The 144,179-nt window shown below is 39.1% G+C and overlaps 1 protein-coding gene across 1 annotated transcript; it reads right to left on the reverse strand.

Annotated features, from left to right (window-relative positions):
* Positions 1 to 1,716: 1,716 nt before the first annotated feature.
* Positions 1,717 to 3,336, reverse strand: LOC128743758 (general transcription factor IIF subunit 1-like). Its single transcript, XM_053840419.1, has one exon. The coding sequence runs from the start codon at positions 3,334 to 3,336 to the stop codon at positions 1,717 to 1,719; it is 1,620 nt and encodes a 539-aa protein (XP_053696394.1).
* Between the last annotated feature and the right edge of the window lie 140,843 nt (positions 3,337 to 144,179).

Below are 144,179 nucleotides of genomic sequence, written 5' to 3' on the forward strand. Positions count from 1 at the left end.
AGTAGTGGATCAACATCGTCGCCAAACAGCACTGCCGATTTTGGAAGTTTGTCACATAACAAACACCGACCATACAGTCAACAAGCGATCAGATGTTGACTGTCTCAGTTCCACATACGCTGCTATTCTACACACGATCAAAACTACCAAATCAAAACAAGCATCTCACTCAGCACGCACACACAGAACAACAAGCAGCAACAACAGCATACAATAGCCTTTCACGTACAATATCCAATCTTCACAGTAGCCATAGCCAAGCAGTGTGCCGATTCAGCCAGGGTGTATGTTTAAACGATCCGCCAAAATTTCGTTCAGATACACTCGGTTAATGCTAGTATTGCAAGTAGATGTGACTAGTTTAAGCCTTCAACAGAAGCCACCAGACAAAAGACGATACGTGGTTCTGTATGATGTTCATTGTTTTATGTAAAAATTAAATGTTAATCATGTTTTCATGTTGTAGAACCCCTTGAAAAAGATGTCAAATACATCGAAACGTCGGGCATAGAAAAAATAAAGTGTCGTTTTGCTTTGCCAATTGACTGTCCAGCCGGAAAAAAAAAACAAATTCGTGAATCTTCAACAGTCGATAGCTCCAAGTTTATAAATTATTACGTAGTCGTTTTTTGATATCTCAATTTTAAAATTTGTTATGAGCTTATAAACTGGCTTAAAACACTTTTTTTTTGGAAAAATTGCCGCCATTTTGGTAATTTTTCGAATTTTTTAAACCCGCTTCGTAACAATTTAGGTATTAACCTAAAGCTTCAAAATCATCCTTGAAATCTGTTCTACGATACTCCGTTGGTTCTCGGCACGTACCGCCAGCAAGGAACTATATTCACGCGCCCACCATAATAATCACTATTCTGGTATCCAAAATATACAAAATATATCTCCAAATAAACCTTAACCTATAACCAAAATACTCCAACACTTAACTATAATTCTAGCATCTGAAATTTTTTTACGAAAATCTACTATTTTTCGGTCTTCCAGAGCGGGGTCCCCCCTTAAAAGGACGGTGTCTGGTAATTGATACAACTGTTAAAAATATCGGCATTCTCACTTTTTTTGCTTGGCCAATAAAACAGCTTAAATGTTTAGAAAAACAGCTCTAGTAACTCTCTAGAAAAATTTGTTAATTTATTTGTCGATATGGACAGCCAGCTGCAGACTGGTCTTCTCGTCACCACACAATCTGCACTGCTTGCGAATATTCCAAAATTGCAGCTGCGAAACCACTGCTGCTGGTTAATGAGCGCACGTAATTTTGCTTCCTCGGTAAACTGCAGACTAGCGGAACTTTCCCATTCCCTGCTTTGCCAGATAGATGTCAGACGAAACGTTTGAAACGGCAAACAAACTCATGAAAATGAACCCGATTTTCGACTATCCCTTTATTATATACTAAAGCAATGAGTGACTTCAATAAAATATATTCAATCAAAATTCATAGAAATAACTCCGAAATCTGTTGAGGGTTGAACGTATACAACGTACTTGGGATTTGTCATCGGTTTTCATAGCAAAATTAATACCATTAAGTTCAAATATGAGATTCAATTTATTTATTTACAGTAATCAAATAGAAATCAAATCTAACTAATGCGAGCTCCAAGTGGAGGCGCTGCTCCACTCAAACAAGGATTATACGGTTTAGTAGTAGTTTTCCTAGATCCGCCAATGCTCCTGCTGTTATCACTTGGGTACCTAAATGCTGAGATACATCTTACCCTCAATTTTCTGCTTAACGGGGTTGATCTTTTTCAAGACGGCAGTCATCGTTGCGATAAGCTTCTCACTTGAAACGCCAATACTCTTGCTTTTGAACTTAGCGAGTAGCTCCGTGGTAGTCACCGGTTTGCGCTTCAAATAGCGCCTCACCGTTTTTTCCGTTATATCATAATCACTGCTGTTACTGTTGCCGGAAAATGTGGGCGATAAAGCCATCGCCGAATCCAGTTTGATCTTTTTGGCCGGCGCCGACATGTTGTTGTTGAGGTCTGCCGAAGGCACTTCCGATCCAGTTAACTTCCGTTTCATTCCGTTCTGCAGGGGCGCGCTTGATGAAGCCGATTGGCAATTATTAGCGCTGGACAAATTCGAACCGAAACTTTGCTTTGAACTGATATTGTAGGCATCTGGATCGGTATCCGAATCCGAGCTGGAACTTGACGAGTCCTTTTTAACGTAATCAGACTTCCTCTTTCGTTTATTTTTCTTCTTTTTCTTGGAATGGTTATCTTCGTTGTCTTTAGAGGATTTGCACTTCTTTTCTTCCTCTTTTTCAGATACATCCTCTTCTTCAGATTTCTTTTCTTCATCTTCGGAATCTTCGTCCGATGTTAATAATTTGCGAAGGGCATCTTCCTCTGCAACTGATTTCAGCTCGTTGCTGGCTTTCGATTCCGGTTCGGATTCACTTTCCGATGAGTCGGAAATATAATCAAGCTCTCGGCCCTCATCATCGCCATCGTCCGATTCTTCTAAAGCTTCCTCATCTACGTCTCGTTTTCTTTTCTTGCTTTCAGCCAAAACTTTCTTTTTGGGCTTTTTTCCATCTACTTCTTCATCACTGTCTTCCACCTTAGGCTTTTCTTCCTCATCCGACGAATTCATATCATCCGAATCGATCCACTCGTCCATATCACTGATTTTTAACATCTTCGCTTTTGCACCACCACTTTTTTTACCTTCTTCTTCTTCTTCTTGATCTTCCTCGATGTCATCATCGCCCTTCAGACGTTTTTGTAGCATCAGCGAAAAGTAGTTCAGTGCTTTCTTTCTCTTACCAAACTCTTCTTCCGCTTCCTCAGCCGTTAGCGCTTTATACCGTTGAATAGGCTGAAAGTTATACCACTCATGCAAAGGATATGCTTCAATCGCTCCGTCCGGAGCCTGTACAAAAACATAATAGGCCGAATTTTCTCCTACGCCTCCTTCTCGGACGCCACGAAACTTCTTTCCGTCTTTTTTACCACCTTCCTCCAGTATCCACGGTTGCTCCTCAGGCCGATATTTCTTGGCCTGAATTCCATAGCGCTTCCGGCGAGCCTCCTCCCGTACCTCACGATTGAACTCGGAACCAGCTCCAAATTTCGGCAATTCCTCGTCAATTTGCCCCTTGAATGCCTTTAGATTGTTCTCCCGTTCCATTTTGACCGAACGCCACTGAGTGAAGTCAACGTTTTGTGACCCGGTGAAACGCATTACGTTGTACTTTTTATTCAACTCCTTTGGTGCCCGGATGGATAACTCCTGCACTGAAACTGGCGGACTGGATGAGCTGCCAGCTGATCCACCAGCATACCTTTCAGATGGTCGACTCATTAGGCCTACTTTTATTGACTACTAAAGTTCTAAAACGGCGCGAAAACACTCAGCGATATGCGATAGCGCTAAATAAACTATTAAACTAATATGAAGGTTAAAATAAGTTCCGGTGCTGCCTTGCCGAAAACGATCTGCTTCTTTGCCAAGTTCGCAGAGACTGTCGATTGTATTCTGCGTTCAGGCTTTTATACCTTGAATCCAAAATGTTAATCTATTGTAGAAGCTGTCTACCAAGCAGTTTATCCTAGTTAATTTTACCTAGCTTTAACTTCTATACATACATACCGATATTTTGATCGAAACCCGCAGGTAAACTCTTAGGTATCTGTAAGGGTGGCACGGCGGCTCTTAGGTAATTTCTATCTCAAAGATGGGTGACAGTGATACCAGATCTACGGATAGTAGTTCTACAGATTTAAATTTCTCAAATGCCCGTGCTCAGTGTCGTTTCAGTTTTATCCGTTTCTTAGAGTTTGTAGTTCCACTAAGAGTTTCATCAGGCCACAATCACACTTCTTTCTGGTGATTAGCGACGATATTGCATTTTGAACATTTTTGTGTGACTTGTAGCACTATTCAATTTGAGGTAACTGGCTTGAAACGAATGTTAACTGGCTTAAGGGTCTTGCTCAAAACATAAAATATTTGTCATTGAACGTACAACTTACGGTTGAACGAAAAAATGTGGGAAGAATCTGGGTTACGCTTTACCATTGGTTCACCAATTGATTGGTTGATTGGCACCAATTCATTGGTTCGTCAATTTTCTTGAAAATAGTCACTATTTGTTGTGACAGGTTGATTTGAAATATAAATGCCTTTCCAATATCCCAAAAACGAGTTAAAATTATGACAGTCAATTAACTAATGTTCTCTGCACATTAGTAGTTCTTTTCGACAACTTTGTTTATCAGTTATGTCATACTTGACAGCAATACTATCGCAAATATGTAAACAATTGCAATTAACTGTAAACCAACAGATTAAACACCCAAAACCTGTTTATGGATCAGACAATCGCTAATTCTTGCTCACTTTGAAAATGGCTGCATCACGTCATATCCATCAATCCCTTTTTCATATAAGACAACAATAAATTGAATAAATTCTTGCAGTATGTGGATACAATTGGTCAAAAGAAAGGGTTGGTCGCTCACCTGTTTCTAACTGTTCACTTTAAGGACATCAAGTTGGACTAGATTTATCGCGGTCCTAAGAAATCTTGTTGGGATGAGTAGACCTATCACTTTTCTGGCGCACGTCCCTAACACAGTCATCAAATTGGTATGAGACTGAACATCGTAAAGAATTTTCAACCTGTTGGAATGAGAAGGCTTAGTTACTTTTGTTTTTTCAAAATCGAAATTACAGTAAACAGATGGTGTGTTTAAATGTCGTTCCTGCCTATTATACGATCACGACCAAAAAGTATAGAGATATTTGACCTTGAAACTTTTCATTAATTTTGACTCATTCGTTATTGAAAACCGAAATTATAATAGAAACCACATTATTGATACGTCTGTTATAAGATCGGTATCTAAACCATAAAAATCCATTCATAATTGACAGAGCTATTCAAAATCTTTCAAATTTCGTGACTATTATCTAAGTTAAGGAATGACACCCTGCTGTTAGACCTAGTCCTACGTCAAAACTATACAAAAAGACGAAGAGACTATAAATTGATGCAGAAAACGAAATGAAGAAACAATAAAAAGACTGTAAAATCGCGAGAAGATATGGCATAGAAGACTACAAATTGACGACGCCATTAAACCAAAAACGCTACAAAAGACTATAAAAAATGACTACAAATTGCTGAAAAGAGACAAAAAGACTACGCAAAGATGTTAGAAAGCCAGATTAGATTGAAAATTCTGGACTTTCGGATGCAATTGAATTTAACGACAAGGTCATCAGAGTTCATATATGGCAGTCAGCATGGCACCGAACATCACCCTTCCCTTCCCCTCTTCAGTGTACCAACATGCTCCCATAGACTCGGGAAACCATCGCAAAAATATTAAATTTGTTCAAATAACCTGCTAGCCGTTATAAGATCTTGCAACTCGAAGCACTTAGCATTGCATTCTATAAGTTCTATTACTTTTTTTCGGTCTTTAATTACACGAAATACTGAGATTAGTGACCAATTAATATTCATCACTATATTTTCACTTTTTCGCCGTCGGGTTTTCATTAAATTTTTTCAGCCGTTTCAGTCGTCAAATTACTTGCGAAACTTAACTTGAGGCACAAAAAATTTTAATTTACCACCCGAACAGTTATTTAGAGAGATATTATAATTATTTTGCCCAAATTGTTTACTTGAATTGATAGGAAAAACTTCACTTCGTTTCGATTGCAATTCCGAATCCGCGACCGTCGTTGTTGTACGTTGCCAAGGAAACGGACGTTTATATGGAGTGATGCCAACGTAAACATTTGTGCATGAAATTGAATTATTTTCGCTATTAAATTGAAGGTCGTAGAGTGTCGATATACTTATAAAATTCACTGATAATAAAATTCACCGTAAACAACATTTTATGTGATAGAATTACTGTCGGATCTAGTTCAATAGCAGAAATAGAGACGCGTTTCTACGTTTCATAATTGTTCATAGCAGATTATTACCTACGACTAGCAACTCTATTCTTAGCAAAACGATAGTGGCAACAAGTACTGAAATCAGTAAAAAAGCAACTGGACTCTGACGACCTTCACCTTAAAACCAAAGATGAAATTGAAACTAGAAATTACAGTGGTAATTGGACTTGAAATCGGACGTGAGAGAGGACATTAAATTAGACTTTATTTTGGACTAATTTGGGATTGAAGCTTTATCTTTAATTGAATTTCCAATTCGACTTAAAACTAATTTGAAATTGGACTTAAATCTAGGGTAGTTAGGTTTGACAGTTTCACTTGCAATTTGACTTGAAGTTGGAATTAAAATTGTACTAAAAATTGGACCTGATATCATTCAACTCTGACATAAAATTGAAATTGGATTGCATTCAACATAAAATTGAAATTAAATTGGATTTGACATTGGTCCTAAAATCTGACTTACAATTGGACTTGAAATTGAACTTGACATTGACCATACACACCAAATTAGTCACGAAATTTTACTAGAAATTAAGATAGATAGATATTTCGTCTTACTCTCTCACACGTATCGCCTCCTTTGTGTTCCTCTTTTCTCTTTTCCAGTCCCGTTTTTCACTTTTTGTTCCACATATTATCAGTACCGGTTTTTAGTTTTTGCTCTAACTTTTTTCTTCTTCCTTCAGATTTTCCTCTTTTCCCTCGTTTTTCTTTTTTTGTCTGTCCCGTGTTTTCTGTTTCATTGTTCCGTTTCCCATTCCATTTTTTCTTATATGTAGTCCCGAGTTTCTTCTTGTTTTCCGCTCAGTTTTTGTAATTTTCTGCCGGTCGGCTCTGTAGGTTTTCCGTTTTTTTTTCTTCCCTTTTATTGTTATCGTCTTTTTCTAACCCTTCGCCTTCACGTTTTTCCTCTTCGAATGTTCCCTTTATCTTCTGTTAGGTACCTCGTTTTTTCTTCATTTGCTCTTTTCTCTTAAATTTTTCTATTTCAACTCTCATTTTTCGTGTTTGTCTTTCCAGTTTTACCTTTTTATGTCCGATTTTCTTGCTATACTTTTCTTCTTTTCCGTTTTTCCATCCCATTCCCATTACCATTTCGTTCATTCTTTCTCCTCTTATATCTCGGATGACCTCGTTCTCTCGTTTTTCTCGTTCCTCTATAGGGTTTCTTTTTGCTCTATGCTCTTTCGCTATTTCTCATTTTTCTTTTGGTTTCTTTTGTTTTTTGCTCGGTTTTCGCTTTCTTGTATTATTTTCCCTCTTTTTCTTTCTCGTTTTCCCACCTGTTTCGTCTCGTTTTTCCTTTTTTCTATCCGCTGTTTCCACTTTTTCTCCTATTTTTGTTCAGTTTTGCGTCCTATTCAGTCCAGATTTCCCACTTGTTTTTCTTCTTTCTGTTCCGTTTTTCGTTTTTTGTCTTCTCTTTTCCCATATTTTCAAGCCCGGTGTCCTCTGTTCCAGTCTCGTTTTTTGTTTTCTGTCCTGTTACCTCCTTTTATATTTTTGTTTGTTTCCGTTTGTTCTATTTTCCTCTTATTATGTCCTCCTTTTTTGACATGCTTGTTGTTTTTCGTTTTTTCCCATATGCCTTTCGTTTTCATTTTTTATCTCCATTTGTTCTCGTTTCACAATTTTACAGCTTCCATATTTTAGCCTTTTCTTTATCTATCTTGCATTTGTTTTTTTCTCTTTTGTGCCGTTTTTTCTCCTTTTCTGTCCAGTTTTCTTTGATTTTCTATCTATCTTCTTTTCTCCTAATTTTCTTCTTTTCGGTCATCATCTATTCCTGTCCAGTAACCTTTTTTTTGTCTCGTTTTCCCTTTTTCTCCCGCTTCGGTTTTATTTACTTTTTTTTCTCTTCTTACCCGTCCCGTGTTTCCTCCCATTGCAATGCATTGTGTCACAATTTTCTTTCGTTTTGCTATGTTGATGCCAGTTTTCCTTCTTTTTCTCTCTTATGTTTTTGCTGATTGTCCAGTTTTTGTCAATGCCGAAGGATCTATCCGAACATGGCCTCATTTGTTATGTTTTCAAAGCGTAAAACTATCGCGGCACTTAATTGCTTAACCCCTCTAAGGTCTACATCATTTTTAGCATCCAAAAATTCACTAAAATGATCGTAACTTTTTTATCTTTTAATATTTTTTCACCAAATTTGAGGGTTTTCCCGAAAAACTTTTCTATTTTCATAATATCTACAAATCATGGCCATATGTCACATGGTTCCGGAGTTATTCCGATGTTCCTTTGGGGACCGCGATATGGCTTTTTTAGATAACGTTGCTAAATATTGGAAATTTGTGGTCCCCCAAGGAACACCGAAATACTTCCAGAACCATGTGACATATGGCCATGAATTATAGATATTATGAAAATAGAAAAGTTTCTCGGGAGAATTCTCAAATTTAGTGAAAAAATATTAAAAGATAAAAATATTACGATCGTTTTAGTGAATTCTCGAGTGCTAAAAATGATGCAGACCTTAGAGGGGTGATTGCTACGATTCTATAACATTAGCCCGAATACCACTAGCCCGAAAACCACTAGCCCGAAAGCAAGTAGCCCGAATAACACAAGCCCGAATGTAACACATGCCCGAATGCAACACTAGCCCGAATGTAACAGTAGCCCGAATGTAACATAAGCCCGAATGTAACATAAACCCGAATGTAACACAAGCCCGAATGCAGCACGAGCCCGAAGGTAACAGTAGCCCGAATGTAACATAAGCCCGAATGTAATACAAGCCCGAATGCAGCATGAGCCCAAAGGTAATACCAGTACGAATGTAACACAAGCCCGAATGTAACATTAGGAACTCCATAACCGCAAGGTTGCAGAATCGGCTGGCTGCGAAGTCTGTTGTATAAAAACAGAAGGTGTACGGAGTTTAACACCCAAAATTTGCTGTCGGATCGGTGTTGCGAAGCCCACACTCGTGTGGTCTAATTTCCTCACAGACGCGTACTCATTCTTTCGGACCCTCGCTCTTATTTATTCATGCACTGCAACGAATTTTTGCGAGTGTGTGTTTAGCTAACAGCTATGGTCGTCGCTCTCGTTCGTCGTTGAAGCCCGAGCTGCTGATATAAATTACTCGCGAGGGTTCGCACTCCCGCCCATGAATAGAATTGAGGGCGAAGATGACGAAGAAAAGAAAAAGTAATGCAAAATTTGTATCACAGTTCTTCATTAGCTTCACAGGCAACTGATTGGTCGTGAGTTTTTCGTCTCGCAAATAAGCTACGCAGAAAGACGGTGTGAGACTGTGCGTTCGCCAGTGTGTGGGTAGCCGAATGTCTGCACACAGCAACGGCGGCTGTTTCTTTGACGACTGCGTGAGCGATGTAACCGTTGAATACTATGCTTCTCATACTCTCTCGCGTGTGAGTAGGCTTCGTTGACTTTTCGTTCGATTCGCAACATTGCTTTTGGTTTTATTAAATCCCAAGAATACTCAAGAATAAGACACCCAACAATAGTAATTCAACTGCTGTTATTAATTGTTATGTAAACTTTATTTGAAAACTAGCCTCCCTCTAACCTAGCCTATAAATACTGAAACAAAAGACTGCCGCTTATTCAGTTTGAAAGTCGCAAAAAGCGGCTTCGCCGCTTTATATTTTACAAAAGTTAAATCGATGCGAGGACTAGGGAAAACTAACTAGTGGTCAGTAGACCTAGGAAAACGAATAGACCTAAACAGATGTGATTTCTGAGGGGGGGCTGCCCCCCCACAGTGGCCGGCGCTTCCGACGGCGGGTCACCGGCGAACACTCGCCGTTGCCTACGGCCGGCTCGCCCTAAATCATCTAGGAAACGCTTGCTACTAATCTGGTAAAAAGGTACCATATCTTATGATAAGCCTAACTCATATCTCGCTTAACCAAAATCAAAGATTTAAAAATTGCTGAGCTCGAAAATCAGCTAACTCTAGTCAAGTGATTGAAATCTTACAGTGTAATAACGACAAAGCAGAAATAATTCGTTACTATATTGAATTAATATCAATTTAATTATAATTATATTGGTGACAAATAATATTTAGTTATAGTACGTAAATTGTAAACACCGCTTGTTGAGTGTAAAAGCCAAAAAAGCGCTTTCGCCACTTTTTATTTTATAAAAAAAGCAAAACCTTGGATTTATACCGTCTTTAGACATTATCCTTCTTTATCGACAGACTTCGCAGCCTGCTATTAGAATACAGGAAAATTACGGGACCAGTGCAACGATCCTACTGACTCTATCTAGCAAGCACCGACTAGGCGAGATTCGAACATACGACGACTGGCTTGTTAGACCAGCTTCGTACCTCGAAGCTAACTGGGCGGCTTTATTTTATAAAGGTAACTTGATGCGAGGACTAGGGAAAAATAACTAGAGGTCTACTAGATCTAGGAAAACGAATAGCCCTAGACAGATGTGATTTGTGCGGGGCCCCCCGTGTTGTAGTGTTACATTCGGGCTAATGTTACATTCGGGCTAGTGTGACATTCGGGCTAGTGTGACATTCGGGCTAGTGTTTCATTCGGGCTACTGTTACATTCGGGCTACTGTTACATTCGGGCTTGTGACATTCGGGCTACTGTTACATTCGGGCTAGTGCCCTTCGGGCATGTGGTGTTCGGGCTTTTGGTATTCGGGCTAGTGTTATAAAACCGATTGCTACCTATTAAGTGCTCTCCTGTATCCTGTTCTGTAGACTGAGACCGTTAGCGGAGAGCGGAGTACTTTGTCGGCGAGTACCGAGCTGGTTTTCGTGAGGGTTGCACTACATGTTTACTCAGCATCAGTTACTAGACAAGTTCTGGGAGTACAATTTGTAGACTCACCATCTGTTTGTAACAACTCCCAAGTGAGCTGCTACCCCGACAAACTTCAGCAGCATGAGACCCGGACTTCGTCGCAAGGTCGGCGCGCTACTGGGCAAACTGGAGGGATTTCGCGATACAAATTTTAACACTGAAACGGCCAACTTCTTTGAAGGAATGTGTTTTATTGTGCGTATAGTGTCGATGGGGTGGTTCATGGTACTTCACTACTCACTGCTTTCTTCTGCGGGTTGACGGTGGTGGTTATGTATGACCGGCGAGCGCTCGCTGATCTCCGCTGCAGCTATCGGCGTCTTCCCTGCCGGTTGACAAGATGGAGTCTACGGTGAAATGGCGGCGACGAATGGGCGACCTGGAAAGGCGTTCCAGGTAAGGTCTCCTTTCAGGCGCTTCCTTCGTTGACTGGGATCGGTTGGCGACGGACGAGACCGCCTCCTGCCAGACCGAGAAGGGAATCCTCCTTAGTAATTAGGGCTGAAGCCCGAGGGTTGATGTCCTCCTTGACGGTTATGATACGGAAGATCAGAGGACCAATCGCTGGTCTTTTACGGTTAGACGTAGGTAACCGGCAGGTTAACTAGGCCGAAGCGAGTGCAGAGTACCTTCGGTTGCTCGCAAGCTCCCGGGAATGCGATCGCCAATCGCAATAAACGGTATCAAAAGGAAAAGTATACCAAAGTATACTTAAAAGGTCCTATACGTGGGTGGGAAATTTACCATTTTTAGTGTAATCATCGGGCTTATATAAGTTATTTCTCCCTTTTTGTTACCTGAATGACTGTCTCGGTTTGAAATCTTTTTATAAACCGTTCAATTTGGCACTTTGGCACTAATTCAAATTTTTACTTTTCGCACTACTGAAGCACTCGCTCGCCTGATTCGAAATGGCTGTTGGCACATTCTTGAGGACGGCCCAAAGGTTCTTTTCAATTTATTTGGCGGTTTGTCGACCGCATTGTGTATTGTGCCGTTAGCTATTTAGCCATCGGTGTTGTGGCGTGTGGTTGAAGTATGTTAAGTGTTTAGTACTAAGACTCAAAATAGGTGGGCGTTTATCAAAACATGTATAACAAAAATAAAAGCATTTAATTTTACTGTAACGATCGGTTACATGTTTGTTGATTTTAAGGCGGCGTATGATTCAGTCAAACGAAATGGGCTGTGGAAGATAATTCTAGAGCAGTGTTATCCGACGAAACTAATTATGCTGATTTGTGCGACGCTGGATAAACTGGAGCAAGGAGATGCACTCTCTAATGTGGTATTCAACATTGCCTTGGAAGGTGCATTACGAAGAGCAAACGTGGAAAGGAATGGAACTATCATCACGACAACTCACATGCTCTTTGGTTTTGCGGATGACGCCGATATCAACCGTAGAGCGGTAGAACATGCCTTTGGGCCTCCTAAATTGCAGCAGCGAGATTGGAACTTAGCATTAACATCGCCAAAACAAAGTATATGGTTAATGACAGAGATCGTGGAAGTTCAAATGGTGTTGGTGTCGAGGTGGAGCTGGATGGGGAACGATATGCAGTAGTAAAGGAATTCATACACCTTGGTACGCTCGTAATATGTGACGACGGTGAAACCACGAAGTAAAACGATGAATCGCAGCCCCAAATCGAACTTTCAGATTGCGTAGCCAGTTGAAGTCCCGTAGTTTGCAAATTCGCATAAAACTGGCGCTGTACAGAACACTAATGGTTCTTTACGGACATGACTCATCAATCAACGCTAACGGAAGCTGATCGACGAATGCTTGAGGTAAAGCGTAAAATTTTGTGATCAATACTTGGTGGCAAAATGGACAATGGACTGTAGAGCAGACGCAAGAAATGAGAGCTGTTTACACGTTTACAAATATGCTCATATAGTGAAGGTAGTACATTGCGGCAGAGCTGCGTCACCAGAATGTCCGATAATAGAATAGGCAAAACAATTTTCAGCAAAAAACAGGAACAAACTGTAGACTTCGGGGTAGACCACGCACCCGATGGATGTGCACCGACCCTCGGCACGTAGCCATTTTTCTATAACCGAAATCTAAAACGTCAAAACACTGGGCGGGAAATCATTTCATAGAAAATATATGGAGCGGCCATTGTTGTTTGGGGCCAACAGCGAGGAGAACAGTTCAAGGAGATTGTAAAATGGCAGCCCCGGACCGACAGTACTGAAAGACCATAATTTGTTCAGTGCAAGATCGATAACGAACCATCAAGTAATCAAGTAAGGGACATCACCTCAGCCAGTGGCTTTATAGAACTGTTGTTCGGGAAGTTTCCCATAATCCATCTTCACGTACGAAGATGCATTCTTCGAATATATACCTATATGTAAATGGAATATATAAGATGAAGTCATTTGCCACGAATAAATTCAGTTAGTATTGTAGAATAAAAGTGCTATAGGGTATGTTGCTACATCGTCGTAATTGCCTATTCCCGTCCTATCCAACACAAATTATTAAAAATATCAGCATTTTTATGACACACAATGCAAAACTAGTAATTTCCTAATATTTCAGTTAGTTGTCTATCATACGCGATCAATCAAAGTGAGCTGAGATCTATTTAAATGCTTTTTATCATTAAAGAAGTTCTACCAGCCAAATTTCCTTCGTTTTTTCGTGCGACGAAGAAGACAATGTCGACTAATCGTTTTAATTTCCGTCATTCATAAATGAAAATAACTCACGCAAGGCATTGTCGTTATTCTACAGTCAGGGAAACTTGCCTGACCTGCAGAAATTTTGAAGAATAATATTTGTCATGCCGTCCTACACAAATACATGCGCGTTAGCTTCGTAAACACTGTTGTGATTTTTAGTTCGGACGATGAAAACTTTTGATGGACGAATTTTAAAACGGTACGACGAATTTTAGGAATAAAGTCAGTTGCGTAATTTCAATAATATGCTTTAATAGTCGCTTTTCAGTGATTTCAAAGTTCACGGATCGGAAGGTAAGTGTGTTTTAGTCAAGTCAGCACAAGAATTTTTAGAGTATTCATTAAATCCATCCAACAAATGATGAAAATTAGAATGGCTTTACTTATTACGACGGGAATTAGAAAAATACCCTATAGGGTAAGAACCCCACAATTCGCCCCCACCCCAGAATTCGCCCTCCCATTGGTATTCCCGTGGTTTAACTCAATATATAGTTGAATTATAAGTTGTTAGTTTAATTTATATTCAATTTAACTCAGTTTTCAGTTATTTGAATAGAATTCGTTGTGTTGTTTTATGTATTTTAATGATTTAATGTGGTTTGAAAAATAGGTATTGTATTTAAGACGCGATTTTTCCATTCTCAAGAACGAGCACGAAAAATAAAATTGAGGAAAAGTAATGGAAAATCGTATCTCTTTGCACTTTTTTCGTATCAATTTGGTAATATCTGTTTCAAATTTCATAATTGTGCTTTTATTTTAATATTTTATCGCAATTCTGCTGAAAATAGAACATAAATGCACTGGGCGAAAACTGGGTATTGTAAATCATATGAGTTCCAAAATTCGCCCGGGTCGAATCTGTATATACTTAACCGAACTTACTGCGTGAACCAGTTTTCGCCCTCATTTATCAGATATATGCAAATATGCCACACATAAGCAAAAGCAAGTCACAATCGATTAGTTTGTTCGCTGATTTATGTTTATCAAAATGGTGAGTGAAAGTATCGAACAAATAATATTTTGATGCAGAAAGCACATCATATCTTCATTTGAATTCATCTAACAAAAGAATTACCTGCTAAACATGGGCTAATAGGGTTTCTACCAAACGAAATGTTGAATTAGCAATAATCGACATCGAAATTGATAATAAGATTAAAACCGCACGAATTAATAAGACGCGCATAATATTCTCAAAAATCACAATTTTTCTTGTCATGAGAATAAATCTGACTATTGTAAAATCACACGAAAAATCCGTCTACTATTTCAAAGCATCTAAGCGCAATAAAATTGTTGTCATGGATAAAACTTTGAAAAGTATTTAATGTGCAATGCAGACAACAAAGAAATAATCGTGTTGATAAAATAGAATATTTCGATAATATCATGAAAACTCTAATATCTTAGCATTACAAACCCGGTCTAACCAAAAATGCTAGTTGAGAATTCCAAGTTATGTCAAAAAATATCCTAGTTGAGTAGGTAAGATGGGTATGCTTACCAGTTACCAGGAATATTTAATACAGTAAACCGGGATACCCATTTACAGACAGTGATTTTCTAAACTTTTTTTTTCTTCATTTTTTATTGACTATATAGCAGTTAAGCTTAGTTATTTCTTGGGGAAGAGGTTAGGTTGTGGACTCGAGTCTCACCTTCGATTAGTCAATATATATATATAGCCGAATATCAAGATTTTCCAGTTCATCTAATTTTTTATTGTTCACAGTAAAAAGTTACTCTTTTCCAAAAAATTACTAAACAATGATATAAGTAATCATTAAGGTTATTTAAACTATTAAAATAAACATTGTACCATTCTGTAGGCACTGAATTGTATTTATTCGCCCACATATCAATAGTGAAAATGAATTCAACAAAGGACCAGAAAAAGTACCAACAGGACTATTCATATTAAATATCTTTGACGAGTGTCAAAAGCCTTATTTTACTGCAATGAAAATAAACATTTAGTAAAAACCCACCTTCTCTGTGTTTTTTTCGTTTTACTAAATCAGGTATCAGGAGGTGATCATGATCAGTTTATTTCAATTTAGATTTACATTTAACGAATTCCTGATACAAATTGATTGCCATATTAACCACTGAATAGACATAATCTTAACGTTAAATAATAGTAACAACAATTCTAATAAAATAATTGAGGTTATTTGGGAAATTTGCAACAAATAACAAGTGGGCGCAATTTGGGTCACATGGGGGACGAATTTTGGATCACTATGGGCGAAATGTGGTACTAGAGGTTCCTGCTCAAAATTGGGTCTTTTGCTATCAAATTTCAATTTTCGCGACTCCGAATAGCCAAAATAGATAGAATATTAATATATAGTCATACTTGTCTGAGTTCAGGGCTGATATTATAATAATATGGCGATTTATTCATTTTACAGCATAAAAACCTGATAAAAGGGGCTAATTCTGGGGTCGTTACCCTATATGAGAGCAATTGTTTTACATTTAGTGTCATTTGGCGAAATATTCTAGTCTAGTCACTACCAAACTAGACTGTCACTTGACTATGATTTAGAATGCTGAATCTAATGACAAAAAATTATGTAAAATCGACAACAGCACAGTTATACAAAATAGTTCATAAGACGTTTTGGACTGATTGGAATGATGGACTGATCAGTCAACAGTGTCAGTCAGTGTGTATTTAACTCGATGATATTTTATTCTATTATTTAGCCATTTTTCACCAAATAACTCAGATTAGTTGTGGTTGGAAATGAAACAATTTCAATATAATTCAATTAAAGAACATACTCCTACAAAACGAAAACATTTGCCTCATGAAGAAAGATAACAAAAATTAACACACAAAACACTGGCCGGTCTGTGCCGTCATTATAATAGCCGGACACTATTTGAAAATCACTTAATCTTTCCCGCACCCGACGATGCTCTAAATTAATTTGGTAGTCCGCAAAGCGATTCCGTTTCCCTCGCTCCAACAACGAGCAGCCGTGATCCCAGCCAGAGCAGTTGACCGCCCGCCCGTGCGCTGGCTGAGCCGTCTGATTCCGAAACGACGAAGCGCAACCAGGCAGAGGCACGCCATCATCAGGCCACAGTCGAAATTAAACGGCGTGCCATCCACTTGGGAAAAGATAAATCGAATAAATTTGTTTGGATCACGAAATCATAATTAAATTTATCTCATATTTTTAGATGGCCCCCTTCCTGCCCTCCTCCGACGCCGACGCAGACACACAATTGAGCCGGACGACTATTTAGTTAGGTACCCTTGAGTCTATCGTAGAAACTGACTGACTGACTGACGGTGGCAGCGACGACGACGGAGCGGACCGCAACTGGAACCCAGAGGTTTTCTGCCTGCGCTTCGTCGTTCGTGTCGATGATAGCAACAGCAGCGGAGCAAGCAGCCATCCGATCGTTACCTTTACGATGTGTTTAGCCACAATCAACCGTAGACGAGTCAATCATTTTAACCGTATTTAACCAAAGGTATAATTTAAAACTATAACATTTGGCATTTCTTCCTTCCAGCGCAAGCTGCCATCGCCGCCATCATCGTTGGCACGGACTAGCCAAACAAAAACGAAACGAAACGATCCTCGTCCGGTACGGGACGGATCACTCCAACTCCAAGTAAGTGGCAGATGCCTGATGGGTTGAATTCGGTGCAATTTTGTCTACTCGAAGCGCAGCTTGACGGCTGGATGAACCGGAGGGTTTTGTGTTCGATCTGGTCGCGGCGTTGTCGTGTTGTCTCCTAGATGGGTTCTTAGTAGATTTCCGTAGGATGATTTGGTCTGCAGATGGTCTTTTTAGTAATAGTTATATAGTTTTAAAAGTTGGTTAAAATGTTGGTTTGTTATTAAAGCAAAACCAATTTCGTTACTAAGTACTTGGATGCTCGAGAAATTTTTATCAACCTTTATCTCAACAATTGTGATTATTTCAACAAAATCAAAAGCTGGTTTTGCAAGAATTTTTTTTTATGTTTTTAAAAATATATGAGAGTATACTGGTTTCGCTAGTCACTTACAACAATTTACTCGTCGACATTCGCGCGTTGACGTAATAGTTGAAAATAACTATTCTTATTCGGAACAAAAATTCATTAAAAAACTAAAGATTTTCTGAAGCCGACACTATCATCTACGTCTTTCTGTTTTATCAAATTTCTGTCTTGCCAATCTTGCTCTCTGTCTTGCCATCTTTCTGTCTTTCCAAACTTTCAGTCTTCAGTCTGGATATAGGAATATTAATCATGTATAACAGTCTAATTCTAAAAAATGATAAACTTCGAAAAATGATAAAAACTTTTTTAAAAAACAAGGCGGGTCCAATCGGGTTTTCGCCAAGGTCGCCACAATTTCCACGCTACGATGCTCTGGAACCAGGCCTGGAATCTGATTCGAATCCTGATAAAAATGTGGTCCAAAACATGGTTCACAATCTGGACCAAACCTGGTCCCAAAGCTGAAACAAAATTTTAAAAAAATGTGATCCACAATATACTTCAGGTCCAAAATATGGTCCAGGTTCCAGGAATATGGTTCAATATCTGATCCAAGGTCTGGTTGCTGGTTTACAATCTGATTATAGTCCAACATTTGATTTATAATCTGACCCAGTTTTAGAATCTAGTCCAAAATTTGATCCAAAATCTGAGAAAAATGTGCTTCACAATCTGGTCCAGGCAAAATCTTAACAAAACTGTGGTCCAAAATATTATCCAAAGCCTGGTCGAAGTTTAATAAAAATATGGTCATAATCTGGCCCAGAATCTGATGGAGGTCCAACATTTGGTTCAGGTTCAGAACTTGGTCCAAAATATGGCGTGTAGTCCTAAACCTGGTCCAGAATTTAGTTCAAATCTGGTACAAAATCTGGTTCAAAATTTGATAAAAACGTAGTCAATCTTGGACTAGTCCACAATACGGTCCAGGACTAGAATCTGGTTCAAAACCTGATTCAAAATCTTGGTTGGTAGTCCAAAATCTGATGAAAAATGTGGATCAGAATTGTGGCAAGGTCCACAATCTGGTCCGGGTCTAGAATCTCGTCTAAAATTTGATAAAAAATCTGTTCCAAATCTGAAAAAAATGTAGTTCAAAATCTGATCTAGAATCTGATGCAGCTCTAAGGTCTTGTGCAGTTCCAGAAGCTGATCCAAAATCTGATCAAAAATGAGGTCTAATATCTTAACTATAACCTGGTGCAAATCTGATAGAAATGTGGTTTAGTGGGCAAATTCTTGTCCACTAAAATTTGTTACAAAATTTGTTACAAAATTCGGAACAAAATCTGATAAATAAAAATTTGGTCCAGCATTTAGCGCAGGTTCCGAATCTGGTTGGTGCCTTAAATCTTATCAAAAATAATAAACTTGGAAGGAATGCGGATTTACGGAAACGAGGGTGTGCTAAATTGGGTCTTCGCCAAGGGTGCAATAATGTCCGAAGGGTGCAACGTCCTAACCCTAGTCTTAATATTCTTCGACCTACTGCTCACTTGCTCGGATTGCACAAAGTTCAAGCAGCCTTGGTTGTCTTCGTGCACCAAAGCTGCTCCAGTCTGCTTCTCGCCGAGGCGCGACATATTCCGCTTCCATCGAGAACAAGCTCAATCAGTTCTGATGCCGTCTAGCCCCCGAAATAGATTCTCCTTCGAAAAACAAAATATATCCGGTAGTAGATCTACTGGTCTTGGGTTTATCACCCCAATCAGAATCCGCAAATACTTCTAGCTTGCAGGCCGCCACACCGCCAAGTCTTAACTGCAAATCATTCGTCCTCTTGCTTTGATTTTCCAAAGTCTTCCCACGATCGAACTACTTGCCGCAATGTCGGGGTGAACACAAGACGCGATGTATTATGATAGCTGCATTTACCATTGTACGTCCTCACGTACAGGTAAGCATCCTAGTCGACAGGTATGAGCCCCATCTTATTCAACGTGCTGTCAATTTTCTGGTTCCAGGCCCGAGCTGATTGTTTCAGTCCGTGGATTCTGCGTTTCAACCCACAAACCTTCCCAAGCAACAATTTGGATTTACAAAATACACTCTTATGATGGCATTTAAGGCCAAAATTGGTCATAAAAACCACCATAAGAGTACAATAAAACTCACATTGTTGCACCATCCGGCTTGAATCCCGCCTGGTGGCCATATTTCCTCCTCTAATTCGGCGTACAAGTATGCGGTTTCATGGTCATGTGTTGTACCAGCATGTTGTCCCGATCGGCAATGGTCAGGGTGGTTTGAAGTGTAAATTTACGAGCTACAGGAGCGCAAACCTTGTCGCAGTCCTGGGCTTGTATCGCAACGTCTGGCCGTTTCAGTCCTGCTTCTTTTTGAATGTTCATTAGCATCATACAGTCTTCCTTCAAGGTGGTAGAGACACTAGCTTTCACGTTTGGTTGTCCCGTAGCGACACCTTCATCGTGTTCTGCCAAGCTTCTGCTTCCGAGCACTCCACTTCCAGCTGGATTGGTTCAGAGTAGATTCTTGACACGTTGGTGTTGTTGCTGGAGTGACTGAACTCCCTTGGAGCATCTCGTCCTAGCCCAATTGGCACAACAGTATCATTACTGTTCACTTGACTCGATTGCTCGGCATCGGCGTCATCGTCGTCATCGGTTTCACCGCCGTTCTTGCTTTCATCTTCCTCGCCGGCTCATATCGACCAGATACTGGTTTCGTCGCTTTCCTATCCCGTTTTGCCGCCGTGTATTGCACCGTGATGCTCACTCGACGCTAGAAACCTCTCGCTTCTGTACTCTCATCCTTGATCGGAGCGTACTATTTTGAGTATACGGTCGAACTGAGAGAATTCTGGCCGGTGCTTCCGACTTCTCCCTCAACAGGAACAGCGTGCAGTACCTCAAATAGTCGTTGATAATTGTCAGGAGGTACCGGAATTCCTTGAGAAAGAATCCGTACTCGTGGATCTCAAATCCGGTGACTAAATCGTCTCTTTTCATGCGGGAAATCCCGTTCAGGTCCCGGTGGCCGAACTTCTGATGCCATTCACGCAGCTCTTCTTGTGGGTCTCACTGTCCAGCAGGATGGTCTCCTTCGGTAGTCTCAGGTAGTAGGGTAACTGATGGTAAAAGTCAGGGCAAAATGCGCCGCTGTTATATTTCACGAAATACTAACTTTTAAACAGTAATTAAGGTGCCAATCGCTTCTATTTTACGTTATAAACTTGTGTTGATCATATAAGCTTTCGGAAAGATGTGTTGCAGGTATCTACAAGGTACAAAGCAAACCCCTTTTGCGATATCTAAGCATCGACCGCTCCAGCGAAGATGGACCTGCCGATCGCGAATCCGGAAAAACAGATTTAACAAGTAGGTAGGTCTCTCCGCTATTCTAAGTAGCGCCAGGTTTGCATTAAAATAAAATAGTCAGCGCATTTTGCCCATTTGTTGTGGTGCATTTTGACCCTTTGTTGTGGTTCGTTTTGTACACGCCTATGCGCATTTTACCCCTACCGAATCTGAAAACAAATTTTCAAATGCCTTATAAAATTTCACGTTTTAAACGTGTTTGGCTGATTTTTACGCTTCAGGACGAGCATGTTAAGTAAAAAACTGTTCTACCTTAGGGCTTATTTTTTAATTTCTTGAAATGTATGCATTGACTAATAATACGATATTTTTCTTAACGTGGGCATCATACCCCTAGTCCCCCTAGAGTCTTGTTTGAGTGTGGCTATGGCTGCCGTTTGGTTGCCACGCATCACCCGGCAACCGTTGATGTCGAAAATTACAGACGGTTCAGATAAAAGATTCATCGCAAGTGTAGGAATGTGGAGTTCCTTGCTCACGGTAATCTCAGCTTACATACTCTATTTGTTAAGGCGTTTAATCACACCAGGGCCTTCGTTCACACCTCGCTTTCGTAGAGCTCCATGAAAAGTTCTTGGCTTGCAACGGTGTGGCTACTCGCTCATGAGTCCACGATCCCCGGCTGACCAGTAATATAAACGAAACGGAATTGTAATTAACCTCTTTGTTGGACGATGATGGCTTTGGCGGTTTTCCGGGCTTCTGTCCCTTTTCGTTGTACCGGGTAAATTGTTGGCAATCCCTCTGCATGCGGTCCATTTTATTGAAGTAGTGGCTGGCCAGCAATTTCTTCTTACGTTGCCAGATTTTCAACGCACACCGTTCTGGAGCCCTGCCGTATTACGGCTTCATCTAGGAACTAATGTTTATTTGAGCGTCTTAGTAGAATACCTGAAACAATAAAAAAAGAAGGAAAACAAAAAGTTACCTATATCCTTTAATTCTACTACTGTGTTGACACAGTAGTAGAATTCAAGGATATAAATAACTTTTTGTTTTTCTTCTTTTTTATTGTTACATCTAGGAGTTTTCGCTTGACAAGTTCTAGGGTCAGGTCCCCTCATCCGACTGGGTCTCCAGAGCGACGATAAGGAACGAACTTGGAAGACTCGTTAAGATCATCGAGCCCATTAGATTTTCCTCTAGCTTTTTGTCTGACATTCGTAAGGCTGGCTCCACCATGTCCTCTCCTTCCGAGTAACGCCTGTCGCAGATTCGCTTCAACTTTCGTTGGTGAATTTTCGCACGGTACAAAAAACCCTGCGACCATCTTTACTGCGGACCAACCGCTTTCGCCACACTGAATTTTGTCGCAATGTACCGATTGCATTGTGTACTAGAACGTTTAGTCGTGTTGAAAAAATAGCGAAGCCTTGGGCTTAAGCGTCTGTCTAAGACTTGACCCTTCTTTATCAACAGACTTCACGGCCTGCTGTTAGAGTTCAGGACAGTTACGGAGCTAGTGCAAAAATCCTACCTGACTCTATCTAGTAGCACTGCCTAGCCGAGATTCGAACATACGACGGCTGGCTTGTTAGGCCATCATCGTACCTCGAAGCTAACTGGGCGGACGTCTTACTGGGTTAGTCGTATTGAACAATACTTTGAATTTGGAGAAGCTTTACCTAAATTTAAGCGAATGAGTATCAGCTCTAGTTTATTCAATTCATTGAGACTGATAAACAGGCTTGGTACCCTCTTTTCGGTTCGCTTTTGCTCTTTTTATTAGTGCAGCGTTTCCCAAATGGGGGTGCGCGAACCCCCAGGGGTTCGCCAAAAATTTAGTTCGCTGTAGAATAGTATAGGGAATTCCGCCAGGGGGTTCGCGAACAAAAAAAGGTTGGGAACCGCTGTATTAGTGTATCTCAGCCAAGCAGAATTGGAAAAAGTGATGCACGGAGCATTTGTAGAATTAGTTATTATCTACAATATTGCTGAAGGAAACATTGCTATAACTTTTGTATTTATGCTGCTATAAGACTACTACCCCGTTGGTAGCAAAAAGAACGCTCTTCTTGCATTGCAGCCCTACAGCGACGTAAATATACAGATATATTTTTACTTTCTCCAGCAATATTGTAGATAATTACTAGCTCTACAAATACCCCAGACACCACTCTTATAAATTCTGTTTGGCAGACGTGCAGTAATTAAAAGAGTGAGTAATTCTCGCTGAAACGGGGCCACTACTGACACGAGGTCTACAAATATTGGAACTTTTGCGCTTAATTGATTGAAATTGGTTAAAAAATACGAATTACACTTTTGATACTTCGAAATAGTGGACTCCCCGTTCGCCAAGGGGCCAAACAGTTTCAAAAAAAAAGCTGAATTTCGAGCAAACCTTGAGATGCAACCTTGTCATGTAATATTTTATAAATTTGCCATGAAACAACTAACAAATGGCCCGGTTCTGGAAAGAAGAAGAACAGGGCTTTCAAATGGAGTAAAAAACATTTTGGCGACCATCTTGGATTTGGCCGCCATAAAAAAAATCGCCGTTTTCACCATGATTCCCCCAACCGATATTCAGACCACCATTGAAATGGCAAGCTTTGAGCTTTGAGCATTGAGTTGGCAAGCTGTTGACAAATAACTTTAATCAAACAAAAAACACAATAAGCAACACAACTATTTACTATAGAGTAAAGACGATTGAAAGTTCTCTCCTCCCCTAAGCACAAATGATTTACGATCATTATAAGGTGTAAGACCTCTTTACCGTGTCAGTAGCAAACGTTTCCTAGATGATTCAGGGTGAGACGGCCGCAGGCCGCGATTGTTCGCCGGTGACCCGCCGTTGGAAGCACCGGCCACAGCGGGGGGGCAGCCCCCTTGCAGAAACCACTTCTATTTAGGTGCACGCATCTTCCTAGGTTTACTGATTAGTACGGATTATCCCTTAGTTAAATCCGAACAAGCGGTAGCGAGTAAGGACAGCATGTACCCAATGTTTGAGCAAGTAGAAGGCCATTCGTGTTACGGCCTTTTGTGATTCGGCCATTTGTGATTCGGTTATTAGATATATATAATGCCATTTGTCATTTCGGTCATTTGTGTTTCGTCCATTCGTGCTTCGGCCATTTGTGTTACGGCCATTCGTAGGTAATCCAAAATTAGGTTGCAATTGCATTAACTGAATAAAACAACCAGTTATTTGTACCAAGGTTCACAACTTTCATATTATTATTGTGATATTTCCAAAATTTGCTATAAAACAAACTACAAACGACACGGTTTTGTAAAGAGGAGAAATGCAAAGCAAAGCCATGGGTTATACCGTCTTTAGACATTACCCTTCTTTATCGACAGACTTCGCAGCCGGCTGTTAGAGTACAGGAAAATTACGGGGCCAGTGCAATAATCCTACTGACTCTAACTAGCAAGCACCGCCTAGCCAAGATTCGAACATACGACGACTGGCTTGATAAAAAGGAGAAATAGGGCTTATAAATGAAGTGATAAAAAATTGGCCGTCATCTTGGAATTGGCCGCCATGTTGATTTTATTCAAAACTCGCCGTTTCGCCATGATCCCTCCAACCGATTTTAATTCCAAGACCACCATCGAAATGCTGAAAAAAAATGCTATAAGAAACATTCATAAAATCAGGTGTGCAGTGGCATTAACTATAAAAAAAATTAACTTTCTATAGCAAGATATTACATTATATGAGAGTTGTAAACCTTGACACAGATAATTAATTGTTTCATTTATTAAATGCCACTACACAAGTAGTTTGATGGATGTTTCTTATAGCATTTTGTCTCAGCTTTCCGATGGTAGTCCTAAAATTGAAAACGGTTGAGGGGTCATGACAAAAATGACGATTTTTTGATAAAATCCAACCTGGCGGCCAAATCCAAGATGGCCGCCGACTTTTCATTTACTTAGTTTATAAGCCCTATCTCTTCTCTTTACAAAACCGTGTCGTTTGTAACTTGTCTCATAGCAAATTTTGGAAATCTATACCTATAAAAAAGCATTTCTGTCTGTCCGTATGTTCCTTATAGAATCGAAAACTACTGAAGCGATCGGAGTGAAAATTTGCATATAGGGGTTTTTTGGGCCAGGGAAGGTTCTTAAGACGGTTAGAGACCCCTCCCTCCACTAAGAGGAGGGGCTCCCATACAAATGAAATACAAATTTCCTCATAACTCGACAACTAATCAAGCAAATGGAACAAAATTTGACATGTGGGTGTTTTTAGAGACAAGAATGTTTTCTATGGTGAATTGGTGTTCGCAAAATGGTATTCGGCGAAATGGTATGTAATGGTGGCGAATATTTAAATGCTATCCGCTTTATTTTATCAGGCTAAGCAATGGGGGGAGTTGTTTTCTACTTTACTCTGAGGAAAATTTGTATATTAAAACACCCATGAACTCCCCAGAAACTTGCAAAACTCGAGGTGGTGACAAAGGTAATCCGAGATTCACGATTTATGTACAATACAGTTTAATTTGTGGCAATACGAAGTTTGTCGGGTCAGCTAGATAGATATATAATGCCATTTGTTATTTCGGTCATTTGTGTTTCGGCCATTCTTGATTCGGCCACTCGTGATTCGGTTATTTGTGTTTCAGCCATTCACAGGTAATCCAAAATTAGGTGTGCAATGGCATTAACTGAATAAAACAACCAGTTGTTTGTACCAAGGTTCACAATTTTTATATTATTATTGTGATATTTCCAAAATTTGCTATGAACTAAACTACAAACGACACGGTTTTGTAAAGAGGAGAAATAGGGCTTCATTTATAAGTGATAAAAAAAATTGGCCGTTATCTTCGATTTGGCCGCCATGTTGGATTTTATTCAAAAATCGCCGTTTTCGCCATGATCCCTCGAACCGATTTTAATTCCAAGACCACCCTCGAAAATCTGAGGAAAAATTCTATAAGAAACATGCATAAAATTAGGTGTGCAGTGGCATTAACTATAAAAAAAATTAACTTTCTATAGCAAGATATTACATTATATGAGAGTTGTAAACCTTGACACAGATGATTAATTGTTTCGTTTATTAAATGCCACTACACAAGTAGTTTGATGAATGTTTCTTATAGCATTTTGTCTCAGCTTTCCGATGGTAGTCTTAAAATTGAAAACGGTTGAGGGGTCATGACAAAAATGGTGATTTTTTGATAAAATCCAACATGACGGCCAAATCCAAGATGGCCGCCGATTTTTCATTCACTTAGTTTATAAGCCCTATCTCTGTTCTTTACAAAACCGTGTCGTTTGTAACTTGTCTCATAGCAAATTTTGGAAATCTATACCTATAAAAAAGCATTTCTGTCTGTCTGTTTGTCCGCATGTTCCTTATAGAATCGAAAACTACTGAACCGATCGGAGTGAAAATTTGCATGTAGGGGTTTTTGGTGCCAGGGAAGGTTCTTATGATGGTTAGAGATCGCTCCCCTCACTAAGGGCTCCCATACAAATGAAATACAAATTTCCTCATAACTCGACAACTAATCAAGCAAATGGAACAAAATTTGACATGTGGGTGTTTTTAGAGACAAGAATGTTTTCTATGGTGAATTGGTGTTCGCAAAATGGTATTCGGCGAAATGGTTTGTAATGATGGCGAATATTTAAATGCTATCCGCTTTGTTTTATCAGGCTGAGCGATGGGGGGAGTTGTTTTCTACTTTACTGTGAGGAAAATTTTTATATTAAAACATCCATGAACTCCTCAGAAACTTGCAAAACTCGAGATTGTGACAAAGGTCATCCGAGATTCACGTACAACATAGTTTAATTTGTGGCAATACGAAGTTTGTCGGGTCAGCTAATATCACAATAATTATATGAAAATTGTGAACTTTGATACTGGTTGTTTTATTCAGTTAATGCCATAGCACACCTAATTTTATGAATGCTTCTTATAGCATTTTTGCTGAGTTTTCCAATTGTAGTAGTAGTAGTAGGGGAAAGCCACCATCATTTCAAGGACTTGCCAATGTATGTGGGTAGAATTACAGTAGATCCAAATTTGATTATCAAATGAATTTCACACTAATGCTGTTACAGAAGGGCCAAAAGGGATTGGGCGGACCCACAAGCAGAGGCACTTGTGCGCATTCCGGGGTTATAAGAGTCGCCTTCCAGCATTAGGATCCTTCCATGTAATAATCAATTTCGCTATACCAACTTTAACCCACGTGATGATTTGTTTGTTTTGAATTGAGAAGTGCCATATTTGCTTCAGACCTTAAGGATTCAGGTTGGCAATCCACTCCGTCATCCAGCCTTCCACATTTATGATATCAATAATAATACTGTTAATATATGATATGATATTAAGATGAAATGTGGTATAAATGATAAAAATAGAACAATCTCACCAGCAGTCCTTCGTATGGAATAGAGTAGCGCCCTTTGGGTTCCATAAATGCTTCTTATTTAATTTTAATTTTTAAAAGTTAATTTAATTTTTCATTCTGGTATCCATGTGCAGTATTAAAACTCGTTTTGGCCAGTTTTTACTATATAGCAGGAGATGCTTCATAAGCTAAAACGAAAAAAATAATTAAAATAACTTATTAGGCTTACCTATTAGCTAGGCCGTGTGGCTCCGCCGTCTGCCCAAAACCGCGGTTTTGAGACCAGGCAGCCGGGAACCACCCAGCAACGCACCTCCTAGCTTGGCTACTCAATAGAGCATTACCAGGTATGGCCACGTGGAGGCGCTAGGTAGGGGCTTGGGATGGCTAGAGCTATATTGGACGCTCATTTGCCTTCCCCATTTCATACCCATTTTTGCTGAGTTTTCCAATTGTGGTCCTAAAATGAAAATCGGTTTGGGACTCATAGTGAAAACGGCGATTTTTTGACAATTCAATATGACTTCCAAAACCAAGATGGCTGCCAAAAATTTTTTTACTCTACTTGAAAACCCTGTTCTTCTTCTTTACAGAACCGGGCCATTTGTTAGTTGTTTCATGCCAAATTTATGAAATATCACATGATATACATTTCAAGGTTTGCTCAAAATTCAACTTTTTTGAAACTGTTTGGCCCCTTGGCGAACGAGTGGTCCACTATTTCAAGGTATCAAAAGTTTAATTCTTATTTTTTAACCATTTTCAACCAATTAAGCGCAAAAGTTCTTATATGTGAAGACCTCGTATCAGTAGTGGCCCCGTTTCAGCGAGAATCACTCAGTGATTAACCGAAAAGAACGTGCCAAGCCTGCTGCTATAAGTCACTAGCAGCAGGGCCAGATCTGTAAATCTGGAAAAATGTTGTTATAATCTGTCGAAGTCGCTTTCCGTGATTTTCAGCAAGTCCTTGTTCCGTGGAATTTTTCCTACTCTTTGAAAACAATCTTTCATGTTTTCTGTATTCAAGAAAGCCGCAAAGCGAACCATAGCAAACTATCGAGAAATTACGTCACTATGTGGTGCTTACAAATATGACTACCGATTCTTTAGGTTTAAGCGATATATCTCGGTTAGCTTTAGATTCCCAACACCCTAACGATATGGAAAACCGTCATTAAATTGATACCATCTTCACGGATTTAAAGGCGGCATTTGATAGAATTGATCGTGATTTGTTCTTGAGCAAAATGTCTAAGCACGATGCCGACAGATGCCTAACACAATGAATGGTTGAGATCTTACTTGTTTGATCGAATGGTTCGCGTGAAACTCGGAAATGTTGAACTCCGGTCTTCTCGAACTCATCTGCGGTCCCGCAAGGCAGTGATCTTGGTCTATTGATGTTTTTATGTCTTGAAAATTTTATTAGTTGTTAGAAACACTAAAGATTGCCGTGATCTCCAGAAGATACTCCATATTTTCGTACAGTAGTACAAGTGGAACCCTATCGTCATAAGATCTAGGCGTTACATTGGACAGTAAATTGACTTTTCATATGCTTCGATTAGGAAGGTTTGAACAAGCTCAGTGACCTATTATATTTTCGGTAGTTTAATTGTGCTTTGGTAATACTTCTCCTAGAAACTGCCCGAATTATCTGGGGTACATATCACGAGCATTTGAATAACCATATAGAAAAAACACAAAAACGATTCGTTCGGTTTGCTTCACAACGGCTACCTTGGAGAGAATTTTCCTTTTATCCAGATCGGTGTCAACTAATTAGTTTAAGCACATTACTTACAGGGTGAGTAGTACTAGTGATAAGTGTCAGTGTTTTTTGGACGCAACGCACTGTAAGGACACCGGAAGCCATCGAACGAGTAAGAGAGCGAATTTGACGGAAACCAGACCAGTCGGGATGTAAGCGGGCCAAGAAACTGAGAATTTCCCAGTCAGAAAACAACGGGTGCACGGTTTGACTGAAAAGCAGAAGGTTGCTGGTTTGGACGAAATAATGTTCCTGCTACCGGATCACCACAAAGAACAAAACGATCGAATGTTTGCTGCACATTTTTTTGACATTCCTCCGGATAAACTGGCTGTTCAAAGGTTTCAGCATATTTTCAGACTGATGGCATGGGAATGTTTCTTCAAAAATTTGAAGGTTCCATTGATGTTCATTGAACCTGATGTTACAGTCAACACCAAATATAACATCGATAATTACAAAACACTACAAGAAGGCACAACAAGAGTCTGCACCGAGAGTGCTTCTAACAAGAGTCTGCACCGTCTCACCAGGTAAAAGTTATCACACGCTTGGTGTAAGGACAATATACTTTACAATATACACTCAAAATTAAAATCTATGCAAGTGTCTTATTTTTTTGACCATTTAGGCCATTACAAATATTTCATAAAGTTTTTGTCCTTCCGGTGTTCGGCCACTGAGTTTTTTTTTCGACCCCCCCCCCCTCAGTGGCCGAACACCGGAAGGACAAAAACTTTATAAAATGTTTGTAATGGCCTTATTAAAAAAATAACAGGCAGTTCTTATATCCGAAGAGACATTTGTTTTACCGTCCGCGCATCGAAAATTTCAAATTAGATACAAACGCAGGACCAAACGGTCCCTCCTCCCGTCCCGTATAAAATAACAACAGCACCCATAGCTGTAGGTTCTGTACCAATAACGGATACGTCTGAACGAATATCCGAGTAATATGACGAAGGCAGCTGGATGCTTTTCATCTTGTTTTTTTTTGTTTCTTCCAAGGTAGGTACGTGAAATATTATTTTCCACTCTGTTTTCTGTTCCTGGTCGTGAAGCGGCATTTGACGACGCGAAAAAGTAAAATAAACCAAGAATCATTTCAATATTCAAAACACACTCTCCGAGTATAATTAATTGTACGAAATTTCCGCTTCCACTTAATCATCCGTTGAGAGTGCACACCAACGAAGGCACGACGCACACACAGCGTCCGTTATCCGCGGCACGCCCTGCCAGTGTTCCAGGGATGGATAGGCGACGGAAGGTGGCCCGCCGCCGAGAGGATAAGCAAGCGCGAAGGGATCAAAATATTACGAGGCTTGTTCAATATTGGATTATTATTTTTTTTTCGTCCAGCCGATCAGATGTGAAGCTACGGATATGGGAAGGGGCTGAGGGTTCGTTATGACAGCCGGAAAAAAAGCAACGCAAAGCTGAGGATTTATGTTTTGGCACCCATATTTATTCGAGAGACCAGCTGCTCTGCGCTATTGTTGCTTTGGACTGTTCACTATAAGGAGGTCAACAGTGCACCTTTATTTTTGGTTGTGACATTTTGCTTTATTTTAATCAAAAAGAAGGCAAAATTTTTAAAATTTGATCATTTCTAACATATTTGATATTGAAACAGTGAATACAAGCCGACCTGCAAACAAAACCTTATCATCCAAGGTGCTATCAAGCTCTCTCCCCAGTTCATTTCTAGTCATATCATAAATCGGGGAGGAGTTTTCCGGACATGGTTGATGAATGTGTTCGCTAGATTTAAACGACATGTAATTACATCAACACCCTATCAGATGGCACGTGAACCACGCCGGAACCAGCTGGCCGAAAGCCAACGCCATAGACTGGCTGCCCACCTGGACGGGGCGCCTGCAAGCGTCGGGCGGCCAGCCGGTCGCGCGCGTACAATTCCACGTTGCGTGAGTAATAAATTTGAAATGGTGACCAATCCGCACCTTTTCTTCGGTGCCAGCGGGGAAAAATTACGGGGCGTCCCCGTGGATTGTACGCGAGGCTGTCCATCAAGATTTATGTTCGTCTTCGCCCTCGAGAAAGTAGTGCGGGATTGCTTCTAATCACGACTGAACGAGTTTTGTAGACTCGCCAGCCAAGTAGTAGGGACAGTAGTCTTGTCGCGGTCAACCCAGTCCCGACAGTTCGGTCGAGATCGCACGGTTCAATGTAATCAACCATGGCGGACCCATCAGCGCTGAAAAAGATCATCAGAGAAAATTGCCTCAGATGACGGAACTTCATTTCGCTGCCAGACAAAAAGTCATCAACTATCCAGCTGCCTTCCGCTGGTTGAGATGCGTGTAGTTTTAATCTTATTATCGAAAAATGATCCAATAACGGGTAGACGCAGACACACGGTGCTCTCACTCGGGACACAAAACGATAATCCAATCTACTTGAAAGCCATCAGGATGTGTCCTGTCCCCTTTCGCAATACTGACGGGCCAGATGAAGAGGCCTATTTTCCACTCTCGTTATGACATTACGTGGTTTGTACCTTGTTTTACCCGCTTTCTCGGGAAAGCAGCCGCACTACTGCAGAAATTACTGGCAGATGCTGAACCTGCGACGACGGGTAGTACTTGTCTTGCAAAGTGCAAGATTAGGCCAACAAACTTGTAATGAGGTTTGCTAATATGACGACCATCACAGCATGCATCTTAGGATTAAAGACAATGTTGCCAAACTGACTAGAATCGAAGACTTTCGTTCCGAAAAGTAAATGTGCATATTTATTTTAAGATTTAATACTAAACTTAAAACTAAAAACTAAAAACCTAAAACTTAAAAACTAAAAACTAAAAACTAAAAACTAAAAACTAAAAACTAAAAACTAAAAACTAAAAACTAAAAACTAAAAACTAAAAACTAAAAACTAAAAACTAAAAACTAAAAACTAAAAACTAAAAACTAAAAACTAAAAACTAAAAACTAAAAACTAAAAACTAAAAACTAAAAACTAAAAACTAAAAACTAAAAACTAAAAACTAAAAACTAAAAACTAAAAACTAAAAACTAAAAACTAAAAACTAAAAACTAAAAACTAAAAACTAAAAACTAAAAACTAAAAACTAAAAACTAAAAACTAAAAACTAAAAACAAAACCAGAAAACAGAAAACAGAAAACAGAAAACAGAAAACAGAAAACAGAAAACAGAAAACAGAAAACAGAAAACAGAAAACAGAAAACAGAAAACAGAAAACAGAAAACAGAAAACAGAAAACAGAAAACAGAAAACAGAAAACAGAAAACAGAAAACAGAAAACAGAAAACAGAAAACAGAAAACAGAAAACAGAAAACAGAAAACAGAAAACAGAAAACAGAAAACAGAAAACAGAAAACAGAAAACAGAAAACAGAAAACAGAAAACAGAAAACAGAAAACAGAAAACAGAAAACAGAAAACAGAAAACAGAAAACAGAAAACAGAAAACAGAAAACAGAAAACAGAAAACAGAAAACAGAAAACAGAAAACAGAAAACAGAAAACAGAAAACAGAAAACAGAAAACAGAAAACAGAAAACAGAAAACAGAAAACAGAAAACAGAAAACAGAAAACAGAAAACAGAAAACAGAAAACAGAAAACAGAAAACAGAACATTGAAAATTGAAAATTGAAAATTGAAAATTGAAAATTGAAAATCGAAAATCGAAAATTGAAAATTGAAAATTGAAAATTGAAAATTGAAAATTGAAAATTGAAAATTGAAAATTGAAAATTGAAAATTGAAAATTGAAAATTGAAAATTGAAAATTGAAAATTGAAAATTGAAAATTGAAAATTGAAAATTGAAAATTGAAAATTGAAAATTGAAAATTGAAAATTGAAAATTGAAAATTGAAAATTGAAAATTGAAAATTGAAAATTGAAAATTGAAAATTGAAAATTGAAAATTGAAAATTGAAAATTGAAAATTGAAAATTGAAAATTGAAAATTGAAAATTGAAAATTGAAAATTGAAAATTGAAAATTAAAAATTAAAATTTAAAAATTAAAAATTGAAATTGAAAATTAAAAATTAAAAATTAAAAATTAAAAATTAAAAATTAAAAATTAAAAATTAAAAATTAAAAATTAAAAATTAAAAATTAAAAATTAAAAATTAAAAATTAAAAATTAAAAATTAAAAATTAAAAATTAAAAATTAAAAATTAAAAATTAAAAATTAAAAATTAAAAATTAAAAATTAAAAATTAAAAATTAAAAATTAAAAATTAAAAATTAAAAATTAAAAATTAAAAATTAAAAATTAAAAATTAAAAATTAAAAATTAAAAATTAAAAATTAAAAATTAAAAATTAAAAATTAAAAATTAAAAATTAAAAATTAAAAATTAAAAATTAAAAATTAAAAATTAAAAATTAAAAATTGAAACTTAAAAATTAAAAATTAAAAATTGAAAAGTCAAAAGTCTAAAGTCCAAAGTCAAAAGTTAAAAGTCCAAAGTCCAAAGTCAAAAGTCAAAAGTCAAAAGTCAAAAGTCAAAAGTGAAAAGTCAAAAGTCAAAAGTCAAAAGTCAAAAGTCAAAAGTCAAAAGTCAAAAGTCAAAAGTCAAAAGTCAAAAGTCAAAAGTCAAAAGTCAAAAGTCAAAAGTCCAAAGTCCAAAGTCCAAAGTCCAAAGTCCAAAGTCCAAAGTCCAAAGTCCAAAGTCCAAAGTCCAAAGTCCAAAGTCCAAAGTCCAAAGTCCAAAGTCCAAAGTCCAAAGTCCAAAGTCCAAAGTCCAAAGTCCAAAGTCCAAAGTCCAAAGTCCAAAGTCCAAAGTCCAAAGTCCAAAGTCCAAAGTCCAAAGTCCAAAGTCCAAAGTCTAAAGTCCAAAGTCCAAAGTCCAAAGTCCAAGGTCCAAAGTCCAAAGTCCAAAGTCCAAAGTCCAAATTAAAAATTAAAAATTAAAAATTAAAAATTAACAATTAAAAATTAAAAATTAAAAATTTAAAAATTAAAAATTAAAAATTAAAAATTAAAAATTAAAAATTAAAAATTAAAAATTAAAAATTAAAAATTAAAAATTAAAAATTAAAAATTAAAAATTAAAAATTAAAAATTAAAAACTAAAAATTAAAAATTAAAAATTAAAAATTAAAAATTAAAAATTAAAAATTAAAAATTAAAAATTGAAAATTAAAAATTAAAAATTAAAAATTAAAAATTAAAAATTAAAAATTAAAAATTAAAAACTAAAAATTAAAAATTAAAAATTAAAAATTAAAAATTAAAAATTAAAAATTAAAAATTAAAAATTAAAAATTAAAAATTAAAAATTAAAAATTAAAAATTAAAAATTAAAAATTGAAAATTAAAAATTAAAAATTAAAAATTAAAAATTAAAAATTAAAAATTAAAAATTAAAAATTAAAAATTAAAAATTAAAAATTAAAAATTAAAAATTAAAAATTAAAAATTAAAAATTAAAAATTAAAAATTAAAAATTAAAAATTAAAAATTAAAAATTAAAAATTAAAAATTAAAAATTAAAAATTAAAAATTAAAAATTAAAAATTAAAAATTAAAAATTAAAAATTAAAAATTAAAAATTAAAAATTAAAAATTAAAAATTAAAAATTAAAAATTAAAAATTAAAAATTAAAAATTAAAAATTAAAAATTAAAAATTAAAAATTAAAAATTAAAAATTAAAAATTAAAAATTAAAAATTAAAAATTAAAAATTGAAAAGTCCAAAGTCAAATGTCTAAAGTTCAAAGTCAAAAGTCAAAAGTCAAAAGTCAAAAGTCAAAAGTCAAAAGTCAAAAGTCAAAAGTCAAAAGTCAAAAGTCAAAAGTCAAAAGTCAAAAGTCAAAAGTCAAAAGTCAAAAGTCAAAAGTCAAAAGTCAAAAGTCAAAAGTCAAAAGTCAAAAGTCAAAAGTCCAAAGTCCAAAGTCCAAAGTCCAAAGTCCAAAGTCCAAAGTCCAAAGTCCAAAGTCCAAAGTCCAAAGTCCAAAGTCCAAAGTCCAAAGTCCAAAGTCCAAAGTCCAAAGTCCAAAGTCCAAAGTCCAAAGTCCAAAGTCCAAAGTCCAAAGTCCAAAGTCCAAAGTCCAAAGTCCAAAGTCCAAAGTCCAAAGTCCAAATCCAAAGTCCAAAGTCAAAAGTCCAAAATCCAAAGTCCAAAGTCCAAAGTCCAAAGTCCAAAGTCCAAAGTCCAAAGTCCAAAGTCAAAAGTCAAAAGTCGATAGTCGAAAGTCGAAAATCGAACGCCGTAATTCGAAAGTCGAAAATCGAAAGCCGAAAGTCGAAAGTCGAAAGTCCAAAGTGCAAAGTGCAAAGTCCAAATTCCAAAGTCCAAAGTCCAAAGTCCAAATCCAAAGTCCAAAGTCCAAAGTCCAAAGTCCAAAGTCCAAAGTCCAAAGTCCAAAGTCCAAAGTCCAAAGTCCAAAATCCAAAGTCCAAAGTCCAAAGTCCAAAGTCCAAAGTGCAAAGTGCAAAGTCCAAATTCCAAAGTCCAAAGTCCAAAGTCCAAATCCAAAGTCCAAAGTCCAAAGTCCAAAGTCCAAAGTCCAAAGTCGAAAGTCGAAAGTCCAAAGTCCAAAATCCAGAGTCCAAAGTCCAAATCCAAAGTCCAAAGTCCAAAGTCCAAAGTGCAAAGTGCAAAGCCCAAATTCCAAAGTCCAAAGTCCAAAGTCCAAATCCAAAGTCCAAAGTCCAAAGTCCAAAGTCCAAAGTCCAAAGTCCAAAGTCCAAAGTCCAAAGTCCAAAGTCCAAAATCCAAAGTCCAAAGTCCAAAGTCCAAAGTCCAAAGTCCAAAGTCAAAAGTCCAAAGTCAAAAGTCAAAAGTCGATAGTCGAAAGTCGAAAATCGAAAGCCGAAATTCGAAAGTCGAAAATCGAAAGCCGAAAGTCGAAAGTCGAAAGTCGAAAGTCGAAAGTCGAAAGTCGAAAGTCGAAAGTCGAAAGTCGAAAGTCGAGAGTCGAAAGTCGAAAGTCGAAAGTCGAAAGTCGAAAGTCGAAAGTCGAAAGTCGAAAGTCGAAAGTCGAAAGTCGAAAGTCGAAAGTCGAAAGTCGGAAGTCGAAAGTCGAAAGTAGAAAGTCGAAAGTCGAAAGTCAAAAGTCAAAAGTCAAAAGTCAAAAGTCAAAAGTCAATAGTCGAAAGTCGAAAGTCGAAAGTCGAAAGTCGAAAGTCGAAAGACGAAAGTCGAAAGCCGAAAGTCGAGAGTCGAAAGTCGAAAGTCAAAATCATTATGTCCTGAATCATTGAAAACTCAAAAGTTCAGACAAAATTCAAAATCAGCGGTTTACAACCAGCAGTCAATGCTCTAAACAGAAAAATCAATTGTCAAAAGCCGTGCAATTTAAAATTCAAAATTGCAGATTCGTTAGTATTTATTCTTTAGTGATAATTTGTGAAGAGAAAACGAAATTTTACAATAAACGATAGTCGCTAGCTAACATAATAAAGCTAGCAGCACTTCTAATGGTTACTGGCATGGTTCGACCAACTGTGAAAGTCATCAAATTCCAATTCAGCAGCCCCACGATAGAGTGTCTGTACAGCTCGTGCTGTCTTTTCTCTGCCTCGACACTGGGCGGTGCCCAACGACGGTGATTATGGAAATATCAGAAAATGTTTATATATACTAAAATTTTACGATCCTTGCGTTCTCTCTCCGCCGGTGTGCCTACCTTCGGTGTTCTGTCTTCTGGTCTGCTTGACCGATGTTCCGGTGCAGTTTATGTCAAGGTTCTTATCTAGATGGGATCTAGATTATATAATAATACGGCGCGCTGTGGGGACTTGATCGGAACCGGGCAGGTTTTAGGTTGTGTTAGAACTTTGAGAACGAAGCAAGATGACGTGTGGTCCCAGAACACGGCACAGTACGCCCGTAGGGACCGTTACTAATTGTCGGTTAATGTGGAAAATTCAAATAGAAATGAAATGTTTTAATTTTTCTTATCGTTCTGCCCCCGGTCAAGACTCGTGCCATAAAATTACTTTAATTCATTTGTCGTTTTCAAGTAAAAGGCCATTTTGTTTTTGACTGAAACACATCAACATCGTTGTTTGTTACTCTCAGCATTATTTTAATGGTTCACAACAGCAAATGACACCCCTTTTGGACGTATGCAAATAGGCATGAGAGCACATGACTCCCACCATTAAAAATCATACGAAAATCCGGTTTACATTTTGTCGCACTTAGGCATTAGAGGGTCGTTGCTTAGCTAGAGAAGCCTTGCTATGTTAGCACAGATGAATACATGCGTATGTACGAAACGAACCCCATTTTATCCCTGATTTTAATTAAATAATATATATGGGAGAATGTTTCCACTCTGACGGTTCAGTTCACCTACCTCCGACTGCTACGTGACCAGATTTCCAAAGGCTAAACGGCCGATTCCTGGGTTTTGAACATTATTATCATTCTCATCATCATCCTCCGCGCCACAGCACCGTCGCGTCACCATCACTACTGACTGGGTTGTTCACATTAGGATGGTTTGTCCTCGTCATTTGCAGACTAAAACAACGGAGTTCCTGACGAAGATTTCGCTGGAGGCTTGTATTGTCATTAGTGCTTCCTGGATTTCGAAAATCTGCCATTTTGAAATGCCGTTAATAACACTGAACGAATGTGATTTTGATTTCCGTTGTTCAGATACATTTCGAACTGGCACCACACGTGCTGGGTAGGGGTATAATGTGTTGCCAGAACCTTCACCAGAACGTTGACGAGTCAGCCGACCTGTCCCACTTTTGGCCGGCACAAAGCAATAATATGTAAACGATCTCAAACAGAAGCTTTGTACTGTTTGATGTGATGAAAAGCCCTCATTTTTTTACGTTTCCAAATGGTTGCTTTGATAAGAGTGACTTACTTTGATGTCAGTGAAGCACATTTTAGTATAGAAATTCCGTACGCACTGCGTCAGGACTCACCGACCGACCGAAAAACGGAGACCTTCAATTAGCAGCGCACCGATCTCTTTTGATCCCGACCAGGACCAATTAGCACCTCCTTCCAGTGTTGCTGTTGATCCTGTGCACCCGACGGGTCACGTTCAAATTTCATTTGGGAGGTCTCACACCGGGGTGACAAATGGTTGCACCAACAGTTCGCCACGGTTCCAAAGTTTGCCGCCGTAACAGTGCGTCGCCAAGTGCTTCTTGAATTCAACCTCAGGCCAAGACTGGAAAGTGTAACTCGAGATGCACACTCACTTCTAGAACTGCTAGGAAATAGGTATCACTTCTCGCTAACAATGACGGAGACATTTTCGGGTGCTCAAAGAGGAAAAAAAAGTTTCTTTTTTTCACCGAACCTGATTGTTTACTTAAAAAATCTCCGATTTTTTCGTCACTCCTGTCAAGCCTTTCTTTTCTTTGCTGAGGAAATTCTAACGCTTCTTACGTGGAGACAAATTTACATTAGAATGCCTACAGCCTCAGTAGATAAACCGTGGTGGAGGGCAAAATGCAGAACCGCTTATCGTATGTCGTTTGAAGCGCTTCGAAACTCGGACCAAACGAGTTGAGGGCAAATTGTTTACATTCCAAATATGGTTTAGAAAAAAAACGGGAGACCCAAAACGATTCTACTGCAGTCTTCTTCACAGTAAATTGTTTCACCGGGGACCGGGTTTTGTTTCTGTTATTTTTTCCTCCGGACAATGCAATGACGGGAATCGGCTATTTGCATAAAAACTTATCGGGAATCTTTATCTGAAGGGTTCTCAATGTTGGGCTAAGCAGACAAAGACAGCAATCGATGATGGTGTCACTCACGGTATGATTTATGCTGAGTGATCCGCCACGCTGCTGAAGAAAAACGTTATCGGAAAGCACTGGATGTGTGATGCTTTGTTATTAGCGTGAAATTTTGGTTTAAAAATATACTTTAACTGCCTTTGCATCGCTGTGATAAGCGAAAGAGAAGATACCCGAAAAGAATCTATCATTGTTACTTAGGTCCTTTTGAAAAGTTTCGCGAGAATACTCATGAATCGCTTGGATGGTTCGGTAAAATTACCTAGTACAATAAACAAAAAGATCGTAAAATCGACTATTGAAAGAAAAAAGTTGTAATATTTTTTTGTAGTCGGCTATGTTCTATTAAAACAGTTAGATAAGATCAGATGACATAAGATTAGATTAGATCGTTAATGTTTATCGTAAAATTATGAGTTTTCGTGTATTTTACCATATTATTCGTAGGCAAAATAATATTGACTGCCAAAAACAATTATTTTTGCTAGAGACGAAATCGGGGAAATTCGCCATCTCACTTCAGTTTTATTCGTTTCAATAAATTACCTAAATGTGTTCTACTCAAACCTTTGTAGAACACTCTAATCTTGAAAATAATACAGCAGTCCCCCGAATAAGGCGGTGGGTGGTGGAGTACACCCACGCCGAATTTTTCCGATAGCACACGCTTGAAAATCAAAAATTTTCTCTATTGCAGTTGATGCGTAGAAAATTTTCCGATCGATTACTGTAAAAATATTGAAAATCGATCTGACAATCGCTCTTATTGAACACTAACTATTTTAACTATTTTTGTGACTTAGACGCAGTTATAGCTTCTAGGTCCAGATTTATTTTTGTCAATCTGGAACTTCTCAAAATTTGACAAGCAGATAACCTCGAATACGATGCTAAAGGTAGCAAATAAGACTTCAGCCTGCGATGTTTGTTTGAAAATCGTGGATATTAATTAACAGGAAACTAGCAGTCATTAACTTTTCGTCAAGGAGCCCAATTTCGGAAGCAGTTTTTGGGCCCAAAAGAGGGGTTCTGTTTATAGAAATGTATTCACTGCATTCTTCTTGCCAATGAACATAGAGAATATATATTTTCATAAACAACATTTTTGTTTCAAACAAAAAAAAAAAAAAACGAGAAGAAGCAAGCATCTAGTACTAACTCAAGTAACAAGATGGGTTTCAATAACTTCTTTCTTATGATGGTTTTGGTGACCGAATTTAATCATGAAAATCACAATAACAGTGCAATCAGCACATACGGTTCCTCTTACGACAGGAGAAGGTTTCCGAGAAGGACCAAAAAATGAAAAAAAGGAGCATGGAGGCTGAGCTGATTCTGAGAGAAACAAAATTGGAAATCGACCGTATTTGAAAGGAGAAAGAGTTGAAGATGAAAAATGAGATGAGGGAGAGATAAATACAGCAGAAAATGGAAGAAGCAGACAGAGCTCTATGGGATGAGAAAGATTGAGTGAGAAAAAAAGAAAAAGGAAAATGCACTGAAGCCTCGAAAAGGTCTGACGGAGTTACCGAAACTTCCGAAAAATCAGAACACACCGCTGCGTTATCCGACATTTCCAGACAAAAAGAATCCAAAAAGGTCGTGGAAGGAAAGCCAAAGGAGTTCAAAGAGTTCGATTGACAAGTAAAATTGATTGAATAAATCTACATTTAAAGCAATGCAGATGAGGCTGATGATATCGAAATGACACGAAGCACGACGTTAGGCATAATGGTCGTAAGGCATAATGGCCGGTAAGCAGACGGAAGGCATAATAGACGATAGGCATAATGGACGTTAGGTATAATTTACAAAATTTTACTTTCCTACGAATACGCACTTGAACCAATCATCGCTGCGTCAAAATACAATGAGAACCGGGCCCGCCCATATGACATAAATTCATTTGGCATAATGCTGCTTGGACCAACGTCATTTGCCATAAAAACATCTTGTTGACTTGTTGATATGATTCCGTGAAAAACCTTTCACAGACGATTCAAGGCGAGACAGACGTAAGCCGCATATTTCCCATAGAAATCACATCTGGCTAGGTTTTATTCGCTTTCCTAGTTCTACTGACTTTTATTTCTTTTCCCTAGCTCTCGCGGCGACTCACCGCATGGTCAAATAACAAATAACCGAAATCCAAATGACCGAATTTCAACAACTGTCACCGAAGGTCGACCGAAATTAGATTTGGCCGTATTATGAAAGGCCGAACCCCTATTCGGCCGAATCAGAAAAGGCCGAGTCCCTCTTTGGCCAAATCTAACCAAAAAAACTATTTTCTCGAATAATATCGATAAAATGATACTTTTAAGGTGAATGTTATTAAGCTATTAGCAAAGTAAAAGTTCAAATCAAAGTTTTGAGCTCTTTAGAAAAATATCGAATGAAGGAAAAAGCATTTCGTAAAACACTGGCAACTTAGTCTAAGAACAACAAGATAAACACACTCTGTACACTCAAGTACTTTTTTTACACGGTTTGTTTTTTCGATTATTAAGAACGGGGTAACTTGGGGACCATTCATTTATTTCTCAATACATTTGGGAGGGGCCCGACATTCGTCAGGTAGTTTGTAAATGGTCCCTAAGTTACACCGTTCTTGAGTAATTGAAAAAAACAAACCGCGTAAAAAAAGACTTGAGTGTACCTTATTTTTTATTTTGGTAATACAAACAGCAAAATATAGATGATATTTCTTTCTTTTTCTTAACTTTAAAAGAATTACGCTAAATTAAACTGAGTTGATTAGACCGCTTGCAAGCTAACGGCAGATTACCTAACGTCCGTTATGCCTACCATAAATTATACCTTCCACACGTCAATTCCCTATCGTCCCTGTAGATCTAATCGCTATCGTGTCACATAAGATCTAAGTGCTGGTTGCAGTGATCTCGTGTCCTATAAAAAAAAATCGTCCATTATGCCTCCCGTCCATTATGCCTAACGTCCGTATTCCTTATGGGGTACACTCTAATCGACGAAGGGTAAGTAGGAGAAAGAATCGAAGCATGATTTAGAGTAAATAGAGCCATCGTGAATGACCGCGTAAAAAGAAACTTGCCTCGCACTGAGTAGGACCTTCGAGAACCCCACCTAGCACCAAATCTTACATCGATGTATGAAAATTATCGTAAATATCTCTTAACAAATTCGGAATCGTAACTAATACTTAATAAGATGTGCCCAAGTTGATTTTCTTCGGCAGGACGAGTGGCGAGGAAACGCTCTTTTGGTGGCAGTCTGAGTTTGACGGATCACAGAAGGAGGTGAAAATGTTCGAAAAAAATCGTAGCCGAAAACCTGGGGAAACTCCACAACGAAAAAGCCCCATCAGTTAAATGTGTCCAGTTCTCGATACCATAACGTCATGCATGTCGGAGGCAATCTGCAGTTTACGGAATTTAAACTTCCTTTCTACATATGTATAAACCCACCGAAGAACACGTTGTGTTCTCTTTTACACTATTACTTCGTTCATCTGTATCTGTAAATCGGTGGTAAGAAAAAAGGTTTGTGGTCCGTTTTACATGGTGAGGTACAGTAGTACAGTTTGACAACGTAATCATGTTTAAGGACGATTCGGCGATTGATGAACCCCCTGTCGTTCAATGCTAAATGAAATTTTATCTGATAATAACACGAAACTTAAGCAAGCAAAAAAAAACTGAAATGGAGCTTCTCTCTCCCAAAAACATCATCGCACATAGGTGGTGTTTGGGAACGTATGGTAAGATCGGTAAAAGAAATATTGTGGACGCTGGACGACGGTGGAAAGCTGACGGATTGGATCCTCCTGACTTCGTTGTCCGAAGAAAAGGACATGATTAACTCTTATCCTCTGAGTCTATCTGCCGTAAAATTCCTTCGTGGCTATGTCAATAATGCAGATTTGACCGTAGACTGGGTAATAGCTGTCGTAAAGGTTATGTGAAACGCGCATACGAAAGCGACGCTTCACCACACCACCCTCGATTCATTCCGGAAATTTAACTTACAGACTTGCTGTCTAGACTGGTACGTACTATCCTTGATGGTTCAAAATCAAGCGTCAGAATAATGGATGTAACATCTGAGTCATTTGTTACGTCAGATGGTTTGAGGCAACAATCGCCTAGGGTTTACGGATGACATCGATATCATCGGTGTTAACCGTAGAGCTGTGGAAGAGGCTCTTGAGTGGGAAAAAGGCCGATAGCGGCTACCGATAGAGCCTTCTATGGATTACGTAGCCAACTGAGTTCCCGTAGCCTGCAACTCCGTGCAAAACTCGTGCTATATAAGACGCTAATTATCCCGGTGATGCTCTACGGCCACAAAGCGTAGATGTTGAAAGAGAGCGACCGTCGAGCTCTTGTTGTTTTTGAGCGTAAAAACCTACGATCGATTATTGGCGGCATATTAGAAGATGGAGTGTGACACAGGCACAAGAGCCACGAAATTTACTAAGGTTACAAAGATGCGGGTATTGTGAAACGAATAAAACATGGCAGACTACAGTGGGCTGGCCACACGTAGCTAGAATGCCGGATGAGAGACTAGCGAAAACAATATTTAACAGGGAATCCGACAGAGGCCGTCGACTTCGAAGCTGACCCCGTATCCGTTGGATGAGCTCTGTTGACGAGGATGCTAGAACAGCTGGTGTTATGACGATTGAAGAGTGGCTAGCAGCATAAGACCGAGAAGCGTGGAAACAACTCCTAAATTTGGCCCAGATTCGGTAAGCGGATCGCTGCCGGAAAAGTCAAATAAAGTAAATGGCACCAGATGCTAACCTAACAGTCATTGCTTGAAAGGATAAGAGAAAAAAATCAAAAACATCAAAAACACTGTGGACCAATATGTTTTCTTCAATAGTATTTAGAATATTATTTCCCTACTAGCACAGTTGTTATAAACTAGTTGTGGTAACCGATTAACCCTTTGTCTGTACACTGGGGTCAATTTGACCCCAGGCCACTTTGAGAAGCTATAACTTTTTTATTTTTCAATGAATTAATCTACTTTTTTCGCGACTAGGTGTGTCTACCGGAGATCTTTTATAATAGAAGTTAGGCTTATACAAATTTGAAAAAAAGTTTATGTCACCCCCCCCCCCCCTTCAAAAATTTTCGAAATTTGAAGGGGCGAAAAAATAAAGTGCAATAATGTTGCATTCTTTAATGGTAAGCAGATTTTTACAATTCAACAAGTTTACATCTCTAAATTACCCAATTCGTGCAAAGTTGAAGTAATTTACCCGTTAGTCTCGATCAACTATCCTACACTACCTTAGCTTTCTGATTCCTGCTACAGGTCACAGGCGACTATTGTGCTTTACCTTTAAGTTCCGACGCCGAAAATTGGGGTGCTTGGAATTAGACTTTTGGCTCCATTTACATTAAATTTTGTTCCATTTTAATTCAATTTGCTTCAAAAGAACCGAATTAGATTGAGGTATCAAACAACTAAACAATGTATTAGTGAAATTTACTACCACTTTTGACGAAGATATTCCGAATTGCTGTAGGATTATATTTTACTGCCATAGGTAGTAGATAAGATTAATCATTTTATTCTGTAGTGTCCATGTACCTACCCTAATTTTTTATGTAAGAGACGAAAAACTTGAAGATACAATTTTTTCCACGCATTGGACGCATGCAGAAAGGATGTCACTGAACTGTTCGAAACTTTTCTGACTATTGTCATGTTGTGATTATCATTGGGATCAACGGTGGCCCCGACCATTACATCAAATCAAGTCATGTTAAGTTATATTGCCTTTTTACTGAGCTTTAGTATGGAAATGTACGAAAGTGGAATTAAATTTGAATAACACTTTCATTGCTAGGCAGTCAAAACAGTTTATCTCTCCAAACATATCAATAGTTCGCAAAATCCTAGAGCTTTCGAAGAAAGATATAAACATTCATACTGATCTTATAACAGGACATTGTCCAAACCGCTATCATCTGAAGCTTATGGGGAAACTGCAAGGTGATATATGTCGATTCTGTGGCATAGAAAAACAAGGCTCGGAACACCTGTTATGCCGATGTCCGGCATTTTTCAATTAAAGATCAAGGTTCTTCGACAGAGGGTTGTTAGAAGCCCTGATATTTGGAACACAACTCCCAGCGCAGTATTGCACTTCATTTGAAGTGCAGCACCGGACTGGACAAATGCTATTAGTCAAACAATGACAATCGCTTCTGATAGTGCCGTTTGCATCTTTAATATATCAAAGATAAACACGTTATTGTTGAGAACCAGCATCAGCTGACTATTCATATGACTAAAAGATTGACCAAGAAACGAGCGGTTTCACACGTGAATGGTGTCATAGATTTTTTTTTCTTAAAAAATGTCAGTAGCATAGCACATGCGTTCCAAGTAAAACAGTTTTAGGGACCCAAATTGCCATTTTTACGAGAAGATTAGATTCCGATACTATTTCGTGGTTACCGAGTTCTGAACTAATAAGTGACAGAGATTTTGATTATTCTAAAACACAAGGTAACTAACCGAGTGACATGCAAGTAAAAAACAAAATTCAAATGAAGGTCAAGTTATACGTTTATGGCTCTCTAAGGTGATCCTGTAGCACTCCACTATTTTCAAGTTGATTCATCTCTGCCAGAATACTTATTTTATGTGCATGGATCAAAAAATTTTGAAAGTTGTTTTGGTTTGAACTAAAATTTAATTAAGGTACAACTTTTTTGTATTAAACTTTTATTAATCTGGAAAAATATACACTGGTTTCTTCTCCTTTGTTTAGTTATTGAAGGTTGGATGTTATTATTTTTTTCTTGCCCCCCCCTTCAACAATATTTTGGAACCAGGACATAAACTTTTTTTCAAATTTGTATAAGCCTTATTTGATCAAAAAATTTCGAAAACTTACGTTTTGCGACAATTTTATTGAAAAACTTACGTTGTCTGAACATTGGGGTCAATTTGACCCCAAAATTCAAATTGGTATATCTCAGCGAAAAATTGACGGATTTCCGAATTTTCAGATGTTTTAGAAAGGTAATTTAATGAACTAAATAGTAGAATTAGGAATGGTGACTTGGCGAGAGGGATCTTTTACAAGGAGGGGTTTTAGTAATGAAAAGTCGGAAAAATCGAATTTTTTCAGATTTGTGACGTTTATATCACGAAATCCTTACCACCTAGAGCGATGGTTCCTTCTACAAAAATATACGCGTACATGGGATCTTCAAAGTTACGTGTGGCATTTTACAGGATTTGCTCGCTAGGTGGTGGTAAGGCGAGAATAATAAACTTTTTTTGCCTTAAATTTATGAATGCTAGTCGTGTAAATAGTTCTTGCTCGCGGAAAAATTGGACAGATAGACAAGATTTGCAGTAAATATGGTCTTGTGACAGATAAAATCTATGGCTAATAGTGTTATTCAGAATTTGATCGCTAGGTGGCACTGGTGCTCCATTTGTTTTTATGTTTTTGTCGCAGCTTAGAATACTGACTAAATAGAAGATTTTTTGTCTACGGTATAATTGTTCAAATAGTCGAGACCACTCTATTCCGGAAATTTTGGTACAAAATCCGGTTGCCAGGTGACGCTGACGATGTATTCATTTTCTTCCGGTAGTATGTTCAATTTTTGCGGATCGTTTTAACTTGGAATCTTGGCTTTAACTTGGAATCTTGGCTGAATCGGTAATGTATTGGCTATATAGTATTGCGAATAATTGTTACTAGTTTATTTTTGCTAATTAATGTCGAAGACGACGATCTCTTATCGAAACAATATGTTCGTACACAATAAATAAATTAAAACAAAAGGCATACTTGCGCCACCTGGTGGATAAATGCTGTGCTAAACTGTCTATCATAGAATGACCTGACCAATCTTGCCGTTTACAGGAAACTCGCAAGTCATCTACTTGTATGACTGCGACCAATATTTAAAAAATGGTACACGTACACCACCTGGTGGATGAATTCTGAACCGTTCGCTAAGGTCTTATCTACCACCGGACTATGTATACTTCGTATCTTGTCTATATAATCAACTTCAGCGAGAACAAGAACGAGCAGAAACCAAAAATTTGAGACCAGAAAAGATCGGTTTTTTTCGGATAAACGCCACCTAGCGAGCAAATCCTGTAAAATGCCACACATAACTTTGAAGATCTCGTGTTCGCGTATATTTTTGTAGAAGAAAGCATCGTTCTAGCTGGTAAGGATTTCAAGATATAAACGTCACAAATCTGGAAAAATCCGATTTTTCCGATTTGTTTTCACTAAACCCCTCCTTGTAAAACGTCCCCTCCCCGCCAAGTCGCCATTCATAAATTTTATCATTTAGTACATTAAATTACCTTTCTAAAACATTTGAAAATCCGGAAATCCGTCTATTTTTCGCCGAGATATAGCAGTTTGAATTTTGGGGTCAAATTGACCCCAATGTACAGACAACGTAAGTATTTTTTTGTACAGACAGAAGGTTAATGACTAATTTCAGTCATAAATAGGTTGCAGCAACCAGAAATGACCAAACCCTACTAACACAGTTATTACAAACCAGTTGCTCCAATCGATATATGACTAATTTCAGTCGTAAATAAGTTGTTGCAACCAGAAGTGCGCAAAGTGTGCTGCTTGGGAACTGTGCTACTTGGGTTACTTAAATAAATAAATAATATCCTTGCACTTTATAATATAATAATCAGGTATAACTTAATTATAGTACTAGTATGCGCTACTTTTGATACTTAGATTGCTAATAGAAATTGGAAAAATAATAGATCGCTTGAAAACGAAACACATAAGCGGCTTAGAAATAGAGAAAATTTTATTAGAATTAGAAAAGCGGAGGCAAATTTTAATAAAAGATATATCAATATTGCTTTTACAAGTAGTCCGATCTGGCGAAATATTAAAAATCTAGGGATTGGCAGCAAAACTTAATGGAGTGATTGTTCTGATTTATGGCTAGTGGAATTGATGAGTTTTTCGCCTCAAATTATACCTACTGTAGATGATGGACAACTTTTTCATCGGCCCAACCTCCCAGTGGTTTTCAGGTTCGTAACTACAAAATTATAGTTTATAGCTGATGTAGATGATCCTACTATTCCGCACTTCCCATTAAACGGGGCTCCGCAGTTTGAAAGTGCGACTGCGTATTCCCAGTATTCCCACTAGCCCCAAAGCACTTATAAATGAAAGCAATATTAGGGTAGGTATTTCCAGCCCATTAAGCGGTAGCCTGAACAATATTCAGGAACTACGTTGAAACTATATTTATTCGAGACAAGATTTTTATACCAGTTGATAGAATAATATTTACTGCATATCGGCATGTATTTTGGTCTTAATAAAACGCTACTGAATTTGAGTTATAGTCGCGAGAAATGATGAAGTCGCTGCGGCTAAATTGAGCCCATTTTCTATAGCGGTGTCTGTGTTTTTTAAATGCGACAGGCCGAAATAGCTAGCACGGCGATTAAATGAAAAATGTTTTTGAAAAGAACAGATCGAAAGAGACAAGAAAAGAGAGACCGATAGCTAACTTCTCGCTATTTCCTGCATTCCGGGCTCATTGAAGATAATTAGTTTTGCAGTGACAACCGCTTGCTGCTGGCGCTAGTGTATCACTGAATCGTTCATATACACTAGCGCCAGTTGTCACTCAAATACCAGATATGTCAGCACATATATTGGTAGTAGTGTAAATAGCGCACCATATGCTGGAATTAAAAACAAAATGCTGCTAATGGCTAGTGGATGAAAATTGATTTATATTTTCATATCAGAGGGGAATTTTTGTGTCCTTCCGTGATAAAAAGAAGCAGAATTGTTCTGTGATAGCATATTCACAGATGTTTAGTTTCTAGAATAAGTAAACGTGATCATAATTGTGTGTTTTCCAAACCATCATTAAGAGCGGATACGCGTAAGCGATAGGGTTGCCAATTGGCCGGTTTTTGGCCGGCCCGACCGGTTTTTCACCTGCAAAGCCAGTGGCCGGTCAATCCTGCAAAAAGGCCGGTTTTCCGACATAGGAAGCCGGATTGGTACTTTTTTCCTGATTTGTTATATTTTCTGATAAATTTATTAGCAATCCTGAACAGTGAATCATTGAAGTTAGCCAGTTTTGCAGTGACAATACTTTGCTTCTGGCGGTAATATACTTTAAATTGTCCACCAGCACCAGAAGCAACCAGTTGTCTTCTAGTATCTTCAATAATCCATGCAATATTCGTTGTGGTTTCGATTCCGACGACAACTTAAATAGTAATTAACGCACATTACATATTCCAGGCAAATCCTCTAGTAATATGCTGCCAATACCCCCCCCCCTCCCCCCGACGCTTTTGAAGGCAGGACCGACCGGCCGGTTTTTGAAATTTTCGGACTTGCTAGTTTTTTCAGCCTGGTTACGTGCTAGTGGAAAAACAGTGGTTTTGATGTTTATTGAATAAAATTAAGCAAACTACTTACATTTTTATGAAAATAGTTATAATACATTAAAGCCTATGAGTGCTACATTCGTTTCAGTTTTGTTATATAGCGGCAAAGTTTTTATTTGGGAAACTGTAGCCAAAAAAGGTAATGTATGCCCAAATTAGTAGCATGATGGGAATACCCTCCCGTACCCTATATGCTATTTTTCCAGAAATTTTTCCATAATGAAAAAAATTAGAAATTAGAAATAAAGGAAACTGAAGAGCAAAGTTTTGTCTTTTTTCAAGTGAAAAATCAGAATATTATTAGAAAATTGCTTCCTGTCCACTGCACTGCTATAAACGAAACTTCTTTTGTACTTTACTTGCCAAATTAGTTTAATTTTGTAGTAATATGGGAACATCGTTGTATGCATCGGAAGGCAAAAATGACTTAGCTTATTATTTGAGTTCAAAATAATTTTGTCTGAAGTTGAGTGCTATATAATCGATATAAGTGGGTTAGATCTGATGTTGGGGTTCCTTTTAGTAAATGGCAATTCGAATCTATCATTATATTTCAACCATTATTTATATTTGGCTTGTCACAATTTTTGATTGTAACTTGATATAGGCTTGATTTTCTGGTTTCATTCTTAATGAAACAGTTTTAATCTCCAACATTTATTTTTTGTTATAAAAACGTTTGCATCCATCAGTCAAACACAATATCATTTCTAAACCTAAGCGGATCCTTTCGAGCAAATCCAATACAATTTATTCCCCATCTCGTGAACGAACATCTCAATAACGATCTACCATCCACAATCGCCCAAAACTGGCCCACATTTTGGCAATCCGATGCGAGACGCAAGTATGCTGCTTGCAACGAAGAGTTAACCCAACCTGGCCGCGTCGGTCGACCGATGTTGAACTCCGTTCAATTCAAACCGCGCTACGCCGGCCGATCGACCGACCGGCAGTGAGTGCATTTGTTTGACTTGCATGCCTTTCATTCGCACCGGCAGCCGCCGCCACCACGCCGGCCGCCGTTCATCCGTTCGTCCACCAACGTCCATACATTTTTTTTTGCTTTCCTCTCGGTTTGTATGTTTATTGAGCATGACTAACAATCCGATCAGATGATTATTTATAGCCAACAATTAATTTATTGTTTATTTTTATATATCGCACCTCTTTGGCTGCTGCGTGTGAGCGTGAGGCTCGTCCCATCCCGTCCGTCGCGTCGGTATACGGTACACTGCACTGGTTGGTTTTTTGGGACCACAGCGGCCGTTCGATTGATTTTATTTTTTCATTTAAATTTTCTGTAGATACTTTTATTTTCGAATGCGTATTTGCACGGACTGTGATTTATTTCCATTTCCATATCGATTGTGGTTGCCACTTTTGCACCCCTCCCCTGCACAAACAAACCCGCTAGGTGGATCGATTGCGGCTCAATGCAGCCTTTTGCCCTGCGAACGGAATTGGTTTATTTCACGTTCCGCTTTTTTTAATGAAATTTTCTCACCTTTCTGCCGTTTTTGGTGAACGACTGTTTTGGGGGTTTCTCCCGCTTGCTGGAGCAGAGGATCAGTGCGGGTGCGTTGTGTCTTTGTAGGCAAAAAAAACCCTTTCAGAAATTCATGGCTTTATTTGAAGTTTAAATTTTTATAAATTGGAGCATAACCAATGCTGCTTAACGAGTTTCACATTTAAAAAGACACATTGTCACTGGTTATTACTAGCATAAGTTCCAGAATGATTTTAAGTTCACAGTTGCAAGAGAATTACCGGGAATTCCTCCTTTCAACCTTTTCTGTTCGGAATCGAAAAACAAACAATGTCTCCTGCTCAATGTTATTTCGGAGATCTTTTGCACACATTCTAGTGTCCGATGACAATCAGAAGCTAAAGGTGTCTTCTTTCGAACAATTCTAAAAGAAATGCCAGCAGATAATAATCCCAACCGCAAATAAACAGTGCATGGCATTAGGCCGCAATTGTGCCTTGGTAGGTGTTCCCGGGGGTACTTAACAACCGAAACGGCACCCGGTGTCGAGGCTTCCGGGTGGGCCAACCATAGTTCAGATAATGTTTGCCATTCCTGGAGCCTCATCGAGGACACCTGCAGGTTTCGGACGTTTTCCAGTAGATCCGAAGCTAGGAAAATTGCCCATAATAGGCTTTTCGGTCCATCGCATTAAAATCGTAACCGAACGAACACACGCGGTCACAGTTGACGAGAAGATGATCGAATTGGACTTCGAGCAGCAATGAATGAAACCGAAATTGTTATCCCCGGGTGGACGATTATCGGACCAGCGGACGTAGCACTGCGGTGAATGGTCATTACCGTGCTCCCGAGGGTGTGAATGAATTAATCGGATACGCTACCGTCCGTCGGCCATGCCACGCTGCGGCTGCCATCATTGAATCTGGTCTGTTTGCATTCGGGCATTTCAGCAACACAATGGTCGTCAATTCCCGTGCCACGCCATTATCGCGCCGGTTAGGGACGTCGACAATAATCCATACGACCGACGACCGATGACCGCCAACTAGCAGCAGGAGGAAAAAAAGCGGTGATTCTTCTTGGTTAGACACGGATTTTGGCTTGTCTTCAATCATTTCACACCTTTCTTCGACTCCAGAGGAGCATGGAAGGTAGTGAGGCGGTGGGCAGATTGGAAGATAACAACAAAAAATCGATGACTTGTTTGTACATCGGCTCCGAAAACCTTCGTCGCTGTCGTTGTCTGCCGCGTCGTCGTCATCGTCCGCTGCCCCTACCTGCTTCTGGCTTCTGGCTGCTATTGGCCACAATTTTCGATGGTTCATTGTCCATCGTCACCGCAGCAATCGGAAATTGGACTGCGTGTGTATGCCACGCGGACCCGCGAGAAAACACAGGAAGTGATCAATTGAGTTGATCATAGTGGCCCGGTCAGCATGGGCATGGTTGCCAGGACGGAATGTTTTGACTTTCCAAACGTTTTGTTCTTTGGAAAAAATATTTACGTCATACAAAAGAGTATCTGACAACTTGTGTGCATGCCACAACTGCAACGATATTTCTCAAATAAAAAAAATTGACACCTCGGAAAAACTAAATAGATTAGTTCGGAGTATTACCATCAAAACTTGGTCTCTACAAGCTTAACGCAATCGACCATTTAAGAACTTTGAATATCCCTCATTCTGTAGATTTGTGCGTGCAGCATGATGCCTCTATTATGATTGAGGCATTTGCTTTTCAATTGTAATAATGGTTTCCAAGCAATAGAAGCAATAGTGCCCGTCTGCTGCCTTTGCTGAAGCAACTCGATTCTTCCGTGCTGTTTTGGTCGGGCTTGGCACTGTGTCATTAGAGAACAAACGTTATGGAGTAGTATACAACCAACAACGTACAGGTGGTGTCCAACAACAGGAACCCTTCCCACACACTATAGACCTCCAGGCCAGTAGTGAAATGTTGCGCCATCGTTAAGTGTAATCAGAAGGAGACCCAAAAAACTTTTGTAAGCGGGAAGCAGTTTAAAGCAAACTGTCGTTCTGCGACATGTGGAGTTCAACCAGTCACTAAAATAAAAAATCTAAGCTAATCCAAACTAGCGTTCTGCGGGGAGCAAGTGGATGAAGTGGTTGTATTGAACATTTTCTCAAATTTAATTGCATTTTGCTTTATTCATTTTCATTGTTTTGTCAGTTCGGTTCCATATAGTTTTTATGTCAGTTTCTCACTTTTATGTCAAACTACACACTAAATTTGTTTTTAAATTATGTCTGATTATGGTTTCAGATAACACCCCTTTTTGGTAGATAGATTTAAGGTATATGAGCGCAAGGCCTGATAGAAATCAGGCATACTGGTACTAGGTATAAGTACGTAAGGCCGAATGGACATGAGGGTTAACCAAAGGAATTGGTTTTTAGTTTGAAAGATAACAGAAAGTGTATTAGCCACTTTATGTTTTATAAGGGACTAGCTGACCCGACAAACTTCGTATTGCCACAAATTAATCTGTGTTGTACATAAATCATTAATCTCGGATGATCTTTGTCACAATCTCGAGTTTTGCAAGCCCCCCAGTGGGCGGCGCTTCCGACGGCGGGTCACCGGCAACACTCGCGACCGTCTCGTCCTGAATGATCTAGTGTTATTATAGATAGTTTTTGTGGTCTTGTATTGACTAATGTTTTATGGAAGAGTCTCGAATTTCTCGAGTTCGATTAGTTTTTGAGTTTCGCAAAAATTTCTGTTTTATTTGTATGAGAGTCCATATCCCCCTACCACAGGGGTGAGAGGTCTCTAACTATCGTAAAATAAATTCAAGACTCAAAAATCTCCCACATGCCAAATTTGGTTCCATTTGCTTGATTAGTTCTCAAGTTATAAGGAAATTTCAATTTCATTTGTATGGGAGCTCCCCTCTTAAAAGGGGAAGGGGTCGTAATTCACCATAGAAAAAATTTCTGCCATCTAAAACTCCCACATGCCAAATTTGGTTCCATTTGATTGATTAGTTCTCGAGATTTGCATTTCATTTGTGTAGAAGCCCACCCTCTTACAGGGGAGATGGGCCATAACTCGCTTTCTAAAGAAGAGAGGGGTCTCAATTCACAATAGAAAAAAATCTTGCGTCCAAAGCCACTTATATGTCAAATTTGGTTCCATTTGCTTGATTAGTTCTCGAGTTATGAGGAAATTTGAATTTCATTTGTATAGGAGCCCCCCCTCCTAAAGTGGGTAGGGGTCCCAATTCATCACAGAAAAAATTTTTGTCTCCAAAAACACCCACGTGTCAAATTTGGTTCCATTTGCTTGATTAGTTCTCGAGTTATGAGGAAATTTCGTTTGAATAGGAGCCCCCCCCCTCTTAAAGTGGGGAGGGGTCCTTATTTACCATAGAAAATATTCTTGCCCTCGAAAACTTTCACATGCCAAATTTTGTTCCATTTACTTGATTAGTTCTTCAGTTATGAGGAAATTTGTATTTCATGTGTATAGGATCCCTCCCTCCTAAAACGGGGAGGGGTCCCAATTCATCATAGAAAAAGTTTTTGTCTCCAAAAACACCCACATGCCAAATTTGGTTCCATTTGCTTGATTAGTTCTCGAGTTATGAGGAAATTTGTATGGAAGCCCCCCCTTTTAAAGAGGAGAGGAGTTATAATTCCCCTTATAAAGAGGGGAGGGGTCTCAATTTACCATAGAATAAATTCTTGTCACCGAAAACACCTACATGCCAAATTTTGTTCTATTTGCTTGATTAGTTGTCGAGTTATGCAAAAATTTGTGTTTCATTTATAGGGGAGCCCCCCCTCTTAGTGGGGGGAGGGGTTTCTAACCGTCACTAAAACCTTTCCTGGCCCCAAAAAACCTCTACATGCATATTTTCATGCCGATTGGTTCAGTAGTTTTCGATTCTATAAGGAACATACGGACAGACAGACAGACAGACAGACAGACAGACAGACAGAAATCCTTCTTTATAGGTATAGATATGGAGTATGTGAATTACCCTTTGGGTATTTTCACTTGAAAATTTGGGTAGAAGTAGTTTACAGTGTATTGTTTACACTGTATTTTTATTGCGGTCAGTTTTCGACAATTGGAAGAAATGGCGTCACCCAAAAAGCATTATCGCGAGTTTATTTTGCGCAAACGCCTGGAAAATTCTCAACACACTCATCATGGATGATGAGACTTACGTCAAGGCAGACTGCCGGCAGCTAACGGGGTTACTGTACTTCATCGCCCAGTACAAGTTTAAAATTCTGGAGGAAGTAAGGATGCAGAAAGTTTTAAAATTTGCCAACGGAGTTCTCCGTTCGGGACTACCGGGACTGTAAACGGACAGATCTACCTCAAGGAGTATCTACAGAAGCGTCTGCTTCCTCTGTCGAAGCAATACGAGGGCCCTACGATCTTCTGACCGGATCGAAGCTAGATGCCACTATTCAAAGTGGTACGAAGCCAATGGGGTTACTTTCGTACCCAAGGACATGAACCGCCCCAATGCACTGGAATTAAGACCCATCGAAATATACTGGACTGTTATGAAGCAGGCATTACAGAACATCCCAAGGATGTCAAATTTGAGAAAGACAAGAAGAAAGAGTGAGTTTCCGTACAGACAGCAGTGTATAACTGCAGTCAGATGTTGTACAAAACTTTTTGAATGGAGTTAAGCGTAAGGTGCGAGTATACGGTTATGGTATTAAAGTTGAATGAAATAAATATGCCAAAAGGTTACTAATGGCTTATATTTTATTATCTGAAATTTTCTACTGCGTTTCTTCGGTGGTGCAATTTGATGTGGGATACCCTTTATGGGCAAAAATAGAACAATCTCACCAGCAATCCTTCGAGTGAAATAGAATTGCGTAATTTGAGTTTCCATCAGTGCATCTAAAATCCAATAATTATTGTAATTTTTCCTTCTGATATCCATGTGCATTATTTAAACTTGTTACGGCCAGAGTTTTCATTGTATAGTAGGGGGTGCTTGATGAGCTAAAACGAAACAAATAATTAAACAAAATATATTAGGCTTACCGGTTACCAAGGCCGTGTGGCACAGCCGTCTACACAAAATCTCAGTTTTGATATCAAGCAGGGAACCACTCAGCATCGCATCTCCTAGCTCAGTTACTCAAGAGAGTATTACCCGGTATTGCGGGTATGCCGTGGGTATCGTGCACAATTCTCAAAGTTTCTTCGTTGAATCAGAATCTTTACGGTCTCTTCTACATTACGATTATAAAGATGGATTCAAACGTCTTATCTATTATGAATCTTTTCTTAAATGCAACTAATGATGATTTAGTTGCGCGACTGTCAGTTGCGCGACGAGTTGTGCGCACGTTGACAATCAGCTGTTCTTTAAAAACGTCAACAACTGCAAAACTGTCACGTATATTGATTTGTTCCAACTTTTAATATTTATTGCTTAACTTAAAATTTCACCATGTTTAGAATAAAACATGAAGTTTTGAACCAACACGCATCAACCAATATAAAATATCATGCGCTCTATGGGTTTTTCTTTCTACGATTGTCCAAACGTGAATGTGCGGAAATTTACGGAAAACATCCCAGTACAATCACTAGATGGATTCAAAATTATCAACAACACGGTATTGTATCTCGAGAGATAAGACAAAAAGTTTATTTGCAATTCGGCAAGGAAAAACGGGCTTGGATAGTAAACCTTTTCCAAAAGCAACCGATCCTTTTTCTCAATGAAACTAAGGAAATATTTTTCAAGACGTTCGGAATTTCCATCAGTACTTCATCTATTTCCATTATTTTGTATGAAGAAGGATACAGCTGGAAAGTGCTTGAGCGTAGAGTAATTCAGGAATAAGAGGATAAAATTTGTTTCTTTGTGAATGAGCTGGCGAACGTTAATTGGGATCTTCATAATTTAGTTTTCCTGGATGAAGTATCAATTGACAATAGAGGAATGCTCCGCAATCGTGGATATGCGATTAAGGGAAAGAAACTTATATACCGAGGCGAGTTTAACCGCAAGGCTCGTGTGTCCCTACTGTGTTTCCTGAATCAAAATGGAATTTTGGAATCGTTCATGTGCGATGGAACTTTTAGCCGCAGAAAATTTTTTGAGTGCTGTCGTAATTTTGCCAACAGTGGCAAAATATTTAAGCATCCGGGAGTGAATTCTGTTTGGATTCTAGATGGGGCTAGAATTCATTGTCATCATCGTATCGTGGAATATCTGAGATCCATGGGAATTCATGTAATTTTTCTGCCTCCGTATACACCGTATTTTAATCCCATCGAATTTGTTTCTGGGTACTGCAAACGCAAACTCCAAAAAAATTACAAGGAAAACTCTTCGAAGGTCGTGATGACCATTGCGACAACATTGAACGAGTTTTCATCTTTCGATTGCACAAAAATCTTCCGAAAGTGTGGATACCTGTCAGGTGGAATATTTGATGCAGAGAGAGGATTAAATTAAAGCACAGAAAACATTGGATTCGATCAATAGTTATTAGTAAAGATAAACCGTTTATGTATTTTACAGCTTCATTGCAAAATAAAAATAATAGAACAGAGCAATGATATTTTACATGTGATCAATATCCCAACAGTCAGAGACCTCCTCAGCCAGCTCCTTTCCATATGAATCTTCAGTTGCTGTAAAGCTTCCAGAAACATCCGCCAGTAATGATTCATTTCTGTTCTGAATTGCCGCCATTGCGTTTAGTCGTAGCTGTATCAATTTTATAGAATACATCAATTGATCCAAATCTAATTGTAAACTTGCCATAAAATCTTTGAATGAATTGTTTACGTTTTGCGCAATACGTAGATCTTGACGAGATGTGCTCAAATTTTTTTGAGATTTTGATGGAACGGTTTGGAACAAGTGAATTAAATGTTGTGGTGGGCCAAGCGGCTTCAATTTTTCTTGAGTAATGCGGTCTTTTGTCAGTAAACAAGATGCCCAGATAGACCAGTTAATTGCCGACGAACTGTATTTATCCTGGTAAAGTTCTTTTAACTCTGCTGCTAAATTATTTAACGAATGGTTCGATGCAGCTCCTGCGCGGTCTCTTTCTTCGGGTTGTAGCAGTTGCATTTTCAATATGTCATACATATTCGACGATAATATTGATTCCGAATACACATAAACGAATAACTTACTTCCCTTCCACAAAATTTCTGCATTTTTTCCGGTTTTTCGAGAAGCTGTGCTGGTTTACAAACTTTTTTGGAAAGTTTATCTTGAAAGCTGATGAATTTGTCGATTTCTTCATTAGTAGGCGACGATTTATTCCACTTAACTGTGTAATCGGTTCCTGTGGGGGTTTCAAATACGGCTTCTTTCCGTATAAAATCTTTACAGTAAGCCCACGTTGCTTGCATTACCTCAATCGCTGAGTCGCAGTTGATCCAAAATTTTCCCACTGAAGGCCCTGTTTTATGACCTTTGAAATAACGTAAAAAACAGTTGCTGGAAAGGTGTACATCGCCTCATCGCCCAAAGATCCTTCTTCAAATGCCAAGTTTTCTACATCCATATCAACTAGTGGTTTAGTGCCAGCTGCTTGTGACGCATTATTTCGATTTCTGCTGGTGGAGCTAGCGGCTTCAAAATCATTTTCGTCTGGAAAATAAACTTCTTCACAAGTATCCATACGATGTGCTCTAGAAAGAAAACAGTTTAGTTATTTTTCAAATCAAATAACAAGTTATTTACCACAAGACCGTAGTTAAAACCGGAATTCTGACCGAATGTCAACAAACAGAATCGCTGCAATGAATAACACACTGACAGATGGTTTGCACTTACACGCTAATTAAGGAACGCTCAATATTGAGTGTATCGTAAATAATGTATATTTTTTAAAAGTTTTACGCATCTTTTTTTTGTCTAATAATTTTCAATTAATTTTAACAGTTATTGATAAATCAAAATAAATTTGGCACATTTCAACTAATATATCAATTATGACACAAGTTTACTTTGTTTTTAAGAATTTTTGTGTTATTACACTCTATCGAAGTGTTTTCATTTACGATGTAGCGCACAACTGGATGACGTATCCAGAAAACAATGAAATTTTCATTTTTGTCTGGATTAGCAATATCTATCTACAATTTTCGAAGTGCACCTGTAAACCAATCAAAAGACCAACTTTTCTCTATTTGAACATTTTCTGTCTAGTCCATTGCCTTATTTTGTGCTTAACAGCTAGGCTCTTCATCCATAGCTTCAAATCTTTTATCCGGTTATTAGTTTCCGTGTAAATTTATGTAATGAACTAACTTGTATGTTATTGACGATATTGAAGATTGATATTGAAGGTGTGATCCGCCAAGCCGGCATCGAAACTATAGGAACGATCTTATGCAAAAGTAGGAAACTTCTAGCCTTGGCAGACGACATCGACATCACTACTAGTCATCGTGGAACGGCGGAGGCAATCTGCACCAGACTAAAAACGAAGGCTACGAGGATTGGGTTACAAATCAATGCGTCGAAAACCAGATATAGATAGATATATACCTATAGGTAGAAAGAGATTCTAGAGAAAATAATGTTTGCCTCCCATGAACAGTGACTGTAGACGGTGATTGACTGGAAGTGCTTGATGAGTTTGTACATATGAGGTCTCTGGTCACCGCCGACAATAACGCGAGTAAGGATCCAAGATCCAACGACGCATTCAAGCGGGAAATCAAGCTTCTCCCTCCGCAGGACGCTTCGATCAAGGAGCATACGCCGCCGCACAAAGCTGACGATGTACAAAACGCTAATCAGACCGGAAGTCCTCTACGGACTTGAGATTTTGCTTACGGAAGACTTGCCGTATTTGAGCGAAAGGTGTTGCGGACTATTGTTGGCAGAGTACAAACGAAAAGCGGAGAGTGGTGGAGGCATATGAATCACGAGCTACAGGCACTGCTTGGAGAGATTCTCATCTTAAATCTCACGAAAGTTGGGAGACTACGGTGGGCCGGCCACGTCGCAAGGATGCCGGACGACTGTGCAGTGAAATCCGTTCTCTTCAAGAACCCCACCGACACCAGTAATATAGGGGCACAACGTGCTAGATGGCTTGACCAGGTTGAAGCCGACTTATATGTGTCGAGACGCGCAACGAATTGGCGACGAGTCGCCCAGGACCGAGTATAATGGAGGACCGAGGAATTGTTGATACGGCAAGAGCCACCTCGACTCTCGGCTGGTCAAGTAAGTAAGGGACTTTTCATGGAGAAGGTTGTGGCAGATCCGTAACCTTTCTGGTATCCTTATTCTGGTCCACTGGTATCTTCTTTCGTCGGGATTTATGCAAATCCTCTATAGTATAAGTTTCTCCAAACTATTTAACGATTTTGAGTATCGCAGGCTTTCAACACTTCGTGATTAACTTCTCGAGCACCATTTATTATTTTGACATTTATTAAAAATGTAAATATGAGCATTTTAAATTCAAACTGTAATAGTTTTCATAATTTTTCGAAGAATTAACCTTGAACCAAAAACAAATGCTTACTTTATGAGATGAACATCACAACCAAATTAACTAAGAATTAAAATCAAATTTGCATAACAGTTGCACAGTTTCATTATAATAGAGTTGATAATTTGACTCAAGGCCGGATAACTTGAAAACTAATAACTATTATCTATCTGGTCCAGTCCAGCTACAAGACCTGGTAAAAAGATTCAAATCCTTTTTTTCTAAAAAGAGTACTAAAAATCTTGTACAAATGTCTGCTTACAAATTAAATAGGAAGCTTTGCTTCAATACGTTGAGTAGTTTCTGAAGCAAAAGCTACATGCCCCAGCTTTTGTAAAATTCTAGACAATAATGTCTAACCCTGCTCGAGCAATTGTGGAGAGTTAAACAGGAACCTATTAATAACTGTAGCTAAAGGTAAAGTAACTGACATAAGTAAATCGTTCGAAGGTGGTCGCAATTAAGCAAGCCAAATCGATTGTCATATTTTGATCGATGAACGTCACAACGCAACAGGCAATTTAATGTGTCAAAATACACGATTAACAAAAGGTATTACTTCGTGAAAAAGAAACACAATGTCGAAACGTCGAGAGGTGTACTTGTTCATGTTTGTATAATTTTTACACTATTTCAAGCAGCTCCAACTGGCAACCCTGGCATAAAATTGACCTGTATCGATTGAGACAAATCAGCGGAGCCCGTTGTTAGCGTCAATCAGAACAAGACGGAGCAAAGCAACTTATTTAATCCTACGAGCCGAACCGTCGTTCATTTGATCGAAAATTAATCCCAATCTTCTTTCCCCAGCCAGAGCACGGGATGAGCCTTCTGCCGTGGTGCCCGCAGCCGCAGACCACGGTGACCGCAACCTTTTGTTACCTTCTCGATAAACTCGTCAACACACACCGCACACCGGCCGGCACATGGCAGGCGCGTCATCATTACCATCATCCTCATCATCATCGGACGGGCGCGCGGTCGCTATCAGCCGAATTTCACAATCAATCTCACTTTGCAGCGTCAAATTGCTCTCGCCATGTACACTTCTTGTCCGGTCGAAATTATAACACCATAAATAAATGGTAATTAGACTTAGAAAAGCCGCAGATCGTAGGGTGGCTCCCCGTCAACATGGCCGAGAATACTTACCCGGTAGAGCGGCATACGGTTGGCACCCGTCCGTCCCTTTTGTGGTGGTCGATTCGGGAAACTAGCAGGCCGCCTCCTAGCGGTTGGACGCACTGCAGTGCGTCCAACGGGGTCTTACCGCGAGGGGTCATTTCGAACCGGGAGGCTACGGAATGTAAATAGAGTAGTTCGGGTTCATCGTTATCTGTTTTTTTTTCTTGTATTATTTTTGCACACAGTTTAAAGCCGATTGCTTGCGGTCAATGGCAGGTGGTGGCCTTTGTCGTTAATAACCTTCCCGATAAGATCGATTCGAAACGATCAGGATTGAGGTGATGCGGTCACCCGGGTTGGCACTGATTGGAGACCGCTGCTCGGGTCCCGTTCCGTGGAGTGAAGTGTGCACTGACCGGAAAGCCGTTAGGCGCTAGCGATGAGCGCAGCAGCGGTTGAAGTTGAATGCCAATTCAATCAGCCATTGAATTAGCCCATTGATTGGTGGATGAGCGTTGTTGGAGCGTGAATTTTTGAAGCTGATAAAGCCATTTCAGGGGCGGAACTGGAAGCAAGGAAACTTTTTACGACCAACTGACGATCGTCAGTCAAAAGTTCCTTACAGTAAAGCCAGCGCGAGTTCAGGCCCGACAGTTGGGCAAATGGCGTCAACTTTCGACGAAACCATTAAGTCCTTAATTTGATTTACCGCCACTCGACATTTTCGCTCCAGTCGCTTTCTGTTTGAGCAGCACTTGAAAATTTTTAATTCAAAGCGAAAATAACCCCTCCCCTGCGTTGGGTGCTCTGCTCTGGATTCGGGTGAAAAGGATTTCCGCCGACGCCGGAAATCGTCCCTCTATACGTGATGTGTTTGTATATATAGGAAAACTTCTCTCCCGCTAAAGTCGTCCGTCGTCAGTCAGTCAGTCAGTCACTCCGTCCGTCCGTTAGCGGCGGTAATCGAAATTTCCTTCTCTTCTCGGGTTCAGTTTTATAATAAACGTGGATTTACCCTTACGGAAAAGCATGGCTGGCCTGGCAGTCACCCGATTGTCGCTCATTAAAAGTTTTCCCTTCCGCGTAACCTCACCGAAAACTGCGTCGTGACTGCAAGCTCGACGAAGAGTCTCGAAGTTTCGTTGTCATTAGCAATGGGCCGAATCTCACTATATCCGGAATCCGGAGACGTCGCAAGAAACAGGGAAGGGTTGGCGGCCCGGAATGTTGTTATTATTGTTTGCCAAACCGATCGCTTGCTGATGGCTGATGGGTGCTGCGCTGCGCTGCGCTTCTGTTCGGAAAAGTGGCTGCCGCCACAGTGTTTACCCTCCCCCCGGGAACGAACGCAGAAGGGTTGGCTAATTTTTGCCCTCCAGAAAGGAACCCTTCCCGGTCGTTGCTGTCGTCGTCGTCGTCCTTGTTGCTGTGCTGCGACGGCGAAATTTATTTTATTAAATCACCCATTTGACGTTGAAGTTTGACGAATCTGTACAACGACAAGGACGGCAAAGACGACGTCTTTTGTTAGCTCTGGGACCGAGACCGACCGGGATGACAGCGCAGCACGGTGATGCTTTGGTGGAGGGTGGGGAGGGGTGCATGGGGTGGCATTTTGTGTACACGGTTTCTGATTTCAAATCCCCTGTTTGCCTCTGAATTGCGCAGAAATAATACGGTCCCATTTTAAATAACGCAGCTACGTTTTAATTTCTATATTTAATAATTAATATGTTTGTACAAACAGCGAGAGCGAGAAAGAAAGTGTGCCTATGCGTGTGTGTGTGTGTGTGTGTTTGTATCTCGTTTGGATAAGGGAAAATCGCACTGCACTGAAGGGATTAAACCTAGAGAGGGATGTCGCTGGGAACTCCCCGCTACAGGATGTGATTTGTGTTATTATTTTATGAAAACCTGAACAAAAAAGGAAAGAGTTCGTTGCTTCGTCATGGTTGTGACAATAAGGATGATGCCGTAGAAAATGCGACCGACGTTAGGCTAGTATATGATGATGATTAAAATATGTATGAAATATGATCACATAATAATATGAAAAAGTTCATCTGTGGAGCGTAACTTGATTATCAGATAAATTCTTGGCCATTTGAACAAACTTTTCAAATCTAAAGTTAGTAAATAATGTCCAACTTAGAATGAATGTCTTTCTATATTTCAGTAGCAAACCTTGTAATACAGTAGGATTTCGATTTTGGCAACAAAAGGATCCGTTTTTGGCAACAGAGTAATTTTCGCTGAAACGGCCACTACTGATACGAGGTTTTCAAATTTTGGAACTTTTGCGCTTAATTGGTTGAAAATGGTTAAAAAATAAGAATTACATTTTTAATACCTCGAAATAGTGGACCCCTCGTTCGTCAAGGGGCCTAACAGTTTCAAAAAAAAAAGTTGAATTTTCAGCAAACCTTGATATCTACACTGAGAAAACTTTTCGTATAGTTTCCATGTGTCCCACACATATATTTTTGCAATGGGCCCAGTTAATGAACTTTATGTGCCAAACAGTTATAATTTATGGGTACGCGAAACTTTTGCACATACTATTCAGTTGCGTATAATTTTTATGTGTATTTCTGGGCGGATTGTGCTTATATGTGGCACATGATAATCATCTGGAATTTTATATGGGAATTTACCATTAGTTATGTGCAGAATATTTTGAGTGTATACCATGTGATATTTCATAAATTTGCCATGAAACAACTAACAAATGGCCCGGTTCTGTAAAAAAGAAGAACAGGACTTTCAAATGGAGCAAAAATTTGTGTGGCGGCCATCTTGGCTTTAGTCGCCATATTAGATTTTATCAAAAAATCGCCGTTTTCACCATGAGCCTCCCAACCGATTTTCATTTTAAGACCACCATTGTAAAGCTGAGAAAAAATGCTACAAGAAGCATTCATAAAATTAGGTGTGCATTGGAATTAACTGAATAAAACAACCAGTTATTTGCAGCAAGATTCATATATTTATTGTGATATTTCCAAAATTTGCTATGAACCAAACTTCAAACAACACGGTTTTGTAAAGCATCGGTGGTACAGTGTAACGTTGCCGAGATGGTATATAGTGCGAGACATGTTCTGATACTGACATAAGCGATATACTGAACCAAGGGCATTCAACCCCCACATTTTCTATGAAACAAACTACAAACGACACGGTTTTGCCTTTCTACTATATAAATATATAGTATAAAGGTATAGAAATCACTTGGAAAACCGGAAATGGAAAGAAGGTCCTGCGGGCCGAATGTTATATACCATTTGACTCAGTTTCGAAAACTGAGCATTTTCTGTGTGTGTGTATGTATGTGTGTGTGTATGTGTGTGTGTGTATGTGTGTGTGTGTATGTGTGTGTGTGTGTATGTGACGCTTTTAATCTCACTCACTTTTCTCGGAGATGGCTGGACCGATTTTAATGTTCTTAGTGTCAAATGAAAGGTCTAGGTGTCCCATTGGTCGCTATTGAATTTCATACTGATCGGACTTTTAGTTCAAAAGTTATGTACAAAAATACAAAAAATATGGGACTTCATTATCTCATAGGTCCCTTAACCGATTTGAACAAAATTGATTGCATATGAAAGAGGAGCCTTGCAAACCCTTAACTTCCAAATTTCATGACGATTGGACTTGTAGTTTGAAAGTTACATAAAGAAATGTGAAAAAATAGTATTTAAAACATATTTTTGTAACATATAAGCATTAATTTAATGAAAAAGATCACACATTTTATGATTATTTGAAAATTACTGCTGAGATCTATCAAACGAAACCGAGTTATTTAAAATCGAACGCTTCATTCAAAAGTTATTCAAACTTTAACACTTAAGCACCGTATATTAAACCGTTAAAACGTGTGAAATCAAAACATATCAATCAAATGTTGATTGTATTCAATGTATGAGATGTGTGTGATGTATGTGTGTGTGTATGTATGTATGTATGTGTGCATGTATGTATGTATGTGATGACAATTTGCAATATTAAAATTTGCAATGAAATTCAAGAAAAGTGAGAAACATGTCAATTGTCTGAAGTTTTTGAAGCCTCTTAGTGGAATACGAACTCTGAAATTAAAGAAAAGAAAAAACTTTTACCGACTAAATTCCACTATTTAATATTTATTCGCGACAGATACGTATACGCTTTGAAATAAGACACTGATGAAGCCAGCACGTCGTAGGCGAACTACGTGTCTGTTGCAAATAAATATTAAATAGTGGGATTCAATCGAAAAGTTTTTCTTTTCTTTGATTTCAGATTTCAATTGTCATTTTCTTCACTTACTGTTACTCACAATTGTACAAGAAAAGCAGTTTATTTAAGCATGTAGGTATAGTGGTGTATAGAATCAAAATTACTAGTGAGTTGATTTTTCCAAATAAATTTGTACAAATTCCAAACAAATTCTGCGCATCAATAGATGCCCTTTTCAATCAATAGTATTTCCCATTCCCAGAGCTTAGAAATGTTATATGAAAAATAGGAAGTAAACGTTGCACGATAGAAATTTTGTAAGATTTGTTTTCGTTAGTGATATTTTAAAGGACAGATGTCTTATGTCATGTATCATGTTTAAATAAATAAATCAAAAAAAGACAAGCACTGGGAATCATATCGATCGTATTTCCCATTCTCAAGCATGTTTATGGCGCAGCTTTGGCACTATTTTTCGACCTCATCTTGTTTTCCTAACCCTCTAACATTGTAAAAACGATGCGATCAAGCTAATGACTATCTTTTCATGAAAGTACAATCAAAAGAAGCTTAAGTTTTGATTTTCATGCAAAAATAATTATCTGAAGGAGCGCTAGCTAAGAAATAGTTCCATTTCTCGTTTTCATATCTAATACTCTATTCAGTAATTTTTTTCTAATTCAGATATATTGCAAAATTGAAGCCAAGCAAACCAATAGTAAAATTTTGAGATCAATCATTTTGTTGTAGATATCCTTTTTCTTCAAAAGCGAAATATAATAATAATTTTTCTGAACTCTTGTTTTTCAAAGATGCTAACTTTTGAATGCATGGTATTAATATCAAAATATCAAAAAATCTGCTATGAACAAATAGGTACTTCATATTGTCAATTCAAAACAAGTTTCGTATGTGGCTCTGAAGCCCGAAAGTTAAGGCCGTCTGTAGACCCGTTAGAGGGTTAATTTCTAATTTTCTATATATATTCATTGAAGTCTGTAAAAATTATCTTTTGTGTTTACATTATTTTTCTATAAATATTATAAAACTAAATAAGGTGTTCATCAAGTAACATAAATGACGCTTACATGTATTTACGCACCCAAGGAAAGAAAATATAATTATTCTACACAATACGTTGTGAATTTTACTGGCAAATAAGGATTTTGAGGAATACGGAACGGATATTTAAAAATATAGTCTAATATAACATCGATACATCTACAATTAAGTTCCTGAGAAATTTTATAAAGATTATTGTGGCAGTAGAAAGGCTAGGTCACGCCGCTAGGTGGATTAATTCGGGTTTTATAAAGAGGAGAGATAGGGCTAAGCTTTTTTATAATTTTTTTTTTTAGAATAAGGTGTTAAATGGTTTGAATACACATGAATGTATATATATGTATTACTTGGACCCTGAGAAACAAAGAAAGATTGGAAAAAAATCTAATCGACCTGTTTTTGCTCAAAGGTCAGATGTTACATGTAACGTAATTACAGCTGTGACAAAACAACAGGTAATTTTAAGATAGGTTTGAAGCTTTGCGTTGCGAAAACGCAACGCTAGGAAGTAACGATATTCAAAATTTGCAACGAGAACGTTTGTTTTCGTTCGTTCGCTGCGGTGTTTCTTTTGATGTCGTTGCGTTTTAGTAAACAAATGAATGTAAATCTTATCTTTCGCTTATGTAAAATATCCCGGAAACATTATAAAAGTTTACATAACATAAAATTCGCAGCTTCAAACACTGATGGCAGATATAGAAGCCGTTGTGATAAGAGCGTAATAAAATTGTTAAAGTACCTTTTCCTCCGGAATAGGAATTGAGTGATGGCAATGACAGTTTCATGGACCCAAATTTAATGTTACTACCTTTCCGGAACGTATTGGTAGGCATTTAATCATCTGCGATGACCCGCATTTAGCATTCAAACTGCATACTATGCGTCTAGTGCAAAGATGGTCTCCAACCCAAATGTTTCGATATCTATCATAAAACATAACATGTAATACTCTAAGTCGTTCATTTAATCTTTATTAATACTCAAAATCACAAAAAAAATCCCAAATTTGATTTAACGGTAAAAAAGTATGAAGCATTTATATGCATAATAATGAAGGTATATAAAAACGGTATACCCTTAAGGGGAAACCGAATGTGGCTCAAAGATGGCTGGATAAATGGCTACCATTCGAAGAATGTATTGTTTTGCGCCTTAAAAATGCATCTGTATTGGCAGAGCACGCTTTCGCCACGTAATCAGTGCTTCCAGCGCTGTTATAATGTCCTAAAACTTGTAATTCAATTTATCGATCTGCTGTGTATCAATAAACGCTCAGCAAAACATAATTGCTAATGGAAAATAAATTTAACTGAACATATCGATCATTACGTGTTCATAAAAGCGACCAATGTATAATTTGGAATTAGTTAATAGATATTTGGTTACGCACATATTTCGTTGAACTAGCGATTTCCGAAAAAGCAGCAACACAGTATCAAACTTTCGTCACATCAATGAGCTTATAAAGGGCTTTCAACTTTCGCCGCATCGATGAGCTTAGAGTGAAATAAACAAACAAAACGCAAACGCAGGAATCAAAAACGCAATCCGATGCAAGCGGATTAATTAAACATCCTAGTGATCCTACGCATTATTCAGTTGCTGCTGTTAATTTTTATTGAATCGGAATGCCTTGATAAAGAAAACAAACCCTTTTTCGGGATGTTTGTAGACAATGCGGTTGGCTGCGGATCAGCTGTTTATGTTTGCAAGCTCCGCTATTTGACATATATTACCAATACTAATGCAATATTCAAATAAACGTTTAGGTTTTTAACGAACACATGAGATGTACAGTACAGTGTTTGTCGCACTAACTCAATAACGTTAGCCACTTTCGGTTCCGCCTTAATGCCCAGCGTTGCGGGACACAGGGTCAAAATTAAAAATACATGTCAGCGGCTTTTTCTTAGTTGACCTAAAAGAGAATTTTCCTGAAAGTTTCAACTTTCTATCCCTGCTGGGAAAAGTGTGGGGCTTAATGGGTTAAATGGAATGATTTGGTGAGTGCGATCGGTGATGAATTCGATAATGAATTGTTGGAAAGTGGTCGGTATGACCATTTCTATAGAGCGGCTCGGTGCGACCGTTGAACAAGTGACCTGGTGACAGTATTGATTTCAAACGGCTTAGTACAGCCATGATGTGAAGTGGTGGTGGCTAATACAAGGGTTGAGAATTTGGAACAAGTTTTGGAAAGTGGTGGCTCAGTACGGTCATTGTTGTGTGAGGTGCATTGTTCGGTGAAACCATCAATGAGTGAATTGGTTCGATTCGATCTGCGTTGAATGATATATATGGTTCGGAATGACCATAGATGAGTTAAATGATTCGATACGATCATTGTTGCATGCTGTATAAGGTTCGGAATGACCATAGATGAGTTAAATGATTCGATACGATCATTGTTGCATGATGTATATGGTTCGGTACGACCATAGATGAACTAAATGACTTGGTGCGATCATTGTTGAATGATAATATGGTTCGGTACAACCATAGATGTGTTAAATGATTCGATACGATCATTGTTGAATGATGTATAAGGTTCGGAATGACCATAGATGAGTTAAATGATTCGATACGATCAATGTTGCATGCTGCATATGGTTCGGTACGACCATAGATGAACTAAATGACTTGGTGCGATCATTGTTGCATGATGTATATGGTTCGGTACGACCATAGATGAGTTAAATGACTCGATACGATCATTGTAGAATGATGTATATGGTTCGGTACGACACGATCATTGTTGAATTATGTACATGGTTCGGTACGACCATAGATGAGTTAAATGATTCGATACGATCATTGTTGCATGATGGATATGGTTCGGTACGACCATAGATGAACTAAATACTTGGTGCGATCATTGTTGAATGATGTATATGGTTCGGTACGACCATAGATGAGTTAAATGACTCGATACGATCATTGTAGAATGATGTATATGGTTCGGTACGACCATAGATGAACTAAATGACTTGGTGCGATCATTGTTGAATGATAATATGGTTCGGTACGACCATAGATGTGTTAAATGATTCGATACGATCATTGTTGAATGATGTATATGGTTCGGTACGACCATAGATGAATCAAATGATTTGGTACGATCATTGTTGAATGATGTATTTGGTTCGGTGAAACCATCAATGAGTTAAATGATTCGATACGATCATTGTTGAATGATGTATATGGTTCGGTACGACCATAGATGAACTAAATGACTTGGTGCGATCATTGTTGAATGATAATATGGTTCGGTACGACCATAGATGTGTTAAATGATTCGATACGATCATTGTTGAATGATGTATATGGTTCGGTACGACCATAGATGAATCAAATGATTTGGTACGATCATTGTTGAATGATGTATTTGGTTCGGTGAAACCATCAATGAGTTAAATGATTCGATACGATCATTGTTGCATGATGTATATGGTTCGGTACGACCATAGATGAACTAAATGACTTGGTGCGATCATTGTTGAATGATAATATGGTTCGGTACGACCATAGATGAGTTAAATGACTCGATACGATCATTGTAGAATGATGTATATGGTTCGGTACGACACGATCATTGTGGAATTATGTACATGGTTCGGTACGACCATAGATGAGTTAAATGATTCGATACGATCATTGTTGAATGATGTATATGGTTCGGTACGACCATAGATGAATCAAATGATTTGGTACGATCATTGTTGAATGATGTATTTGGTTCGGTGAAACCATCAATGAGTTAAATGATTCGATACGATCATTGTTGCATGCTGTATATGGTTCGGTACGACCATAGATGAACTAAATGACTTGGTGCGATCATTGTTGAATGATAATATGGTTCGGTACAACCATAGATGTGTTAAATGATTCGATACGATCATTGTTGAATGATGTATAAGGTTCGGAATGACCATAGATGAGTTAAATGATTCGATACGATCAATGTTGCATGCTGTATATGGTTCGGTACGACCATAGATGAACTAAATGACTTGGTGCGATCATTGTTGCATGATGTATATGGTTCGGTACGACCATAGATGAGTTAAATGACTCGATACGATCATTGTAGAATGATGTATATGGTTCGGTACGACACGATCATTGTTGAATTGTGTACATGGTTCGGTACGACCATAGATGAGTTAAATGATTCGATACGATCATTGTTGCATGATGGATATGGTTCGGTACGACCATAGATGAACTAAATACTTGGTGCGATCATTGTTGAATGATAATATGGTTCGGTACGACCATAGATGTGTTAAATGATTCGATACGATCATTGTTGAATGATGTATATGGTTCGGTACGACCATAGATGAATCAAATGATTTGGTACGATCATTGTTGAATGATGTATTTGGTTCGGTGAAACCACCAATGAGTTAAATGATTCGGTACGATCATTGTTGCATGATGTATATGGTTCGGTACGACCATAGATGCACTAAATGACTTGGTGCGATCATTGTTGAATAATAATATGGTTCGGTACGACCATACATGAGTTAAATGATTCGATACGATCATTGTTGAATGCTGTATATGGTTCGGTACGACCATAGATGAATCAACCTTAGCAACCTACACAATTGTGTGGGTTCAGCCTTATCTTATACCATTGCACTATGGGCAAAAACGAGCCGAAAAAACGGACGCAATTAAGATATGACCTGAAGGGGGATAAAATGTTGGTGATCTTATGTAAAATTTTCCGGAGAATCGCATGGTACCCACCGCTTTCCTGTTTGTCAGCGGGAAGTGCCCCATTTTGCTCATTTTCCCCTATTTTAACAATTTTGAAAAAAGGTTTTGAAAAAATAAAACAAAAAAACCTAATTATTTTGTGTAAAGAAGTCCACAGAATTGAATAGGGTTCACCCCGTTTAGTTTAGAGCGAGATCATCGCTTCAAGGTTCATAGACTTCAGCTTCTGAAGCAACGGAACGGTCGTTACGTAGCTATGGAAATACACGCAACTTTTTATAAATTAAGTTTTTACTAACCTTGATACAACAGATATACCAGAACGTTCAGGTTGGCTTAAAGACATTCAAATGTTGATCCAAGAATTTGTCTTAGAAAATCCCATAGTTGAATACATCATTTACCACACTTCTTTATTATTTTACAATTTATAAATGACCAGTTTTAGGTTCCGGTAATACTCTAAGCGGAAGTTCCGTATTGTGGAGCATGAACGAGTGCTCAACAGTATAATGTATTCATTCTTATTGACCCAAAATGAGTTGGCAGCAGCAGATTTCGTTTTATTTCATCTGTTACTTATGAGGTGAAAAAATAACCCCACTGCGATCTGGAATATCCACGGGAAAATGGATCCAAAATTTGCTAATATATTTTTTCATTTTAGGTCAATCCAAGGAGGTTCTTTGAAGACAAGTTTGTTTGAAAATCAACCAAAAGATAGTAAATACAGAGCCAAAAGTGTAACGGCAAGTACACTAATTTTTGAAGTCCCGGGGGGAACGTAAAAGTAAAAGTAGGTATAGAATAAGGCCGAACCTACACAATTGTGTAGGTGTGAAAAACAATGTGCATAAGTAAGTTGTAAAAGTTATTTTCCGTAAATTTTTAATTACATCAATTAGAAATAATTATTACCAATAATTTTTTTTCCAAGCAATTTTGAAATACGGATCCAATAAGAAAATACAACAGATAAAACTTTTTGCTGTTTTCACAAGATTTTGAAGACTAGACAATAATTAATCCAAGCACAAAAGAAAACTTCTTTTCAGCTATTTTCTATTTTTTCTACGAGTTACGATGTTTACACAAGAGATTGGTGCCATATATGTAAAAGTACGACGTTTAGAAAGGAAAGGAATTTTTTTTAAAAGTAGTCATGTCTCACCTACACAATTGTGTGGGCTCGGGTTTAAAGGGATATGGTTCGGTACGACCATAGATGAACTAAATGACTTGGTACGATCATTGTTGAATGATGTATATGGTTCGGGACGACCATAGGTAAAAAAGATATGAGAAGAAGTAAAAGTAATAAGAGGAAAAGATATGGACCGGTAAGGCCCTAGACAGATGAAACTGCTCGATATGACCTGAGATAAATAAAATGGTTTTATACGATCATTGTCGAAAAAAAACAGTTTTATTCAGAGTGAATAAAGTACCAGATTATATGCATAAGTAGTCATACAGGTTTGAGCTATTGATTTATTTGGATTTTTGGTAGTCAACCATTTTAGATGTCATGAGTCTTATGATATGTTATCAATATTAAGTAAAATGAACAAGAATTAAAGGTACTTCGTATTGTCTCGACAAAGTCCCCAGGCAGAGAATTCTGCGGGTCCAGAAGGACACAATAAAGCGGGTGAAAAAAATTTACTGGACAGATTAGAACGAAGGATAGTTTTCCACATTGCTGAAAAGACAAAACAGCAATTACGTGAAGGCAAAGTTGCTCTTAGGCTTACCCTACGATTTGAATCATCTTCAATGCCGAAAAATTCAGAAACTTGTGTTTCCTCTCAGAGAAAAGTCAATGATATGGATGGGGATCTATTTTCACCAGGTAACTTTACCAGGTACCAGTAAGTCGTGTTCTTAATGGTGTTGATTTAAAATGAGTTTCGCAATTACTAAAGATTTCAAAGTACAGTTGCTGGTAGTGATGCCGAACTATTGCACCTTTCGGGTGATCAGATACAGGGATTCACCTCTGCCACAAACTCACTCACAATTTCATTGAAAAGAGTTATTTTCAGGATTTTGTTTGCTTAGGATATATCAGTTGAAAGCAGTTCGGTGCATCGTCGTGTCGGCAATCATCGTTGTCGTCTAGATTCCGACCGCGTTCAAAGACCTGATTGCTAAGCACAGTCAGTCGTATTCAGTTGACTAAACAATAAAGCCTTGGGCGATTCTTTGTGGCTGTAATTCAGACTCTGCACAGAAAATTTTGGAAATATCACAATAATTATATGAAAATTGTGAACCTTGCTACAAACAACTGGTTGTTTCATTCAGTTAATGTCATTGCACTCCTAATTTTATGAATGTTTCTTGGCTAATTTTTTCTCAGCTTTCCAATGGTGGTCTTAAAATGAATATCGGTTGGGGGCTCATGGTGAAAACGGCGATTTTTTGATAAAATCTAATATGGCGTCTAAATCCAAGATGGCCGCCAAAAAGTTTTTGTTCAATTTGGAAGCCCTGTTCTTCTTTTTTACATAACCGGGCCATTTGTTAGTTGTTTCATGGCAAATTTATGAAATATCACATGATATAGATCTCAAGGTTTGCTGAAAATTCAACTATTTTTAAAACTGTTAAGCCCCTTGGCGAACGAGGGGTCCGCTATTTTGTGGTATCAAAAGTGTTAGTCTTATTTTTTAACCATTTTCAACCAATTTAGCGCAAAAGTTCCAATATTTAAAGACCTCGTGTCAACGAGAATTACTCAACACAAAATATTTCCCTTGCAAAAATATGCTTAAATATTAGTCAGTTTTCGCATACATGCTTTAAATGACATAAAAATGATGCCCTCAGTGTGTTCATGAAAAAAAGTTTGCTGTTATAGAATGTTTCGAACAATAATATTTTTATTGCCGTAGGACCACGTCTTACCGCAGGTTGTCAAAAACTTACTTGCAGCGGACGGTTAGCTCTTGGCGGACTTTTCAAGCATAAAATGATTTACTCAATTTCTAACGCATTTACATTCAATTTTTTCATATCAAAAAAGGGTCTCGATTTTGGCAACATAGGCGACATGCATTTGATGCCAAAATCGAAATCCAACTGTATTGACAAACCTGGCAAAAATTCACATAAAGTTGGGTGGTTTTGCAATTAAGAAACACCTTTTCCGCCAGTATCTTATTATTTCATCAATATTCATCACTGAGTCTCGACACCCGAAAATTAACATTACTACCTGCACCTGAACTGACTAATTATCGTGTTTACTTTACTTCCCAAAACTACTAACTTTAAAAAACTTTAAATTATCGCAGGCTGCTGCAGCAAAATTTGCTAAAGCTTCCTTTACGACTCGTAGGCAATCCGTCCGGTGCGGCGGCAAAGTCCCACCGACCGTTCATTATCGACCCATAAAAATTAGCAATTTAGCGCATCGTAAGAGTACAAAACCCACACGACATCACTTTTAATGACCGTAATTGAAAATTATGTTGTACATATGCAAATGAGGCTTCAAACAGAATCACTCCCGACGGTACACGTGCTCGCTCGTTACCACCGCACCAAGCAGCCGAACCAAACCGAACCGAGATCACTTCGCCGTTAGTCGATATCTTCATCTGTGCCTGCCAACCCATCTTCTTTACACCAACCAGAACCAGAAGGGATGCAAAAACCGGCTGGCGATAGCAAGGCGATCCTTTTGCTACGCACCTTTCGTTTTTCGGGCCAACCAACAACAACGACGACGACGACGACAACGACGTGGGTTTTGGTTTCGGAACCGCACATCAAACTTTGCTGTTTCGTCACCACCCGAGGGCCTTCCCGGGCTGATTACATTGATGATAAATTTGCGTCGTCGAAACGGTTTGGGAGTTACCTCCCCCCCTCCCCACACTCTCCACTCAACCACCGCTTCTCACCCTCCCGCGTTACTTACCCACCACAACCCTTGCCTTGCCGTGGTTCATAAATTTCCAGCTTGTAATAATACTAATTATATATAATAAATTTGCTTTTAATACCTTGGCGTTCGTTTTTTTTTCTTTCGCTTTTTCTGAGTACGGGTGGTTGCTGGAAACCCCGGTCTTGCAACCCGGGCTAGGCTCCTGCGGAACGTGCGTAACGAAATTTGGCACTTTTATCGCTTACCGCCGATACCCCCCCGGGGGGCCGGAACCGATTGAAACCCGTGTGAGGACCCGTGAGCGCACGATAAGCAACAGTAAGTAGAACCACCAGGCCTGGCCAGGCTGAGAATACACTCACTAAAGCTGTTTTTTTTCTTTCGAGCTTCCAGGGACACATGAAATTTACAATTCTGGAGGTGCGGTTTGTTGATTTAAAATTGGGCAAGTTTGCGAGGTGTAATAATGTATTTTCTCCCAACGGTCATCGTCAGTTATCGTCAATTAAATTAAAATTAAATTAAAAAGGACATCTAGAACAAAACGTTCGAACCCAGATTTTCTCAATGAGTAATTCACATGCTTTATTTCAATTTTGAGAACTGTGTGAACTGAAAAACGAAAAACAGAAATTGGATTATTTCATACCTGGCGGTTCTCCAGATAAATATTTTTCCATGAAAATTAACACTCGAGCTTCTCTTAAGTGTACTTTTATTATCGGCAAACGTTACTTTCTCTGGAGCCTCTTCCTACCATATATTTGGTTTTCGACGCATTTATTTGTAACCCTTTCCTCCTAGCCTCCATTTTTAGTCTGGTGTAGTTTGCCTCCGGGAAAACTGAGGACGGTTTCTAGTAGGGTGATTGATCGTGGTTCGGTCTATTCTCATTGTTTCACATAGCACCCATGGACTAATGCACGTACATCAACAAAATCACAATGTTTTTGGAAAAAAATTAGAATGTTTGGGAAGAATAACTAAAGACGATTCTGTTTCTTAATTTAGGAGAAACTTTGGAAGACCAGTTGATTTTGAATTTGATTTTTAATGACAGTCAAATTATGATCTTGGTTCGGCCTATCCCAATATAAAGTTTCCAAAACGAATGTTTTTATATATTAATCAATCAGATATGGTATAAGCTTATTTTTGGTGCCTAATATAGTATCTTACTTCAATTTATCTACCTAGCAGTGTTAAATAAGCTTGTACATGGTCAATATTCTAACTATTTCAGGTTATATAAATTCAGACAATTTTTTTACTTTCTTCGGAGGCATGACAAATAGTACAGATGTATTTTTGTTCCTAAATATAGTATCTTTTTTCACTTTATCTACCTAGCAGTGTTAAATAAGCTTGTATATAGACAATAATGTGGTTATTTCATATAAGATTAATTTAGATATAGATTTTAACTTTCTCCTCCCAGTTGACCTCAAGGTACAACGCCAATCTAACAAGCCAGGCATCGAATGTTGTAATTTCGACTGTAAGAGGCTGTAAAACTCAATAGGATCGAAGCACTAGCCTCGCAATTGTCCTGTATTCTAACAGGTGCCTTCGAAGAAAGACAGAATTTACATTTAATTTCAGAATATTTTCCAACAGACCAATGAAAATAGCTGCTTTTGAAATCACAACTGTGTTAACAAATAACCGGTCATACACCGACGTTAGTCGTTGGTTTTTACCTAATTCAGGGACAATAAATAATGCTAAGTTCCTATCGTTGAAAGAATAGAAATTGGCGAACCGAAATACTTTCAAAAAAAATTCAAAGGTAAAGCATACTTTTATTAAAAATTATTTATGAGAGTCTTAGTAGTCCTCACGAAATATGGAAACGAATTCCTTTTAGTTCTACCATAATTTCTGCAGAAATTGGTCACGCTGATGAAGGTTGCAAGTCGTAACCGAAAAACGCGCATAAGTGACGTAAGTCAAATTAGTAGAACTGAAAGGAATTCATTTCCAATTAGTTCGTAGGACTACTTTTATTGATTTTTCGTTAGAGTTCCCACAATCATGAAATTTTTGTGGAAATTTTTTTCCAGATAGTATTTTTCTGGATTGGTGAGTAAATTTGCTTACATTAGCATGAAAAAATATTTATTTTTCAATACTTGGCACAACAGCTATGAATTTTTAAAATAGGGGGTGTACGTACATGAAAATCGGAAAATTTCCATTTAAGTTTTCTAGGAAAACACGATACCATGAATTTTTTAAATATTGTTTCATGCACAAGCCCTGAAGCCGTGTAGGTATAAGGATGCATAAAGTTCTGAAACATTACAACCCAGTTTGTACGCTTCTTTGGTAAAAATACCCTCATATTTATTGTTAAAAGAAAAACTCAATTTTAGGAAGATAATAATTTTGTTTCTGAAATGCAAGAAATAATAAAATATGGAATAAAACACAACATTTAGATTTAACACAAGTGGTATGTGCAGCCAGAAATTGGTTAAAATGTGAGCGAAGCGCGGCGCCACTAGCGGTGATTTAGTGAAGCTGATAGGCCGAACCACGATCATTTGTAGGCCGAACTAAGATCAAAAAATTAAAATCGTATTTTCTCAATAAGTCGTAATCTCGCTTTTTGTTTGGAATAAAACGTTCCAATAATGCAAGAATATAGATGAATACATGTTTTAAAATTGTTTTCAACCTATACTTCACAGACTAAAACACTTTATAGGTGTTAAAAAAGACAGCTTTGATGGCGACATTGGAAGCCGCTTTTACATATGTTATAAATTTAATTATTTGAGCTAGTTACATTAATTTTTATGGCAAATAAATGAAGGCAATGCATAGGAAAATATTATAAGCTGCTTATAAAATTATTTTTCCTTTAAATCTGTAAATATTCAATGAATCATCGATGATTAAGCTGATGGGCCGAACCAGGATCAGTTTTTGCATAGACCGAACCACGATCAATAACCCTAATGATATTGAGATCGTCTGCGAGGGCTCGGAGTTTGCTACTCTTGCTGAAGATCGTTCCTCTCGTTGCGATACCCGCACGCCGGATCACACCTTTAATGGCGATATTGAATAACATACAGGACAGTTCATCCCCTTGCCGCAACCATCTGCGCGATTTGAAAGGGCTCGAGAGTGTCCCCGAGACGCGCACGTAGCTCCAGGGAAGCTTTGATCAGCCACGTCAGTTTGTCCGGAAATCCGTTTTCGTGCATTATCTGCCATAGCTGATGGCGTTCAACTGTATCGTATGCTGCCCTGAAATCTATGATATGATGCGTGGGCACGTTGTACTATCGACATTTCTGCAGGATTTGTCCGAGAGTAAAAATCTGACCCTTAACCCAAGTAACAATTCCAAGTTTTATTACGTTCGTATAGTGGTTTTCATGACCAATTTCATAAAACCGCTAATAAAACTATGAGCTCCACCAGAACTTCCTGATGACCGCTATAAATCTGCTCTCTGACCAAGTGGCCCACTCCTCAGAATGTTTTCATAACCTCTATAAGAATCAGGTTATAAGCTCTAGTAGTGGTACCACGCTCTGCTGAAAGCAGCAATAAAACCGATTAAGCTTTCGCTGCTTGACATAATTTAAAAAAAATCGCTTTTCGCTCTGGTAAAAGCTAAATCATTTCGCCAGCTTCGTCAACTTGAAATTACATTCGTGAGCAGTAAAATTAAAGTTTTACTGTCAGATCATATGATTTATAGCGATCATAATAAAATATCCCATAGAATAAATAATGAATTTTGAACAGTCTTAGTTCGTTTGCAGCATGTGCGCATTGAATTTTATCGTGCATAATGATATAATAGGTGGATGAAATCAACGCGCCACTGAACTTTTGCAATTTTCGAAAACTGGTTGTTTTAACAAAATAAATATATTCAGTTAGTCAATCTCAATTTCTAGCAAAATCATTTTAGTTGCTTCCTGTGACAGAAAAACCGATTGATAATAACTTTCTTTCTGCAAAACCCTTTGCTTTGATGAATTTTTGTTTGCGAGCTAAAACAAAATACTAGAATATGACAATATGGCCTCGTATAAAAAATGATTTAGGTGTTAAACTTTAGTATGCTTTAGAATAGCGGCAAAAAAAAAACTTTTTGGTCACGGTATTACCGTTTTAATAGCTCTATAAAACTAACAGTTTTCTGGCGGTTGACAAGCAACCACGATACGATCAAATTTCATTGGTGCGCCATTTTGTATTGCTACGCCACATTGAAGGTAAGTTTATAAGAGACGTGGTGTAGCCAACAAGTTTTAACGTGGTACTATAAGCAACCGCAGTAAACACACAGGGGGGGAGGGGGGGGGGGGGGTGTTCATAACAGCGTTTCTCTTGTATTTGGAACGATAGCAGTTGTACAAGTTGTTTTATTTCTAAAAGGGGAATAGGCCATTGAAACGAGGGAGGTTCAAAAACGTAAAAAAGGCTTTGTGTCAATTTATAGGGATTATCGAGAAGAAGACAGATTTACAAGTGGTTGGGGAAAAAAGGATTTTGTTTCTTGCATTATGAGAGTTTTCGTTACTAAGACAGATGTAACTGACCGGTCGCCCTTTTTGTAGATCGGACAAGATCTATGAGGCTATACTACCTTTTAAACGAGACTAATAGTGCATTATGGGCTATTAATGATCAGCTAATTGACACCTTGAAAAAGCACATTTTTAAGCTTAACTTTGAACTGCTCTATTGTTTTTAACAAGACTCTCCCGAAACTTTGGCGCTAGAAAAATCTTTCATTTGATACTAAAATGGTTGAAATTGGTTGAGCTGTTTCAGAGAAAATCGTGTCACGTAATTTTCACATTATTGCTTATAACTTTCAAACGAAACGTCGGACCGCAAAATAATTTAATAATACCTTTTAAATAAGCGTAATAACGAAACCCACGAGTCCACGAGTTCGCATATCTTGGCTCACTGCCAACATAGGACATTACAAGCCGTGAGATTAAAAGGCGTATTATTAGAGGAAGACGGGCCTATAACGGACTCCACAAACACTTGCGGTCGAATAATCTGAGGCTCCATACAAAATGCACTTTGTACAAAGCGCTAGTTAGACCGTGGACCTGCGAGCACTTAGCGTTTTCGAACCGGCGGGTGCTAAAAACCATCTTTGGCGTCGTACAAGGCAACGGTGTATGACGGTAAAGAATGACCCACGAACTCGCGCGTCTGTACGTCGAATGCGGTAGGAACAAGACGAAGAGGGGCACAGCCAGCGAGATGGCTTCTCATTTTGATGGCCGCTCGTGATGTTAAACAACATGCAGGAGCAGGCTAAGCCGCGTCGGTTTTCCGGAAAGTAGTGCTCGTGCCATAGCTGGTCTCGATTTACTGTATCGTATACTGCTTTGAAATCAATAAAGATGCTTGTGTGCGCTTCGTTACTTACTTACTTAATTAGCCTAACGTGTTAAAACAAGGCCTGCGTAACATAATCTCTCCATCCAATTCGGTCCACGACAGCTGGTGTCCAGTTCTGTGGCACCCAGATCTCGTCCCACGTAGGTCTGGACACCACCCAGTCAGCATTTTCATATGTATAATTAAATTGCAAATAAGAGGTACGTACTGATATATATTCAACAAAATCGTATTCTAAGCGCTAAAGCCGCTTATCCGTACCATTTTGGAGGCGATATACGCACTGAGGAATAATTTTGGGCGATACACTTATATAGGTAATTCAATACGATAAGATCCGATTAAGCGCGACCAGCTGCATGCAGCTATACGAATTTGTGCTGAAAATCGTATGTTTGTCAGTTACTAGCATTATAAACGATAGAATATCAACTTGAGCGCGCTTTATTAGGCTTTATTTACGAATCCGAGTTTGTTAAGAGATATTTACGATAGTTTTCATACATTGATATACGAGTTGGTGCTGGCTGGGCAGCTGCCGACTTTGATTTTGATATCTGCGCCAGACTGAAGCGTAGTCTAGAAGGATTGGGGTCTAGGAGGATGCGGACGATATTTGGTGGAATACAAATTAAACGCAGAAACTGGCGGAAGCGTATGAATCATGAGCTTCATGCACTGCTTGGAGAGATTCCCAGCGTACATCTGGCGAAAGTCGGTAGGCGACGGTGGGCCGGGCACGTCGTAAGGATGACGGACGATAGTACGACGAAAACAGTTCCCTCCTACAACCCCACCTTCATCAGGAACAGTGAGGCGCAACGTGCAAGATAGTTCGACTTGGTCAAAGGTGCTTTACGACTCCTCAACCGGCTGGTAAATTGGCGACGTGTAGTTCAAGATCGAGTTGAATGGAGACAAATGCTGGAAACAGCATGCGTCACCCCGACTCTAGTGACGTCGTTGAAGAATAGTGGAAACCTTTAATGGTCCCATATGGCTCCCTTGCTGGACACCGGAGGTATTGAATAACTACCGTGCTGAGCTGATGATATATAATTTTTTGTGCGGAACAGCAACACACCACTAACGATAATCTCGAACAGTTTTAACGCAGCAGAAAGGTTAGTAATTTCGCGATAGTTCCCTACGTTCCAACGGTCGCTCGTTAAACTGGGAACATAAACGACTGCTCTCAAACACTTGGGAATATACATTGTTCAAATGATTTGTGAAAATGATACGTAAAGGAATGGCCAATGGTTCAATACAGAGAGTCAAAACTAGTAGCTGGAATGACTGAAGTTTTTGAGCGTCTCAGTGGAATACGAAGATTGAAATTAAAGAAAACTTTTTGAAAAAGTTTTCTTTAATTTCAATACAGCTGGAATACTTTCGGGACCCAGTGTTTTTTCACTTATTATGGCAGTAGTAAATTCAAACATGCTCAAATCGATCAGATATGGTTGAATGAAAAGGTAACACGGTGATCAGCATAAATACAGGAGCAACCTAAGAAGGTAATTAGTGAGCTGAAAAACAGTAAGCTGCTGGAAAAAACGGTATCCCGGTTTAACTTCTTAAAGCGCGGAGCGAACAGCTGTACGAAGCAATCCACCGGACCATTGTTTGGATCTGGGAGTAAGAACGGCCTCATTTGCCCTTTTGTTCAAAAAACAGGATATCGACTCGATTGTAAAAACTAGCAAGCAACTAGCCAAACTAGCAATGTAATACCGTCATCCGGGGCGAGATTGTGCCAAAAAAGCATATGTTTTTGTTCTTTAGCTCAGTACACACACAATTTAGGAACTAAGTTGATTTCAAACCTGTCAATATATACTAAATTGTTCAATTAACAACTACCATAGAGATGGTTTAGTTACAATGAAACCTAGTTTTACTGAAAGTGCATGAACTTTGGCACAATCTCACCCCTTCTAGCGGGTGACATGGTGCCAAAAACATAAAGTTAAGCTAAAAACCTAAACAGTAAACATTATAAACTTTATAAACAGTTTATAATGAATACTCATAAACATCTATATAAAGTAGTTCATATGGGGTCGTCCATGAACTAAGTGGACAAAAAGTTTGCACGAAAATAACCCGGGGAGGTTTGAAATAACTAAAAATGAGTTCGTAGTCAATGGACAGCTTTTATATAGCCAGCAGCGTTTCTAGGGTTAACAAGGGGAGATATATGGAGGCGTGTATCCTAAGGGGGCATACCTATTTGATCATTTAACAAAAGTAACCATTACTTTGTTCGAGGGCCGCAGGTCCCCCCTCCTTAAAACTGGCAGTTTATACACGGTACAATATATTCGTCTTATATTAGAGTGTTTATTCAAAGCATCTGAAATTCCAAGGAAAAAGTAAAAATTAGTTTAAATTATTTAGCAGACCTGTGATGCTGTTTGCTCCAAAATGGATGATGCAATCTAATCTGTCAAAATATTGTGCACAATAGTAAAGAATGTGAGTGTACTGGTGTATACTGACGTATTTTTGTTGTGTATGTGAAATCCACAAATTGAATCGATCATTATGGCTTGGCACAATCTCACCCCCGTGAAGCTCGAAAAGTACAAAGTTTGGAAAAATATTATTTTCGTAATCAAAACTTATCCAACGCATAATAACCTTTCAATACATTGTAAATGATTAGTTTATATACCTTCAAAATAGCAAGTTGGTGCGATTTCTTGTTTGGGTTGGTTTATGCGGGACATTTTTTACAAGCGTTACTTTCGAGTATTTTTGATCGTGAACTTAGAAACCCTGTTAAGGCTAAATAGTTTGCTAATATTATCTGTATTCTATTCTAAGTTATGAATAAATATGTTATGTTCACCATCATTTTGAATTTAGGTCACCAGTTTCATAGATATAATAAATTTTCACAAATAAACATTTTTGGTTTTTGGCACAATCTCACCCCGGATGGCGGTACGCTCAATTCTACCTATAAGATGATTTTCCGTATTGTGTTCTGTAGTTTGAGCACAGTCCTTCGTCAGTGAGTGCCAAGCTGGTTTTCGTGAGGCTCGCTCCACGACGGATCAGATACTTCTTGCGTCAGTTACTAGACAAGTTCCGGGAGTACAACTTACAAGCTATATCTGTTTGTGGACTTTAAAGCAGCGTATGATTTGGTCAAACGAATTTAATTGTGGAGATAATGCTTTCGTTGAAACCAATTATACTGATTCGTGCGATGCAGGATGGGTCAAAATCATGCATTAGAATACATGATTGAATGAGGCCCTAGCCGCACTCGTGACGTTGGATGGACTGAAGCAAGGGGATGCACTCTCTAACCTGCTATTTAACATTGACCGACAGAAATGGGACTACTATCACGAAATCTCATACGTCTTGGTTTTGCGGTTGACGTCGATACAATCGGAATTAAGCGTAGAGCAGCGGAAGAGGCCTTTACACCTTTTAAATAGAAAGCAACAAAATTAGGACTTACCATTAACATCGCCAAAACGAAGTACACGGACACTGGCAGTAAACATGGGAGTCCAAATAAGGATTGGGCAAAATTCCTGAAAGTATCGTTAATTTAATATCAATATCAAATCCGCAGCTTTATCGATACCGTAGATATATCGTTCGTGAAGCATCGATATTAGATTTATTAATTATTAATTATTAAGGCGGCATTCTGGGATTAGGAAATGCTACACAAAGAAAGGGATTCATAAAAATAATCAATAAAAAACATGTTGTACAAAGAGAGTGCCTCCAAAACACGCACGCAACTCGCTCCAGTGCAGTTCTATTTTGGACACGTCGCTTTGTACGGAAAGCCGCACTCGTGCAGCACCTGTCACAGCTGTTCGCACCCGACTGAATCGTTTGCTGCCCCGAAATCCACAAAAATATGATGGATTGTACTCCCGACACATCTGGATGACCTGCCGAAGAGTAAAAATATGATCCGTAGCAGCACGGGCCTCCATAAAGCCCACCTGGAACTACCCTATGAACTCTCCTGCCACCGGGGATAGACGACGCAACAAAATCTGGGAAAGCACCCTGTTGGTAGCTTTGACTAGCGTTATGCTACGGTAATAACAGCAATCTATCCGATATGGGACAAACCACACCCTTAATCCACTCGTTCGGCAGCCCTCTCCCAAACCTCTGAAACCATCCAGTGATGTGTCATTGCTGGCGGTTCTTGGCCATTCCTGCAGAGTTGCGCCGGGAGTTGCTCCTTTCCGGTTCTAGCTCTTCTCGATCTCTGTCCCACCCCTGCCACCTTTACCGCTATAATGGCTCGTAAAAAGCTGGAAAGTCTTTGTTAATATTGTCAACGCCCAATACTACTCTCTGTGCTCTCTGGTCAGTTCTGAATTGCTGAAAATCGCGTATCGTATGCACTTACTGTTCAATAAGCGTTAAATATGTGACATTGTTCAAGGTTTTGCATAAGAATCAATTCCAATACAGTAAATTTGAGCATTAGCCTATAGTAGATACCTGAAAAGAAAATAGCGCGAGAAAAAATTCCTAAAATATTGCTTTTTTGAGCATTTCTTGGCCTAGTTTGAACCTATATTTTTTTCAGCTGCATATCCCGCTTTATCAAAACAGTATCGAGATGAAATTATCGATTTAGCCGATTAATATCGACGTCGTAAGTATCGATGAAATATATAGAAATATCGGCCCTCGAGTATCGATATCACGGGTATCGATACGGTATCGCCCAAATACTAGTCCAAATGGTCGATTGAAGCTTTCAGAGCTTTTTAGTGGAATATGTAACCTGAATTTTAAGAAATGAAAAAACTTTGCCCGATTGAATTTCACTATTAACCCTTTATAAGGCCGTGGCAATAAAATTGCCACCAACGAAAAATATTTGTTTTGCGTCTATAATGACATCAATATAATTATAGAAGCAAAATAAAAATTTTTTGTTGGTGGCAATTTTATTGCCACGGCCTTATAAAGGGTTAATATGTGGTATTAATAGTGGAATTTAATCGGAAAAAGTTTTTTTTTCTTTAGTTTCAAGCAGGGCTTGAAAAGGGTTCGCAAGTTGAATGTGACTGCCGTGAATGTGAACTTTCCGCATTCAAACTCCGCTTTTTGAACGATCATTTGACTGTTTTTTGAATCCAGTCAATTTGCCGCTTGCGCTGCTGCCGTCTTACAATTCATGCGGCATCTCAGCAGAAGCAAACAGTCGATCTCCCGTTTTGCTTTGCGCTTTGAGAATATAAACTGCAAACTGACTGGAAGCATACGGTGATGTATTTTTTCGTTTCTCTTTTTGTCTCCAAATCGGCTGCTCACAGTAATAGTTTGTCACCCGGACTTCGGTCCGACGCAAGCAAAATATTCGTTTGGCTTGGACGGAGTCCGACCGACTTCTTCCATGCACATGTAGTGGTTGTTTTTTTTTGTAGTATTGAATCATACGATAGTGCGGTTGCTTTTCGTTAGAGTGTTGACTGCCAGTCATTTGACTGTTTTGCAGTCATTCGCTGCTCCAAACGGTAAAGGCAACTTGATCGAAACGAAAATGTTAAAAAGCTCTAGAACGCGTTCGTTCTACTGCGTGCAATCGGCGTTTGACTGAGCAAACTGCCAGTCGTGTTATGCATAGCGTTCGTATCCTCCACTAAACGGACGGTGTGAACTTGAATGCGCGTTGGTGTGAATGCGGTAGAAAAAAAGGATCGGTCGAAGCCCCGATTTCAAGTGCAAATGGTGTTAGTGCCGAGGTGGAACTGGACGGAAATAAGGCTTCCAAGTGGCAAAAGGCCGGTTTTCTGACATAAGATGCCGGATTTGTAGGAAGATTTGTAGATGCCGGAATGTCGTCGTGGTTGGGCCGTCTTTTGACATTCGCCCATAACTTGCATTTCAAAAAGAATTTCTAAAATCTAAATACATCGTTGGAAAGGTCTAAGAACAAGCTATATTTTTGGAAAATCTTGAACTGATTGCTTGATAAATAATAAAGTTATAGGCATTTACGTGAAGACAAAAAATGTTGTCATACTCGGGCCTCGTTGTACAGGTTGGGCCACCGCTCTAAATCCAAGAAATACGTATTGAAATTCTATGTAGAGACATCAAAAGAATGAATTTCGTGAACAACGGCCAATATAAGTATAAATAACCTATTTTTAATAACATCCTTGCGAAATTTTTGGTGATCTTGTAAAATCAATACTACTGCAATCGCGTTTTCCGAAGCGTATAACTCCGGATTGCGTAGCTGGTTGAATTGCCGTAGTTTGCAAATTCACACAAAACTGGTACTCTACAGAACACTAATTCTCCTGGAGGCCCTGCACGGGCATGAACCATGGACGCTATTTGGTGGTAAAATGGCATGTAACTGTACATGGTCAACTGGTATTCGAGGGGACTGGAGAATAGCAGCTCAGGACAGATCTTCTTATTACAGGATGAACGCCTTCGGCAACCTCTTCCAGATGGATATAACTTACACAGCACGTCAGACCCTGGCTTCGATCTCTTATGTCTCGTTAGAAAAGTTAAGTTTCACAGTCGTTCTGCCACATTTATGCATTCCTATTATTTATTCTGATAACTAAGCTTTAACTACTTTTGTTTAAGTTAGTCACCGTTCACTTTTATATTTTAAGTTTCTTGATTTTTTCGGTGAAATATAGACAAATATTATGTTTTCCGCGGACGTTTCGACCTACTATTCTTCGGTCATTGACTATGCCTAAAACATATAACATTTATTGACTAATTTAGACAGTAAACATTGAACAATTTTCTTCGGCTGTTCGGCAAAAGTTCTCCGTAAAAGTGATTTAATAATAGCTATGAAAACTAGGGACAAAATAAGACACCAAATTTTCAGCCAATTAAAAGATCCAATTCCAGTGTTTAGACAAAAAAACGATATATATTCTATACCATGTGGAGCAAGAGATAACAACGATTATATAGGGCAAACTGGAAGAAAATTGGAAACTCGAATAGCAGAACATAAAAATGACTATAAAATCTGAAGCAAGAACAGGTTTAGCTTCACATACAATACAAGAAGGTCATATATTTGATTTTAGCAAAACACGGATTTTAGCAAAAATAGACAACAAAGACACAAGATTAGTAGCCGAAATATTTTACATAAAAGTTCGAGGAAACGAGAGAACAATCAAGAGGAAGTGGAAATTGTAATGACTCATACGACGGACTAATGCTCAAACTAGAACACGCTGGACGACAAGAAGAAAAAAACGATAGCTTAGCTTAGTTAGATAGATGACGAAATAGAGAATATACGTGTTAATGTAAGTTGGTAACAGCCGAAGAAAATTGTTCAATGTCAATCAGTCAATAAATGTCATATGCTTTAGGCGTAGTCAATGACCGAAGAATAGTAGGTCGAAACGTCCGCGGAAAACACAATATTTGTTTATATTTCACCGAAAAAATCAAGAAACTGAAATTATATAAGTTTTAACTACGTTTAAGTAGGTGCTACATTCCGGTATCGAAACTTGACCTTCTGTTTTGTATACGACAGACTTCACGATCAGCTGTTAGAGTGCAGGACAATTGCAGGGCCAGTTTCTACGATCCTATTGACTCTAACAGCCTCTTCCAGCCGAGATTCGAACGTACGATGACTGGCTTATTAGGCCAGCATCATATTTCGAGGTCAACTGGGAGGCAAACTCTGTATTTTCGCATTATTGACCGAGGGAAATTGATCCACAACAATAACATAACTTCAATGGTTTGTTAAGAGTACGGCGGATGCGTTTATTCATTTTCCGCACGTGCCGTGGTTTCCCGAGAAAAACCCAGCCACCATTTGAAAGGCTTTATAAGCGGTTGATTTCTCGGGTGATGGAGCTCAATTACCGACTTTGTTCTCTTCCATCTCGCAAATATTAATTTTTCGCAACAGATTCGATTCGCACATAGAGTACCTGCGGTTTTATTGTTCTAAAAATGCAAATTAATGAAAAAAGGGAAACACCTGCCAACAATAAAATCCAAAAAAAATCTACTTCCCAGAATGATTTCTAAACCTTAAACACAACTACCTGAATTGTAAGGAAAAATTGAAAATTACAGTATCTTAGATCTTTCTATCAATATTTTTAACCACCGTACGAAAGCATCTAACAATTTTCGTTCCCTAAAGTCAGGTGCCGAAGTGCAGCATCTGCGAAAATTTCTTCTCGACCGCTACAGGTGCGCGTTCAGCCAGCTCATACGTAAGCTCTGGGGGTCCGGAAAAACTGTACCGATACCTAGCTTGCCGGGCCAATGGGAAGTGCCCAATTTTTTGGCCGAAGCCGGTACCCCAAGACCGGGACCGGGACCGATTATGTTCCCAACCACCACCTCAAACCTCTGCTCGTTTCGACGACTTAGCGGGGGTGTGAGCGAAGCAAACCCTACGCCACTCTCGGACCGCAATGACATTGACTTTGAGATCTGCCATTGAACTCGCGATCCGCACTGTTTCCTGCCCTGGACCCTGCACTACTGGGAAGAAGGAAACAGGAGCAGCAGGAAGGTGTGTAATGATGCCCGTACAATTTCCAGCGCTCCGCCAGAAACCGATAGACTACATCAAAAGGCACCATCTAACAGTGGCTCTGCAGCAGTAGCGTACAGGTTCGGTTGGCCGGTTTTTTGAAAGTCATACACTTCCTGTGGACAAAACCGAAAAAAGATGGGCAGCATAGCCGAGTGTGGTGTTCTATGAGCACACGAACACACCACAACAAAGGTTTTTGGTGGAAGCTCCAGCTCGGACCGCGTCGTCTCTCTGTCCGGTCCGGTCCGGTCCAGGAAGGGGATGCGGGAGTACAGTAACAATCTTGTGTAATCTTCACTTTCAATTATCTCATCATTTATTAAACGATTATCGATCTTCCACAGCTTCGGCGTCCATTAGGACGGGGGCAGTGGCTATACCGGCCACGACGAACTCATTCTCGTTGAGCAGCTGGAACGATTCGTCTCAATTTTATTTGTACGGTGTGGTCGGTCGGTCGGTAGGAATTGGGCCCCGTTTTTTGATTCGCTCGCTCTCAAACTCCTACCATGAGTCGTCGTGGTCATCGTCAACGATTTTTTTTTGCTTCTTGTCCGGCCACGCCAATGAACTGTTCCATATGGCCCACAACATTTGCCGCTGGTTTGTTGGCTCTTTTTTGTGCATTGCACAACAACAACACCAACAACAAAGAGGTACAAAATTTGGGGACAGGAAATCGGTAATTTGAAGTGTTCGCGTTTCCTCCACTGGTAGGGAGCTTTGATTTGAGATCGGTTTTTAGGATAATGGTTGTGGATAATTCTGGTTTTGCTTTTTAAATAGATCAGCAAACGAGTGATTGATTCGTCACTGTGTTTAATTATCTAATTTTGAGTTTAATAATTTTTTTTATAGAAACTGTTTATGCACTTGTTCAGCCTCTGGTTGTTCACATTTTCTTCTTTGTATATTTTACCTACTTTCTGAAGTTCTGTCGGAGGTCGGACAGACTGGCTAAATGTGATTGATCGATTTTGAGAAGTTATGGAAGTCAACATGTGACAGAAATGCATGTGTATTTATTGCGACCTCACTGTATTTTGACCAAAAATTTTAAATTTTATTAATAATTTGTAAAAATTTACCCTACCTTTACTACCTTTGCTCTTACAGCAAAGATGTAGTCCTACGTCGAAAGAGAGCAAAACTGAGATGAAATTAAGACAAGATTTAAATATAATCAAAAACTTTTCTCTCAGAAATTATTTTTAGAAATATTCATGTTCATTTCCTCACATCTCTATTTTTTACGCATTATTTATGTTAAGCTTTAAAATGAATACTTATACAATATTCTTCATTTGGTTCATTCTTTCATTTGGTGAAATTCATTTTGAAATTTTAACCCAATTGGCAAAAACACTATAATAATTACAGAGATTAAATTTATATCGCATCTTGTATTATAACAAAATAACATCAATTCTCATCTGCTACGAGCTGTAGGTTCTACCTACATCTTGATTATACTCAAACCAGTCCCCGTACTGGTAGAGACAGTCCCGGAACGGATAGAGCGCAGTGACTTTCCCGCGGAAACCGAGGGGTGGTAGTTCGGTTTTTAATATCCGAAAAATAACACGGGGCAGATGATTTTCCTACTCCACCTACCCACGCACTGCTTTCACCGCGTACCGCGTACTACGCGGGTGAGTCCTTTCTACTGCATACTGCACAGACAGAGGCTGCTTTTGTTTTTTGCCCACCCTTCCGGACCGACCGGAACAACGGGCAGGCAGCGAGCGTCTCGCAGCGGGGCAGCATAGAAATTGCCGGTAATCCAGTGATATTGTGATAGCATTTCGTCACCTTTTCCTGCGGGAAAGGTGGATTTGTCGGTGTTGTTTCGTTTTTTTTGTTTCTTCCTCCGACACCCTCTTGCGCTTTTTTTTCTGTTCGACGGGTTAGACAGACAGTCAGTGTGTATTAAACAAATTGACAGCGATAAAATCTCCTCGGAGTTTTTGGTCGTTTGACTTCCGGTCCTGGGTTTGCTCGGCGGGCAGTAGCGAATCGGGGGTGTGCGGAAGTGAGTGTAAATCATGATTTCGTTCTACATTGTATTATGAGATTGACTGTTTATGACTGAGCGTAAAAAAATTATACGGTGTGGAAAGTTGTTCTAATTGCGACAGTAAATTGTTTCTGTCACGTGCCGCCGTAAGCTTGTCGGTAACTTATTGGAGGAAGTTCTTCGGGTTTCATGAATTTTTATGATATAAAAAGATGTGAAAGCTAACTTAATACCCGGCTGACAAAACTGATGTGATTTGAGAGATTGATATTTTTTGGCTATGTGATCATCCAACTTAAGATATTTACCCTTCTTCTTTTATATGTAAGTAGAAACAGGAATCACAAGAAAGGAATGCAAGTGAACTATGTCTCAAATATGATCTAACACTACCCAGGTAATCAAAACGCATTAATATAAGCAGTAAATTCCTTAAGAATTTTTTCTTTAATGCTTTAGTGCTTTAATGCTAATTCTGGCGATCCAAATTTATTGATGAGGACACCAGATCACAGATCCGAATTGCAAAACAGATCTTATAAACGATCTTCTTTGTGATTTTAAAAATAAGTCCGAGTTGCTTATTGGCTCTGGAGATAATGTCGTAATGGTGTATACCGAAAATTAGTGCGTCATCCAGGACGACACCAAGATTTCGAATGTGATAGATGCGTTGTAACAAATGTCCCTCGTAGCTAAAGGCTATTAGCCTATTTCTACGGCGAAAACATATGGCGAAGTACTTTGAGATGCTGATGGTAAGCATTATACTCGAGCACCAATCTTCAAATTAGTCCACAAGGCGTTGCACAGTGGTCCGCTTTTTTTCTAGTGTCGTTTGCTTTCCTTTTATCATTTATGGTCTTTAGCACTTATGTTCGTATGACTATCGAAAGTTCGTCATCGCTTACTATAATGAAAATCAAAAAATAACTTTATTGTGTTAGGAAATATAGATATAGTTTCTTCGGCAAAGTTGTAAATATTGTACAACAAAACAACTTTGCCGAAGAAATAAAATTCCTATCTTTATCGAGTGCTGAACAATAGGGCATATTCTTTAAAACTTCTTTAAAAATTGGTTTTTCATACTTAGCTTTTGCTAGTTGCATTTTACAAGTATAAAATGTTCTGGGCAATTATCGAAGATCTTAAAATACACGTTTTTGCAGAAGACTCTAAGGTCTCTAGGGCCTTTACTTGCTGAGTTATCTCATATTCAAGCTTTAAATAGTTCCATAGTTTCACAAACCCATGGGGTAAAATGGGGCAAGCGGATTTATGAAATCAGCACTTCATCTTAAAGCTTGAGTCGAGTACTACAAACTTGTATGGGTTCCGCTTGTCCCCAAACACCCAAATGAGAGTACGGCAATCACACGTTTTACACGTCCATTTTTTTGTGTTAGTAGATAGACACATGCTTTCTTCGGCAAAGTTATGGAAAATGTAAAGGTTAACAACTTTGCTAAAGAAATGACATTTCTATTCGTATCGAGTGCAGAGCTATAGAGCATTTTCCTCAGAAATTCTTTAAAAATAAGTTTTTCATACTTGGTTGCATCTTACAGGAATATATGGTTCTAGGCGATTATTGAAGGACTCAAAATACACGTTTTTGCTGAAGATTGCAAATCTCCAGGACCTTTCCTTATAAAGTTATCGCTTTCGGCTCGTGAAGTTAAGGTTTATTTTGCCTTAAATAAGCGATAACTTTGTAAGAAACGGTCATGGAGATTTGCATCCTTCTGCAAAAACATGTGTTTTGAGTCTTTCAATAATCGCCTAGAACCATATACTCTTGCAAAATGCAGCAACCAACATACGCTAAATATAAAAAAAATATTTTTAATTAATTTCCAAAGAAAATGCTCTGCAGGTCTGCATTCGATAGAGATAGAAATGCCATTTCTTTAGCAAACTTTGTCGAAGAAACTCGATACATGTTCATTTTTTTTTGTATTCGTAGATAGTACGAATACAAAAAAAAATGAACATGTATCGAGTTTTTCGCGAACGCGAAACACATAAAACGTATGATTGCCGTGCTCTCATTTGGGTAGTTGGGGACAAGCGAAACCCATACAAGTTTGTAGTACTGGACTTAAGTTTTAAGATGAAGCGCTGATTTCATAAATCCGCTTGCCCCATTTTACCCCATGGGTTCGTGAAGCTATGGAAATTTAAAGCTTGAATATGCGATAACTCAGCAAGTAATGGTTCAAGAGATTTGTGGTCTTCTGCAAAAACGTGTATTTTGAGAGCTTCGATAATTGCCTAGAACATTGTATTCTTGTAAAATGCAACTAACAAAAACTAAGCATGAAAAACCAATTTTTAAAGAAGTTTTGAAGAATGTGCCCCTACAGTTCAGCATTCGATAAAGATAGAAATTTTATTTCTTCGACAAAGTTGCTTGTTTTTATAATATTTATAACTTTGCCGAAGAAACTATGCCTATATTTCTTAACACAAAAGAGTTATTTTTTTATTTTCATTACAGTAAGCGATGACTAGCTTTTGACAGTTTCCAAATTAGACATACATTCTCGAGAAGCGGACGAACTAGCGCACAGTAGACTAAAATCATTAAATTATAATGCATAAAAATCACGTCCTATTTTGGCAGTAAATCCTAACTGACGGATTGCTTTGGAAATTATCATTGCACGATAACGATCAAATGCCAGTTTCGGGTCAAGTTCGTTTACATAAGCATACCTTTTCATAATTTAATCATCAATCACGATAGGCGATTTGATCTGATGGAACGTAATTGGCTTGCATTTGGTAATACTAATCGTCAAGCAGTTCAAATTCCTCCAATTCAGAAATGTGTCCAAAAGTATTTGAAGACGACGACCATGCTCGATGCAACGAATCGTCAAGTATATTTTAAGATCATAAGTATAAATGCTACTTTACAACCAGTGCCAAGAGTAGAGGCAGCATTATTAACGAATAAAATAATTAAAACTGCTCCCAAGTTACTGCCTTGGGGTACATCGGATTTATTTGTGAATGGAGACGATAGTTTTGACCCGACTTTCACTTGCAGAACCTTATCAGACAAATGCGAGCGTAGCCAGGTGACATACGGCTTGCCATGCCCATGAACCCATGTTCGTTTCACAACATATAGTGGCTAGAGCGTTGAGCAAATGCGGCACTCACAGTTATTATGATTAATTTGGAGGCAGCAGATAAACTAGTAATGCCACGGTAATTTCTTACGCGATCGCCCCTCTTAAAAACCGGAAAAATAAGAGAATGCTTCAAAACCTCCGAAAATTTTCCTTGTACGAATGATCAAGCTATTCAAAGCGCGAATGAATTGATCAACAGCGGGGTCATAATCAGGAGAAATTAACCAGGATTGCCAGTCGCCCTGCACAATTGCTGTAGTTAGCTCATCTTAATCAATACTGTGGAAGTCTAACGGTAGCTGTCGACAGGAATCGGCACCCTGACTATAACATCAAGAGCGGGATGATCAGCTTCGAGCGAGATCATCGGTACAGCCGGCAGGATCATTGACAAGTATTAGATCGACCAAGCAAATTGTGTCAGGCCGTGGAAGCAGAATTCGTCCAAGAGCGCGGTACAAGCTGCGGAAGTGTGAGAGTGTTGGTAGTGGATGCCAGGGCATTCGTTTACAGAAGCATTCCAAACTAAGCCGGGTTGGTTTTGTAATCACCGAACAGCATTAGGTCATTTGAGATATACTAGATAATATACATTTCCAGTTGTGTCGACATGTTCGCTTATAAATACTCCGAAGCTGTATACACCGAAGCTCAGAGAACGACTGGCCACTAGGTCTTTTACCCATAGTTGCTCAAGTATTTTATAAATCGGGGATGAGTCGATGGAGCAACTTAGTTTATTAGAGATCGTGATCAACACACCACCGCCGAGTAATTTTTTGCTTTTCTGCTAGTAACGATCACTTCTAAATACGGAAAAAGCGCTCCCGAATAACTCCACTCTATTACCACAAAATAATAGTCGTGGATTTTAGTTCGAAGTCCGCGCACGTTCTTGTAGTAAATCAGCAGCGGAATGGAATAGTTCTGCTGTGGGTCAGATAAAGAGCTGGAAACGGGAACTGCATTATCGGATGAATTGTTATAGAAGTTGTTGCAATAACCTGGTCCATAATTCTGGGAACTCCGTTCCGTACGCCCACACGCAGAACTGGGACGACTGTTGCTCGCTGGCAGGAATGGCTTGATTGCTGTGGGGAGGTCAAAATCATTGCATCCCGGTATAGCCTCAGATGTCGATAGAAAAGCGGTGAGCTGCCTAGAGTGGTATGCTACGTCAAGCGAGTCTGAATTGATGGAGAGATTGACGGGACGACTGGTGTGAGCTGGTAGGAATAGCTCGACTGTGGCAGGAGGAACAGAAACCTCCATGATGCTAGAAACTTTCCGTCTCAGCATCCAATCAGGCATGAGTGGAGTGGCAGTGGTGCTCGTGTAATCAGAAACAATGGCATTTCCGAAGATCGTGGAGCTACAGGTGGATCCGAAGTCGTCGCAGAAGTTAGTGGGACTCGTAGGGTGTTAGGCGATGAGAAGTGGTTTGACGGTGCCCAATATTTTTTCAGACAACGCCCTAAAACGCTCCAAAGAGAAGACCTTGAGGTCAGGTACCGCAGAAATGCAGTGCGTAGGCCCGAAATTTTATATCCATCCCGATTTTAAACAGGATGAAATTCATCATTTTTGGACAAGGGAATGACCTTGAATAGTCCGCCGGACTGCAAATATTCATTTACCGGATCAGTTACAGATTCCGCTGTGACGCTTGGGAGAATTCAGGACTGGTACAACTAGAATAATTCCTTCGGAGGACGAACAGTTATGACGACGACTTCAGTGGTCAATGGCCTCGTACCACCAAGGAGTAGTTTGGCAATCCTAAAGCGCTCATCCCGGCGATATTTTATCGGAGGTTTGCCTACAGTACAGTTCCTGGGACTAGTGGTGTAGAGACAGACTGTTGAATTTTCTTATAAAGCTGTTCCATCTACTTACCGTTAACCAAGATGGTCTGCTTCAAGTTACCTCAGCACTTTTGTCGTACATCCAAAAGAGATTCTGGCGCTCATGCAGCACTTTCGTAACAGACGACTTCAACCATACGCATTTCGCATGAGTGGCTCGCAAAAGTTCATGCAGCTGATGGTCTCATCTGTCGCTTTGACCGGTTCAAGCCAATGATCGTAAGCACCCTCCATAGTGAGCAAGCTCTTGTCATGATGAACAACCTTAAGTCACTTTTAATATAGTGAGCCACCTCGAATCAAGTTGCTTTGAACCCCACACAGGAAACACCACTATCGGTCACAGACGTAGAGGTCAACCATATGCGCCATAGTGTAATCTTGTCAATCCAGAACAAGGACGGCATCCCCGCTGAATTTTTGAAAGCCAGGATCGAACGGCACTATTGTGTAATCCATCAGGTTATACTGAAGGTATGTGCTGAAGAGGAACTACCTACGGACGGGTTGGAAGGTATCATATGCCCTATTTACAAAAATGGCCACCAGCTTGAATGCAGCAATAATCGGGGCATTACTCTACTCAATTCTGCATACAAAATTCTCTCTCGCATCCTGTTTCACAGACTGAGGCCGTTACAGAAAACCTTTGTTGGCGAATACCACTGTGGTTTTCGAGAGGGACGCTCCACCTTGCGACAAATCTTCGATAAATCCGGGAAATCAACTTGCAGACTCACCATTTGTTTGGAGACTGTAAGGGGGCGTACGATTCAACGAAATGAGCTGTGTCTAATTATGCTTGAACAAGGTTTCTAACAAAACTGATTAAGCGGATACGTGCTACCCTTGATGGTTCAAAATCCAACGTCAGGATAGCGGGTGAGACATCGGACTCGTTTGTGGCGTTAGATGGAGGTGACAGTTATCGAATTTGCTGTTCAACATTCCATTGGAAGGTACTATTCGAGGGGCAGGCGTGCTGAGAAGCGGTACCATCATCACGAAATTTCATATCCCCTAAGGTTCGCGGACGACACTGATATGATCGGTGTTAACCGAAGACCTGTGGAAGAAGCGTACAGGCATCTGAAGAAGCAAGCTGCTAGGATGGGGCTTATCATAAATTCTACCAAAACAAAGTATAGGTACCAAGTGTACAAAGACGCCAATATCCGCCAATATGAAGTGGCTAAAACACGGTAGGCTACAATGGGCTGGCCACGTAGCAAGGATGCCGGACGAGAGACCAACGAAAATAATATAACAGAGAACCCGACAGAGGCCGACGACCTCGAGGCATGCCCCGTACCCGTTGGATGAGCGCTGCTAGACGTGGTGTTGTAAAATGTTTGCTTCCTAGTATAAATTGTGGTGACAGCAGTGTAGCATAAATTTAAATGATTAAAATAACATAATAAGTGCAGCGTATTGCATCAAATAATAAATAAACCAATTGGTTTCGCCCTGTTTAGCATAATGATTTCATTTGTAGTTTCAATTCAGCATTAAACATGGTTAGGTTGGAGGTTAATCAGCTCCAGGCCGTAGTTTCCTCTGCTGTACGAAGGAGTCGTCTCCATTCCACTCAGTCCATGGCCGCAATTCGCCAACCGCGTAGTCTGCGTAGGGTCCGCAGATCGCCTTCTACTTTATCGATCCATCTTGCTCGCTGCGCCCCCCGCCGTTTCGTTCCAGTCGGATCATTATTGAGAACTTTTTTAACCGGGCTGTCATCCGACATCCTCATGACGTGCCCAGCCCGTCTCAGGCGACCTATTTTTGCGGTGTGAGCGATGGGTAGTTCCCTAAGCAGCTGATGCAATTCATGGTTCGTTCGCCTCCTCCACGTTCCGTCTTCCGTCTGCACTCTACCGTAGATGATGCGCAACACCTTCCGTTCGAAAACACTAAGGGTGCGTTGGTCCTAGTCCATGCCTCATGGTCGTAAAGGACTACCGGTCTAATCAGCGTCTTGTAGATTGCTAACTTCGTGCGGTGGCGAATTTTGTTCGATCGCAGCGTCCTACGGGGTCCAAAGTAGGCACGATTTTCTGCCATAACGCGTTTTTATATTTCTCTGCTGGTGTCGTTGTCTGCGGTAAACAGTGAGCCCAGAATTACGAACTCTTCTACCGTCTTGATTTCATCACCGTCTAAACGAATCCGGGGAGGGAGGTCAGCATTCACTTATCTAGAACCTCTTCCTTTCATGTATTCATGTATGGACTTCGTGAATATCGTGCCATTCGTGTCTATCCCCGTTCTTCTTATGACACCCTGCAAAGCGATGTTGAAAAGCAAACATGAAAGCCCATCACCTTGCCGTAACCTTCTCGAGATTCAAAGGGACTCGAGACTGCCCCTAATACTCGAATAACACACATTACTCGATCAATCGTCGCCTTGACCAATCGCGTTAGTTTATCCGGAAATCCGTAGTAGTGCATAATCTGCCATTGCTGATTTCGATCGATTGTGTCATACGCCGATTTAAAGTCGATATTTTATTGCGGGTGTTAATAATCTCTTTTGAACCAATTGGTTGTGCAACATTTCTCATAAAACTGCTCTAGGTATTCTCATGAGAAGGCGTAGCAATACAAATTGATTCTTATTGTGGTTGATAAACAAACCGGCATAAGTCTGTTAGTTTTATCATTTCACATTTATTTATTTATTTAGTTTTATCATGTTTTTGAAACAGTACAATACGCTGATCAAGCAGATTGTTTGCTGCCATTATGAGGAGTAAATTTTTGCTAGGACATTCTAGCACTTTTTTCTTAGATCTGAAATAAAAGTTCTAGCTATATTCCATCAGTGCAAAACATGATGTGGCTAAATAAAGTTATTATTAATATGTTTTCATGTCCGGGAATGTAGCTAGAATTTTTTTTTTTCCTTATTGGGGACCTTGGACCACTGCGACCAGTTCTTTGATCTATTGTGGTGTGTCCTCTTTTGCTGTATGCCTTTACTTATGAACAGCTACTATGTTGTTTAGTAATTGTTATTTTAATTGAAGGTATCATCCCAACACGGTAATATGTTGAGAATAAATTGTATTACTTTCTGAGGACTCCACTCCGCTAAAAGTACTCAAATCTTTTTTTGAAAGATTCAATAGCTTTTGCGTGATTGAGGCATTTGGTTTAATAAACCGTTTTGCATGACGAGCTGATAGAGTATTATTCCAGTTCAATTTGACCTGATTCTCTTCCCATTTTTTCAGTTCCATCTTGCACGCACTATTGGATACCCCACAGAAAGGTTCCGGACCTATAAATTCCATTGCAGATCCAGATCTGGCTAACTCGTCTGCTCTTTCATTACCTTCTATACCACAGTGCCCGGGAACCCAAAAGAGGTTTACCCTGTTGTGTGTAGATAGCTGTTGAAGCAGTTTTACACAGTCCCAGACTAATTTGGAAGTGCAAGCAACGGATTTTAGAGCTCTCAGAGCTGCTTGACTGTCTGAGAAAATACAAATATTTGCATACCTATATTTTCTCTTCAAGCAGGTCGAAGTATATTCTAGAATAGCATATATTTCCGCTTGAAAGATCGTTGGCCATTTGCCCATTGCCACTGACTTATTCAGTCCAGGACCAGTAATGCCAGCCCCCACTCGGTCTGCCAATTTCGAACCATCAGTGTAAAAAGTTATTGAACCATCTCTGACATAGGGGCCCCCTCGTTCCCATTCACTATGATCTGGTTCATGGATGCTAAATAAATGGTCAAAATCGAATTTTTTTTCCATTAGATCTTCAGCTTGAAAAATAAGAGGATTAATTTCAAATTCCTTTAGGATACTTAGGTGGCCTTTTAGATCACCACTGAAAAGATTTTTGGTTCGTCTGAGTGTTATCGCGTTTTTAACAGCATCTAGTTGAATGACCTGAGATAATGGCAACAGATTTAATAGAGCATCTAGGGCTTTAGACGGAGTAGTACCCATTGCTCCTGTTATAGCGATAGTAGCGAGCCTTTGCAGCTTTCCAAGTTTAATTTGAATCGTTTTTTGTTTCGTTTTCGGCCACCAAACTAATGCTGCGTATGTGATTCTAGGTTTCACTATAGCCGAGTAAATCCAATGTATCATTTTTGGCCTTAGACCCCATTTTTTACCGAACATTCTTTTACATGCCCAAAAAGCACTAGTAGCTTTGTTGATCACTTGTTCGATATATGTATTCAGGTTGAGTTTTTTATCTAGAGTAATTCCAAGACACTTAGTTTCTGTAGAAAACGGTAGAGGAGTTTGGTCTAAGTGCAAAGTTATGAAATTAGTTTTATTTCTTTTTGTAAATAGTACAATTGTGGTCTTACTAGGATTTATATTCAGTCCTTCTTTTTTGCACCATGAAAGGGTGAAACTTAATGCTGTTTGCATTCGTTCTGAGACTATTGTATCAAATTTGCCACGGACTATAATGACGACGTCGTCCGCAAAACCAATCACTTCGAAGCCTAGCAATTCCAGGTTTTTCAAAAGGTCATCTACCACCAACGACCAAAGCAGTGGAGATAGAACTCCCCCTTGTGGACAACCTTTAACAGCTATAACTTTTAATGAAGATTCTCCAAGATTGGAAAGTATCTCTCGATTTGACAGCATTTCAACAATCCACTCAACCAAGCAGTTTGCAAAACCATGTCTTTTCATTGCATTTTCCATTGAGATATAGTTAGCATTATCAAATGCTCCTTCTATATCCAGAAATGCTGCTAGTGAGACTTCTTTGGCTTCAAAAGTTTTTTCTATTTTATTTACGATAGAATGGAGAGCAGTAACTGTTGACATGCCACTTCGATACGCGAATTAATTTTTACTTAGAGGATTTTTGCAGAGTATCACACCTTTAGCATATTCATCAATTAGTTTTTCCATTACTTTCAGGAATATGGATGACAAGCTAATTGGTCTAAATGATTTTGGTGAAGATTTGTCTTTTTTGTTTGCTTCTGGTATAAACACTACTTTGGCCTGTCGCCATACTGTAGGAATATATTTTAGCAAAAGACTTGCTTTGTATAGCTTGGTTAAAGCAGGAACTAATACAGTCTTGCTTTTTTGAAGAAATATTGGCAAAATTTCATCAACTCCTGGAGATTTGAGTGGGGCAAATGAATCAATTGCCCATTCTACTCTTGGGTGTGTGAAAATTTTATTGGCCAGACTTTCATTCTCCCTATTAGATCTTTCTGATCTATCCTGCGAGTCGTTTGGTCTAGTCTCAGCACCAAGGATGGAAGATCAGTGATTTTGATAAAATCTGTGAGTTATCGCCACACGCACAGATCACGATCCGTACAGATCATGACAAACAGTGAATCATTAGCATTGATCACAAGATTTTGTTCTCTAAACAGTTTCAGTAGTCGATCACAGTGTTACATCTTACCTAACTGCGAGAAAAAAGGTCACACATGTTGTTTGTATTGTGATTCATACGATGCACACAACCAATCGTCTGTATCTGTTATATTTCTCAACGCAATCATGCAATGAGCATGATCTGACATGAGGTTTGTCATAATCTGCACGGGTCGCGACAAAGTGTTTGTCGCTTACAAGTAGTGATCTCAATGAATCTAAATCTGATCGCTTCTATGATCTTGATCGCTAGGAGCGATTTTTTTCCATCCCTGCTCAGCACACTTGTCCATTATTTCAGAGTTTGAGTCTGAAATGTCTAACATTTGATTTGGAACTGCTAGAGAATCTGGAAAATGAGTTTTCATCAGTACATCTAGCGTTTCCTTTGTATTTGAAGTGAAAGAACCATCACTATTTTTGAGAAATCCTAAGCCATTAGAATGAGATTCTGAAGCCTACTAACAACCGGGACACTTTCAATGTTTTCACAATTGAACCTCCAATCCCTACGTTTAGATCTTCTGATCTCTTTATTGTATTCAGTCAGGGCCATTTTATATTTGGACCAATTTGATGTGGTTTTGGCATGATTAAATAATTTCCTGGCCCTTTTCCTTAATTTCTCTAGCCTATCGTTCCACCACGACACATCCCTATTTGTAGAACGCCTTTTTTCCGGACAACTCAAACGGTAGGCTTGTTTAATTTTGTCTATTAGAATTTGTGAACCCTTTTCCAGCTCCTGATGGCAACTTATTTCTACTGAAATTATCCCGCTCTCACCCTCAAGCTCCGAGCTGTAACGTTCCCAATTTGTTTTTCTAGGATCTCTATAGTATTCCTGTAACAAGGCATTTGCAGCATATTCAAATAAAATTTGACTATGATCAGATAACGATATTTCATCTGATACATGCCAGTTCTGTATTTTATCAGAAATTTTTGAGTTGCATAATGTTAAGTCAAGAACTTCTTCCCTGATTGAGTTAGTAAAAGTTGGAGAATTGCCCCTGTTACATATATCAATATCATGCTGAGAAATATATTCGAAAAGTGACTCACCTCTCTTGTTGATATTTGAGCTGCTCCAAATTGTATGATGGGCATTCGCATCGCACCCAATAATAAAGGCCTTATTATGTCTTTTGCAATAGGAGATAAAAGCTGTAGCTAGAATAGTTTTGATGAAAATTAATAGCGATTAATATTAATATTGATAAAAAATTATTAGTCGAGTTCATTTATTTTGTTACACCAACTGGTTTCCGAAATTTGCACTTCTGATGGCGCGTTATAAGATCATTCCAATATGCACGTTAAAATTTGATGCGCATATGTTGTGCAATTTCGGACACTGCTGAAAATTTTCTATTTATTCATTTAGATAATCTAACAGTGAGTTTAGAACTTTTCTTCTCGGTTTGTTTTATCTCATGTCTGATTATATACGGGTCGACTCCTTTGGAAATAACATACCAAATGGCTAAAATTAAAAAATTAAAAAAGAAGAAAACTTATTCAATTTAATTCTACTATGTATATGACTAAGACGCTCCAAAAACTTCAGTCAATACCAAATGGGTCGAAAATCCGAAAGTAATAGTAAAATCCCTATGGTTCTTTGTTACTATCTGGCGGGGATTGCTGACAGGAGATTTATGCCGGGATGCGCTGCAAGTACTTAGTCATTCTTCATGGGTCTTTGGACTGTCAGTAGAACTAACACCTTGTATAGCCCGAAAGTAAGGTGATTACAGCCATGAAGCATCACTACAACTGCAGTTACTTTTTTATAATATTAATTTTGGACAATTTTGGTCAGCAATCCCATGTGAGAACCGACCCTGAGAGCAGGAAAACTACTCATGGACGTGGCGATGGAGCACATCCTCAGGATCGCCGATGGTGTTCGTCTAGCGATTTTGGGTTTAGCAATAACAATAAGCTTGCTCTAAAAACGTTCTAAAGAGTGACCACTAGGTATTAGAACGATTTTGTAGCAGTTATCAGAAGATTATTATCAGTTTTATAAATTTGGTCCTAAAATCTCTTCAGGTCCTGGACGCTAGAAATTTTCCAATTTTTTGATGGATCAAAATCCAAAATCGTTCAATACAAAGTTTAATGATAAAGTTAAAGCATTTCGTTTCGTTTCGTTGAGTTGAGTTAAGCAGTTGTTTTGTTTGTTCAGTTTTGTTCATGAAAATATTCTTTGTGTGCAGATTGGCAAGAATAATGCAGTGAATACATTTCTAAAAACAGAGTCCCTGTTTTGGGCCCAAAAACTGCTTTGGAAATTATGCTTTCCAACGAAAAGTTAATGATTGCTCATTTCCCCTTAAATCTTTTTTGACTTTCATTTGAATTGCATTGATAATGGTTATTTGTATATCACACTACGTAATTCAACTGTAAGGTACCACAAGGAATGCAATCCACAAATATGACAAGTATTTTCAATGCAATCCATTCTACCGAATACGGCACGCCCCCGCATTTCCAGTTGTCAAGTTGACAAGTTGTCACCCATTAAAATCACTGACAGAATCCATTAGCTGTAGGTTAACTTCTTGATGCATCTTCAGTTCAAAAACGAAGAGGGCTATTCATTGTCAACAGCTTTTAACATTTTCACCCCGAGAGAGTGTCAGATGACATATGGGCGTCAAGGGAAAGAAAAAAGTGGCAAAAAACAGCATGACAACGGCACTCGATAATAATCTTCGCGCTTCTCGGGCAGCCATTTAGTGGTATATCACACCGTTTCCTAGCGTACCCCAAGAGTAGCAGCAGCAGGTGCCTAGCCAGCCGGTGGAGTAGACAAAGCGGTCGCGCGGAGGTTGCAGGTCGAAATGGTAAGGAGGTAGGATGGTCATCATCATCAGCAGCATCGCCACCGTCGGTCGGTCGGTCGGCCGGAGTCGGTTGGAGCTACTCCAATCGGACAAAATGAATGTAACGCCACAATACAAATTAACAGTTAGTGAACCTAGATCTTCACGAATAACTAATAATCGTAATTTGTGCCGCATCGTACACATTGCGCGCGAGGAACCATCTTTTTTTTGCGTCCGCTGGCCGCTAATCTCCTCGCGCGCATCTTTCTATCGCGCACCGGATGAAAGAGGTGCGAACCTGTTGGGTTGCGTGCGGCGGCGGCGGTCGGCGATGGGCCGAACGTTCGATCGGGAGAAGGACGGCCGGGGTGCGACGGTGTGGACTGTGCCGCGTTTAGGTGTGCAAGGCAATGTGTCTTATCTCGCGGTTTGTTCATCCATAGGTACTGGTTCCTCGGCTGAGGTGCGGATCGATCTTTAACTTGTCACGAAAACAATCAGCGGCAAGTGCCGAACGGTGAAGAATGACGAAAAAAAAAGAACCGGGTAATTAATAATCAGTCCATAATCTTCGGAAGGGAGATAAAACGGGATGGTAACTGTTGTTTCGGAAGATTTTAAGATTGGTGGGGACTGGTGTCGATTGACGATCATGTGTGGAGTAGGGCAGAGGGTATTGTTTGTTTTCTGTTGGGATAATAGGCGGAACAATGATATTACCGTAGAGTAATTCCATAACAAATGACGCAGAAATAATTCTATCTTTTAGGAGGATTAATTAACCAAAAATTGCATTTATATAGAAGAGGTCAAACCAATTTCAATCACGTTTTAGAGCGTTTGGAATGAAAAAGCAAATTCTGAACTAAATTTTTCTCTTTTCACGTGGTGTTTATTTTATGTACTGTGACACCGAAAATTTATTTACCAGTAAACAGCATACTAGCGACTACTACTTTATATTTGGTTTCTTTCGAAGGATAAATTTGAACACAACCACTTTCTCCAACTCTCAACCAAGCTCGAGGACCTCACAGTAAGGCGGCTGCAACCGCCCCGCCCGAAAATGATCCACCATGAATCATTTTAATGATGGTCATCACATTCCCGGTAAATATCCTCCCCAGAAGCGGCACCGAGCGAAAGGGTCATCAAATCACATTTATGCGGAAAATTTGCTCTGATAGATTGTGCTTTGATCCCTTCGTTTGTGTTATAATCCAGGGCAGGAAGACTGAGAAAAAAATGCCACGCAGCGATCTACTTTACGGTGGCAGCAATACAGAAACCCAAAACGAAACGTTTCCCTCGGGAGTCGTATGCGGCAGGAGTTGTTTTTTTGTTGTTTTGGTTTTTCCAACAACGAAAAAACCGCCGTTTTTCTTCAACTGGTGAACAACTGCTCCCCGCATTATTCGTATCACGGCATGTGACACATTCTGCACATATGGCCAACTGTCACGCTACGTGCCGCGGCGGCTCTGATTTCCATACTGCTGAACTAGTCGTCAAGCAAAAAATTGCCCTTCTAATAGCTCATAATGATGGTAATAAAAAAGTGGAGCTCAGCAAAAAAAAAAAAGTTTTCTACTTTCTTTCGCGCTAGGTCGCGCCCTCTTGAACGTATGTTTGCGACAGTCTTTCAGCCACTGTGGCTGATACTCACCGGCACCGACGAAGGACACCAGCAAGACAATGAAAATCAATTTTTCCAACATATGTGCTACTTTCCAATCCGGAAGGTGTCACACCTTCGCCGTTCAATAATGATGACAACGCTTCATTTTCCACCTTCCATGTGGCGAAAATTAGTATGCTCAATAGAATGTGTAGTGAGCGAGCCGGCGACGAAGAAAGGACTGCAGTTGTCGGAGAAATTGTTTGGATCCCACATGGTGTGGATCCCACGTCGGGTCGTACAACGTCGTCGGTTTCGCGACCGGGTGACACAATCGAGCTCGCCTAGTCATAGCACTTCAGTTATATTATCACAAGGTATTGCTGTCATTATTAGGAAGATAGGCTGCTTTTTTCCACCCTCGTTTTTTTGTTGATAATCGAGTGAACCCATCACCGAGGACAAAGGACGCGAGCAACAAAGTGACAGTCATCAGTAGGCGATTGATTTATTGACAAACAGTGAACGTCCTCGTCGTCGTCGTCGTCGTTCATGTGGTTCCGTTCCCTGGTTTGGGCACGTGTGTGTAATCTTTGAACATTTTGGGCTGGGCCTATCATCTATGGGATTTCAATTTAACTACTGTTATTATTACAATAATTATTATCAGTTTGTGAAACATGACATACTGGAAGTTGATTCCGGCTTGGTAACAAATTATCTCTCGATGACTTGGCGTTTCGTGACAAATTGTGAAGCACTTTGCCGATGTCAAATGATCGATTGGTTTTAGTTTTCGCTGATTTAATGTTTGCAGAAACGAAAGTCAAAATTTTGCGGTATGTACCGATTCTAAATAGGCCCATATAGCATATAGCGACCCACTACCCGAAGTAGTTAAACGATTTAATCGCAATCGCTGACGGAGGTAGACCCGATGACGAGAAGGAAACCTTCTACGTGCAGCTGGAGGTGCCGTACAAGTTATTCGCCAAGGGACATCAGGATTGTCATTGAGATATAAATGTCCAGGTCGGCGAATATTGGCGTAGCTAGAGGGGGTTCCTGGGTATGAAATGGAGAGAGTTACTTGGAAGGAGCATCAAACATAGCTCTGGCTCTCTCAAGCTCCCACCTGGCGTCTCCACGCAGATCTAAATCAAATGATGATGGTCGATGGCCTTACCAGGAAATGCTTCATGTACTTACTGAAGCAGCTAAGCTAGGAGGTGCGAACTAGAGCGCCTGTTCTCCAGGTGAGGGGCGGCTCACACAGCGTCTATCTCGTAACGGGCGGCTGAATATGAAATGATGTATCCCGCAAGCTATACCTAAGATGGCAGACCCATTAGCGGGATGTAGGTATCGCGACTCCGGTGAGGTAATATACCGAAAACTCAATTACCACGAACAACGAACAAAGAAATTCAGGACGGAACAATCGGTATAGGACACGGCAAGGGACAAGGAAACGATTAAGGGATAACGATTGGAAACTTGGTACCTGGAATGTCCGAACTCTCCATGAACCGGCACGGGCTGGCTTGCTTGCTCGAGAGCTGCATCAACTCGGAGTGGAGATCGCTGCTATTCAGGAAGTTCGGTGGCCAAATTCCGGAGAAAGGGAGTTCCGTGCAGTAGACCCTATTGCAGGCACTTCTTTCAAGTACCACATCTACTACAGTGGCGGTACAAAAGCTGAACATGGAGTCGGTTTCGTAGTGTTGGGAAAACAAAAGCAATGAGTTATCCGGTGGAGGCCCGTAGATGACCGTATATGCGTGTTGAGGATTAAGGGAAAATTCTTTAACTATAGCCTAATCAACTTATACGCACCGACAAATGATAAATCCGATGATGCTAAAGACGAGTTTTACGACAGAGGACTTGAGAGGACCTATGGAGAGTGCCCATAACACGACGTGAAAATCATCATCGGAGATGCAAACGCGCAGATCGGGAGGGAGGAATTCTTCCGTCCAGTTATTGGAAGACATAGCCTGCATCTGTCGACCAATGATAACGGTCTGAGGCTCATAAATTTTGCCGCGGCCAGAGGGATGGCCATCTGTAGCACCTACTTTCCACGTTTGAATATTCGGAAACACACCTGGAGGCATCCAAATGAAGACTAGCTCTCAGATCGATCATGTCTTGATTGACGGTCGACACTTTTCGGATGTTCGGATGGATGTACGGTCTTTTCGGGGACCAAATATCGACTCTGACCAGTATCTCGTAGTGAGTAAGATTCGCGCAAGACTGTCGAATACGGCGAAAGCTCGCACTGAGAGGACGCTGCGTTTCAACATCCAGCGGTTAACGGCAGACGGCGTAGCAGTGGAGTACGCCAGGAAGCTCGACCAGCGAATCGCAGAACAGCAGGTAGAAGGAGAAGATATAAATGGGCTATGGAGGAACATCCATGGTGTCATCCAAACAGCAGCGAGAGAGGTGGTAGGCACGACGCGTGGAAGACAGCGTAACAGCTGGTTTGATGCCGAATGCCAGAGAGTGACAGATGAAAAGAACCAGGCCAGGAGTCGCAGTAGTCTCCCTGAAGTAATACTGATAAGGTGGTGCCAGTGGGGATTGAGGCTGGAGACTCGAGTAGGGTTTTAGTGGGTCTGGATCCTCACACCCCAGTAGGGGGGTTGGAATACCAAACCCCACACCCTGAGTTGTCTTCTCAGGTGTCTGATATTAAATTTCCCTACTCGTCGTTCCCTACTCAGGATCTGGGAGGAAAAACAAATGCCGGAGGAGTGGTTGGACGGCCTCATTTGCCCATTTTTCAAAAAGGGATATCGAATGGAGTGTAAAAACTATCGAGGAATTGCATTGCTCAATTCTGCCTACAAGGTGCTTTCCCGTGTCCTGTTCTGCAGACTGAGACTATTAGCGGAGTCCTTCGTCGGCGAGTACCAAGCTGGTTTTCGTGAGGGTCGCTCCACGACGGATCAGATGTTTACCCTGCGTCAGTTGCTAGACAAGTTCCGGGAATACAACTTGCAGATACACCATCTGTTTGTGGACTTTAAAGCGGCGTACGATTCAGTTAAACGAAATGAGCTGTGGCAGATAATGCTAGAACATTGTTTTCCGACGAAACTAGTTACGCTGATTCGTGCGACGCTGGACGGATCCAAATCATGCGTTAGAATAGCGGGTGAGACCTCAGCTGCTTTCGTGACGTTGGATGGACTGAAGCAAGGGGACGCACTCTCTAACCTGCTATTCAACATTGCCTTGGAAGGTGCATTACGAAGGGCAAACGTGGAAAGGAATGGAACTATCATCACGAAATCTCACATGCTTCTTGGTTTTGCGGATGACGTCGATATCATCGGAATCAACCGTAGAGCAGTGGAAGAGGCCTTCAGGCCTTCAAGTGCACTGAATGGTTGATTTGACGAGGAACGCTAGCATTCGTTGGAGAGGAAAAAAGATCTTAGCTTAGTTTAGCTTAGCTTAGGATTCACCTTGAAAAGTGATGTGATCGTACAAGCGATGTAGAGGGAAGCGCTTAGAGCAACTAGGGAAAATTTGACAAAGTATCGACGAACATAAAGTGAGTTGACCATAATCCTTAAGAAAAAAAAACGTCTGGAGCAGGACAGGCATGGTGAATAACTAGATCAACTATTGTACACTCAAACAATTCCTTTCGAAATGTCGGGACTAACAATATGCTCACGTATCATATTTGCGTGGACTTCAAGGCAGCATACGATACAGTTGAGCGTGAAGAGTTATGACAGTGCATAAGAACGGTTAACCGTTAAAACTAAATAACACGACTGATCATAGCTGAAGCGAGGGATGTTCTACGCGCTTGTTTCGGTATCACTCTCGAGTTCTATCGAAACGGTCGATGGGCGGTCCCGTATTCTACTTACCATCGCTATTGAAGGTCAAAACAAGAGGCACGATCTTCAACAAAATTAACCAACGCCTAGCAGAGGACCATGACATCATTACTAAAAACCTTGGGACGGCGCAGGTAATCTACTCCGATCTAAAAACGGAGCATCGTACCCCTGGTGAAAGTCGGCGAAAGGCTACGGTGTTCCAACCATGTCGCAAGAATATACCACCGATATCACGAATAGAGAGACCCCGTACTGGATAGCTCATCCAGGTTGAAGCTGACTTGCGAGTGTCGAGATGCTCATCGAATTAGCGACCAGTAGCCTAGCTCGAGTACAATGGAGACATGTTCTTGATAGTTGCTTCTGTAATCTAAATATAGGAAGAGAGAGAGAGAGAGGTTAGGTTGGTAATTTGTCGAATCTAAATGTTCACCCGCATGTATGGGCGAAAAATGTCCTGATTTTCAATTGGCCCGATTTGGTCACCCTAGGCATTATTCCCAAGCGTCTTCGTGAAAGAAAATTGATAGGCCTCTTGGAAGACTAGTGATTGAAATAACCTGAGGGCAACGCATGAAGAAAAAGGTGGGAGGATACTTGAAGCTGACACGTTTGTGTATGGAGGAAAACTAGGGTACGGAAGGGTATTTTCAGCCCATTAAGCGGTAGCCTGACCAATATTCAGGAATTACGTTGAAACTATATTTATTCGAGGCAAGATTTTTATACCAGTGGATAGAATAATATTTACTGAATATCGGCGTGTATTTTGATCTTAATGAAACGCTACTGAATTTGAGTTATAGTCGCGAGAAATGATGAAGTCGCTGTGGCTAAATTGGGCCCGTTTTCTATAGTGGTGCCTGTGTTGTTTAAATCCGGCAGGCCGAAAAAGCCTGCAAAGGGATTACTGTTTTTCAAAAACAGATCAAAAGAGAAACCGATGGATAACGTGTCGGTATTACAGCCCGGACTCGATTATCCGGGTGCTAATTTTAATTTCAGTCCGGATAATCGAATCACCCGGATAATCGAATCATCATTTTTGGTACAATTTTTTTGGTATGTCAAGTTTTTTGACTTTTAGGTATAAGAAATGTTTTATTTATTATTGATCTATCTTCCCAAAAGTCAGAAAAATCCTTTCTTACGATTTTTTTCCACTGATGATTTTTTTTGGTACAATATTATTATTTGTATGTTATGTTTTTCAATATTTAGGTATTATAAAGGTTTTTTTATTATTGATCAATCTCCCCTAAAGTCATAAAATTCCTTTTTTGAAATTTTTTTACTGATGATTACGATGATGTTGATAATGATGATAATGATGATGGTGATGATGATTTTTAAGTAAAAATATTGATGTCATCATCGCAGGATTTATTTTTGTTTTGTTCGCCGATAAAAGCGATATAAGAAAGGAATTTTGTAGCTTTAGGGAGGTGAATCAATGCTTGTCTAGTTGGAATCATCATGTAGTATGAAAACTATAACATTTGGGTCTGGTCGTCAAGATTGGAAGCTGTTCAGCACAAATTTATTCGGCACGCGCTTAAATATCTCCCATGGAGAAACACATTTAATCTGCCTCCGTACCAAAACCGCTGTAGTTTGTTGAATATGGACACATTGGAGAGAAGACGAAAAATTGAAAGGGTCGTATTCAATGGGAAGGTATTAGTCGGCGAATTGGTTTGCCCCGCAATTTTGGCTCAAATCAACGTTAGTGCCATCCCACGCCCTCTTCGGATTAGAGAGTTTCTTCGACTGGACTTTAGACGCACCGAGTATGGCCAGAATGAGCCCATTCGTGTTATGTGTTGTTCGTTTAATAGCGTATACAATTTCTTCGATTTCTCTGTTTCGTGTAGTTATTTTAAGCAACAACTACTGCTCTCTAGTGCTTTTAGATAAGTTATCAAATAAGCGCATATGCGTAAGCGATTGCTTCTGGTTTTTTCAGCTTAATTACGTGCTAGTGGAAAAACAGTGGTTTTGATGTTTATTGAATAAAATTTAGCAAATTACTTACATTTTTATGAAAATAGTTATAACACATTAAATCCTATGAGTGCTACATTCGTTTCAGTATTGTTATATAGCAGCAATGAATGCCGAATTTAGTACCGTACTGGAAATACCCTCCTGTACCCTACATCACGTTCAGAGACAATTATGGTACGGTTTGTATTCCTCCTCCTGGCAGACCGGAACATTGAAATCCCCGAAGATGATCTTGATATCATGTTTTGGACAGCGGTCGTATTCACTCTCCAACTACGCGTAGAATTCATCCTTGTCGTCATCGATATTTCTAAAGTGAGCCTCAACGACCAAGAAAAAATGTTCCTGCTACAGGATCACCACAACCAACAAAATGATCGGATATATGCAGCATATCTTGCTGATATTCTCCGGGATCAACTGGCTGTTCGTAGGTTCCAGAATGTTTCCAGGGTGATGATATGGGGATGTTTCCCCGAAAATTTAAAGGTTCCATTGCTATTCATTGCACCTGGTGTTAAAATCAACACTAAATATTACATCGGTAATATTTTGTAGAACCATTTGCTTCCCATCGTCAAATGCACCATACTGCTTCCAACAAGATTTTGCACCGTCTCACCAGGCGAAAGCAACCCAGGCGTTATGTAAGGACATTTTTCCGGATTTTATTTATTCGAAAGTGTAGTCTGCTTCTTCGCCTGATTTCAATCCTCTTGAAGTCTATGTGTGGGGTTATATGCCAGGCAAACTAAGGAACTCCAAAGGATTGACTGTGGATACTTTTAAGCAACGTTTGGAGAAGATTTGGGATGAAATGCCTCAGGATATCGTGTGTGCCAGCTGTAATGCTTTTCAGCAACGATTGTGACTGGTAGTTAAAGCAAAGAAAAATTAAAGCAAATTAAAATTTATGTAAGCATCTTATTTTTGTGACCATTTACTTTACTGACAGTTATTACTACTCATCCTCTATTATTCCTACGACAGCCGCTCTGCAAACCAGTGACTGTAATCTCTGCATCCGATGACACTTTCCAAAGCTGGCAGCGGAAGAGAAAATTTGAAATTGAAAATTTCTCCCTCAACCTAGGGCCTAGGATATAACTTTCGACAATACAAACGACGAACGATGCAGCACGCATTTTTTTATTAAAATTGATGAATATTGCACGTGGCGTGCTTGTTTGATTGTTTTCCCTTGTACATATTTCGCCCTGTAGGTGTATGTTATCTGCATCGCGTCGAGCAGAGTAAAAGTAGCAGTTTCATAACTGGTTTCCTTTTTGGTTCGTGACTTTAAGTGAAAATGAACTTATTCATTGTTTTGAATGTGTTGTCGTAATAGTATAACTACTGTGATGTTGGTTTAGATGATATTCGGTAAAAGCCAGTAAATCACAGCACAAAATGGTTATGCACAGAATATGCACACTAACCTTAAAATTTATCGGACAGTTGGGTTGGGTTGACCGTTTTTTAGATTTAATTTCGAAAAAAATATGTAGGAAGAGTTCTTGTCATTGATCAATTATTATGGAAGCACTAGATTCACTAGGGCCAGCTTTGCCCTATGCAAAGCATTACAATCGGCGAACTGTTAGGCTAACGATGGTTCAAAATTGGTTTCAAATGCAAAAGTGAGCTTCTAACTTTTTATTAGGTACATATCTAACACAAAATCGAAAATATTGATTAACAAATGCAGCTGACACCAGTTAAGTCAAATGACTCTGTTGGTGTGCAATATTTTTCTTTTACTCATCATCAATTTGAATTCGTTCCGTATATGATCATTTCTATTCGGAGAATTTATTCTCCTCCGACACCGCACCGGTTTGAGATCCTTAACTTTGACAATCTGACGCGATCGAGCGATTGGTTTCCCTTTGGTTCCGCGCTTGCAGTGATACAATCTTCTTCGCACAGGTAGCGAATGACTGTTCAGATTTTGAAAGCGGGGAAAGCGAGCTTGCTTTCTTTTCCAGCCCGGCGAAGAGGTCCTTGAACAGTCAATCCGGTCGGTTGTTGTTTTGGGAATCGTCCCTTAGCACCTCCCGTCGATTTGGACCTGCGTGCGTTGGGATACTGACTGGGTGCTACGGGTAATTATCCGTCATTTGCTAGCACTATTAGGAAGGAACAATATTTTGGTTTGCCGACACTCCAAGAGAGGCGATTCCATTTTTTGGTGTGGAAAATAATCGCCGTGAGTCGGCGAAAATCGGTTGCTTGCTTCAGCGCCATCCAGCACCTCGCAGGCATCATCGCAGGGAAATCATAAGTTTCGAAATTATAATGGACACCGTTGTTGCAGAGGGTTGGTGAAGGCATCCTGCGGTGTGAGTGATCTACCAATGTAGCTTCCTGATGAGAATTCAAAGAAGAATTTGCCGGGTTTAAAGTTGTTTGGAGTGTTCTTAATTGGTGTTATTGCGTTAATAGCATCAGTAGTCGGTAGAAAATCTGGCTTCAAACTAAGACAAAACAAGGATGAAAACTTTTTCATTTTTCTTGGTCACAGTCAGCTTCGGCTCTCAGCGTGGGGCATTTTGAACGAGCAGTGCAGTGATGTCCCCGCGCTGAAAGTTAATCAGTCAGCGAGGTGTTGACAAAGACTTGCTCCAACGAGTTGAGTCGACTTTTTCCTACTTCAAGTCGCTTTTCAACCCAATCGGAATAAAGAGTTTTTTCTTGAGTGTGGGTTTGGTTTTGTACCTGCTTCGGCACGTAGTGGTCAGCCAATCATCGAAGCGAGAAAAAGTAATGGCACTTTTTATTACTGCCCTAGTAAACAGAAGAAGATCGTTCCAGTCGTTGCGCTGCACCATAACAAAGAATTCCATCACAGCGGTGAGCAAGAAGCAGACTGAGCTGAACAGCTTTTTAACTAGATCTAGATCATATTGGTGTAGATAGTATAATACTATTACACGACATGACATGTACTTTAATAATTAACTGTTTAAAATTTAAGATAACCCGATTTGGGCATTGATATATTACACATTACACGAATTGACCTAGGATTTTCCACCTTTAGGCTTCTAAAACTTCAATCTTCCGCTATAACTTAATATATGACTACTCTTTCCGAACCTACCGAGCCGACATTTTATTTATTAAGTCGCCATCAACAGACTATAGTCCCAATGACGGGTGAGTAACCGAAACTAAGAAAAATCACAGACAAAGAACTAAATTACAAGCCCTAACAATTTTCTAAGTTGTCATTTGTGGAAATAAAAACACAGAAAAGTAACGACGGATTGTTTCACGTGACAAAATAAAATCAAATACGCAGAGGTGGGCACCGCTAACCGAAATTTTAGCTTCGCTAACAGCTAATTCGCTAAATCAAAACGTTAGCTTCGATAACCGCTAACCGCTAAATCAATCAACAATTTAGCGGAAGCTAACGCTAACCGCTAACAGCTAAATTTGTAAGCACTGTAGAATCAACATTACTTAAGCGAAAAGCGCTGATTTCGGCAATAAAAGATAATTTTTGTTTCAAAGGTAGTAATAAAATTTCAAGTTTTTAGTAAAAATACAATGAAATCAGAATAAAGGGAATTAGCAGGTAGAAAATTTGTAAAAACATATTTTGTTGATAATAATTGTCCTTGGTTGTTGTGAAAACTTTATTGCGTTGATACTTGGCCCAAAACTTATGAATTTATTAAACTAGTGATGTTCGAGAAAATTGAAAAATCTCCCTTGATGTTTTCAGTGAATGTAGGAGGCCTCGATTTTTTTTAAATATCGATTTATTTGAGCCCGCGTACAAAAGTAGTCCTCTACGGACTTGAGGCAGCAACTTTGTTTACGGAAGTGCACTTGCCGTATTTGAACGAAAGGTATTGCGAACTATTTTTGGCGGAGTACAAACGGATAGCGGAGAGTGGCATAGGCGTATGCACCATGAGTTGTAGTCACTATTTGGAAAAAGTTGGGAGACTACTGTGGGCCGGTCACATCGCAAGGATACCGAACGATTGTGCAGTAAAATCTGTTCTCTACAAGAGCCCCACTGGCACCAGGAATAGAGGCGCCAAACGAGTTAGATGGCTTGACCAGGTTGAAGCCGACTTGCATGTGCCGAGACGCGTAACGATTTGGAAACGAGTAGCCCAGGACCCAGGGGTGACATTGCGATTCTCGTTTCGAGTGATTTTGGTTCGTTTCGACCACGTTAAACGAATGGGCGAAACGATCCAAAATCACTCGAAACGAGAATCGCAATGTCACCCCAGAAGTACAATGGAGAGGAATTCTTGATACGGTAAGAGCCACCCCGGCTCTTGGCTGGTAAAGTACGTACAAAAGTTTAGAATTTGGAACCCTTCAACCGAAGCCTGTGTGATATTTCTCACAAATTTTCCTTCTGCCAAAAAAAAGTTAGCGGTTTAGTTAGCGGTACATAAATTTAGCGGAAGCTAACAAAAACGCTAACGGTTATAAAAATTAGCGAAAACGCTAACCGCTAACCAAAATGTTAGCTGAGCTAATTAGCTGTTAGCGGATTAGCGGAATTGTGCCCACCTCTGCAAATACGGAAGCAATCCGATTGGAATCTCGATTGAAAGAGCTGTTTCGTCCGTAGTTGGCGCGTTGAAGAAGTATTCCTAGCATCGAATTATTCCGGAGTGCCCTGGGACGTACGTTTAAATCAATCGCCCCAAGAATAGAAGGAAAATCAAATCTTCCCTGCAGCGTGCACGATGTATAGATCAAGTGGACCATTTTATTAGTTTGTACTTTATCTCCGGCTGACACGCCAGTCGAACGTAAAACTCATTTTTTGGGAAGTGAAGCAGGGTATGGTGCGAAGAATGATAAATTGGATGAACTGGAAAATTTCGATAAATAGGCCAAAAATATAAAATATCAATTTTCAATAGATTTCCAAGATATTTACACCAATTGATCGGAAAATCAATTTGAAAAATATTGAAAATATGGAAAACTGATGATTTTCAGTGCGCGTCATTGAAAAATTGAATTATTTACATTTTTTGCTTTCCCATGTCAGTGCTTCCCTAGCACGGATGACAGAAATATATACGATGTAAGCTATGGGTTAAGCTTCCTTTATGATTGTATTTAATTAACGCTCTATAGAATCCGATCGAAAATTGTTGAGCTTCAGCTGTTGCTGCTTCCCCGGATAAGGCAACGAAGACATCCAAATTCTCCAAGTGAGACGCCAACAAACCGAAGAATCCATCGACTTAGCCGCCAGTGAGCGATATGGTTTTGGCTGCTATGCCTTTTACTGCGCATCGTCAGTCGGTCAGCGGCTTTGATTGGCGACGCGACACATCGGCAAGCAGCTAGCTTGCAAAACATTGGACAGGCAGCTTTCGAGTCACATTCGTGGCATAATTTTAAAGGGTGTATTTGAAACATTGTTTGCCTTACGGTGCACTTCGTCGTCAGTTGGTCGTGTTCATCGGCTGCTGAGGAAAGGATAGTATGCTGAGCGTGTTGGAGCTGAAGCACTCGTCCCGCTGCCGTGATGCCGTGATGGTACTGGTCTGGACTGGTATTTCATCGTGATCCATGAACACACACGAACGGCTTCGTCGATCGCATAGCTGCTGAGGCTTTCCGGCTGGTACGTTCCAACAAGCCTGGTTAGCGGTTGGTTATCGGTTGCAGCCCCCGCGTATGGGACTGCCGCGGATCCACCTGGAAGAGGGGAATCCGCGAACTTAAATCTAAAGAAACCAAACACGCACGATCTATCTCTAGATTACGACTGTCTTTATTGAAACTAAATTTACAAACAGGAAACTTAAGACCAGGTAATAAAACTGCTGTCGGTAGGCTTCGTTGGAAATTCCATGGTTGTGAGCATCGGTCCGCCTATTTATGCTTCGTCCAGACGGTGTGAAAACAGGCAAACGTCCTGCCTATGGAATGCTGATATGATGATGATGGACATTAGCGAGATGGGCGGCAAGTATTGGCAGACAATAACATATCCTTCTAGTTTATTTGGCGCATAGGTAGCAAGCGCCGTTAAACAAAACAAAACCAAATTAAACCTTATGTTGTGAATGGGGGTTTTCCCCGCCAGAAGGTCGATCCTTCAATCAGCTTATTGTAATGCATCTGGGGAATTCATATCACACCGCATATACTTTAAAATAGAAGTAGGCAAATTAAGGAAGAGTGGCGCTGCACGGTACTCCAATTTACCGAAAAGAGAATTACGTTAGGTGTGTTACTGTAAGTTTATTGCAAGCTAGAGTTATGATAATCAAACAATCGGTCCTTTTAAGGATCACACAACGATTGAAGAGTTTATTATATTTTCTTGTCCAGTTAATACCATAATAACACAGGCAACGAGAGAAAAGTTGAACTTTTCGTCGTTGCGGACGACCAACAAATGGCGGGAATAAGTTTTCTGGTCACTTCAATCGTTGTGTGGCCCTTAAAAGGACCGATTGTTTGATTATCATAACTCCAGCTTGCAATAAACTTGCACTAACGCACTTAACGTAATTCTCTGTTCGGTAAATTGGAACACCGATAACTGCATACCAGGCACGGCTTGTTGCAACGGACCAACCGGAAAGCCTCAGCAGCTATGCGATCGACGAAACCGTTCGTGTATGGTCATGGGTCACGATGACATACCACTCCAAGTGACCAGCTGCCTGACTGAACTGACGTGGCATAATTCTGGTCGTTTTGTTGTCGCGAGCAGCATATTTCCTGCCAATTCCAGAACTTCAGCAACCAGATATTCCATCACGACAACGAGACGAGTGCTCTAGCTCCAACACGCTCAGCACACTTTCCTTTCCTTAGCAGCCGATGAACACGACCGACCGGGAACTGCAGACTTCTTCCTTTGTCGCGTCGCGTCGATGCCAATAAGATGTTGGCAGTAGCTCAGCCAGCGTTTGAATTCTCGTTGACGAGCGTAAGCTGCTGCCACCTCCAAAAGTTTACTGTGGGGGTGAAGCAAAATAGGAATTTGTTAAAGAGCGCAAGAGATCGCAACATTTTGGCAGATTTCCACCCGCACTCACATATGGGAATTTCGATGCGTGTGCAAGTGATCGATTAATGCCGTCAACGTGAATAATGCTGTTCGCCGGTTTACCTCGTGTTATGTATCAGAGCAAGCGGCAAGAATCGGTCCCACCTATTTTTCGTGGTCCTTCATTCTATCGTCTACGTTAAATAAAATGGAGCATTTCAATTTCAGTTTGACAAAAGAGCAAAGTTACCAGTGAGCCGTTCGCCTTTTGCTGCCAAAGAAAAATTACGCTACGTATTATTACTGTAGCATTGGTGATGGATAAATTTGTGTTACTAAAGAAAACCGAGTGAAAAGCCCTAAGTTCCAAGTTTCCTAGGTTCCATCAATTACCGAAAACCGTTCTTTGAAGAACGAACAAATTCTTATATGAAGATGCAAAAGATGTTACTAAAACTATTTCATTTTATTAAACCCATGGTTTTATGCATTTTGACGCTTGACCGAACACATTTACTTGGAGCTGGTATATTTGTTGGCTGTTTTGGTACCTTCCGAGACGGCCAACTCAACCAACAGCAACAAGCGAACAGAAGCGCGAGAGGTGATCGGTTAAAATTACTTGATAAGAAGCGAACAATGAGGATCAACCGAATTAAATAGAATTAAGATCAGTGAGCAAAAAGAAACGAGTGCTCCAGCTCCAACACACGCTCAGCATACTTTCCTTTCCTCAGCAACCGATCAATATGACCGACTTGGAAATGCAGACGTGCACGACTGCGTCACCGACTCGCTCATGTAGCCGTTGGTGGTACATCTCAATAAGGAATTTTCAAGTCAATTAGCAATCAACGAGAAAGGGTAGGATTTCATTTAGTTCTCTTGTAACTTTGTTATAGTAGAATTAAATGGAATTTTCCATCTACTTTCTCGTTGATTCCTGAATTGTACCAAGATTTGTTCGATAATAGGGTATGTTGCTACATCGTCGTAATTGCCTATTCCCGTCCTACCCAACACAAATTATTAAAAATATCAGCATTTTTATGACACACAATGCAAAACAAACTTCTTCAATATTCTAGTTTGTTGACTATCATACGCGATCAATCAAAGTGAGCTGAGAACTATTTAAATGCTTTTTATCCTTAAAGAAGTCCTACCAACCAAATTTCCTACGTTTTTCGTGCGACGAAGGAGACAATGTCGACTAATTGTTTCAATTTCCGTCATTCATAAATGAAAATAACTCACGCAAGGCATTTTGTCGTTATTCTATAGCCAGGAAAACTTGCCTGACCTGCAGAAATTTTGTAGAATAACATTTGTCATGCCGTTCTACACAAATACATGCGCGTTAGCTTCGTAAACATTGTTGTGATTTTTAGTTTGGACGATGAAAAATTTTGATGGACGGATTTTCAAACGGCACGACGAATTTTAGAAATAAAGTCAGTTGCGTAATTTCAATAATATGCTTTAATAGTCGCTTTTCAGTGATTTCAAAGTTCACGGGTCGGAAGGTAAGTTGTTTTAGTCAAATCAGCACAAGAACTTTTGGAGTATTCATTCAATCCATCCAACAAATGATGAAAATTAGAATGGCTTTACTTATTACGACGGGAATTAGAAAAAAAACCCTAATTGGAAGTTATTCCAACCAATCACAAAGCGACAATTTCTAGTACGACCGAGTTCGAGTTATTTTCAATTTTTAAATGACGCGCATGGAAAATCAATAGTCTTCTGTATTTTCAATATTTGCCAAATCGATTTTCCGATCAATTGATGTAAATATCTTGGCAATCTATTGAAAATTGACTGAATCAAAAACCGAAGCGTGGAAACGCGTTTCCACTTTGATGACGTCATTTCCAACAACCAATCACGAAGCGAGAATTCTGGTAAAACATAGGTTCATTATTTTCAATTTTTCAATAGTTCATCATCACGAATCCATACTTTTCTTCATTTGGGCCAATTCTAAGAAGATTTTCCAATCGATTGGTGTAATAATATTGAAAATCGTTCGGGAAATTACCAAGCCATTAGCGTTCAAAACCTGACATTTGACAGCACCTCGCGGCATATAAAATAAATGCCAATTTCATTGCGCGCGCTAATTGAAAAAAACTAGCACATGCGAAAGAAACTTTAAGCATTGTAATATAACGAAAAAACTGAATTCGCATATAACGCTAATGCAGTACATACCTTCAGAAATGTTACCCATTTCGGTTGATTGTTATTTGATAATGCGATAACGAACCACATGCGTTATTGCCAAGAGTCACAAAACGTATGCAAGCTGCACTAGCAAAGAGTCTCTCATACACTGGCATTTGACAGTACGCCAAACCACAAATCTACATTATCGATAGTTGATATTACAGCATATGATAAAATAACTTATTCTACGTGTAATTATGTCAGAATATATCATGAGTGAGACTTTCGATTTTGGAGGTTTTGGACAGATTTTTAATAGACTAATCTCAAGTTTTTAGTCTTGACCTTGGAATGAGGTCATACATATATTAATATTTTTTTTGAAACGATGGTTCTACAATTGATGAAGGGACGGTAGGGGAAAGAAATGAAAATTTTTTGGTGAAGGAGGGGGAAGAGCGGAAAGGAAGAGGGGGGGGGAGGGGTATTGGTAGCTATGCTTGACAAGTAGTCATTTTGACTCCTACCTTTTGTCCAATGCTGGAAAGTACATGAGTCGAAGTCATTTTTCATGTCAAGTCATGAGTCATTTCTTTCCCCTACCGTCCCTTCATCAATTGTAGAACCACAGATTTTTAAGGTTTCCAACCACTGTGTAACGTCCAAAAACGGCTAGTGCTTTCAAGTCCCTGTCGAGCATTGTCTTCGTTTTGTGCCCGTAGAAGATTACCGGTCTTATTAGCGTTTTGTGTTCGGTACATTTGGTACTGATGTGAAGCTTACCAGACCTTAGGGTCTTATGGAGTCTGTAGTAAGCACGATTTCCGGTAAGATTACGTCTGCGTATTTCTCTGCTATAGTTGTTACCCGACGTCATCAACGATCCGAGGTATACAAATTCCGCCACCACCTCGAACTCCACACTATTGCCTACACGAGCTCGATCGCGCTCGGTTCCCCCTGCTAATAGGTACTAGATCTTCGACGTATTCACCACTAATCCTACATTAACTGCCTCACGTTTCAGCTTGGTATAGTGCTCAGCAAACACCTGGAACGTAGTTCCAACAATGTCCACGTCGTCAGCGAAACAGATGAATTGGCTAGATTTATTGAAGACCATGCCCTGCATGTTAAAACCCGAACGTTTCATAACACCTTCCAGTGCGATATTGAACAGGAAACAGGAAATACCATCACCTTGTCGAAGTTCCCTGTGTGTTTCAAACGGGCATGAGAATGCGCCCGAAATCCTTACTCAGCATTGTACACCATCCATTGTGGCCTGTATCGTTCATAATTTTCTATAGATCTTCACGGTCGATAGTATCGTAGGCGGCCTTGAAATCTATGAAAGGGTGGTACGTAGGGATTTGGTATTCGCGACACTTTTGGAGAATCAGTCGCAGTACAAATATTTGGACCGTAGTTGTTTTCCTGGTTTAAAATAATCAACGGGGTTAAGCGCTTATTTTCTGTATTTCCAGCTTTTAGATTGTTTGGCAAAGTATATTTAATCAGGTTAAAGATAGCATTGAGAATAATTACCATTAAATACTGCAATTCATTACAACGTCGTAAAAACTCTGTTAGAATGCAATGTTAATATTTATATTTAATCGCAGAGGATTAGAAACCGAATTTCTCGAACATGCAGTTACTTAATAAGATCTGACGCAATAATTTCAAACCCATCTTTTGCCATTACAATTGTCATACTTTTCTTGCCGAAGAAGAAAACCTATTATTCAAACTGTCAGACACAATGTGTTCTCTAGCTTTTGATGGCCTAACCTCGCAGTCCTTTCGTCGCCGCCCGATGTAATGTCCGAATCAACCAACATTAATCCGAAACGAAGGATTAATTGCCGCATAACGCGATCGTCACGCAATCGGCATGGAGGACCGCCCGAGGGGTGCACACTTGTTTGCGACACAGCAAATTGATGCGCTCTTGCGGCACGGCACTTGACGGTGACCTAATGAGATGCTAATGAAATGTGAGAATTGCTTCCTGGGAACGGATGGGACAAGTGCGATAAGCGCGAAAATGAGCAGCGCAAACGGCATTAATGGAAGGACATGTGTGCGCGCGTTCAACGGACTGAAACGTCTTCACCGGGTGACGATAAGTTCGCTAGTGCCCCTTGTCAGGTACCTGCTACTTGCTCCTTGACACAATAAGCGATGGTAATTAGGGTTTGGAATTCCTTCTTAGTGCCGGCCGAAGTAGCCGCTCATAATGAGCCATTTATCGGTATTTCGTTGGTATGTTTAACGGACTTTTTGTCTGTTTTTTTGCCTCAAACTGTCATGGGAGAGTTCTTTTGAGAGGTATGCAAAATGACCTTCGGCTCGCGGAGAACGGTACCAAAGACAAACGATCCGTTGTCTATGATTAATACGGGAAAGTTTGTCCAGGTTAGATTAATCATTGGATAAACAGTCGATAAAGAGATAAATGATGATTGCGTTGCCTTCCTCGAAAGCCAGCGGTTGACCATATGAGTTTTGGAAAAAATGCGCCCCATTGTTGGGGAATCAAATTAATGACAAATTTCGAAAGGAGGATCGCTCATTTTTCTTTCAACAATCAAAAAAACGGATCGTCGACACTCCGGGTCCGGCAAGTGTTCTTCGGTCCCGAAAAACTCCCCGAGAACCCGACCTAGACAAAGCCTACTCTGATGAGACCGAAATTCATTAGCCACAACAAGCGGACGATCACTTGCCGCGAGAGCCATTTACCCCATCCGGAGAGATCAAGTGATCCTGGCCCGTTCCGTCAAAGCAACGGCCGTCAACCAGCACACACAGTCGAGAAAACGCAAAATGGAATTAATCAAAGTCAACTCCTCGGCCGGTCGGTCGGCCGAAGTTCCTTTCCTGCCCGGTTCGCGTGGCTTTTGATGACGGACGGACACAAAGATGGCGTCCCGGCGGGACAATAGCACTGCGATCGATCGGATCTAGGTCTGGCTGCGGGCTGGCTGGCTGGCTGGCTGACTCGCTACCGACACCGCTCGGTTTACAAATCCCGTCGATACGGCGGCGGAGACGACGACGACGAGCGTGACGACTAACGAACGATTGACGATTATCAAATTAACCGAAAACCGTGGCAGTACCAAACCAATCAAAATCGGCCGCGTTTTATTTCGGTATTTTGACGCTGGACTGTCGTGGTTGTTGTTTTTCTTTTTCCATCTCCGATTTGTAGATTCTTTTATTCTGATCGATCTTTTAGTTTATGGTCTTGGTCCGGTTCAGGGGATGGTGGATGAGGTAAACCAAACTCAATCATCCGTCATCTATCATTCGGCCGGTTTGTCTTCGGCAGTCGCGTCACGCTTGATTTTGGGGACCAAAAAAAAATGAGCGTCGTCGGTTGTATGGAAAGCGGCACTGATGAGATGTTTGTATGGGATTTTTGGCTGGTTGCATTCGGGAAAATAAAATAACTGAATTGTAAGCAACTTTCAGTTTTTCACAAATAATTTTGAAAATCCTCGAAATCCTACTGTACTTGGAATGAGACCTGAAATCGAACTTGAAGCAGAATTTGAAGTTTTTTATTTAAATTGGACTTGAAATTTCATGGGTATGAAATGGGGAAGGAAACTAGGAAGTAGCGCCTAACGTAGCTTTAGCCATTCCTAGCCTCTACCTAGAGCATCCACGTGGCCATACTTGGAAATACTCCAATTTGTATAATTGAGTATCCAAGCTAGGAGGTGAAAGGTCGTGTGTCTTGAAACTGTTAGTTTCAGGCAATCATTGCACAAGAGTTTATTTTCAAGAGTTATATTATTTACTGCCACTACTCGTATAACAGTCTCATTTTCTTTGGTGTTTCCTATATAAATGGGACCGTTATACGAGTAGCGGCAGTCGGTGTCTTTAATCTATTTTCAGATACCGAAATTAGGCGCTATAACTTTGGCCAAATGCAGCTTGGCTTCTGTTCTAAATACCATTAGTTCGTCTTAGATTCTCCCCACGATTGTATTGTAAATATATTATATAAGAAGCGTTTGGTACGGGAGGTCCACGTTTTCTTCCTACATCTTAATTTCAAGGAATTGAATGGATTTAGCATTGGAATTGATTCTTTGGAATTCTCTCTGCGGTATATGCCGCGCAGTTAGCCTGGCCGTTGAAAAAAAATTGATTCAAGTAATCTTCATTTTCCAGGATGCTTTCAAGAGTTGGTTGCGTTAGTATGACATGGGAGTAGACTAGATTAAATTAGACTTGAAATTTTTATTTAAATTTGAAATTGAATGAAATAATGGAATTTGATTTGAAATTAAGATCGAAATTGAACTTATTTTTTTTTTTAATTTTATTTTAATGTAGTTTTAACCAGCTGGTCATTCACCACGCAAATGGAACTTAAAAGTTGAATTGAAATGGTACTTGAAATTGGACATAAGTGGTTTTAAATTTTACTTGCAATCAAAGTTTTAAACTCTGACTTAAAATATTTGGAATTGAAAATTGAAATTGTGCTTAAAATTGGACGCGCAATTGAACTTGAAATTGAACGTGACATTGGACCTTAAACTAGAGGTGAACTTGGACTAATTTGAAGTTGAATTTTTACTTCAAAACGAACATGGGCACGAAATTAGACACAAAGTTTTATTTAAAGCTAGAATTGATATTTTTCATTTTCTTCTCTCACATGTTTCACCTCTTTTCTGTTCTCCATTTGCTTCTCTTTTCCAATGGTGTTCTTCTACTTTTTGTTCCGTGTTTTTCTCGTTTTCTTGATTTTCTTGGTTTCGGCTTCAATTTTCCTTGTTTTCCATTTAAACTGTCACAGGAAACATCCTGTTTCATTGTTTAATTTTTCTTCGTTTCCAGTTCCATTTTTCCTGATTTTCAATCCTGTTCAAGCATTCTGTATTTTCATGCATGATGATCTTTTCACTCTTTTTTTTGCTATTTTCTTTTGCGTTTTTAGTCTTTTCTCTTCGTTTTTCTTTTCTAGTCGTTTCCAGTTTTCGTATTCATCAAACTCTTTTAATCTCCTTTCTTTCTTTCCTTCCTAACCCCCCACTTAGCTTCGAGGTACGATGCTGGTCTAACAAACCAGTCGTCGCATGTTCGAATCTCGGCTAGGCGGTGCTTGCTTGATAGAGTCAGCAGGATCGTTACACTTGCCCCGTAATTTTCCTGTACTCTAAGCAGCCGGCCGCGAAATCTGTCGATAAAGAAGGGTAATGTCTAATGACGGTTTAAGCCCACGACTTTGCTTTCTTTCCTTCTGAAGACGAAGACAAAATCGTCTGTGCCGTTATATTCTTTTTGATGCCCAGTTTTTCCGTCTTCTCTGTCTTAATGTTCTATTTTCGGGCCACTTTTTTCTCTTTCTTTTCAAATTTTCCTTTTTTATCTTTCGTTTTTCGTCTTTTCTGTCGTCTTGAGTCCATTTTTCCTATTTTTCTTTTCTTCTTTTTTCCCTCTTCCCATTATGTGTTACATTTCTTCTTTTATATTCCATTTGACCTCTTTTTCCCATTTTTTTCTTATTGGTTAATTTGTTACCGCTTCATTATTCTTATTTTTCTTTCAAGTTTCTCTTGTTTTCTGTACACTTTCTTGGTTCGTTTTTCTTCTTTTTTTCTCTCTCGTTTTGCATTTTAATTGCCCGCTGTTTCATCTTTCTCTGTTCTTTTTCTCGTTAACTGGGTAAAAATGCGTAATTTTTTAAAGGTGGTGTATTCGGAAAAGTTTTGCACTATTTGGGTGATACGAACTTCTGTATTTTTAACTATAATTTCAAAACAAAAATTTCTCCAAAACGTTGTAGGACATACTAATATAAGCAACTTTGCTGAATATGTGTTAAAAAAAGAGCACTTAAAAATCCATGATGCTCAATAACTTTGCACACGATTTTATTATTGAATCCGAGTGTTCTACAAAATTATTCAGTCTGTTAAAATACACATTTTCTCTAAAGGCTGTTTGTCGCTCGAACGCATATTTTATAAGTTATGAAATATATGAAAAAAATAGCACTATCCAATTTTTTTTTTAATTTCGGGCAACTTAGCGCAAATTAGACTATTAGATTATTAGAACTATTAGATGAACATACTATATTTTGTATTATTATAAGGGAGGAGGAGATCTCCAAAGAAATTTTAGAAAACATCAATTGAAAAATGAGTTATTTTTTGATAAAATTTTTCTATAACTCATTAAATATGCATTTTAGTGGAAAACAGTCTTCAGAGAAAATGTGTATTTTAGCATACTGAATAGTATACTTTTTAGAGCATTTGAAAGCAATAAAAAATCGTGTGCAAAGTTATTGAGTATAATTCATGTTTAAGTCCTCTTGTTAAACACATCATTATATTTCGCAACCAATAAGACATAGATAGTTACTATATTCAGCAAACTTGCCTATTATAGTATGTTCTACAATTTTTTGGAGGAATCTTTTTTTAAATTATTAAAACACAAAAGTTTGTATCACTCCAACAGGTGAATTCACGTTCACCCTAACAGTGCAAAAAGATGCGCTATATATTATTAATAATCTGCTCCAAATACACTATGCCTTAAAAATTACGCATTTTTCACCCAATTGCTAATGTCCGCACGTTTTCGAAACCGGACCTCGGTGAAATCCCGTTTTCTGTCCATTTTATGAGTTTTAAATTTCACCTGTCTCACTTCTTTTTTTCTTCCGATCTTCCCCGTTTTCAGGCAAGTTACTACTCTTTCCTGTCTCATTCTTTGTAATCTTCTATCCCATTTAGACTACTCTACATACAGCCCGGACTCGATTATCCGGGTGATTATTTTTATTTTCAGCCCGGTTAATCGAATCACCCGGATAATCGAATCATCATTTTTGGTACAAATTTTTTTTGGTATGTCAAGTTTTTTAACTTTTAGGTATCAGAAATGTTTTATTTATTATTGATCTATCTTCGCAAAAGTCAGAAAATTCTTTTCTTTTTTTCGATTTTTTCCACTGATGATTTTTTTGGTACAATATTATTTTTTGTATGTTATGTTTTTCAATATTTAGGTGTGATAAATGTTTTTTTTTATTATTAATCAATCTCCCTTAAAGTCAAAAAATTCCTATTTTGCAATTATTTCTACTAATGATTACGATGATGATGATTATGATGATGATTTTTATGTAAAAAAATTGATTCCATCATTTCAGGATTTATTTTTGTTTTGTTCGCTGATAAAAGGGATATAAGAAAGGAATTTAGGCAGGTGAATCAATACTTGTCAAATTGGAATCATCATGTAGCATGAAAACTATAACATTAAGGTTTAAAATAAATCATTGAAAAAAAAATTGAAGAAAAACTTTCTTTTCTATTCCGCTTTTTCTCTTTTTTGTCTCGTTTTTTCTGTTTTACTGTCCAATTTATCCTCATTTTCGTCGTTTTCCTAAGGTTTCTTCTTTCTTTTTTCTTCCATTCTTCGTTTTTTCGGTGCAGTCTTCTGGTTTTTTGCTTCGTTTTTTTCTCATTTTCTCTGCCGTTGAAATGCCGTCTCGTTGAAATGACGCCACTACTGACACGAGGTCTTCAAATCTTGACACTTTTGTACTTGATTGGTTGAAAATGGTTAAAAAAATAAGAATTACACTTTTGATACCTCGAAATAGTGGACCCCTGGTGCTCCAAGGGGTCTAACCAGTACAAAAAAAGTTAAATTTTGACCAAACCTTGAGGTATATATCATGTGATATTTCATAAATTTGCCATAAAACAAAAAACAAATAGCACGATTTTGTAAAGAAGAAGAATACGGCTTTCAAATGGAGTAAAAATTTTTTTGGCGGCCATCTTGGATTTGGTCGCCATATTGAATTGTATCAAACAACCGCCGTTTTCAACATGAGCCCCTAAACCGATTTTCATTTTAAGACCAGCATTGGAAAGCTGAAAAAAATGCTATAAGAAACATTTATCAAGTTAGGTGTGCAATGGCTTTAACTAATTAAAACATTTAATTCTTTGTCGCAAGATATTCAATTATATGAGAGTTATAATCCTTGATACAGCATACAGATAATAAATTGTTTCATTTATTTAATGCCACTACACAAGTGATTTGATTAATGTTCCTTAAAGCATTTTTTCTCAGCTTTCCGATGCACAGTGGTCCCATTGGTATCAGAACACGCGTTTTTTTAATTGCGCCGAAATGGTTGATTATACTGGTTAAGTATGTTCAGAGAAATTTCTCAGCGTTAAAAGCTCTTTCATACGGCATGAACGATTATTTGATTAATCCCCCTAAAAGTTAGATAAAAAAATTATTTTTTGAACAGTAAGAGATACAGCAAAACAAAGTTCTACAAAATTTTTGAAAAGATTATTATAAAGAACTTTGTCAAAGAATGTAACCTTCTAGCTACTATAGTTTTAGAGATAAAGAACAATTTTTGTGGAGACTTTACGAAAATCAATTTTTTGACCACAGTTCTTTCTACAGTATTTATACGCATTTGATATGTTCGGTAAAGATTTTCTAACAGTCAAATTACATACTTTTGTAGAATATAGTAGCTTGCTATCGTCAATATTTGCGGAGAAAATTAAAGTTTTCGTTTAAAAATTAACCAATTTTCAACAGCAATAACTCCCAAACATGCAAATATATTCAAGCCATTTATTACCCATGTGAAAGTACAAGAAAAATACTACAAAATGCAAAACAAATTAGCTTGACCCTGGCTATCCCTCTGCCAAAACACTCGCATTGAAAATTGTTACTCGGTTGAATTTAATATGGCGTAGTGTAAAAACCGTGCTATCCCGATCAAGTAAGTGTGCAAAATAAATAATGAAAATGTGTATTCCAAGTAGTATGGATTATTTGTAGAGAAAAAGATTTTCAAAATTCGTTTTCGGATGAAATGTGATTACTGCAGTTCGAGGTGTACGAATTTCGAAATGTATTTGAAGATTCTTCATCCTCACTATCGCTATTATTGTGCATATCATATGTACTGACCAACGGTTGCAGTAGGTACATCTTCAGAGGACATGGCGTTTTTGTTATTTGGTAGTTCCCTCATGCTAGAAATTACCGGATCAGAAGATTCAGACGGCAGAAGATCCGTATTTGTAGCCATTCTGGAGATCTTCCTTGTGTGATGAGTTCGGAAGTGTTGTATGTCCTTGTCCACCATTGTCATCATCAGCTCGTAACCACTACCGTTCTACCTTCACATTCAATGGATGTAGGATGAATTTTTGCGATTTGCTGGTCTATGTTAATTTTTTCTTGCAGCGTTAGTGCAGTCGTTTCCTTTGCAAACTGGAGATGCAACGGCCGGCAATACCTGGTCGAAGACGATCTAATTAGGCTAATTCAAAGAAACATATCTGGTCGAAGATGGATGTGGATTTAGGAATATATTCTTTCCATTTGTTACTGCTTTCATGGGAACAATTGATGTGACACAAAGGCTTGAGTTGGACTTCGTGCCATCATCATCAATGAATGTTTGCTAATACTCGCTAAGATCTGCGGTTCCATCTTCCATCGCAACCGTATTTTACGAAAAAAGTTACTGTCTTCAGTTCTTCACCAGAAAACGTGTTTAGTGATGCAGCTTTCGAGCTGATAATACTGGACGAGGTCTGATATGCACAGTAACAGCGATAGTGAGGATGACGTATCTTCAAATACACTTCGAAATTTGTACACCTCGAATTGCAGTAATCACATTTCATCCGAAAACGAATTTTGAAAATCTTAATAATCCATACTACTTGGATTACACATTTTCATTATTTATTTTGCACACTTACTTGATCGGGATAGCACGGTTTTTACACTACGACATATTAAATTCAACCGAGTAACAATTTTCAATGCGAGTGTTTTGGTAGAGGAATAGCCAGGGTCAAGCTAATTTGTTTTGCATTTTGTAGTATTTTTCTTGTACTTTCACATGGGTAATAAATGGCTTGAATATATTTGCATGTTTGGGAGTTATTGCTGTTGAAAATTGGTTAATTTTTAAACGAAAACTTTAATTTTCTCCGCAAATATTGACGATAGCAAGTTACTATATTCTACAAAAGTATGTAATTTGACTGTTAGAAAATCTTTGCCGAACATGTGAAATGCGTATAAATACTGTAGAAAGAACTGTGGTCAAAAAATTGATTTTCGTAACGTCTCCATAAAAATTGTTCTTTATCTCTAAAACTATAATAGCTAGAAGGTTGCTTTCTTTGGCAAAGTTCTTTATAATAATCTTTTCAGAAATTTTGTAGAACTTTGTTTTGCTGTATCTCTTACTGTTCAAAAAATAAATTTTTTATCTAACTTTTAGGGGGATTAATCAAATAATCGTTCATGCCATATGAAAGAGCTTTTAACGCTGAGAAATTTCTCTGAACATACTTAACCAGTATAATCAACCATTTCGGCGCAATTAAAAAAACGCGTGTTCTGATACCAATGGAACCACTGTGCGATGGTGGCGAAAATGGCGATTTTTTGATAAAATCCAACATGGCGGCCAAATCCAAGATGGCCTCCGATTTTTTTCGCTTCGTTTATAAACCCTATCTCGCCTCTTTATAAAACCATGTCGTTTATAGTTTGTTTCATAGCAAATTTTGAAAATATCACAATAATTATATGAAAATGGTAATCTTTGCTACAAATAACTGGTTGTTTTATTCAATTAGTGCCATTGCACACCTAATTTTATGAATGTTTCTTGTAGCATTTTTCCTCAGCTTTCTAATGGTGGTCTTAAAATGAAAATCGGTTGGGGCTCATGGTGAAAACGGCGATTTTTTGATAAAATCTAATATGGCGACCAAATCCAAAATGGCCGTCAAAATTTTTTTTACTCCATTTGAAGGCCCTGTTCTTCTTCTTTACAGAACCAGGCTATCTGTTAGTTGTTTCATGGCATATTTATGAAATATCACATGATATAGATCTCAAGGTTTGCTCAAAATTCAACTTTTTTTAACCTGTTAGGCCCCTTGGCGAACGAGGGGTCCACTATTTCGAGGTATCAAAAGTGTAATTCTTATTTTTCAAGCATTTTCAGTCAATTAAGCCCAAAGGTTCCAATATTTGAAGACCTTGTTTCAGTAGTGGCCCCGTTTCAGCGAGGATTAATCAATTACTCTACTGCTTTTTCTCTATTCAATTTCATTGTTTTTTTTCTTTCTTTTATCTTTTTTTCATGTCAGTTTTTTCTTCTCTCTCTAAACCGTTTCTCGAGTTTTTGCCACATTTTTCCGTTTTTTCTCTACTTCTATCTCATTTTTCCTTTTTTATTTCTTTTTCGGGAGAGCAGCTGGAAACGGACTGCCTCTAGAACCATCGGTAATCCATCCACCGATATCTGGTCGATGCGTAAGCCCAAACCTATTGGATTTCACGTCTACTTGTGTGTCCCACATGAAATCAAAGGCACAAATTGACGTGATCCACACAGATTTAAACTCTACGTTTGATCGTATAGCCCATAAAATACTGCTGCAGAAAATATCGCGGCTTGACGCATCTCGGAGTTTTACGAAATGACTCAGTTTTTACCTATGCGGCAGAGTTCTACGTGCGCAGCTTGACACCTGCTTCTCTTCCCAGTTTACCAACCTATCGGGTGTACCACAAGGCAGCAACATGGGACCACTTCGGTTTTTGCTGTTTATGAATGATATTTATTTGCTGCTTGGAGTTGGATGCGAGCTGATGTACGCCGATGATTTGAAGTTCAGTTGTCGTGAAATCTGCGTATCAAACGGGTGCTAAAACGTTTCCTGAGGCTTGCGTTGAGCGACTTACCATGGCGCGACCCAATGAATCTACCCCCGCGCACCGTTGGGTCTTCAGATACTTGAACAGCGTAGGAAGGTTCAGCAAGCAGTGTGTGTTGCAAAGATCTTAAAATGGCGGAATCGATTCACCGACCATCCTGTCTCATGTGAACTTTCGTGCATCGCAAGGCGCCGAGTCAATAACTGCCTGCATCCGGACCTTTTCTACTGTTGAAAGCTTATTTGAATTTAATGAACCGTCCCACAAGGTTGCTCAAAAAATGTATAGTGCGAATAAACAAATCTGTGATTATGCCAAGGAAATTTACTAACATTTTCAAATTAAACTATTTGCTCTACCTACGTTATTTGGTTCATAAAATATGTGTTTTTGAATTAAGTGAACATTTAGACAAACCGAGGCTATCGGCCCAAAGTCAGAGACAACAAACAATGTTATTATAAAAGTTTTACTATTTAAAGATTAGAAATTGCCAATCAAGAAAAAAATCATGAGACAGGGCATGTTTTTCGACTTTTCTTTGGAGTTTTCCACCATCAGTTTACCGAAAATTGGACGTAGAAATGAAAATGAATTGGCGTTTAATTGGACTTGAAACAATCGCATTTGAAATCAAACTTGAAACTATGCTTGAAGTTGAACTTAAAATCGAACTTGAAATTAGACTTGGACATGAAGTTAAAGTAGAAACTGAGTTTAAAGTATGATTTGAAGATGGATATAAATTTGATTTAAATCGCACTTGAAATTGTGTTTGGAATTGGACTTGAAATTAGACTTAAATTGGACTTCGAATCGGTTTTGAAATTGGGCATGAAATAAGAATTAAATTTGTGAGAGAACCGTTTTCCCTTTGATTTCCCACCTCTTTTTCCGTCCAATTAATGAATTGTATGGCAATTAAAATAATCGGATCGCCATTATTGATTTGATTGAAATCGAATAATGATATTGTCGGTTTTCGTGGCCGCTAACTGTTCCTTTTTTTGCGTCCTCTGAATTGATCGCTTTATTTATATTTTTTAAAATAATTAATTAAAACGGATCAGTGTGGATTAAAAATGTATATCATAACACATCAGCAATTGAGTGTGGGTGCGTGTGAGCTCGTATGGCAATTTATTTTCGATTTTATTTTTCACCTCCCGTGCTCAACATTCCTGCTTGAAAAATTCGATTTACTCTACCCCCCAAGATCGATAAGCCGGTAAAATGGGAATCTGTCTGACCGTTCGCCTGTTGGAATCTACGTCACTTTTTTTCTGCTGATTCAATTGAATGTGATAATTTTTTTCCCCGAATACATTCGAAAGGCTTCAAACGATTGTGATGAAATGTTACAGAATTTTAAGGCCAGGAAGAAAATCGAATGCGGCTCTGTGGTGGGACCTAATCTTAATAATAGAAAGAAAGTGACCTTTTCTGGGAGCCGGAAAGTGATGGCATTTTCATGCATGCAGGAAACAAAGCATCAGCAAATCATACCTCATAAAAGAGCCGACAAGAGCAGAGCAGAGAAAGGGTGAAACTGACCTCGAAGTCAGCAGACCAGCAAATGAATAATAAATTGGAAAAGGATAATCCATAAATTTGCACAATCCCCTTCGGTCCGAGTAGTGAGTGGTACCGGGGCGGCTGTGTCCGGACGGACTGCGTTGAAATATGACTTCATACCGAGGAACTGTGGGTGGATTGGGGAGTAGAAAAAAAGTAAGCTTATCATACATTGCTTAGAATATGTGATACTTTTTGAAGCTGTGTATTCCTGTCATGAAAAATTGTTAAAGCTGAACTGAACCGTTCGTTGGATGAATATTAATTTTGATTCCCCTTCCACAGCATAAAGGGATAGTTATCTGTATGCAAATCAAACGCAGTATGCAAAACATACGTTCATCAGAGATAAAAACTGCAGCCACTGTCAGACTTTGGTCGACTAATTCAACTTGCAGCTCGGACTCGGCAGATCACCGGCCCGCGCAGACAAGTTTTTATCCGTTTTATTCGTTTTCAAAGCGGCTCAATCTTCGACCAGACACACCGGCCGCCCTATTTCCGAGAGCGAGTCATTTGGTCTAATTTATTCGGCGTCATCCTGGTCGGAAATCATTTCGTTGCACGAAACCAGCGCCAGCGCAGCGTTCTGACCTGGACGGTGATGTGTCGATCATCCCATATGTCGTGCGTCTTAGTCTTCGCTTCCAGACAAAACCTCTTCGCTTCGATTAGGTCGGTTTTACTTAAATCCGCCGAAATCACTATACTTGTGGTGTAGAAAATCCATCCAAAATGCAAAATAAAGAGAGAGAAAAAACCTATAAACTACCTTCCAAGTTCCTGCAGCTCAAACATGCACCCCAGTGACGACGAGCGACGGCGGGAACTCCTCCCCAATCCAAAAAGGAGAAAAAAGAGAGGGTCTGTTTGCGAAATCGAAAATGTCGATTTAGTGAAAAACGTCTAAACACGCGAAATGATACACATTAGAAGCTGCGACTCCAATTTGGGTAAATTATGCTTTTTTCGAGACAAAACTGCTCATTGGATTGCCCGTTCGGGATCAGGGGCTTAAACACACGGACGACGGACGCCGGACTACCAACGCACGGGGTTAATGAATTCGACTGTTTAACATTAAAACAGTTCAGTCTGTCTGGTTTCGAGATGATTGGCACTGTTTGGCAGGCACTCACTGGTGGTAAGTTCTTCGCATTTGTGGGCAACTTTGACTGGTAATCAGTCAGGAGAATGAAGGGTTAGGAGAAGCTAAGATTTAAGAGGCATTCACTGGGACGTTACAACATTCTACTGCCGACTAGAGATAGAGAATGTGTTTGAAGTCGCATCCATTTACTTTTTGAATCCGAATGCATACTGATTCTTGCCAAATTCTATACTTAATTTAAATTTTTCATCGAGTACATGAAATTGTTGGAATACAGTTGATGCATTTATCCTTGTTCGATAGTTGATGCTACATCATTAGCGAACGACTCGATTTAATCACTGGCATGTCCAGACGATGAAACTAGATGGTGTAGCTAGTTTTTACAATGTTCAGTAGATCCAAAGAGAAAAAATTGAAGTCTGTTGCATAATATTTGAAATACTGAATTTAAGTTACGAATTTGTGCTATAAATAAAGATTTTTCAGTCGAATGACTTTGAGTTATGATCGAAAGACTATGGACCAGTCCTGTTCCATCAATAACCAAATGTGACACCTACTATTTTAACCCTATTTTGTATTTACTAATTTTTATTCATTACTTTTTTAGCCATTCAGCTCTTTCCTCTCAACATTTTCATTCGTTTTTGCTTCTTTCTTTCTTCAGCCTTCTGCAGTTGTAGTTTTGTTCTAACTGTTCTGTTGCTATTTCACTATCTTCAGTCTTACGGTTTGTCTTATTTTATTTTAACATAGAACTACGTTTTTGTTTTCGTTTTGCATGCTTATAACTCAGCCATTTTTCAATGGACTTTAAAAATATTCGCACTTATCGATCGTAATAACCAAAAATATCACACACTAAAAAAATGAATAATTCAACCAATCACATGTAAGCATGCTTTATAAACCTGTACGTTATAAACCTGCAATTTCGATTATTTCGATCCTAGAAAAAACGACCGAATTTCTCCGTCCCAATTGGTTAGGAATCATTTACTTCGATAAAACCACGATCAAGTCGATGTCCTGAAGTTAAATCAATTTACAAAAGTGTAAAACTATCCATTCATCTTCTTCGATCGGTTTTATCATTAGAACCTTGAACCTATACAAACTTGAAGTCCTGAAAGTAAACCGGTAAAGAAAAGAGCTCAACCATCCTATCGCTTTCACTGATCATATCGATAAAATTTGAGAATGTATTAGAAACTGAAGTCTTGTATGAAAACGTTTTAGACGGCATATTCGAGCATGTGACGTGATGTAGAAATTTTTAGAGTGGAGCACGCTACACTCAAAGGCTAGCGACGGAATTCTTTACTTTCATTCGCTTAATACTCTTCTTAGATTGCTAAAAAAAATATGTTTATATTTTCTTAACCTTCTGCGATGCTTGATTCAAGGGTTAAATAAGCGAAGTTAGACAAAATGGAAAATTTACATTGGTGTTAGCTAGGAAAATTGATAACCTCGAATTTTTAAAATATTATATTCGTTAATAAGTCCGTAAACTGTGTCGATGACAAAATGTCGTAGAACTCTGTAATGACCAAAACCAGGTCTCTGACAGAATGTCATAAGAGGCTTATCGGTAACTAAAAACAGGCCCCTGACAGGACGTCATGCTTTCGTAGCAATGGGTTCTATTCTCAGTCACCTCACTGGTCGACTGCTGAACTGCTCGATTGCTCAACTGAACTGCTCGACTGGACTGTTCGATTCGACTACTCGAATCAACTGCTCGATTGGACAGAACGACTTGACCGCTTGTCTGAACAGCTCGATTTAATGCTCTTTTCAACTGCTCGACTCAACTACTTGACTGGACTACTTGATTCAACTGCTTCACTGAACTACTGGACTCAACTGCTCGATTCGACTATTCGATTCGGCTGCTCGGCTCACCTGCGTGATTTACTACTCGACCCGACTGGTCGATTGAACTGCTCGACTGGACTGCTTGACTGTCCAGCTTGATTCAACTGCTCTATTTGACTGCTAGGCTCGATTGTTTGACTCTACTGATCGACTCAACTGCTTGATTCGGCTGCGTGATTCGACTGCTCAACTCGATTGGTGCCGCTCATTTGAATCGGTTCGTGGCGAAAACTGGACGGGCCTGAGCCACTCATACAAAAGGGCCATTTTGCCCATCTAAAGATCAGCACAGTGGAGAAGTTTTTATTCAGTTAAATAAAATCCAGTACAAGCTAAAAACCTATTTGTTTCAGTTTCAGGCTATGACTCTTTATTGTACAATATCTTAGAGCTATAGTTATAGAGCTTGTAAACGTAAGATCTTCGCATGCCATTATACAAATAATAAATCTATACCTATAAAGAAGGATTTCTGTCTGTCTGTCCGTATGTTCTTTATAGGATCGAAAACTACTGAACCAATCGGCATGAAAATATACATGTAGAGGTTTTTTGGGGCCAGGAAAGGTTTTAGTGATGGTTAGAAACCCCTCCCCCCACTAAGAGGGGAGGGGGGGGCTCCCATACAAATGAAACACAAATTTCTGCACAACTCGACAACTAATCAAGCAAATGGAACCAAATTTGGGATGTGGGTGTTTTTGGAGACAAAAATTTTTTCTATGATGAATTGGGACCCCTCCCCGTTTTAGGAGGGGGGGAATCCTATACACATGAAATACAAATTTCCTCATAACTGAAGAACTAATCAAGCAAATGGAACCTAATTTGGCATGTGAAAGTTTTCGAGGGCAAGAATATTTTCTATGGAAAATAAGGACCCCTCCCCACTTTAAGAGGGGGGGCACCTATACAAACGAAATACAAATTTCCTCATAACCCGAGAACTAACCAAGCAAATGGAACAAAATTTGGTACGTGGGAGTTTTTGGAGACAATTTTTTTTCTATGATGAACTGGGACTTCTCCCCACTTTAGGAAGGGGGGCTCCTATACAAATGAAATGCAAATTTCCTCATAAGTCGAGAATTAATCAAGCAAATGGAACCAAATTTGGCATGTGAAAGTTTTCTAGGGCATGAATATTTTCTATGGTAAATTAGAACCCCTCCCTACTTTAAGAGGGGGGGCTCCTATACAAACGAAATTCAAATTTCCTCATAACTCGAGAACTAATCAAGCAAATGGAACCAAATTTGGCATGTGGAGGTTTCTGGAGGTAAAAATATTTTCTATGGTGAATTAGGACCTCTCCCAACTTTAAGAGGGGGTGCTTCTACACAAATGAAATACAAATTTCCTCATAATTCGAGAACTAATCAAGCAAATGGAACCATATTTGACATATGGGTGTTTTTGGAGGCAACCATTTTTTCTATGATGAATTAGGACCCCTTACCTTTTTAAGAGGGGGGCTCATACAAACGAAATACAAATTTCCTCATAACTCTAGAACTAATCAAGCAAATGGAACCAAATTTATCATGTGGGTGTTTTTGTAGGCAAGAATATTTTCTATGGTATATTGTCTATGGATTTCCCCACTTTAAGAGGGGGGGGGGGGGGCTCCTATACAAATGAAAAACAAATTTCCTCATAACTCGAGAACTAATCAAGCAAATGGAACCAAATTTGACATGTAAGTGGTTTTGGACGCAAGATTTTTTGACGTAGGACTACGTCTTTGTTTACTATACTGGGACTGGGTAGCACTTTGTGAAAACGAAAATAGAAGTGTAACGTTTGAATGAAAGATTTCAAATGCTAATAACTACTAAACTACTGAACGAAACTGAACAATTTATATGTCGTTGGATAGATAAAATGACCAGCAATTTTTACGGGAGTAAGAGAGCAATTTTAAGGGGGGCGTAAGACGGGGGGCTCCTATACAAATGAAGCACAAATTTCCTCAAAACTTGAGAACTAATCAAGCAAACAGAACCAAATTTGGCATGTGGGGGTTTCAGAAGGCAGCATTATTTTTCTACGCTGTACTGAGACCTCTTCTTCTAAGAAGGGGGGGGGGGGCTCCCGTACAAATGAAATACAAATTTCCTCAAAACTCTAAAAGTAATGAAGCAAATGGAACCAAATTTGAAATGTAGGGGTTTCAGAAGGTAAGAATTTTTTCTATGGTAAATTGAGACCCTTCCCCTCTTTAGGAGGGTGGGGGGGCCATACAAATAATATTCAAATTTCCTCATAACTCGAGAACTATTCGAGTAAAAGGAACCAAAATTGGCTTGTGGGGGTTTTTGGAGGTAAGATGTTTTTCTATGGTGTACTGAGACCTCTTCTTCTACAAATGAAATACTGATTTCCTCATAACTCTAGGACTAATCAAGCAAATGAAACCAAATTTGGCAAGTGGGGGTTTTAGAAGGCAGGATTTTTTTCTATTGCATAATGCGACCCATCCGTCTTTTAACAGGAGAGGGGAGGGGGGGTTGATTTTTTCTATGGTGGATTAGAACCTTTGCTTTCTTTAAGAAGGGGAGATCCCATACAAATGAAATACAAATTTCTTCTTAACTCGAGAATTAATCAAGTAAATGACACCAAATTTGGCGCATGGGGTTTTTTGGAGGCATGAATTCATTTATTTTATGATGCTTTGAGACCACTCACCCCTGTGGTAGGAGAATAATTCATTACCATTTCAACTTTTATGATGCACACAAGTGATTTTTAAAAGAAATTTCTATGTCTCAAAGGTCGCAGGCGTTGTACTTAAGAACCCCCGTCCACGTATTTTCAAAGCCACCATTGCATTAAATGAAGAATTGAATCTGAATATTTTGCTCTTCTCTTTTAAACATTCACTTAAACAATGACACTCACAGATTCTTATAAACATGCATATGCCAGAAATGCAGTTTACATTAGTCTTTGATCTGATGATCTGATATAGTCCTACGTCACCTTTTCGTACAACCCTTAGGGTTGTATACCTTGAAGTTTTTCTATGGTGAATTGAGACCCCTCTCTTCTTTAGAAAGCGAGTTATGGCCCATCTCCCTTTTAAGAGGGTGGGCTTCCATACAAATGAAATGCAACTTTCCTCTTATCTCGAGTAGGGCTGCGAATTTTCAATTTCAATATCAAAATTCCGATGAAAATGAATGCAACTATTAGTCAAAATCGGCGTCATAGCACACTAATCGAAAAAGAGAACAACGCGCTGAACCCGAGTGAAGGTTTATTTCAGTTCAATCCGTCAAAATTATTTTGGCAGTGACGAGTTCATTCACTACGTTCTATCACGTATTGAATAGTGCTGTCAATATCAATATCACTAAGACGCTGATGATATTGAGGCTGTGAACCATTTCGCGAAATTTTTAACTTTTTGGTTAAAATTTGACAGTACGATGGTTTTTCGAAAATAACCGTGCTCGGGAGCATGGTTAGTTTTAACCAAGTTCTGAGAGCCAATGAGATATGCACAGGTGAGGAAGAGAGCTTCGATGTGTTTCACTAATTTTTCGTTGGATTTTTTTTTTACATTGGTATGGATGCTTATCGCATAATAAATTTGTCCAAACAACCCGGGTTGAAATGAGATGAATTTTATCTACCAAATAAAAGCAAATGAACATCAAAAATTCATCCGATTTTAACTCGGACAGAATAAACAATATTTTCATCCTCACCTTATATGCTCTCATTGAGCAAAAAAAACTATCAATCCGTCAAATATGAAATGAAGATAGAATTAACAAAAGGGCGAATGTCGCAAGCGTAAACAAACCGAGTGAGGGTTGATTTTCCTATGCTGGTCCAGCAAAAAATAACTCTCACCCGTTTTGTTTACATTTGCGACATTCGCCCTTTTGTTAGTTCTATCTAGAAAAGGTTCACATTCTGAACTGATTTTAGCCACTCAAGGAGAAATAACCATCAAACTGTCAAATTTTAACAAAAAAGTTAGAAATTTCGCGAAATGGTTCACAGCCTGAATGTCTGAAATTAAAAAGTCAAATATTATCATTTTCATTGATATTATCTAACTCAATTATTGAATCATACAATAATTTTTCAGCATTTATTATTAAACATTCATGATATTGACAGCATCTCAATGATATTGCTATTTCAATATCAACAGGATCTTAATGATATTGATATTGTATGTCAATCACCGCTCAATATATAGGAATGACAGCTATGCTCATACGGCTTTGTGTGTAAGTGAAACAGATGCAAGCAGTCGAGAGGGAAAAAATATAAATGAGTGCGAAAAAGCTTTCTGTCAAACGAAATCCTTTACATTGAGATTAAAAACTTTTCGGCGTTTGAATTTTCAGTCGAAAAATTGCAGCACTGATCTCGAGAACTAATCAATCAAATGGGACCAAATTTGGCATGTGGGAGATTTTGGAGTCTTGAATTTATTTTACGATATTTAGAGACCTCTCACCCCTGTGGTAGGGGGATATGGGCTCTCATACAAATAAAACAGAAATTTTTGCGAAACTCAAAAACTAATCGAACTCGAGAAATTCGAGACTCTTCCATAAAACATTAATCAATAACAATACCACAAAAACTATCTATAGTAACACTAGATCATTCAGGACGAGCCGGTCGCGAGTGTTGCCGGTGATACGAAGTTTGTCGGGTCAGCTAGTGTAATATAAAGCTCAAAAAACTAATACAAAGATTAAACATCTTCGCAAACATCGACCAATGGAATGTATACGCAGTTTTCTTGTCAGACATTCAAATTTTCCAGATCGTAAGATTCGGGCTCAACTAGTCTATATATATGTTGATTTCAGATAATCGCCGATAAGAGACTTGTCTGTAGCCAAAACCAGCTTTCTGACAGGACGTCATAAGAGGTTTATCGGTAACTAAAGACAGGCCCCTGGCAGGACGTCATGCTTTCGTAGCAATGGGTTCTTTTCTCGGTCACCTCACTGGTCGGCTTCTGGACTGGTCGACTGAAATACTCGACTCAACTGCAAGATTTATTTGCTCGACATACCATTCGATCCGACTGCTCGATTCAACTTCGACTTCTCGACTTAACTGTTGTATTGAGTTGCTCGGCTAGATTGCTTGATTCGACTACTCGACTTTACAGTTCGACTCAACTGGTCGATTGAAGTGCTTGACTGGACTGTTTGATTCGACTGCTCGACTCAACTACTCGGCTGGTCAGTTCAACTGGACTGCTTGACTGGACAGCTTGATTCAACTGCTCGACTTAACCACTCAACTCGACTGCTCGACTCAATTGCTCAATTACTAGACTGTCTGACTAAACTGTTCGATTCGACTGCTCCATTCAACTGCTCGATTAGACTACTCGATTCAATTGCTTGACTAGACTGCTCGACTGTACCACTTAATTCAACTGTTCACCTGGACTGCTCGACTGGACAGTTCGACTGGACTGCTTAATTGAACAGCTTGCCCAGCTAGCATCTTCATATGTATATAAAAGATTACGTACAGATATACATGCTAATAAATCGTATTTAATGCGCAAAATTGGCATATCCGTACTACTTTGGAGGCGATATGCGTGATTAATAATAATTATAAGCGTTACGACTATATATGTATTTATATACGACTAGCTGACCGACAAACTTCGTATTGCCACAAATTAACCTGTGTTGTACATAAATCATGAATCTCGGATGATCTTTGTCACAATCTCGAGTTTTGCAAGCCCCCCAGTGGGTGGCGCTTCCGACGGCGGGTCACCGGCAACACTCGCGACCGTCTCGTCCTGAATGATCTTGTGTTACTATAGATAGTTTTTGTGATCTTGTATTGACTAATGTTTTATGGAAGAGTTCAGATTCACCATAGAAAAAATTTCTGCCATCTAAAACTCCCACATGCCAAATTTGGTTCCATTTGATTGATTAGTTCTCGAGATAAGAGGAAATTTGCATTTCATTTGTATGGAAGCCCATCCTCTTAAAGGGGAGATGGGCCATAACTCGCTTTCTAAAGAAGAGAGGGGTCTCAATTCACCATAGAAAAAAATCTTGCGTCCAAAACCACTTACATGTCAAATTTGGTTCTATTTGCTTGATTAGTTCTAGAGTTATGAGGAAATTTGTATTTCGTTTGTATAGGAGCCCCCCCTCTTAAAGTGGGGAGGGGTCCTTATTTACCATAGAAAATATTCTTGCCCTCGAAAACTTTCACATGCCAAATTTTGTTCCATTTGCTTGATTAGTTCTTCAGTTATGAGGAAATTTGTATTTCATGTGTATAGGATCCCCCCTCCTAAAACGGGGAAGGGTCCCAATTCATCATAGAAAAAATTTTTGTCTCCAAAAACACCCACATGCCAAATTTGGTTCCATTTGCTTAATTACTTCTCGAGTTATGAGGAAAATTGTGTTTCTTTGGTACAGGAGCCCTCCCTCTTAAAGTGGGGAGGGGTCCTGATTTACTATAGAAAATATTCTTGCCCTCGAAAACCTTCACATGCCAAATTATGTTCCATTTGCTTGATTAGTTCTCGAATTATGAGGAAAGTTGTATGGAAGCCCCCCCTTTTAAAGAGGAGAGGAGTTATAATTCCCCTTATAAAGAGGGGAGGGGTCTCAATTTACCATAGAATAAATTCTTGTCACCAAAAACACCCACATGCCAAATTTTGTTCTATTTGCTTGATTAGTTGTCGAGTTATGCAGAAATTTGTGTTTCATTTGTATGGGAGCCCCCCCTCTTAGTGGGGGGAGGGGTTTCTAACCATCACTAAAACCTTTCCTGGCCCCATG

This window comes from Sabethes cyaneus, chromosome 3 (assembly GCF_943734655.1).
Source record: "Sabethes cyaneus chromosome 3, idSabCyanKW18_F2, whole genome shotgun sequence".
Lineage (NCBI taxonomy): Eukaryota > Metazoa > Arthropoda > Insecta > Diptera > Culicidae > Sabethes > Sabethes cyaneus.

Excerpts from the sequence above, each read along its gene's own strand:
- LOC128743758 (XM_053840419.1), bottom strand. The coding sequence starts at position 3,336 with ATGAGTCGACCATCTGAAAGGTATGCTGGTGGATCAGCTGGCAGCTCA.